Genomic DNA, 128,012 nt, shown 5'->3' with positions numbered 1-128,012 from the left:
TTTTATATTGTACATGACTTCCTGGGTTAATGCTTTAAGACTACTTTTTTTCCTACTTTTCTACGGCCACTATTTTAAGTCTTTAGATATATTTTTGACTCAATTGCCCCCAAATGCTCCTCTAAGAAATGCTCATTCAACAAACTGAACAATACTTATGAAAGTACCTACTAAGATAATAATCTTAGCACAGGGTCTGATACATATTAAACACTATATGTTAGCTATTATTATTACTACTACTATTATTACTAGGTATCAGATGCTTTACTAATAGCTGGTGATGCAAAGACAGAAATAAAACAGTCTTGCCCTCAAAGTCCTTCTGTTCCAACAGGGGACACAATACTTCCATAAATAGGCATATGCAAATACATACAAAGCCAATATAGCGTGATCTTGGGAGGGAAGGTTCTGACAGGGAGGGATATTTTGCTTTGGAGTGTGTGTGTGTGTGTGTGTGTGTGTGTGTGTGTGTGTGTGATGGTAGGAGAAGGCACTCCAGCAAGAAAACTGGTGAGAAGATAATGGGGAAGTAAATGGAGGTATGGCTGGAGCTGGTGGACCTAATCTAGTAGGCTATAGATGAGATACTTGCCACTCAGGACTGATGATGGACCCAAATGTTCCCATTTTTTGTTTTCTAGGGCCAAGTAGAACAAATTTTATTCCTTTTCTAAGAAACCCTTCAAATACTTGAAGTCAAGTTTCTTGGCTTCCATGAGTTTTCCCTTCTTCAATTTGAATACCCCTGACCCTTTACGTGATCCTTATATAGTGTGATCTCATAGGTTCACAGAGATGGAATATAAGCTTATTGAAGGCAGAGATTACTTTTGCAAATGCAAATCCACAGAAGTAAAGTGCAATCTAGAAGAAGAGAAATAAAAAGCCAACAAAACAAAACATTAAAAGAAAAACATGATCTCCATGTAAGAGAAACATAAGCTAAATGGAGATAACTTAAGGGTCATAGGTCTTCTACAAGATCATGACAGGTCAAAAAACTTAACACTATAATGCAAGAAATAATACAAGAAAGCTGCCCAGAACTTCTGAACATAGAAAACAAAGTGCCAATCAAAAGAATTCATAATTCATAGATCACTTACAGAAACCAACCAACCAACCAACCCTAGGTTACAAACTACACAATACACAGTGATTAAATCAAACAATTTCATTGATAAACAACAAATTCTACAAATGACCAAAAGAAAATAATGATAATGATGACGATGATGATGATAATCAACATTTATATAATGCCAGCTATATGGTAATACTGTGCTAAGTGCTTTACAAATATAATCTCATTTAAGCCCTGTGACAATCCTTGAAGGTAGATGCCATTATGATCTCCATTTTATAATTGAGGAAACTGAGGTAAACAGAGGTCAAGTGACTTCCCTAGGGCCATACAATTAGTAAGTGTCTGATGCTGGATTTGAACTTGTCTTCCTGATTCTCACACTCTAGACCTTTAAATATAAAGGAAAGGAAATTTGAATACACAAGACTATTCTGCACCTACCACAAACTATAGAAGAGAATGGAATAAAATATTTTGAAGAATCAAAGAGCTCAGGATGCAGTCAATGGGACCTATTCTGCAAATCTGAGTTTAAACATAAATGAAAAAAAATGGGTATTCAATAAAAAGCAGGCATTCAAAACATTTCCAGGAAGAAAATAAGACCTGAAGAAATTACTTGCTTCTCAAACAGCCTGAACAACAGAAATGCAAGAAATTTAAACTAATATAACAGTCAAGGACAACAACAACAATATAATAACAGAGAGACTATTAAGAGATTTTTTTTTTCTAAATGAAAACCTGGAGATAAAGCTGAAAGTGGAAGTGAAGTGGTGATGGAGAAAGAAGCCTAAAACATCCTAGTCTAAATCTCACAACATGCTGCTTACAGGTGAATTAAGGTTGTTGTTTGTTGTTGTTTTTTTGTGAGATCAAGTGACAGAATCAAGTGACATAAAAGGTGGCAGGAAGGAAGAAAATAGGATGGAATATGTGATGTATTCTAATCTAATCAAAGGCTAACAATGAGGGGGAAATAAGAAGAGAACCTACAAGAGAATGAATGAGAAGGAAAATGGAAGAATTGGAAAAAGGGGAAAGAAAGAATCACTTAATAGGAATATTGTATTTAGGAAACTTGTTTAGTTGGTCACAGTATGACACAGGCCTCTATGGTTCCTTCCAGTTGACCCCAGGAGCCCATTGTTTGAGTCTCAGTTTACTCCTCTGTAATGTAGTCTCCCTAAAGTCCCTTTCAGCTCAGAGATTATTAAATGTATCATGATTACAGTTTACAAAGCATTTCCCTTAAAGCAACACTATGAAATAATAAAGATATTTTTTACCCTATTTTAAAACAAAGGAAACCAAAGCTCAAACAGCTTTAGGAAATTATTTGTCTGTGGTCTCACAGGGTTGGTTCAGATAAAGTCAGGGCTTAAACTTGGTTCCAGAGACAGAAAGTCACAATAAATATCTGTGAATTCTGAAGTTAAGGGACTGACTTCACTATCTATCTCTGGTCCTTAGTTTCCTCTATAACAAAACTGGATTGAACCAGATTTTAAAGATCTTTTTAAACAGAGAAATATCTCACCTCATACTAGCATTAGAGCAATTCCAAAGCAGGAGAGACTCCCCATGAAAAGAGGTCTGCAAGTAAAAGCAGAACAACCACTTATTTAGAATATTGTAGAGGAAGCCATAGACAAAATCTTTACTGAAACTTAGACAAGAGAAATGACTTATAGCAAGAAGCTCAATCAGGATTCAAATACACATTCTATGACTTCAAATGCAGTGCTTCTTTACTCTGTACTCACAGTTCCCCCAGAAGCAGGCCTCCATTAAAACATGAAATAAATGAGGTATACATTCTGTAATTTTCCCATTCTAATTTTTTCATTTCTCAGATGTTCAATGATCATTACACAATATTGCTATTATCATGCACAGTGTTCTCCTGGTTTTGCTCATTTCATCTGCTCATCATTTCTTATAGCACAATAACTTTCCATCACATTCACATCCCACATCTTGTTAAGTCATTCCCCAACTGATGGGCAATAATTCAGTTTCTAATTCTTTGCCATCACAAAAGAGCTGCTATGAATATTTTTGAACATATAGTTCTTTTTCCTTTTTCTCCTACTTCTTAGGGATATAGACCTAGTGATGGCGTTCCTGGATCAAAAGGTATATGCACAGTTTTAGAGCCCTTTGGGCAAGTTCCAAATGGTTCTCCAGAATGGTTGGACCAGTTCACAACTCCATCAAGTTCATTGGTGCACCTATTTTTCCCTCATCACATCCAGCATTTGTAATTTCTGATAGGTGAGGTGATATCTCAGAGTTGTTTTAATTTGCATTTCTCTAATTAATAGTGATTTAGAGCATTTTTTCATGTGACTGTAGATAAGTTTGATTTCTTCTTTTGAAAACTGCCTGTTCATATTCTTTGACCATTTATCAATTGGAGAATGGCTTGTATTGTTGACTCAGTTCTCTATGTATCTGAGAAAGAAGAACTTTATAAGAAATACTTGGTGTAAATTATTTTTTCCAGTTTTCTGCTTGCCTTCTAATCTTGGCTGCATTGGTTTTGTTTATGCAATTTTTTTTAATTTAATGTAATCAAAATAATCCATTTTACTTCCCATGATTTTCTCTATCTCTTGTTTGGTCACAAATTCCTCCCTTATTCATAGATTTTCCATGTAAACTATTCCATGCTTCCTTAATTTGCTAATGATATCACCCTTTATGTCTAAATCATGTACCAATTTTTATCTTAACTTGGTAAATGATATGAGATGTTGGCCAAGGCCTAGTTTCTTCCAAATTGCATTCCAGTTTTCCCAGCAATTTTTGCCAAATGGTGAATTCTTCCCCATCAAAGCTTAGATCTGTGGGTTTATCAAATACTATATTTCTGTGATCATTTACTACAATTTATTGTGCACCTAATGCATTACACTGATTCACTACTCTATTCCTTAGCTATAATGAGATTGTTTTGTTAATTACCACTTTGTAATATAGTTTTAAATCTGGTACACCTAGGCTACTTTGCTTCACATGTCCCGCCCCTCTCCCATTGATTCCCTTGATATTCTTGATCTTTTATTCTTCCATATGAATTTTGTCATTTTTTCTAGGTCTATAAATTTTTTTGTAGTTTTATTGGAATGACACTGTAAACCTTAAAATTCCTTAGACTTATAAATGTTGGAATTTTCACCATTGGGATATTTCATACTTGGAAAATTTCTTACTGATAGTCTATTGGAATGTGAACCCCCCCTTGGCATGGGAGGTTCCTCCTCCTCCCTTCTTCAGATTACTTTAGGACAGAAACCTTTTGCTGAACAATGGAAAGGACTTTGACCTATGCTTAAGCATAGAACAGGAATTTCTTTGAGTCATGATTGATTTTAGAATTGATACAATGGAGATACTTGGAATCAATCTCCACCCTATTCAGTCCTAACAGGATTGAGTAAGGGCTGCAGCCTAGATCAAAATTTAATTATTCCAATCTCTACCCTACTCAGGTTAACAGGATTTAAAAAGGGCTGTAGCAAAGGAGCAAAGATTTAATCATTTGAAAATATGACCTTCAACAGACATGTGCAAAGCCTCTGGGCGGTCCTGGGTTAAGCTAGAGCCTCCATTGGCACAGGAAAATTGATGGACAGTGATTGGTAGATGTGAGAACTGAGGGGAGGCAACTTGGATGGTTTCCTTAAAGATCAGGGGGGTCTGAAGACTCGAGAGGGAAGAGGAGTTGGCCGGAGTGGTTGCGGTGTGCTCTGAGAAGCTTGCTCTGAAGGAAGCTGAAGGTGGGGGCCTCTGAGACTATTTCTCCATTTTGGTCACGTGAGTAATAGGGACTGATCTCTTTTCTTTGCCCCAGCTATCTAAGGGCTTGGGCCTTTTGGCCCAGCCTAAACAGAGGGGGTATTTAAGCCCTATTCCCTTCTCTCCCTTTTTCTCTCTCTCTATCTCTAATTCCTTTCTTACTCCTATTGTAATTAAACTCCATAAAAGATTTACTGCTGACTTGAGTTTTTATTTAGGAATTACATAGCTGAATTCCTTGGCGACCTTAAATTAATATATATCAGTCTTTAAAGTGATTCCCTTGTAACAACACTCAATAAGTAAATAAATTTAGATAAAATTTTTATTTTTATTATATTGGCTCAGCCTACCCATGAGCAATTACTATTTCTCTAATCGTTTAAATCTGTCTTTATTTGTGGGAAAACTATTTTTTAATACTTTATTTTTTTGCCAATTACACATAAGAACAGATTTCCACATATTTTTTCCCCAAATTATATGATCTAAATTATCTCCCTTCCTCCCTTCCCTTCTCCCTCCTGGAGTATGAATTTTATATTTTAATTGCCTTCAGATAGTACCTGGGTTTTTCTTGGTATGTAGACTCCCAAGTATTTAATATTGTTTTCAATGATCTTGTTTTGTAAATAAAATTTTTACTTTTTTGAAGCTTACATGTTGATACAAAATTTTTTAAAAATTGTTTTTTGACATTTTGCAATACTTCTTCCTCCCCCCTCCCCAAGAAGGCAGGGAATAAGATAAAGGTTGCACATGTGTATCAAACAATATATACTTCCAGGTTCATCATGTAGTGAAACAAAATACATATTGCTTACACTAGAGAAAAATTCATGAAAGAAATAAATTGAAGAATGCTATGCTTCATCCTGCATTCAAATTTCATCAGTTCCTTCTTTGACAATAGATAGTCTTTTTCATCATGAGTCCTGGACGTTTGCCATATTGATAATAATGTCATTCACAGCTGAACATAACAGACTATTGTTCCTGTATAGAACATTCTTCTGGTTCTACTCACTTCACTTTGCATCACTTCATATATATCTTTCCAGATTTTTTCACAATCCTCTTGCTTGTCTTTTCTTATAGCTCAGTAGTATTTCATTACAATCATATGCTACAACTTGTTCAGTCATTTCCCAATTGATGGACATCCCTTCAGTTTCCAGGTCTTTGCCATCACAAAAAAAACCCCCGCTATAAATATTTTTTTACAAGTAGGTCCTTTTCCCTTATCTTTAATCTCTTTGGGATATAGATCTAGCAGCAGTATTGCTATGTCAAAGGGCACACACAGTTTTATGTCCCTTTGAACATGGTTCTAGATTGTTCTCCAGAATGATTGCATCAATTCACAGTTCCACCAACAGAATATTAATATCAAATTATTTTTCATATCCACTCCAACATTTTTCATTTTCCTTTGTCTTCAATAATCTTAAATGGAATTTTGCTTTCTATATTTGCCTGCAGGGTCTTGTTGGTAGTACATAGAAATGTTTGTGATTTGTGTGGGTTTATTTTCTTTTTTTTCCCTTTTGTTTTTTTTAAACCTTTACCTTCCTTTTTGGAGTCAATACTGTGTATTGGTTTTAAGGCAGAAGAGTTGAACTCAGGACCTCCCATCTCTGGGTCTGACTCTCAATCCACTGAGCCACCCAGCTGCTCCCATGTGGGTTTATTTTCTATCCTGCAATTCTAACAAAGTTGTTAATTGTTTGAATTAGTTTTTAGTTAATTCTTTAGGTTTCTTTAAGTATACTATCGTATCTTATATGAAGAATGACAATTTTGTTTCCTCATTGCCTTTTCTTATTCCTTAGATTTCTTTTTCTTGTCTTATTGTTATAACTAGCATTTCTAATGCAATACTGAATAATAGTGATGATAATGGACATTCTCATTTCATTCTTGATCTTAATGGAAAGGCTTAAAGTTTATTCCCATTTTAAATAATGCAAAAAATGGGTTCTGAGAGATACGACTTACCATTTTAAGAAAAGCTCCATTTATTCCTTTGCTTATAAGTGATATGTTTTTTTAAACCCTCACCATCCATCTTAGAATCAATACAATGTATTGGTTCCAAGGCAAAAGAGTGGTAAGGGCTAGAAAATGGGGGTGAAGTGACTTGCCTAGGGTCACACAGCTAGGAAGTGTCTGAGTCCAGATTTGAACCAGGACCTCCCATCTCTGGGTCTGGTTCTCAATCCACTGAGCCACCCCGCTGCCTCCTTGAGAAGGATATTTTTAAAATTTAGAATATTTTCCATGGTTACACAATTCATAATTTTTTTCCACCCCTCTTCCCTCCCTCCTCCCAGAGCTGACAAGCAGTTCCACTGTGTTATACATTTTTCATTGTTCTAAACCTATTTCCATATTATTCACATTTGCAGTAATCTTTTATTGTCAAAACCCTAATCCTATCCCTATTCAACCATGTGATCGATCATATGGTTTTTTCTATGTTTCTACTCCTACAGTTCTTTCTCTGGATGTGCATATGCTCTTTTTCTTATAAGTCCCTCAGAATTGTCCTGGGTCATTGCATTGCTGCTAGTAGAGAAGTCCATTATGTTTGATTGTGCCATAGTCTCTGTGTACACTGTTGTCTGTTAATATCAAGAAAGGCAGTGTTCTCTAGTGAGCAGAGAGGTGACCTCAAAGCCCAGACTCTCATCCTTTTGTCTGGGTGACTTTAGGAAAGGCGCTTAACTTTTCAGCACCCTGGACAGTTCTCTAAGGCAATAAGTAGCAGAGAAGATGCTACCAGCATTGTTCATTTCTAGCAATGAAATCTCAGTCCTTATATCAGTTAAGAGAACTCCATAGATCCAAACAATGGATCAACCAATCCTCTCCTTGTTCTTCCTTTAATGTAGCACAAACACATTCACGCACACACACTCTCTCACACACATAAGCTTAATCTCTCCTGTTGCTGTGGTACATTTTGTACATCATCTCATGTGATTCTTGGGGAAATCTTGAGAATGAGGGTATATACCTATTAATCCCAGTTCAGGGGTCATATGACATCAGGTTAAAATCCAGAAATTCTGCTTTGCAAGTCCAATAACCCATGTGATCTTGGACAATCAATCCTTTCACTCCTCTCATCCTCACTTTCCTCATCTGTAAAATGAAGTGTTGAGCTCTGAATTCCCTTCTAGCTCCACAAATTCTGAACCAATTTAAACTCTTTCCTTTATGTTACATTATCTTCAGAATACATGTAGTACAGACCCAATAGCTGTGTGACCTTGGGCAAGTGGCTTTACCCTTCTCAGTCTACCCTTCTCAGTCTCATTTTCCTCCTGTGTGTGATGAAGTGCCCACAAAGGCAGTATATGCTATATATGCTGGTTTTCACTGGCATATAGAAATGCTGGTGATTTATGTAGGTTTGTTTTACATTCTGCAACTTTGCTAAAGATGTTTATTATTTCAACCATTTTTTAGTTGATTCTCTAGGGTTTTCTAAGTATACAATCATATCTTTTACAAAGATATGTTTTATGTAGATATGTTCTACAAAGATAGTTTTGTTGTCTCATTGCCTTTTCTTATTCCTTCCATTTCATTTTCTCATCTTATTGCTAGAGCTATAGTGTTATAGAGGACTTGATGGCCTCTAAGGATCCTCTGATGCTATAACCATATACTCCAATCTCCAGTTCTGGGTCCAGGGGAACAGATTCTGTCCTCTTCAGATATTGCAGGGCTCAGATGTTTAATCTGTCCAGGTTATCATCATCAGAAATATTGAGGTCATTGTACAAGGATTATGCATTGAGACCCATTCCACAAATACTCTAAGGATCTCATTGCCTTCATGCTTTCCCAAAGGCTGAAAGGGTATGTACCCCTGGGAACTGAAATGCACTTCATCTATCTATGCTCTCCTCATTCATTTGTATTTATTTCATTAAATATTGTCCAACTATATGTATAACATTTATTTATTTTTTTAAACCCTGACCTTCCATTTTAGAATCAATATTGGGTATTGGTTCCAAAGCAGAAGAGAGATAAGGGCTGGGCAATGGGAGTTAAGTGACTTGCCTAGGGCCACACAACTAGGAAGTGTCTGAGGCCACTTTAAGAAAATATTTTTACTTATTTATAAAATATATATGTATATATATATATTTATAAAAATGTTAACCTTCATTTGTAAACATTTTGAGTTTGAAATTCTCTCCCTTTCTCTCCCCTTCCCTCACTCTTTGAGAAGGCAAACAATATGATACTGATTATACAAGTGAAATCGCATGAAACACATTTCCATGATTAACCATGTTGGAAAAATATATATACATGAAGCCCCAAGAAAGAATAAAGAAAGCAAAACTATATACTTCAATCTGCACTCAGAGTTCATCAGTTTGCTTTCTTGAGGTGGAGAGCATTTTCCATCATGGGTGCTTTGGAATTGTCTTAGATCATTGCCTTGATCAGAGTATTGGCTCTCTATTTTTTAAAAATCCTTACTTTCTTTTTTAGTAACTCCAAGAAAGAAATATAAGGGCTAGGCCATAGGAGTTAAATGACTTGCCCAGGGTCATATAGCTAGGGAGTGTCTGAGACCAGATTTGAACTCGATTCCTACCAACTCCAGCTGCTCTCTATCTCCTGAGCCACCTAGCTGTCCCTTTAGCAATCTACTCTTAAGGTTCCCTCCACTCAAACTCACAAGATCTTACTTTCTCCCTCATACTAGAAAACACACACATACAGGCATATATGTACCCAAACTCATAAGACTCAGAATGTCTAACCTACTTTCTAATTTCTTCTGTTCGTACCTTCTAAGTGCTCCTACCTCTGTTCTAAACAGGGAATATATAGGTAGCAGCATTTCTGTTCCCTGTTTTCTCAACTAGGGGCCACTGGGTGGTGCCATTGTGCATAAAGAGCCCGGACTGGAGTCAGGAAGACTCATCTTCCTGCATTTAAATCAAAACTTAGACACTTACTAGCTATGTGACCTTGGGCAAGTCACTTTGACCTGTATGCCTCAGTTTCCTTAACTGTCACATGAACGGGAGAAGGAAATGACAAACCATTCCAGTATCTCTGCCAAGAAAACACCAAATGGTGTTTCTCTCATGGAGAGTCAGACTTGACCAAAAAAAGACTAACTAACAACAACAGTCTCAGCTACTATTCCACTGGAGCCTCCCAAGCTCATCTTGCCTCTTCCACCATGATCAGGAAGAAGCCCTACTCCTCCATTATATTCCCAGGGATAATCAATGGTAGCTAACAGCTATTTGGAAGCTGGGGTGGGGGGGACTTTCTTTTCTTTCTTTTTCTTTGCAGATCAAAGTATGCCAACTTCTACTTTATTTGCATCAAGAGTTTTTTTATTGTACATGTGAGATGTGTCTTTTGTCACAGCATAAGCAACATGGAAATACGTACTTCAGGAAAGCACTGGTATAACCTCAATCAGATTATTTAGCCCCTGGGAAGAGGGGAGATGAAGAAAATCTGAATTATAAAATAAAATTAAAAATTGTCAAAAGTTGTTTCTATGAGTAATTGAAAAAATGCAAAATAAAATCAATGGAGTTTTTTTGGCCCCTGAAACAAAAAGAAAAAGTGTTTCCTGAGTTGGGTGGCTTTCAATGTGCCTGCCTGTTCCACCACAGTTTGATAGCCAAGAGCCAAGAAGTCAAACAGATTATCCAATAAAATCTGAGTATCTAGTAGAGTCACTGGAGGTGTTCCTGCAAAGAAAATGGCAGGCATGAGGATGGTTTTTCTGGTAGCATCTTCCCTCCCCAACCCTTCCCTTAAGTTTCAAGCCCAACAATGTTCCCTTCCCTGCCTGGGATGGCATGTCTGCCCCTCTTCCCCATTTGGATTCAGTTGAAGGAAGGAAGGAGGTGGAGTGTCGCTCCATTCCTTAGAGCCTGGTGTCCTGCAAAAGGCACTGAATTTGGAACTGGGCCAAGTCATCTCCTCTTTCTTGGCCTCAGTTTCCTTCTCTGTAAAAAGGAGAAGAGAAAGTCAGCTCCCTTTAGAGTCTGAGGGAGGAAAGGACCCAGGCTTATTTCTGCCTTTGTTTCTCCAGTTCCTATCTGTAAGGATAATTTTAGGGTTGTGACCTAATCTAAATTAATTTTGGTCACCAGAGGAAATCCCAAATAAAATACCCAAGTCAGCTGGAAATTTATGGTGATTTTAGTTAATATAGAGGGAAGGAATTAAGGAGAAGGGAGAGGGAAAAGGTGTAGGATTTCTCCTACCTGGCCTGTGCCAGGGGAAGTTCAAAGTCCTCTACCATGAGGTCTCTGAAGATTAGTGGCTTTCTAAGAGGGTAGTATTTGGAAGGTAAAGGAGAAAGAATCAGCCTAAACTCCAATAGAGCTCAGTTAGATGCCTCATCTGAACTAGGCTACTCAGCTTCTCCCAGTAGAGTATCAAGGAAAACTCATCTCCAAACCCAGACAATAGCTGCTGCCATGCCAAGACACCAGAATACTTAGCACGCTCAGCAAGCTATGGCCAGCCACCTCTTCGACTCAAAAGAGGCCGGAGAGAGGAAGTGATGCGAAATATATAGACAGTTTTTACATCACTTTCCTGTGTCTTACATGTACCAATGGTAGCTTAAGCTTGACTTAGGACAGCCCAGGGGTCTGTCAGTTGTTTCTGATTTGTCATTTGCTAGCTCATGTCTGTCATAGGCCATCCTCCTAGATACTTAGTCCTTAAGTATGGGTGTAGACATTCCCGTTTTTGTTAGACTAAGTAGGGTGGTGTAATCTAAAGTTCACAGCCCAATACTTGGCACATGGGAGTCATTCAATATATTCCTGCTGATAGATGAGTGTGAGGCAAAGAGTGACAAAGGAACAAATTAGGTTCTAATTCCAGTTCTGATGTTTCCTGATTGTATGTCCTCAGCAGCTAGGGGCCACCACAGTGCATAGATCCCTGAGGTCCAAGAAGACTTGAGTTCAAATCCAGACTGCAGACACTGCTTAGTTATAGAATACAGGGCAAGTCACTAACTTCTGTTTGTCTCAGTTTCTCCAACTGTGAAAAGGGGATAATAATTGCATCTGCCTTACAGGGTTGTCTTGAGGATCAAATAAGATATTTGTAAAGGCCTTGACACAAAGTAGACACTTAATAAATGCATGTTTCCTTCTTTCCTTTGGGCAAGTGACTTTACCAGTCCGAGTCTAAGTTTTTTCTTCTCAAAAATGAAAATTTACAAGATGGTCATTTAAATCCCTCTCTGATCTAAGTCTAAGACCTAGGTTCATTTCTCTCTTTGAATCCTTACTCAATGGATAACATCAGGCAAATCACATTTCCCCTCTAGGCCTCTGTTTCCTCTCTATAGATGGGAAGGGTTGAACTAGCTGGCTTCTAAGACATATCTGTCCTCTTTCCCAAGTTGTGAGGTGTCCCAGATTGTGGGGTCTCCTAGAGTTAAGCTTCATGTTTATCAGTTGGGCTTTAGAGAGAACATTCCAGGATGTCTGGAGGACACAGCTGGTACAAAGGCATGGAGATGGGAGATGGGGCGTCTTGTGCAAGGAATGGCAAGACGGCCAATGTTACTGAATTATAGCATGCTTGGAGGGAAGTAAAATGTAAGAGGACTAGAAAGTAAGGGGGGGGATTAGGCTTTAGAAAACTTTGAATGCCAAGAGGATTTTCTTTTTGATCTTGCTGGTAATAGGGAGCCATTGGAGTTTATTGAGTAGGGGGTGACATGGTCAGACCTACACTGAGGAAAATCACTTTGACAGCTATTTTTTTCCAAGAGTAAATTAAATTTTATTTCATTTACAGAGATTTGGGGGAGAGGAGGAAAGGGGAATTTTTTCAACTTTAAACCAGTTTATTGACACAATAACACAACATACTCTTGCCAACCTCCCTCCCCAAAAGGACCAACCCAGTTCATCAGCATGGATGGGTCAGACAGGTCAGACACCAACTTGGAGGACAGATTGGATCAAGAAGAAACTTGAGGCAGGCAGGCCTCTCCCCACCCCAAGCAGCTCCTGCGGTGGTCTAGGTGGGAGGCACTCAGGCTGGCAGTATCAGAGAAGAGAAGGTGGCTTAGAAGAGAGCTATATGAGAGTAAAAATGGCACTATTGGTAACTGCTTGTCTATGAGGTAAGACAAAGGGAGGAGTAGATAATGGCACTGGGTTACAAGAGTGGGTACCTGGGAGGAGGGTTATGTCCTTACCAGCTAAAAAGAGGGGGATGATGAGTTCATTTTGGGACAATGGTGAGTTTGAGATGTATAGAAGACATCCAGTTCCGTGTGTCCAAACAGCAGTTGTTGATGTGGGGAAAGTAAAGGCTGGATGAATAGGTCTCATGGGGATGTGTGCTGAGTTAAAATTCTGAGAGACTGGACTCTTGGCAAGAGAAATCGATGTATGGATTAGGCTGTTGAAAACCGATACACGAATTGTTCATGGTATCTCTTGGAGATCAAAGACATCATCCAGGGTCTTGAATCATTTAATACAATTCTGAAAGCCCATTATTTAGCCCTCTCCTAGATAGCCCAAGGCACCTCTGATTGGGGGATATCTAATGAGGAGGTGGGCTAATAGTTTCTAGTTCCTCCCCCATCTCTTTATGATGGTGAAGGGTAAGTCACATGGCTGATCACAGCATCCTAATATCCTTGCTGATTTAGTTAGAGAAATCAAGTCAAGTGTGGTTCAGTTTGACTTCCATCCTTCATTGTAATGGAGGAAATCAAGGATGCAGCCAAACCATCTTTGGATGTGTTTGATGGAAGCTAGCTTTGTTTACTAGACAAGATGGAGCTTTCATTCTCAACCTTAATTATCCCAATTTTAGAAGCTGCTTTGAGGCAAGGAAAGTGGGGACATTCCTATGACTGGCACGTCAAAGGAATGGGGAAAAGGTTTGAGCATAAATGTACTGGTACAAAACAATACTAGAAATCAAATGATACAGTACTAAGAATAAATCTCAGATAGTAACGGAATCCATGTGCTTTGATGAGATTACCAAACGAAATGTATAAAGGGAGAAAAGGAGAGGAGAAGGAATGGGAGAGGAGAAGAGGGACAGGATGGTAGACCCCTGCAGGACACCCATAGTTAGTGGGCATGACCTGGATGCGAATCCAGAAAATAATAAGAAAAGTGTCATACAGGTTGTGTACAATCAGATCTAGGCAACTATTTTGGATTTGATAAGATCTAGAAATTGTTAGGAAATCAAACACATGAATGAGGAAAATTTAGCCAAGATTTTCTTTCTCAAGATATATATATATATATATATATGCTGGTACTGGTAGTAGTCTCTCAGTAACCGAGGATGACGATTGTCTTTGTGCACTTTTATCTATGATAGATGAGTGTGCACAAAGACACTTGTGCATGAAGGAGATTTAAGTGGAAAAGCCGATGCACAGAGACAGTCCCACTCTCTCGGCGTTGGAAGCCTGGGTCCAGTGGCACGAAAAGTCATTACATCTGGAGACTTCCTCAGCTGCATTGGGTGGCCGTGTTGTCTTTTGTGCTCCAACACGCCCTGAGCACTCCACAGTACCTTGCTGCGTCGCCCTCTCAGCCGTTGAACCTTCTTGTTGGTTTCTTCCGTCTGTTCCACCGAAGCAGTCTTCACATGCTGGGTGAGCAAGGCCCTGGTTCACCAGGGGTCGATGACCCAATGGCTACCCTCACAAGGTTTAGCCAGCCTGTCGAAGCCGTTGCCCGGGGTGTGGCCGCTGCCGCATACTAGCAGCTACTGGGAGCCACAAGTGAGAGCTGGGTGTCAGGTGAGGGTCAGAGGCTGGAGAGCTGCCCTAGGAGGGCACGACAAGCCCTCCATACCAAAAATATTACCCCTCCCTGAGCACCCCATACACCCCATATATATATATATATATATATATATATATATATGGGCTCCTCCCCCCATCCTCTTTTCCAGACTTAGGTTTCTGGTCTCAAGTAAACTGTTTGACCATGCCCAGAAGTAGTCCTCAGACATTTTTTAAGTGAAGATAAACATTAATTTGGAAATAGGCAAGGTAGGGTAGGAAAGGGAGCACTAGAACTGGGAATCAGGAAACCTGGGTCCTAGCCTCAGATATATGCCCTTAGTAAGAAGGCAGTGTGGTCCAGGGGTAAGAGGATTGACTTTGGCATGAGAGAATCTCAATTCAAATCCAACCTCTGATACAGCATCTAGATATCAAGCAATTAATCTGATCCTCCTGAGCCTCAGGCTCTTCATCTGTAAAATGCAGTCAACTTTCAACTCAGAAAGTATAACTCCAGAACTCCCTCTCTCTGGACCTGAATTCCTTCCTTCTATGTTCTTTTCAGAGTTTTCCTCATTTATAAAATAAGAAGGTAACCCTGGGTGAGGCACTTAACCCTGATTGCTTCAATTTCCTCATCTATCAAATGAACTGGAGAAAGAAATGGCAAACTATTCCAGTATTTCTGCCAAGAAAATCCCAAACTGGGTCATGAAGAGTCAGACGCTACTGAAATAACCGAACAACCCCCATAAAATAAGAAAGTTGGCCAGATGGCACTAAAGTGCCTTCCAGCTTTCTGTCTATAATCTAATGTAGTATCCCAAGTGGGACTGGTCCCAAGGCTGGGGGCTCTCACAAATCCCAAGGGAGGAGGACATCACGAAGCCCCAGCTCCTCTAGGGAAAGGAAGTGGGGTTGGGGTCAACCAAGCTCAAGAATTCCTGGAGCTCGACAGGCATGGCCATGGGCTCCTCCAAGGTGAGAGGGCATGGCCACAGGGTCTTCACTAGAGTGGGGGAGATTCTATTCCTTTATTTTGTGGCCTGTCCCAGGGAGCAGATGACCAGAGGAATGAGCTGGTGACATAATAGAATAGCTAGCATTCCTATGGTACTTTAACATTTGAAAACCACTCTACAGATGTTGTCTCATTGCTTCCCCTTTTAACCCCCCCCCCCAGGAATATGACTTCACTGGAATATGGAAGGTAAACAGCGTTTTGAACAATCTAACCTTCCATGAAAAGACGTGGCATCATTAAGTAGTTAATCAAGAAATCCCCAAGGGTGGCAAATACCTCTAATTTGACTCTGGGCGTCGAAATTCCCCACAGCTGCTGGAGAGTCTTCTCAGCAGGCCCAACCCTTAGTAAATAACCCTTGTGCAAGTGCCCTGATGCCAGCCCCCCCAGTCTACTCCAAGAGAGTCTGTCTCTTCTTACCTAATGGATCTTTCTCTATTATAGATAAACACACTCAAGTCTCCACCATAAAAACTCCTCCTGAGATCCTATTATTTCTGCTAACTACTGACCAGAACCTCTCCTCTCTTCCTCAGATAAAATCCTTGAAAAAGTTAGCTATGCTTAATGTCTTCACTTTTACCCACTAAGCCACCTGGCAGTCTTCAATTAGATATTATAAATAGTTTATATATAGAATTAAAATAAAAATTCATGTTGTTGTTTTTCAGTCGTGTTTGAATCTTCATGATCCTATTTGAGGCCTCTCTCTTGGCACAGATAGTAGAGGGGTTTTGCCATTTTCTTCTCTAACTCATTTTACAGATGAGGAAACTGAGGCCAACAGAGTTAAGTGGCTTGTCCAGGGTCACACAGCTAGTAAGGGTATGAGACTCATGAAGATGATGCATCCTGATTCCAGGTTTGGTAATCTGTGAACTATTGTAAAGATTAAATTTAACTCTCCATGATTTTGAAGATTAAATTGTAACCCCTGCCCATTTTTAGATTTAATCACCAAAGGTGCAGACACCCCATTCATACTTGAGTTGGGGAGGTCTGTGACCCACATGTGCAATAGTGGGTGATGAATCAGAATCAACTGACTTCCCCCCAGGCAGTCGTAAGCAAAGCTTTAGACTATGATTTGTCCATGTAAAAAGTGGAGGAAGGCACAGGAAATGATGGAAAAGAAAGTGTCTTTAAAAGGGAATCACAACTTCCAGTGGGGGATCTTCATCTGAGATATTCAGAGAGAACTTCTGACTTCTTCTGGAGTTCTGAGTTTGAGTTGGAGGCTGGTGAAGAATCTGTTGACTGGATCTGAGACCTGTACTTGGTGTGACTATCCTTAAATCTCTCCCTTTCAACTGACATATGGTGAGTGAAAGATCTGACTCCTTTCCTGGATTTTCTGAAGAGACTAGGCCCTGGAGAGACCTACCTCTTGAGAGAGGCTCCCTACATCCCCAGGCCCTCAGTTACAAAGGCCAAGGCCTCTCTGGTTAAGGACTAAATTCCCCTGCCTGTTTTTGAGCCAGGGGTTGGAACAAAATACTTAGTGCTTAGGCTAGATATCTTACCCTATCCTCTCTCTGATTTTCTAACTTCACTCTTTCTATATTTTGTAAATAAATCTCTTTGGAATTCATGAAATTCCTGGTTACCCTAATTTTGAATAATCCAGTCCAATCTTTTTTTATAATTAAACCCCTTTTTCTGCCCCTTACAGTATGGTGCCACCTCATTCCCTCATATACATCCATCCATCCATACTTTGTGTGTGTGTGTGTGTGTGTGTGTGTGTGTGTGTGTATGTTTGTGTATGTGCTGTGTCAAGGAAGTGCATTCCTGCCCCCTCCTGAGTAATCTGACCTGTCCATCAACATTCCTCACATAACACAGTTACACCAGGTTTGGGTCCATTACGGACTGTACGTTGATAAAAGGGAGGGGGCAGGTCTTTTCTGGGTTTTGGAATGAACTGTGGGAAGAGAGCGGGCAGATAAGGAGGGAGAGGAAGAACTTAATGAAGGAGAGGCACATGTGGTTTGAGAGCTTAGAGTAAGGCAGTGAGATTTAACTTTAGCTTTATTTGCCCTTTCTATTAATAAACTTTATAGATTTAATAACTGGGTAGGAATATTAATTTAATTCTTACAGTTGGCGATCGACATCAGTTTTTTAGGATCTTTTCTTTTCTTCTGAGACAGTTTCTCATTTTTTGAGTACAACATAGGGTTTTAGAGAGAGAAAAGGGATTTCAATTTGCTCTCCTGCCTTCATATGCGAAATGCACCTTGGCTGAGGGAAAGAAGCAGACAGCTAGCATGCCTCCTTGGATCCCTCTCCCCCATTCCTTTAGTGTAGAAATGGGTGGGACAGTAGGGAAATAAGTCTCAGTTTTTTGCCCAAACAGAAGCTGGAGGTTTTAGGACCCTGACAGGGAAGAGGTTGTTTTTTCCCCTGGATTATTAAGGGCTCTCCCCACGTGATTCCCCACCCCCACCCCCTGTTTCAGACAAGAATGGGGCAGGAGAGGATGGGAAGGGAGCCTTTTGCACAGGACCTGGCCCTGTTTTCCCTGGCTTGTAAAAACTCTGGCTTTTAGCCTCCAGGCAGCCTGGCCACTGGGACTCTGACACAAAGCCCTACCTGCTCTGCAGTGCAGCCCACCAGGGCTCCCAGTGAAGCTCAGAGAAGAGCCCCTTGAACTAAATCCTGGGGTACTCCATGCTGTAGGGGATCAGTGGCCCAGCCCCCTGCTACTCAGAGACTACTGTCCCATGCAAAACTGGCACTGATTGAGTGGATCTCTGGCAGTTACCAGCACCTCCCTCCCCCCCCCCCCCAACTTTTGAAAGAAACACATGGCTGTTCGCTCTGGGGGAGGGGAAGGAATCTAACTCAGTTTTTATTTCCCTTCTCCCTTCCTCCCCTCAAACAGTCCTTAGAACTGGGCTAAGAGGAAGTGCTTTTGGGAATTATTTTCTTCTCTCCTTTCCTCCCTCTGCACATTCCTTCAGATTGCATTTTTATAAGGAAGTTCTCTTTTGAATTTTCTCTCTTCCTCCCCTACCCTCAAACTGCTTCTTTTAGCATACCAAAAGCCACATTTTTCTTTCTCTTCATTTATCCACCTAAACCCTTAAGTGTTGGATTTTTTTTTGGTCTCTCCCTTCCCCCCCTCACACATTCCTTTCTCCCTGCTTTTTTTTTAAAAGTAAGACCTATCCACAAGTGTGTTCCACTATACATGCAGTTATAGCATCACCTACTGTCAAGAATTAAAACGGCAGGAAAATTAAAAGAATTCCTTTGCTATGGCTACTAGTGATCTAAAATAATGATATTAAATTGAGTACATTTAAATAAAAGGTACAACTATGCTAGGATAAGAATGCATTGCTAAAAACCATGAGAGCCTGTTCGGATAGGCCTGGTACATGGACTAAATTTGAAAAATCTTAAGCAAGAAGATAATGAAAACCCCTCCCAGTTTATGGATAGGCTTATTGAGCTTGGAGGGAGGTATATAGAACTCAATCTTTATAGAGAAAGTGATGTTAGACAAATCAGAATACAATTTGTGAAAAACAGTTGTAAAGTAGTTAGGAATTATTTTATGACTAGCTGTCCAACCTGGCCTACTATGGACTTTGAAGAATTGAAAAGAGTAGCAGTTTATGCTTTTGAGGGAAATAAGGGAAAGGAGAAGGAGAACTTGGATTTAGTGAAAGCATTAAGGAAGGAAATAAAGGAATTTACTTTTAAACAGGGAGAAAAGGATAAAGAAAACATGACTTTAGTGGAGACATTGAGGAAGGAAATTAAAGAATTGACAGAAACAGTTTGAAAAGTAAAGCAAGGAGAGGTCATAGCTCCCTTATGAGAATCCATAAAACAACTACTGACATGTTGTTTTGTGGAAAGGTGGGTAATACATTTATGGACTGTAGGAAAAGAAATCAGGTGAATAGAAATAGAAGCTTCAGGAATAAAGTAAATAATAGGAGAAATAGCAATTCAAATGAAGAAACTCATAACTCATACCATAACGCCTTTACTCAGTGTAGAGGAACCCAGAGAAATAGCCAGGAATCTTTCTGATGGTGTGAGGGGAGGGGGGATGATGTAGAATTGGAGGTTGAGACCTTCGATTTCCCAGATCCTGATGTGTTAATGCCTATTATCCCAGTTCATTCCCCTCCCCAAAATAAAGAACCTCACATGAACCTAAAAATTGGGAACACATATTATGATTGCCTGTTAGACACTGGAGATTCTAGGTCAGTTTTAATGAGTGATTCTGAATGTAATCCTATTGGCTCTTGGAATGTAATAGGTGTGTTGGGAGCACCTCTAAAGGTTTAAAAGCTTTCCCCTTGCATAGTGTCTGTGGGACCCCTCCCGGTGAAACATTCTTTTCTTTTAATGCCAGATTCTCCTACAAATTTGTTAGGGAGAGATCTTTTATGCAAACTTAGAGCCACAATAACATGTTCTCCAGATGGCTCTTTTAAGCTAGAATTGCCCGAGGAATACTTAAAATTGTTTCCTGTACTTCTTTCAGACATTCAGGATGTGGGAGAACTGCCCAACTTTGAAATCCCAGCTGATATATCTGAATCTCTATGGGCATCATCTTATTCCAATGTTGGCCTACTGAAATCAGCTGATGCCATTCAGATTAAGATGAAAAATTCCCCACCTCCTTCCATTTCTCAGTATTCCCTCTCAAAAGAGGCAATTGAAGGTATTTCCCCAGTGATAGAATCATTAATAAAAACAAGGAATAACAATCCCATGCAAATCTGAATGTAAAAAGCCAAAACTAGGCCTTGATGGAACATGTGTATATAGATTTGCACAATATTTAAAGGCTGTGAAAATCATGTCATAAAAAGACATCCTGTGGTTGCAGATGCAAACACAATAATGTCTTCTATTCCTGGCACAGCCATGTACTTTACTGTAGTGGATTTGTGTTCATCATTTTTCTCAATACCAATCCAAGAGGACTCCATGCATATTTTTGCTTTTACCTGGAAAGGCTCACAGTAGACATGGTGTCATCTGCCCCAAGGGTACATGGAAAGTTACACCCTCTTGGCTAAAATTTTGGCACAGGATATGGATAATAATCAATTTAAACATAGTTGCTTCATTAAATATATGGATGACTTTCTCTTGGCTTCACCAAATGCAGCAGCATGCCAAGAGGATAGCAAACATCTTCTGTTAGAACTATATAAGAGAGGTCACAAAGTCTCACAGGCAAAGGTTCAATTGTGTCTTCCCAAAGTGGAACATTTATGGTTTGTTTTAACTGCTGGTTTCTGTCCTATTTCTCCGAAGCATATTGAAGATATTCAAAAGTTAAGCGCTTCCACTACTAAGAAACTGTTGAGGGCAATCTTAGGGGCAACAGGGTTTTGTAGATAATGAATCTCTTGCTATGGAGAAATCACAAAACCCCTTATAGTGCTAACAAAAGATTCAGTTACTGATCCCCTTAGATTAGAACCAGAACACTTGTCAGCTCTGTCAGATTTAAAACAATCTATCTTATCTGCCCCTACTCTAGGTATCCCACATTATGATAAACCATTCACTTTATACGTGCATGAACAAAAAGGGGTAGCTTTGGGTGTTTTAACCCAAAGTCTAGGACCAGCTCAGCATCTAGTTGTTTATTAGTCAGCCCAGCTAGACCCAGTAGATTCAGGAGCACCACCATGCCTTAGAGGCATAGCTGCCACAGCTTTATTGACAGCTAAGGTGGCTGACTTGGTATTGGGATGTCCATTAACAATTATGTGCCCACATGAAGTAGAGGCATTGTTGCTCAGACATAGGACACAAGCATTCTCTGATCAAAGATTCACAAGATATGGAATAAACTTATTAAACAACAAAAATATATTTTTAAAACATTGTACAATTCTTAACATTGCCACCTTGCTTCCTAATTTGCAAGTCTCAGGAGAACCATTACATATTTGTGAGACTTTAGTGTCCATGGCTGAAAAGCCTCGGGAAGATCTCCTGGACATTCCTTTAGACAATCCAGATCTAGTCTTATTTACTGATGGTTCCTCTTTCATGAAGGATGGTATATGTTACACTGGAGCTGCTGTAGTCAAAGAATTTGCCACTGTGTAGTTAGCTTTGCTGCCCTCAAATTTAAGTGCTCAAGGTGCAGAACTGATAGCCCTGAAACATGCCTGTATGATTGCCAAGGGTAAGAAGGCAACAATTTTTACTGACTCGAGATATGCCTTTGGAATTTGTCATGCAGTCAGTGTGTTATGGCTTCAGAGAGGATTTTAAACCTCAGCTGGAAAAACTATATCAAATGCAGAAATTATTTACCTGAACTTCTTTCTGCTCTCCAGTTACCTGAAGCCCTATCTGTAGTTTATTGCTCTGCCCATACAGGTGGAACTGATCCTGTCTCTAAGGGAAATTACTGGCAGATGCTGCTGCAAAGTTAGCAGCTGTAGAAGGACCTGAATTAATTTTAATATTCACAACAACAAATGAAGCAGATTTATCACTTTCCTACACTGAAAAGTAAGTGAAAAAATGGAAGAAACAATTTAAGACAAAACAGGATAAATGGAGTATGGGTGTCCTCTGAAGGAAAACCCCTGCTCCCTAGAAGTTTTTATCACCAAATATGCCAATCAGTGCATAAAATGGTCACTTTGACACTCAGGGTATTGTAGACTCTGTTAAGAAGATATGGATCTTCCCTGGTATAACTTCAAAAATGTGTGCAGCCTATTCCACTTGCTAGGCATATAATCAACATGCTTTTCGAGGCAAGGCTTTTTGTGGATGTCCTTTAGCTTGCACACCTTTTGAGCATCTACAAATTGACTTTATTACCATGCCTGAAGCTGAACATTACAAAGTTTTCCTGGTTATAGTGGACCAGCTGACCATCTAGATGGCTGGAGGCTTTTCCTAGTGCCTGAGCCACAGCAGCTTTTGTTGCTAAAGTGCTTTCATTCATTCATTCATTCATTTTATTTGGTCAATTTCAAATGTTATTCCTTGTTTACAAAAATCATATTTTATTCCTCCTTCCCCTCCCCCACTGGGTTTTACATGTGTCCTCGATCAGAACTCATTTCCATGTTGTTGGTGTTTGCATTAGGATGTTCATTAAGAGTCTACCTCCCCAGCCATATCCCCTTGACTCATGTAAGCAAGCAATTGTTTTATTTCTGTATTTCTACTCCCACAGTTTTTCCTCTGAATTTGGATAGTGTTCTTTCTCATAGATCCCTCTGGGTTGTTCAGGAACACTGCATTGCCACTAATGGAGAATTCCTTTACATTTGATTGTACCACAGTGTATCAGTCTCTGAGTACAATGTTCTCCTGGTTCTGCTCCTTTCACTCTGCATCACTTCCTGGAGGTTGTTCCAGTTCCCATGAAATTCTTCCACTTTATTATTCCTTTGAGCACAATAGTATTCTATCACCAACATATACCACAATTTGTTCAGCCATTCCACAACTGAAGAGTATCCTTTCATTTTCCAATTTTTTGCCACCACAAAGAGTACAGCTATGAATATTCTTGTACATGTATTTTTCCTTATTATCTCTTTGGGGTACAAACCCAGCAGTGCTATGGCTAGATCAAAGGGCAAATAGTCTTTCAGTGTCCTTTGGGCATAATTCCAAATTGCCCTCCAGAATGGTTGGATCAATTCACAACTCTACCAGCAATGAATTAGTGTCCCTACTTTGCCACATCCCCTCCAGCATTCATTACTTTCTGTTACTGTCATGTTAGCCAATCTGCTAGGTGTGAGGTGGTATCTCAGAGTTGTTTTGATTTGGCTAAAGTGCTTTTGAGGGAAATTATCCCTCACTTTGGCCCACCAGCCCAAATTAATTCAGACAGGGGAACCCGTTTTACTTATTCTGTTTTGTCCCAGATTTATTCTTGTCTTGGTATCACTCCCCAGTTCCATGTACCATATCACCCCCAGAGCTTAGGCCAAGTTGAGAGAATGAATAGAGATCTTAAGAGCATGATTGGAGAATTGTGCACTAAGACTCATTTTAAATGGCCTGAAGTCCTCCCTTTAGCTTTGTTTTATTTCATAGCAGACCTAGGGGAGATTTACATATCTCACCATTTGAGATGCTTTTTGGACATCCCCCAATGCAGGCTAATCCTTTTTCTCCTGCATACACATCATTACTAGGCAGGAACACTTCTATTGCTTCTTATAAACAGGATTCATAGGTCAGATTGTGAGAACTCCATGAATCTGGAGCTGCAGTACAAGAAGGACCTCTAGACTTCTCATTCCATGACCTACACCCAGGAGACAAAGTGTACATAAAAAACTTCCAGCATGATGGAGCAACTCAGCCTGCCTAGGAAGGTCCATTTCAAGTACTCTTATCTACTCCTACAGCTACTAAAATTGGAGAAAAGGACTCCTGGATACATTGCTCCCATGTAAAATGGGCACCTTCTATTTATGTTGACTGATTGTATCTTGTCACATTTGTTGTATTTACTAATTGTTTTAAGATTTGATTTGATTTTTGAATTCACATATTAATCTAATTTATCATATTCCATTTTACTATGTCACCTCAATTACTGTGCTTTGGCTATTAGCTATATGTCCTGTTACATTGCCTTTATTTGTACACCCCCCCCCCATGACTGGATTGGTGATAATATCATTTTAAATGTCCATAGACAAGTTGGAAAAACTCTTTTCCAGGGAAATGCCATTGGTTCTCATGGGTGCTGGGTGTGTCACTAGATCCATTGGAGCTCTGTTTTATCATGGGCAACATTTCCAGTCGAAAATAATGAGACATTACCACAGTTTGCAATACAAGGAGGTCACATATTGTCTAAATGGCTTTTTGCCCCTTTTGCTTTTGTTAATTGTCATATTAATGATAATGAGTGGACCATATTGAAATGGTTATGACCTGTGTCAGTGACTTTTGAAAAATTTGATGAGCTAAAAATCTCAATTGATTTAAATAGTCCTTCAGAAGTAATTTTCAGATATCTAGGAACACAACTACCTATGACTGATCATACACCCACCCTTGACTTGTGTGTAAGAAGAGGTAAGGGTCCATTTAGTAGCAGTAAGTACATGGGAGACAAGGTGCAGCGCAAACATACTATTACATTCTCTACCTCCACATTTATCTGTGCTAGAGTACAGCTTAAAAATGAAATAGATGGAATGTTTAAATACATGCCTTTTACATCTATTTCAATATCATCTGTGAAGATTGGATTTCGCTCTCTCCTGATTGTAACAATGAAGGTACTTAGCTTTTCCTTGATTATGAAGATTAAATTGTAATTCCCTGTCTATTTTTAGACTTTAATCCCCAAAATGTAAAGCCAGTATTTAAAGTAGATCAACCCATTTTAACCATAAAAGGTATGAACTAACCACAAAAAGGTATGAATACCCATTTTATACATTGAGTGGGAGGTCTATGACCTACATGTGAAAGAGTGGGCAGTCCTGGAGAGGAGCATCTGCTGTGATTAGTAGACATAAAATTTAGGGGAGGTGACACAAGAGAAAACAGATAATAATAGTGGAAATATTGTGGAATATAGTGAAATATGTGGAAATAGTGGAAATAATAGTGGAAAAATTAAATAGTGGAAAACAGAGACACAGAGGAATCATTCAGTCAACTTGGAGTTGACTGTGATCAGTCACTCAGAGTTGGACTGGAAGATAGTCACTCGAAGCTGGAGGGAAGAGAGACACTTGAGGAGAGACTGGAAGATAGACACTTGGACTTGGAGTGAAGACACTTGGCTGTGGAATTGGACCCCTGGAGGAGTTTGTACAGGAGACCTCACACTGCTTTCCTTTTAGATGGGCACCATGGTGAGTGTAAAGGCTGACTTCCTTCCTTGCCCTTTCTGAAGGTGTGAACCTCCAAGAAAGACCCATCATCTTGAGACTCCTTTCCCCTGACTGGTGCCTTAGAATTTCTAACTGGTTCAGAGGAAGCCAGAGCTTTCTCTTTCTCTCTATCCCCTTTCATCTCTTCCTTAAATCTTCCTTCTATTATAAAAATAAACCACCATAAATTCCATTTACTTGAGTAATTCGTTTTGGGATTAAGTAATTTAAATCCCTGGTGACCACAAATTAAATATTCAGTCCAAACATAAATGTAACATATCCCAGAGGATGGAGGATTTCCCATGGGGTTTGGTCACCCCTGGAAAGTTCTACATTTGTAACTCCTCAGCTTACTCTACACTTCCACAAGGATGGTATGGTACTTGTGGTTTAGCCTGTGTTATTCCACCTGTATCTGTGCATGATCACAATGCTGGCTGGATAGACAAATCAACAGGTGAAGTTATAGATTCTGGGTGGCATTCTAGACCCAAGAGGTCAATACCAAATTCAGTAGCCTCTTCATCAGCAGGACAGAGGTTTTTCTGGACTCTCCTGCCAAAATTTGGAATGATGGAAGTAATAGACTCTGTTAGGAATATCTAAGCTGAGGTTGAAAGATTGGCTCAAGACACACCTCAAGCCATCTCTCAAACCACTAAAGCCATCTAGTATCTACAGGAGAAGATTAACTCCTTAGCAAAAACAGCCTTACAAAACCAACTAACTCCCGACCTGCTCACTGCCATATCTGGAGGTGCCTGTGCATTTATTAATCAGTCTTGTTGTTCTTATGTAAATAGGTCTGGAGAACTTATGACAAATAACCATAAGCTTCAAAAGCATTTTAATGACACACAGCAAGTAGCTATAGAGACTCATGTGAATCCTAATGATAGCTGGTGGAGCTTCTCATGGCTGCAAGGAATAGGCTTGTTTGTAGTTATCTTTAAATGGGCTCTTATAATTTGGGGGATTTTAGTACTTCTTAGAATTTGTATTAGTTGTTGTACTATTGTTTTTAAAAGGCTTTTACCTGGTGAAAAAAGTATGTACTCTCACACTGTGGATCCTGGACAAGTTAAGAGGGATATAAATCTCATTGTTGAGTGAGCACCTTTTGTGTTGTGCCTCTGCTTGACTAATACATTGTCACATGGAATATGAACTGTGAAATTATGATTTAAAATTTTTTTCTCTTTATGTTTGTAATAGAATATTTGATTTTTTTCTTTCTTTTTTCCTATCCTTGGTGATGCTTGAAATACATTAAATCAGTATTAATGTTTTATTTTTTTACTTGAAGGATATAGTTTACAGTATAAGTTTACAGTATCTATTAGCCCTAGTAACTATGCATACCTAAAAGCTTTAGACTATGGAAACCTGCCATACATTGATAAGTGTTATGGGACTTTGTTTAATGATTGTGTCTGATTCCAGGAGAAAGGAACAAAGAGCCACTATACAGTGCCAAATAGTATGAGGTCAAAACAGATCAAACGAATACAGGGAAGATTGTTGAACTTCTATGCTAATATGAAAGGACTTGAAGCTAGTGTGAGAATTGAGATTGCAGCTCTTGACATATGTTAAGATGCAGGACTCCCTTGTACCACACTCCATGTGTAATATTCCAAGTCAAGTACCTGAGTTTGGCTATCATCCTGGCTCCCTATCTCTGTCAGTGAAAGTAAAATCAGACCAGGGAATTATTTTTCCCATTTGCTGCTGAAACCTAGTCCCTTCTCTCTTATAGTTTGGCAGTTTTCTGTAGTCGCTGCAAATGAGTAAAGTGCTATTTTGCTGCTATTGTACTACAGGCTTGTGGGACATAAGTCATTTTAATTGAACCTTATTGTGATTCAAGGACTTGTTACAGATTTATTTTTTACTCAGAATTTTATACACATAAGATTTTTTTTATCATTTCTGTATTTATTATTTTTGTACAGAATTTAATTTTTCTTTTTTCTTTTGGGATTTTTTGGGGTGGTTTATTTTTATTTTGACAATTGTTTCATATACCTCATAACTCAGTCATGTATCCCAGCGTGATTCTGGTGTTGCTCAACACCCTCCTCAGAGGGGATTGTATAATTATCCTAAAAATCCAAGATTTAAAATTTTTTGGAGAAATTTTAGGAAAAGAAACTTGCCTACATTCCTAATCAAGAAAGTGGATCCTTTTGGAGAAGGTGCTATAAAGATACCTGAAGAATCCACACACTAGATCAAAAGATCCAGAATGAACTTTGGGATATAATGAACTGAACAGAAGGAGGTTGAACATACTTATTCTGAATGTAAACTCTTATGCCAAAGGGGACTGCCCCTAATTGGCATTTTGTCAATGTGTTTATCAATCAGTTTTTTGTAATTTTCTTCTTGTATTTTGCTCTCATCTCTAACTATTGTAACCTCCTCTTAGAAAAATGCAATATTGTATGTACTTTTAGCTAGAAGGTATTTAGAGTTATAAGATAGTTATCTTTAAATGATTCATTAGGGAGACAGGTCTCCCAAAGGATCACAGAGGGGATTGTGTCAAGGAAGTTCATTCTCTCCCTCTCCTGAGTAGCTTGACCTCACATAATACAGTTATGCCAGGTTTGCATTCATTAAGGACTGTACATTGATAAAAGGGAGGGGGCAGGTCTTTTCTGGGCTTTGGAACAAATGCAGGGAGAGAGCAGGCAGGTAAGGAGGGAGAGGAAGAACTTAATGAAGGATAGGCACACGTGGTTTGAGATCGTAGAGTAAGGCAATGAGATTTAACTTTAGTCTTATCTACCCTTTCTATTAATAAACTTTATATATTTAATAACTGGGTAGGAATGTTAATTTAATTCTTATAATATCTACTTGGATAGGACCAATGTTACCACTGAAGTCACCTTAAACACTTAAAAATCAAAATTTTATTCCTCTTGAAAGTCAGTCTCTCATCATTTTAATCACTTCAGATAATGATTGATATCTCAATATTTCTCCTCAGAATTAGTTCCTTTCCTTTGTTCTCTTCTTCATGGACACAGGAAATAATTTTCACCAAATACATTGTACTTCTGGCTCTTCACAGACTCCTTCCAGAAATTGTCTTGATAAAGATTGCTTATAACACCTAATTATTAAAATAGTTCCAACAAGGAAAAGTTTCTCTTTATCTCTTTCTTGTCTCCTTCACAGAGCTTATTTGATGCACCACAGATAGACTCATCTTCTCTGTGAGTCTGCATTAAGCTATTTCTCTGCTGCCACTTTTAAATTACCACACGAACTCCCTCCCACTTTAAATATTTCTATCTTGGCTATTACACTTTAGTAGTAATGTCTGATCGCTTCCCTGACTCTTAAAGAGACAGTAACAACTCCCATATTCTTTGCAAGATATACTTTAAAAAATTTTATTTTTATTGTCATGCTAAACCCATTTCCTATTGGTCATTGTTGTAAGAGCAAACTCATACATAACCCAAACCCCCAAATAAAACTAAAAACACACTGAAGTTAAAGACAACACCAACAATTCTTTCTCCAGAGGTGGATGGCATTCCCCTTCCTAAGTCTTTCAGGATTGTCCCACATCAGTGCAGAGTAGCCAAGTTTTCACAGATGAGCATTGTCCAGGGTTGTTGTCACTGTGTCCAGTGTTCCTCAGGCTCTACTTATTTTGCTCTGTATCAGTTTCCTGTAGCTCTTTCCAGCCTTTTCTGAAATAATCTTGCTTATCATTTCTTATAGCCCAATAGTATTCCATCACCAGCGTATATCCCAATTTGCTCAGCCATTCCCCAATGGATGGATTTCCCCTCAATATCCAATGAAGATAGACTTCTGAAACAAGGGTTCCAGCTCTATTCTGTGTGTATGCAGGAGAGCACATGCTGCGTCTCCCATTGGAATGTAATCTCTTAAGGGCAGAAACGGTTCCACTTTTGCCTTTGTAAGCCTGGTGCCTGGCAGGTAGTAAGTTCTTCATAAATGTTCCTTGTTGGTCGATGTTAGAACTAGAAATCCGCTGCCTTTATTTTGCAGAGAAGAAATCGAGGCTCAAGGCAAGGAAGCATCCCTTACAACACTCAGTACAAGGCTTGTAACAAGTACCTGGTCGCTGTCCAGCATCTGAGTAATGAGCTCAGGATGGGGGATTCAGGCTTAGGAGTCCACACTGGGAGCAAAATAGCCCTGAACTGGCTACCTCTCTCCAAAGTTCTGAAAGATCATCCCAGATGTGTGAAGGGAGATAGATCCTGGGGCTGGGCTGGTGGGGGCTGGAGTCAGGAGGGCAGAAAACAGATAAGGGGCTGCGGAGAGGTCCTGCTCTGTTCCATATAGGCACTTATTCATTGATTTTCAGCAATCTTATCTGTCTACACTAGGTCTCCTCAGCAAGACTGGGTGAACTGCATCATATATTTCTTTTTTACCTCCCCCCTCAGTGCCCAGGCTAGAGCAGGGCACAGAAGAAGTGACCAGTAATACCTGTTGAATTCATACCTGCCAAGTGAGGGTTTGTGCCAAACGACTCCTCAGGCCTTTCTGGAAATGTACCCCTTCTTCTTCTTTGTCAGCATTTGTGCCAAAAGAAGAAACTGTTCCATGGGTGGAGTAGCACCTCCCTCTCAGGGTTGTCATGAATTCAAATGAGATAATATTTGTAAAGTGATTAATGCAGTGCCTGGCATATAGTAGGTGTTTAATACGTGCTCCTTCCTTTTGTTCTTTCTTTGGCCAGGTTGCTGGGCACTATGGGTCCAGTGGAAGCTGCCTCCCTTAGCCCTGATCTGGGACACATTGAGTATCCCAAGAAAGGAGCTAGGGTCGAAAGGCTATGGCAAGGCTCTGATTGGGGCCAGACATGGTAAGACTCTCCTTCTTTCTCTCTGGGTCTATGGCTGGGCTCTCCAGACCCTGAATATTCAGATACTTTCTGGGCTGGTGAGCCAGGTGGGTAGGGCAGTGGGCTCTGTCTGTCTGAATGTGGCCAAGTCCTTTCTCCCTTGTGACCCTCAGTTTCCAACTGTGAAGTGTGAATAGTCACAACTTAGAAAAGAAGATGGAGAGTCAGCATCCAAGTCAGGAATTTCTGGGTTCAAGTATAACTTCAGCTGTGTGACACTGTTTGACTTTTCAATACCCCTGAGGAGTTCTCAAAGATTCTAAACTGCAGAGTAGTTGCTGACTTGCATGGGGAGAAGGAATTTCCTCACTGAGAGGTCCCTAAACCAGTGAAATAAGTCTGGACTCTCTAAAGTGGGGATAGAAAGGATTCACTCTATTACTTCTTTTCCCCCCACTCTTACTTCTAAGGATTGTGAATTTTTAAATCTCCATCTTGGTCTAGCACCCAAAAAATTGTGTACACCCTCACTACACGGGCATGTGCTAGTCAATGACAAATCAGAAATAACTAACTGCCCACCTGGGCTGTCCTAAGCCAAGCTAGAGCCACCATTGGCACTTGTGAGGCACAGGAAGTGAGGTAGGGAACAGCCTCTGGAATTCGCTCACTTCCTGTGGAGAGAGCTAGACGCCAGTTCGTGTGAGGAGCTTGGACAGGGAGGACGCCCGCAGACAGCTTCCCTTCAGATCGGTCACGTGAGTCAAGGACTGATTCCTTCCACCTTGGCCTTTGGGCCTAAAACTCCCTCTGCCTTGGTCAGAGGTTGAGTAGCCCCTTTCCTTTCCCTTTTCTCCTCTCTCCTCTCCCTCTCCTTTCCCTACTCCCATTGTGATTAAACCTCCATAGACTCTATTCTGACTTGAGTGTTTCATTTTAGGAATTTCATAAGTAAATTCCTTGGTGGCCATTGTTCAATATTATAACAATCTTAAAAGGTGAACTTTTCACCACAACAGGATGATTGGAAGGAAAGTGATTTATTAACTGCTAGGGAAATCAGAAAAAGTAAGGATCATATAGTAGCTCTAAGGCCAGTGTTGGAGGAAGGCTCAAAATTCTGGATTCAGTAATTTCTAGCTAGATGACCATGAAGAAGTCACTTAATTTCTCAGTGTCCCTAAGATGCCCTCTAATATGTTACAAATGCACTCTAGGTTTCCCTCAGTTGAAGGACTTTTCACCTCAGAAGTTCCTCCAAATGGACCCTACATCCAGACTGGAGGAAGGAGTCTGGGAGAGCAGCCATCAGATGAGTCTTCTTATCTGAAATAATAAAGGAGGGTTGGACATATACACAGATATATACAACTCTGTAGGAAAATAATTGGGGAAAAGAGGGGATAGCTTAAGAGAGGGTGTGCAGGGCAGTTAGATGTCTCAGTGGATTAAGAGCCAGACCTGGAGATAGGAGATTCAAGGTTCAAATCTGGCCTTAGATATTTCCTACCTATATGACCCTGGGTAAGTCATTTAGCTCCCATTACCTATCCCTTACTGCTTTTCTGCTTTGGGACCAATACAAAATATTGATTCTAAGATAGAAGGTGTGGGTTTAAGATAGACAGAGAGAGAGAGAGAGAGAGAGAGAGAGAGAGAGAGAGACAGAGAGACAGAGAGACAGAGAGACAGGGAGAGAGTCTTGGAATGGGGTTAAAAGAAAAAAACAATAGCACTAGAATCTCCAGGGGAAAGTTGAGGATTAGGGGTATGGTGCCTGAATAAATTATGGCATAGAAATGGAATGGAATATGATTGTGCCACCAGAAATGATAAAAAAGATTATTTTGGAGAATACTGGGTAGTTTAGATTTATGCAGAGCAAAGTGAGCCAGACTAGAAGGTCAGTTTATTCAAAGAAAACATTGTAAAGAAAAGAATCTTTGAGTGTCAAGAATTCTGTTCAATGCAATTACCAACCATGATTCAGAACGAGACATGTATCGTGAACATGGTCAATGCATGGAAACATGATACTTGATTTTACAGTTTTGTCTTTGTCTCGTTGGGAGAGGAGGTTGTGGGGTAGGGGAAGGGGAGCAATTCTAATAAGTGGAGGGGGGAGAGGACCATTGATACTTTTTTAATGCACAGAAGAGAAAAGATGGAAATGTAATACAGGACAGTTTTGAAAGTCACATGGAGAATTTATTATGCACTTCAAAAAGCAGGTGGCATGGAATGAAGACCCAGTTTCACATACAATCCTCTGCTGTATTTGTGGAAATCCTCTTTCTTGGTGTTTGAGTCAAAATTTAAAAAGAAAAGAGAAATATAATTTAAAAAGTACAAATATAGAGGTCATGGGAAGAGTGGGGACATATTTGGAATGTAATGGGAGTTAGTTATCAGCATGCAGAACACAGGTATTGTGATATCGAAATAACTTTAAAAGACTGATATATATTAATTTAAGGTTGCCAAGGAATTCAGCTATGTGATTCCTAAATGAAATACTCAAGTCAGCTGCCAACCTTTTTTATGGTGCTTTAATTACAAACAGGAGGAAGAAAGTATTAGAGGGAGAGGGAGAGAGAGAGGGAAAGGGGAGAGAAGGAAAGAGGGCTTAAATACCCACTCTGCTTAGGCTGAGCCAAAGCGGTCCCAAGGCCCTGGATAGCCAAGGCAAGGAAAGAGATCAGTCCCTATGACTCATGTGACCAAAATGGAGAAAACAGTCCGTGGACTCCTCCAACTCCCAGCACCCGCCTCCAACTGCCTCTTTCCCTCCTCACAGGAAGTCTCGAGAACTCCAGAGGCTGTTCCCTACCTCACTTCCTGCATCTCACATGTGCCAGTGGTGGTTCTAGCTTGACCTAGGACTGCCCAGAGGTCTGTCCTTTTTTGCACATGCCTGTTGAAGGCCATATTCTCAAATTAAATCTTGAGTTTTGCTGCAGCCCTTCCTAATCTTGTTACCCTGAGTAGGGTGGAGATTGTAGTTTCCAAGACCTGATTCTGTTATTCCAAGTATCTCTATTGTTATTGATCAGGAAATAGCTAAATCCCATCTTCTAAAGAATGGTCTGAATAGGGTTGAGTAGTTTTGAAATTCACAGTATCCATGGCAACTGACATCTATGGTTCTATATGGTTCTATATGTCCTTTTTTCTTTTTTCTTAACCCCACAACTTCTATCTTAGTATTGATTCTAAGACAGAAGAATTTCAAGGGCTGGACAATTGAGGTTAAGTGACTTGTCCAGGGTCACACAGCTAGGAAGTACATGAGGCCAGTTTTGAAGCTAGATCTTCCTGACTCCAGGTCTGGTGCTCTATTCACTACCTGCCCCAGTTCTTTCTATTAGCAAGGACATGCAGCAAGTCTACAGTGGTATTGAGCTTCCCTACATGAGATCCATTCCTTGCCTCCATCTGGAAATGAGTCTGGTCTGTAGGATATCAGGGTATGGTGACTCATATATTAATGATAGGATAAGGTCTTAGCATAGTAAAAAGTTTCATTTGAATTGTTCAAATAGTTTTTGTAAAATGAAGTTTGTATGAGTTTTACATAGTTATTTTTAGATAGAGTTCAGTTTTTTGTAAAACATGTTAGTTTGTAACTATATTTTATTTTTTCAAAAGTTTGTATTTTGTATTTTCCATTTTGAATTTCTATAATTGTATGTTTTACACTTGAATTTGTGCAAATAAATTTTCATTAATTATTTGTTTTCATTGAAATTTTCTTTTTTTCATTTATATCCCTAGTACAGGTTAGCATAGATAAAATGTAGCAATAAGAATAGGATAAGTATAAGATTAATACTATTTTTAGGAAATATAATAATAATAAGGTTAGGTATAGCTTTAGAATTACATAGAATAGCAAGCATACAGGAGAAATTTTTCATCTCTCCATATTCTCTAAGGGGGGAAATTGTAAGAATGATATTAGAAAATAAGTATTGTTTTATTAGTTTAGAGATAAGAAGTAAAGTGGCTGACTTGAGAAAAGAATTGGAGTTTGAAGCAGAGCTGAGAGCGTGTGTTGATTTCAGATGCTGACAGTTATAACAGTTTTTCTGTGTCAGTTACTCTCTCTGGCAATCAGCAGAGACACACACTCAGAGACTCTCTTTCAGGGCTGGAGGAGGTAACATCTTTGCCTCTCTGTCTGAGAGAAAGATCTAAAGGAGCTCAGTGTTTTCCTTTCCCAACTTGGGAAACACTATTGAAAAAAATATATATATAGTTTTATAGATTGTTTAACTCTGAGAAGACCAAAGAAAAACCTGGTCTTTGGTTTGGAAGACTCAGAGTCCTAACTTGATTCTTGTTGAGACTCAACCAGCTAGCCTTTGCTATTTTGTAATTTGAAGGTGAAGTTAAGATTTATAAGGATAATAGTGGTAGTTTTATTTAGATAGTATAAATTTGGGTTAGTCAGATCAGGGAGGAGTAGTGTAGCCTGTGAAACACAGGAAAAGAGGTTCCTTGTCAAACCTGGGAGTTTATTTGGGTGGATTTAGAATCCCTTAGAGTTATAAATCCTTTATTTATACTTATATATTTCAATAAATACTTTATGTTTATAATAAGAGTCTCTTTAGTGTCCTTGCACCTGGCCCTGAAGGGAAGTTCACATTTGAGCTTCACTTCATCACTGAGGATACTTTTGATTACCTCTATCCAGTTTGAACCTGATTGGCAAGTTAAACAGTTTTGAAAAGTTTTGAACCTATGTTGGAAATGTTTTTCCATCTAAATATTTTATTTTATATCTTGCTAATTTATTTTTACATGTGTAAGGCATCTACTAAGTAACTGAGGCATCTCCTGCCAATTAAATAGCTTTACTGCTAGATGATAGAGGCAGCCCATTCCTACCTCCCAGGGGTAACACTCCATAAAGGTTCCCTCAGCCTCACAAGTCTTTCTCTTATTTGAAATAATAAAGGAGGGTGGTATATATGGACAGATACATCCATCACTCAATAGGGAAATAACTGGGGATAAGGAGTGTGAGTCTTAAAACTGTTCAGAGTCTACTTCAGAAGATTGGATTAAGCTATTCCCCATTTGTAACAATGGAGGTACTTAATCAGGAATGTATTGAGAACTTTTAAAATTACTCCACTCTGCTCAAACAGTGCCTTAGGGGAAAATAAAGTTGTAAAATTCCTGACTGAACAATGAAAAGTCCCCAACTCATAATTATAGTGAAGCAAAAACCCTAAGCTAGGTGGTCTATTTTAGATCTAATACAGAAGAGGTGATAAGTACCTATAAAGGTTAAATTAATCATTAAAAGGTCAAGCAACTTACAAAGGGCAAGCTTAGCAAAGAGATGTGAAATACTCAGAAGATATAATCTAATAAGAGAAGGTGATAACAAAAAATATGTGAACTAAGAATAGACAGTCCTGGGGAAAAGCATCTACTGTGATTGGTAGATGTGAAAATTTAGGGGAGGTGACATAAGAGAAAATTCTCTTTAAAAGGAGGTCAGCAGTTCAGAGGAGGGTCTCTGAACTTAGTTGGAGTTTGGAGTTAGTTTGGAGGAGCTGGGTCTCTGAACTGAGTTCAGGAGTTGAGGATTTCAGTGAAGGACTGGAATTTTTGCGTTAGGACGATCTTGTGGTGAGTGATAAGAGATTGATTAGTCTCTCTTAAGGCTCAGGCCTAGACCATTTGGCCTAGGCCCTTCCTACTATTTTCTCTTTCTCTCTCTTTCTCCCTTCCTTTAAATTCCTTCATTTGTATTAATTAAAATCTCCATAAAACTCGGCTGACTTGGGTATTTTCATATTTGGGGATTTTTCCCATGGCGACCACTTATTTTTGATTTAAATCGAGACACTAAAAATTATTTTTACAGTTTTGGCAGTTCACAGTCTTGAAACCCACATTTTTGAGGTAACAGGAGAGGGTAGTTTAAGAGGGAGGATGTGGGGGCATCTACATGACTCAATGGACTGAAATGAAAAAAACTCAGAATTCTATCAAATTCAAGTCTCTCAAAATTTCACTTTAAATAACAGAACATTATTCATTGTTTCTCAGGACAGGACGTAATTATTGTCTTCATGTGACAATATCCATTAGCCATATTGGTTTAAATTTTTACAGTGCTCATTAACAGAGAAAGTTTCATGTATTCAAGGTAGTTGTTGAAAGGAAAAGCTTCATCACTTGCATTTAAGGTCTAAAGTTTCTCTAAATATATAATAGGTTTTACTGTTTAGATATGCTACTCCCCACCTTACTCTGTCCTGTAGGCAGGATAAAGGAAGGGGCCTTTCAGGCACAGCTTGCCAATAGTCAATTGCCAATAGGTTTTTATTTTTTAAATGATATATTTTGTAAGCATCACTACCACCAAAAACATTTAAATAAACAAGTGCATAAAAATTATGTGCTAAACCATAAACTTCACATGATTTAAAATTTATTTTAAAATATAAATTATGCACATGTGCTAATATAAACAGCCTCCGCTTTTGAGTTTCCTTTGGATTTGTTTTATTTTTATTTTTTTCTTGATTTTGTGGGCATTAAAAAATGTAACCATAGTACATATTATTTTATTCTCTTTTATCCCTCTATATATTTCCCTTATTTTCTTTATATTTCCAGTATTTGCCATTTCTACTAACATAATACAATCCATTATGTTCCTATATCACAATCTATTCATCCATTTCCCCCAGTTTCCCATTGGTGTTTTTTCCCTTATTTTGTCATTATAAGCAAATATTCCATTAATATTTTCATGCATACACAGCCTTTTATCCTCTCAATAATTCCCCGAGGGCCTAATCCTAGTAATGGCATCCTTAGATCATTGAGCACAAACAACTTTACAAGTCTTACTATATATTTCCATCTTGTTTTCTGAAAAACAATTCACAACTGCTCTAGCAATATAATATTAGGCCTGTTTCTCCATGTCCCCATCAGCATTTAATTCAATCAACTTAACCCATCTGATTCTCAGATAAAATATATTACTAGGGTCATATTTCTTTGGATTGGCCCTTAGGAAGGAGATATGATCTGTTGCTAGGACCATACTCTTTCCAAAACCAAGTCTTTCTAGCTTGGTGATACTTAGTGTTGGTCATACTTTTGTTCCAATGTTACAACCCCTCAAGAATGCAAGATTGCCTCCATGTCTGAAGAGTGTTAAAGAAAGAATTTTGCAAAATATTTATGTTTTTTAAACTATTGTTGTCCTACCAGATACTATGTTTGGAGTATATGTATGCTGTTAAATTTATTGTGGTTGGACTTGAATATATTAATTGGTGGTTTAAATTGGTGGTCTCCTGGGATTTAATTTCTAAAATCCCAAAATGAATTACTAAAGTAAAATGTAATTTATTGTGGTTTTGTTTTCAATAGAGGGAAGATATTAAGGAATGAGAGAGAGAGAAAAAAAAACTCTGGCTTTCTCTGAGTCAGGTAGAAATTCTAAGGCCCTAATTGGGGGAAAGAGTCTCAAGATGATGGGCCTTTCTCAGTTTACACCTTCGAGAAAGGCAGGGTTACTAAGTCAGCCTTTCACTCACCAATGGTGACCATCTAAAAGGAAATTAGTCTGAGGTCTCCTACACAAGCTGCTCCAGGGATCTAGTTCCAAAGCCAAGTTCAAGGGTCTGTCTTCCAGTCTCCCCTCCAAGTGACTCTTCTTCATTCCAAGCTTGAGAGACTGATCCTCCAGTCCAACTCTGAGTCAGATATCTAACTTGAATTGCCTCCGTGGTCCTCTTTTTAAAGAACTTTTTCTCTTGTGTCACCTCCCCTAAATTTCACATCTACCAATCACAGCAGACACTCCTCTCCAGGACTGCCCACTCATTCACACATGGGTCACAGACCTCCCATTTAATGCATGAAATGGATGTTCACACCTTTTTGTGCTTAGTTTTATACCTTTTGTAGTTAGTTAACACCTTTTTGTAGTTAAAATGGGTAGATCTACTTCAAATACTGAGTTACCACCTTTTGGGGATTAAAATCCAAAAATAGGTTGGGAATTATAATTAAATCTTCCCAATAAAGGAAGAGCTAAATACCTTCATTGTTACAATCAGGGGATTACAATTTAATCTTTACAATAAAGGAAGAGCTAAGTATCTTCTTTGTTAAAACTGGGAGATATCTAAATCCAATCATCACAATGCTCAGGATTAAATCTATTACTAACCTTATTCAGGTGTAAAGGAGCTCTCCAGTTATCTATCATATTTAACTTATCTAGGGTTCTATTCATCTCCTTAACTTCTTTCTTATTTATTTTTTGGTTAGATTCCTTTAATTCTGGGAGGGAAAGTTAATGCCCCCTACAATTATTTTGTTATCTATTTCCATCTGTAACTCATTTAGTTTTTCCTTCAAAAATCTGGATGCTCTAAAACTTGGTGCATTTAGGTCCAATACTGATAATACCTTAGTAATCATAGTAGCCCCCAACACAAGAGAGTTACCTTATTCATTCCTTCTAATTATATCCATTTTGACTCCAACTGTCAGAGATAATGGATGACTACTATCCCCACCTTCTCTTGAAGCATAATAGATTCTTTGGAGGCATAGTATATTCTGCTCTAGCCCCTCACCTTCAGCCTATGTGTGTCTCTAATTTTCAGTGCATTTCTAATAAATAATACTTTACTAAGATCTGTTTTTTAAATCTTTGATGCTATCCATTTTCTTCCTATGAGTGAATTCATTCCATTTATATTGTGTCATAGTTATCAGCTGTGCATTTCCATATATTCATTCCTCCTCACTGATTGCCTCCCTCTTCCAATTCCTTTGATCAATATCATTCTAATTCATACCCCTCCCCATAAGTCCTCCTTACTTTCTCTTCTTGCCCTCTTAGTTTGACACTGGCCTACCTTTCCAAAGGTCTTTCCCCCTTGCCTTTTAATTCTTATTCTACTCACCTTTCTAAAAATCCCTTCCTTAATCCTCCCAACTGTGCCCTCCTATTATTTCCTCAGACTCCCCTCCAAAGGAACTGCAGTCCCTCCCTTAGTCCATCCCTCTTTCCTCCTATTTCTCTGAACATTAAGAAAATGTACCCTTCTAATTGTGTGTGCTGCTTTCTCTTTATCCCAGGTCTGATGAGAGTAGGGTTCTAGTACTACCAGCCTTCTACTACCTTGTCCTCCCCATATCCATAGCAGTTCCTCCACTCATTCCTCCCCCATGTGAGACAGTCATTCTACCCTACCTCCTTTTGGTCTATTGCATTACCATTTTGGCTCATTCCATTACATTGTGGAAAGGAAAACTGAAGCAAGTTCTGGACTTTCTGGCACTGAGTTGGAGCAAACAGCAGTTGGAAGGTTAGAGTTAAATTGATTGTCAGCAATGAGAGTTGGTGGGGGAAAGGGCAATTTAGAGTGGCAGTTCATCTTGTGACACTCTTTCCTGGCCCTGGGACCAGTGCAGAGAAAAAGCATCCTGGAGGAAAAGATTTTAAATCAGCCCAGAGGAAAAGATTTAAACCATCCCAGAGGAAGAGCATCAAGAAAATCTGCTAGAGAGAAGAAACAAAGAGAAAAAGCTGAAATGGACAGCTGAGACTTTGAACTTTGTACATTTGTTTATACAAGAAGAGGACAGATGGACAATGGGACTTATATGTAAGAATGAGTGTGGTGAAATCATAAGACAAAATTAATTTCACATATTAGGGAAATAAAGAAGAGATCCATCGGTCAAAATGAGAAGTGGAAATCTGAAGAAACTTGATAAGTATAAATTCAACACAACACTATTAGACACAAAACACAAAATCACAAAGGGACATATATTGGCAGACCTTGTTTAAATAAGCAAGTATCTGAAATTGTATTTATGCAAAACATAAATATGTCCATGCCTACCTGCCCTGGGATATCTTCAATATCAGTCAATAGAGAAGATGTCCCCTCAGGCTATCATAGGTGACCCATTTCTCCGGAACCCCAATTTTCAAAGATAGCCTCTCAGCAGGGGGTATCTCCTTTTACCTCATCAGCAGCTATATTCCCTCTGTCTCTTCAACCTCTCCTTTCCTTGTTAAGAAACCTTCCTTATCTCCTGTATCCTCTACAATTCCTTTAACTATTACAACATTCACCTCAACCTTGAGTCTTCCATCCAAACACGTCCCTTCAAACTACCCAGGCAATGATGTCCCTTATTATACTGCCTAGCAAGGTGGCCCATTTCCCTACGGTAGTAACAGTCTAGGTGCTTCCCTCTATCTACCTGCTCTGGGGAGGATGATGATGCTCAGGAATCTTATAAGAATAGCTTGATAGTGTGTGGGATGAGATTCAGTGTGTAAGTCTGAGAATAGCCTTTGGCTTGTTGTAACCCCAATTCTCAAGATCCCTGAGTGTTACCATTCCTTAGACTAAACTGCCTCCTCCTCACCCCCCCATCCCACCTCAAAAAAGTTTTCGTTTTCCCGACCTGTTTTCAAAATCCTTGAGAAGAGGGGGCAGCTGGGTAGCTCAGTGTGTTGAGAGCTAAGCCTAGAGACGGGAGGTCCTAGGTTCAAATCTGACCTCAGACACTTCCCAGTTGTGTGACCCTGGGCAAGTCACTTGACCCCCATTGCCTAGCCCTTACCACTCTTCTGCCTTGGAGCCAATACACAGTATTGACTCCAAGACGGAAGGTGAGGGTTTAAAAAAAAAAATCCTTGAGAAGAGTTTCTCTGTACCCTGGGAAGAAAGTCAACTATAAGATAAGAAGGAACAGGGAGTTTCAAGAGTATCATTATTGTCCCCAGGCTGGGAAGCCCATGAGAGTCACGGTTTTTCTTGATCATGAGGGTCTTTAGGGGCACGTAATGTTAAAAATCACATGCTTAAGAATTGAACCGTCCCAGTCGTGGGATTGGACAGAGGAGAGGAGGAGAATCTTGTGTCAGGATTATTATTAAAGTCTATGATTATACCTAGAAGAGAAGAGGATGTTTTTGCTCCAAGAGAGCTGCTTCTGTGGGCGGAATCCCTCTTCCTTCCTTTCGCCTCCCCTGCCCTTTGCTGTCTACTGTTTTCTCCAATAAAGCTGCTTTTTCTCTACCAGCATCTTAAGTCTCCTATTTGCTCATTAGAGTGATTTTCTGGGGGTACAAGCCCCCCCCCCCCATTCCACTCCACACAATAGTAACATTTTCCAAACTGGAACCGAGATCATCTGATGACTCAGATTCTGGTCATGCCTAGCTGGGCAGGACATTTCTCCTGCACCCCCTTGTCACAAGGAGCTGCCCAAGACGTGTCTTCATGCTTCCCTTTTTTTTTCAGTTTGAGACTTGGCAGCTGGACATTTTCTTTCTCATACATGTACTCTCTCACAGCCAGCACAATGGCACCAATCTGGGTACAAACATGGGAGTCATATGAAAATCGGGCTGGCCACAAGAGTACAACAGAAGTGATATTGAAGAACATTTTATTTAATTTTTTTTAAACCCTACCTTCCATCTTGGAATCAATGCTATGTATTGGTTCCAAGACAGAAGAGTGTTAAGGGCGAGGCGATAGGGGTTTAAGTGACTTACCCAGGGTCACACAGCTGGGAAGTGTCTGAGGCCAGAGCACCCACCCGAAGAGTGAAGAGTTCCTTTAGAGAATGTTACAACTGAGAATACAGAAAAGAAAATGCTAGAGCTGGAGGTGGTGTGGGGGTGGCTTAGAACATAGAATGTCAGAGCCAAAGAGAGCTTAGAACATAGAACAGAGAAGGTTGTGCCTATCATAGAATGAAGGAGCTGATGGAGCTTAGAATACAGGAGAGAGAATGTGAGACGTTTAGGGTGGTATCTTAGAACTCAGAACAGAGAATGCCATAGATGAAATAAAACCAGAATTTCAGAGTTAGAGGGGCCTCGGAATTCATCTAGCCCAGGCCACACCTAAACGATGATAATCACAATAGCTAGATATTGTAGACCTTCCCATTTAGCTCATGTGATCCATACTATACAGCTTTGGAAGGCAGCTGTCCCCATTTTACAGATAAAAAAACTGAGTTCAGTGATTTGCCCTGCTTAGATCTTCTTGAATCCCAATCCAAGGCACCCCCTAGTTACCTACCTGGAACAGGGATCCCTCGGCACCACCCCCTCTTACAGGGGGTCCCCCCTCTTGGAAAGACCTCTCTCCACTAAGAGGGAATCCATACAACACTGTGCTGAGAATGGCCACCCCACTCTGGGACAGCTCCGAGGGGTGGGAATATTCTTTCCCAGGTGGAGAAGCTTTCTAGAGTCAGTTAAAACCCACTTGGAGCTAACTGTGGCTCCGATGATGAATTTCTTGCTGCAATATTCAGACTGAAACAAAAGAAAGAAGGGAAACCCACGAGACCATAGAGGTGTCACCTAAAGAGCATCCCTTAGGAATGGGAAGTGGAAGTGATGGATCCATGTAAGGGATTACATCTGGGAGAGAGAGGAGCTCAAGGACTCTGGACAGGATTGCAGCATCATACAGGAGGCAGCAAAGGAAAAGGAGAGCAAGAAAACAGAAAGGCATTGCACACTGCTGAGGGAATAGGGCAGCTGGTGACTCAGTGGCCTGGAGATGGTTCTGGGTTCAAATCTAGTTTGGTGATCCTGTACAAATCTCTTAACCTCAACTGCCCAGTCCTTAGCCTGCTTCTGCTTTGAACCTTGGACACTTAGTATTGATTCAAAGAGGGAAGGTGATACTTACTATCAATTGGAAGACAAAATGGAAGGTTAGTTAGTTTGTTTAAGTAACCTTCACTTTCATTTTAGAATTAATACTATGTACTGGTTCCAAGGCAGAAGAGTGGTAAGGGCTAGGCAATGAGGGTTAAGTGACTTGCCCAGGATCACACAGCTAGGAAGTGTCTGAGGCTAAATTGGAACCCAGGACCTCCCATCTCTGGGCCTGACTCTCAATCCACTGAGCTACTCAGCTGCTCTTGTTTGATTTGTTTGGATTTTTTTTTTTAATAGCTGAGGAAAGAGTAAGGGAAAGTCATGCCCAACTGAATGCAGGATTTCAGAGATGAGCAAGAAGCGATTAGAAGGTTTTCTTAAATGAGGCAATATCAAAGAGGGCGATTTGGACCATCTCCGAGGTTCCTTTAAGATCTGATTCTGTGCTTCTGTTCTCCCCCTTTGTTCAGTTTTAGAAATGTAGAAGGGACCTCAGAATCCACTTTACAGATGAGGAAACTGAGACCCAGAGAGATGTAGGTAATTGCCTTGCCCAGGGTGCCATAAAGAATGAGTGTCAGTGGCAAGATTTGAATCCAGGCCTTCTGACTCTAGTGGCAAGGCTTTCTCTACTCATTCGATCACACCACCTGTTGAATTAGCCTTGCCTGATCTCGTGATTCCTCCCAGGATGGAGTCTCTGGGAGGGTTCCAGCAGGGCGGGCTGGATTGGTTTTCTTCCTCCATTCACCACTCCCAGCTTTGCTTCATATAATATTTTATATAGTGTTTCAAGCTCCTAAAGCACTATTTCATTCATTCTGTAAGCCGGCCGGCTGAGTGCTCTCGTTGTCCATAAATGGATTGGGAAATGTTGGTCTCTTGCCCAAGGTTGCTTCGGGTTTAAGGCAAGATAGCCTCAACTTTCCCTCCCCTGCAAAGGTGCCCCCGAGCACTCAGGGCAGTAGGGGCAAGGGACCCAACGGGGGCTAGTCTGGCTGGACCTGCTGGCCTTCCCTCCCACCTCCAGCCCCATCATCTTCATGTTCCTGGGCAATCAAGCTGGGCATCAGGGCCCTGGACAGAACCACTGTGGGCCAGGGATTGCCTTGAGGAGTGCGGTGCCTGTCCCAGCCCTGGCATAGAAGTTGTCTTCCCAGTGTCTGTACCCATGGAGGAAGCCAGAATGGTCCATGCTGGCCATGGGCTCTGCCCCCCAAGGGTGGCTGCAGCGGGCCTGGGCACCTGAGCCCTTGGCAGGAAGAACCATTGGCCCAAGGGAGCTCTGTGCCTTCCTTCATGAAGCTCCATCCTGTGGCAGCCCTAGGCTGGGGGAGAGAGCAGGTCTGGGGCTGCCACTCAGTGCCTGGGGGTCCCCCAGAGGGTCTCAGGAAGCTGAGCTGTCTCTGTATCCCTCTCCCCTTTCCCCCCTTTCCCCCCCTTTTCTCCCTTTCCTGGTGCCCTAGCTTCCTCCCCCCTGCAAGCTGTGAAAGGGTGCCTGCTCCCTACCCAGATGCAGGAGAGCCCCAGAGGCATTAGCCTTTGCCCCCTATTCTGGGTCAGTTAACACAAACTGGGGGGGAGGAGTGGAGGGAGCTGTGCCCACCCAACTGTGACACTCCCCCCCTCCCCCCTGGGGGCTCATGGGGAGAAGGGGAGGGACTGGTGTTCCTGAGATGGGAAGCCTAGAACCTCTCCTTGTCCATCCCTTTCCACACCGGGGAATATTGTACAGAGCTTGGATCTGGAGTCACAAGGTTTGGGTTTGAATTCAGCCTCAGCACTTCCTTTCTCTGGTCTTAGCTATTCAGCAAATTATGCCCGCCCTCTCTAGGTCTGTTTTCTCTTCCATAAAATGGAGGCCTCAGGCGAGAGGAGCCTCTGAGGACTCTTCCTCCCGGAGACCCAGGAGCCCGAGATCCTCAGCGTGGAAGGAACAAGACCCGGGAAGATTCTAGAGGGGACCAGGCCCGCACCAGTCCGGAGACAGGCTCTGACAGGGCTTCGGGAGCCAGGAACACGGGCTGTTAGGTAGGCCCCTGGCAAGGGAAGATCCCTTAGGCGGGGCACCCCTTGGGCGGGACTCCATCCCTCCCCATTGCTTTGGGATCTACCATTTCAGGTAGAGCCTGACTTCCCAGCATCCTTGGGGGCACTTCCGTTAAATGAAGGTGAACTTCAATCATTTGGGCCATCAGCAGGGAGGAGGAAGAGTGGGACGACCCCAGGCGTAGCGTCGGGGCTCCCGATTCGAGTCCCTCCTCCGCCTCTCGCTAGCTGGGCCATCCTGGCTACATTCTTTCTCCTTTGTCCCCACCGCAGACCGGGATGGACTAGACGTCCTCAGCGGGCTCCTCCCAGCTCCAAAGGGCTGTTAGAGGAGGCTGCCAAGGACGGGGACCATCCGACAACGTGCGCCTCTGCCTCGCGTCAAAGGACGGAGGGAGAGCAGCTGACCCTGGCAGGATGCCCAGGGCTCCTCGCCGGCTGGCATTTCCTGCCCCTGCCCGGCTCGATGGGGGAGTTATGTGTGAATGGGAGGCGACTCCCCTCAGGGCAGTTGCCGTCCGTGCTCGGGAACGGAGCCTGGCATGTACGGTTCACGGTGTCTCTGACCCTCCCGGGACACTCTGGTGGCTGTTGGGCATGGGGCATGACGGGGGAGCAGCGGAAAGTTTTCTTCCCGGGGCCCCACCAGGGAGAGGAGGGGCGACTGAGGGAGACTGCGGAAGGACTTACATTTCTCCAGGACTCCTCTCTTGATGCTCCACCGTCTTGACAACAGCTCTGTGGAATAGGTAGGACATGTATTGACGTGGGGGTGGTGGTGGGGAGGAAAACCTAGACCTGCGGGGCATTCTCAGTGTGGAAATGCCCTCTACCAGTGCAATAGACCCCTCTTCTGCAACACCAGCCTCAATAAGTTGCCTGAAGCATGAAGAGACTAGAGAGGTCCTTCAGACTCCAAGCCCATCCTTAGCAACCACTGCACAGTCTTTTTTTGTGGATGGAGTAAAGAGCTGGGTTCAAATCTGACTCCAGATTCTTACTAGCTGTGTGACCCTGAGCAAGTAACTTTACTCTGTTTGCCTCAGTTTTCTCATCTGTCAAATGACAAACCATTCCAGTATCTCAAAGAAGAGTCACACATGAAAGAGCAAATTTTCACCTGTAATTTCACTGGTTCTCTCAACCAATGAAAATGATCTCTACCAGAGATTTGGCTAGGGGGTCTCAGGAAAATGGGCTGTTATAACAAATGCTGGTCATTGTTTTGGTTGAACTGATTTTTCTCTAGTGTCCCAGGCAGTTAGATAGCTCAGTGTTTGGTGACCCAGTGGATAGAGTTCTGGACCTGAACTTTCACTGTTAGAAAGTCATTTCTGTGACACTGTCCTCTGAATAATTATAAAATTATAGAGTGAGGGGAAAGGGAGGAGAGAGAGATTCACTGAGTTCATACAACCATGGATTTAGAGCTGGAAACATCCAAGATCTAGCTTAATGAGATATTTAACAATTCCTATTGCTTTGTCCCGGGAGGCAACCCCAACATGCTTCTTAATTCCTGACATTGGACTTGGCCAAACAAGATCTCATAATCTATAGAAAGCTGAAATTGTTGTTCTCAGAGCATCCTCTCTCCTTCTTCCTTCACAGTCCACTTAGCCTTAGGAGCCGTCTGAGGAAAACCATCTCAGGTTTTCCCACTTGTCTGGAGAAACAGGTAAAATTCATGCCCAGATTGAAAAAGAAAAGAAAAACTCACAAAACACTCCCTCCTTGGCACCTGGCACTTGATAAAGGCAGGAGAACAGAATCAAGATTGTCTGGCTGAGAGCTCTTCCTGCATTTGATATTATGATTGATTTATTGATTTTTAAAACTCTTCCCTTCCATCTGAGAATCAATACTCTGTATTTACTCCAAGGCAGAAGAGTGGTAAGGGCTAGGCAATGGGGGTAAAGTGACTTGCCCAGGGTCACACAGGTAGGAAGTGTCTGAAGCCAAATTTGAACCCAGGACCTCCCATCTCTAGACCTGGCTCTCAATCCACTGAGCTACCCAGCTGCCCCTGCATTTGATTTTATGGACCAATGTTTTTCCTAACATTTGTTTCCCCTGTTAAGTACTTTTTGCCCCAATGGCACATCCTCTAGTAGTTTCTCAAGCAAAATTTGAACCCAAGACTTCCTGGCTTCCTATACTCTCTCTCTCTCTCTCTCTCTCTCTCTCTCTCTCTCTCTCTCTCTCTCTCTCTCATGGCATGTTCTACTTCTTTTTTTTTTTTAAACCCTCACCTTCCATCTTGGAGTCAATACTGTGTATTGGCTCCAAGGCAGAAGAGTGCTAAGGGCTAGGCAATGGGGGTTAAGTGACTTGCCCAGGGTCACACAGCTGGGAAGTATCTGAGGCCAGATTTGAACCCAGGACCTCCTGCCTCTAGGCCTGGCTCTCAATCCACTGAGCTACCCAGCTGCCCCCACCATGTTCTACTTCTTCCATTCTCCACTATCTTTTAGATATGCCCAACAGCGGCTCAGCCTTCCTATTTTCCAGTCCTTTCAATATCCCACATGGCTGTTAAATTTGATTTTCTTCTGTCTCTTGTTAAAGTTATCATTTGACATTTTATTTTGCTTGGCTTTCTTTTATTTTGCTCCTTGTTTTGCTTCTCTAGCTTCTTTCCTTGTTTGATCATTAGCTCTGCATTGATGTCCATATTACATCTGGATGTTGATGCTTATTGTTTGACAGTATCCAAATGAACACCCATATCTCCTGTGGATGTGCAAGTGAAATGCCATCGTTGCTATAATTGTTTATTTGCATGTTTGTTAATGATGATTAATATTTTAACTAATTGATAAAGAATGTAATTATTGATAATAAAGACTATTATTTTAAGGTTTTCAAAGCTTTGTAAATATTATCTCATCTGATCCCCATGACAACTGGAAGGTACGTGCTATTCTTGTTCCCATTTATTCAAGTGAAAAACGTGTGACAAGTCAAATGTCAAGAGATTGAGTTCCAGAGAAGAAAAATGAATGAATTGATTAGACTTTCTTGGTGATCAGAGACAAATCATCCAGTTTTGAGTCATTTAAATACATTTCTTTTATTTTTAAACCCTTACCTTCCATCTTAGAATCAATACTTGTATTGTATTCAATGTATTGCTTCTAAGGCAGAAGAATGGTAAGAGCTAGGCACTGGGGGTCAAGTGACTTGCCCAGGGTCACCCAGCTGGGAAGTGTCTGAGGCCAGATTTGAACTCAGGACCTCCCATTCCTGGGTCTGACTCTCAATCCACTGACCACCCAGCTACCCCCTTAAGTACATTTCCACAGGCTCATTATTTAGCCCTCCCCTAGATGGCCCAAAGCATCTCTAATTGGAGTCCATCTCGTGAGGAGGTGGGCTCCTATTTTCCAGCCCCTTCTCCATCCTCTCATGGTGGTAGGGGCAAGCAGATGCCTGATCACAAGATTCTAATATCCCTGTTGATCTAGATGGAAAAGTCGTGTACATCTGGCTAAGTCATTCATCATAATGGAAGAAACCAAGGGCCCAGCCATCCCCCTGCTGGATCTATTTGACTAGAGCCAGTTCTGTTTACAGGAAAGAGTGGACCTGACGTTCTCAATCTTAATATCCCAGTTATAGAAGATTCTCTGGGGTCAGGAATACAAGGACATTCCTAGGACTTCTGGACAAAGGAATGGGGGCAAAGTCTCACCTGAAAAATGATATTACAGATTAATATTAGAAATCAAGATAACAATATTAAGAAAAAATTTTCTTATTCCCCTGAATCACTAATTTGTATGACCAACATTTTATCAAGGGTTTCTACCAGAAGGTTTAGGTGTTTTAACATGATATTAAAAACTGAAAAAGAAATTTGCTGATGCATTGATAAAAGCCATTGGGAACAGTCCCCCTTCAACAAGCAGGTCTTAAAAAATAACAGAGGGGGCAGCTGGGTAGCTCAGTGGATGGAGAGTCAGGCCTAGAGATGGGAGATTCTAGATTCAAATCTGGCCTTAGACAATTCCCAGCTGGGTGACCCTGGGCAAGTCACTTGATCCCCATTGCCTAGCCCTTACTGCTCTTCTGCCTTGGAGCCAATACATAGTATTGATTCCAAGACAGAAGGTGAGGGGTTAAAAAAATAACAGAGCATGGAGAAGAAATGAAAGGGATGAGTAACCCAAACCTCCACTCTTTGGTCCATCATATCTTGGGGCTCAGAGTCTGATCATCTTCTACAGCTGCCATCTGGTCCTTTGGAAATTCCCCCCTTCTGGACTATGTCATTTCTTGGAGCAGTTTCTCTGGCACATCTGCTTCCCTGAGCCAAATCACTGGTGGATATCTTCTGCTAAACTCTTGCAAAATAAATCGTAATACAATTTAATATAGTCACTCTAAGTTTTGCTTCACCACTAGCTAGGACATATGGTGAGAATTGACTCGAACCTTGTAGTCCTAATCAGATTATCTATGAAGAACATCCATTTATGAACTTTTACATGAGGGAATTTGTATCTTCTATACCCCTTGCTGCTCTTTATCTCTATCTAAACCAGGTACATAACCTAGAGACTGCCAATAACAGACCAAAAGGAGAATTGAAAAGAATTTATGAGGGTCATTTATAGAATGAGTCTTTCTGGTTAAAATTTCTGATATTGACCAATTTGTATATCTTAGCATTAGAACAATCTCAGTGCCTTGTATTGCACTAGATATAATAATATTTGACATATATTATCATCTGATCCTATTACTTTTTCCAAAAATTTTTCACTTCAATTATTTACTTGAATTATCCATTTTTAGCTACTCAACCCCCCCCCCCTTAGGAGGGAGAGAGAGATTCTGCTAAGGAGCTAGTCTTATATATGAACCCATAGATAACAATACTTTTTTTCTTCTTGGATAGGAATATTTATTATAATTTATGACATATTTATAATAAATCATAGGTATCATTTTATTGCTATGTTACATATATTGTTATATGCAAAACCCAAAGTGAATGGCAACTCAAAAATTATATATAACATATCTTTTTCTAACCTAAAATCCTTTTAATATTTTTTTAAACTTTTAAATATTTTTTTAAACTTTTAAATTTTTTTTAAACTTTTAAATATTTTTCCATGTTTACATGATTGATTTTCTTTCCTTTCCCTCTTCCCTCCCCCTCCCAAACCTGACAAGTAATTCCACTGGGCTGTACAAATGTTGTCACTTGATACCCATTTCCTTATCATTCATTTTTGCTATAGAGAGATCTTTTAAAGCCTAAACCCCAAATCACATACCCATATATATGTGTGGTAACTGACGTCACATGTTTTTCTTTTGCATTTCTAATACCATGGTTCTTTCTCTTCAATGTGATTAGCATTCTTTTCCACAAGACCTTCAGGAGTGTCCTGGTTTGTTGCATTGTTACTAGTAGCAAAGTCCATTACATTGGATTGTTCCACAATTTTTTACTTTCTGTGTACAATGTTCTCCTGGTTCTGCTCCTTTCACTCTGCATCAGTTCATTGAGGCTCTCCCAGTTCACATGGAATCCCTCCAGTTCATCATTCCTTTGAACACAATAGTATTCCATCACCAACATATACCACAATTTGTTCAGCCATTCCCCAACTGATGGGCATCCCCTCATTTTCCAGTTTTGGCCACCACAAAGAGCGCAGCTCTGAATATTCTTGCATAGGTCTTTCCCCTTATTATCTCTTTGGGATATAAACCCAGCAGTGCTATGGCTGGATCAAAGGGCAGACAGTCTTTTAGCGCCCTTTGGGCATAGTTCCAGATTGCCCTCCAGAATGGTTGGATCAATTCATAACTCCACCAGCAATGCGTTAATGCCCCAACTTTGCCACATCCCCTCCAGCATTCATTACTTTCCTTTGCTGTCATGTTAGCCAGTCTGCTAGGTGTGAGGTGATACCTCAATGATAACAACACTTTTTTTTGCAAATGGGTGGCTTCTATGTTTAAGTTTGATAGTCCCACAAATGAATTTACCCCCAAATGCTTATTTAATTCTCATTGCAACAATAGACTTAGAATGGGAGCTGTAAATAATCTAGGGAAATGATTCCAAATTGTATCAAACACATTCAGTTACTAACCTTTGCTTACACATCCTTTTCAAACCCTTGCATGATGTGCTTGCATTTCAGAGCATGCTCTATATACAAGTGTTATTCCTATATTAAACAGCCAGTCTAAATCCACTTAGCTGTCTCTTTAAGGTAAACTCAAGATGGACTAGAAACCATTCTTCTCTAAGGTAAGTAATTACACAAAAATTCTTTTAACACAGAACAGAAAATGTCACCCCCATAGAATTGCTGACACCATGAATCATTGACTCAATAGAACTTCTTGATGATCATACCTAGAATTAGATTCAGAATAATATCATTTACAATCCTATAAAAGTCTTAAATTATAGGACATTGTCACATTAGCAGTACTGATGCAGCTGCCAAAGATAACATCTTTCCTCTCTTTTGAAGAGAAAAACAACTGCTTTACTCTCCCTCCCTCTCTCTCTTGCTGTCTTTCTGTTTGTCTCTTTCTGTCTGTCTGTCTCCCACACACATACACTTTCTCTCTGTGATTCTCTCTCCCTTCTTCCCTACCTCTCTCCCCCCCTCACTGTTTTTCTCTCAGTCTGTATCTCACACACATATACTTTCTCTCTGTCTCTTTCCCTCTCTCCCTCTTGCTCCTTCCCTCCCTTCCTCCCTCCCTCCCTCTCTCTCTCTCTCTCTCTCTCTCTCTCTCTCTCTCTCTCTCTCTCTCTCTCTCTCTCTCTCTCTCTCTCTCCCTCCCTCTCCCTCTCTCTCTCCTCTTCCTCTCTGTCTGTCTCTGTCTCTCTGTCTGTCTCTCTCTCTGTCTCTCTCTGTCTCCCTTCCTCCCTCTCTCCTCACCCTCTCTCTCCTCCTCCCTTCTTCCCTCTCACTGTTTTTCTCTCAGTCTGTCACACACATATACTTTCTCTCCATCTCTCTTTCCCTCTCCCTCTCCCTCCCCCCTCTCTCTCTCCCTCTCTGTCTGTCTGTCTGTCTCTCTCCCTCTCTCTCTGTCTTTCTCTCTGTCTCTCTTTGTCTCCCTCCCTCCCTCTCCCTCTCCCTCTCTCTCTCCTTCCCCTCTCTCTCTGTCTCTCTCTTTGTCTCTGTCTCTGTCTCTGTGTCTCTGTTTCTCTGTCTCTGACTCTCTGTGTCTCTGTGTCTCTGTGTCTCTGTGTCTCTGTGTCTCTGTCTCTGTCTCTGTCTCTGTCTCTCTCTGTCTCTGTCTCTCTGTCTTTGCCTCTGTCTCTATCTCTCTGTCTCTGTCTCTGTCTCTCTCTTTCTCTCTCTCCTTCCCTTTCTCCCTCCCTCTCTGTCTCTCTTTCATACACATACACATACACATACACATACACATACACATACACATACCCACAACACACACAAGAAGACAAATTGTGCTCCATTAATTTTTTACATCTCCTTAGGGACCTGAAGGGTTAGGGGAACCAGGTTGAAGCCCCTTTGATTCCCAGGAGCAAAGATGGTGCCTTTAGGGCAGCTAAGGTAGCACAGTGGATAGAATGCTAGGCCTGGAGGTGGAAGGACCTGGCTTTAAATCTGGCTTCAGTCACTTTCTACCTGAGTGATCTTGGGCAAGTCACTTAACCCCATTTGCCTAGCCTTTGCCATTCTTCTGCTTAAGAATTGATACCAAGACAGAAATAAGAGTTCAAAAAAAGGATTCAACTAAGCAGGAGAAAGTACTTTAGCAGGCCTACTGGGTTCTAAATGGAAAATATCATTTTTTCGGCTTTCTAAAATGATGGAGACCAGCCTCATGAAGGACCACTCTTTGCTCACTGAGGGAAAAACAGGACTTCCACAGCCCCAACCCCTCCCCACCCAGGGAAATGCCCCAGTGGCATGCTCTTGGCATTTGTTTTTATTAGCACCCCATTTTTTTAGGGTTCTCCATGAAAGCTAAAACAAATTGACTCCAAAGGATCATCTCCAAGTCCTGCTTTGAAGATCTCCCTTGAGAAATGAATGAGCTCCTTGGAGGGCCAGTCCAGGATTCGCACCTGGGATCTGAATATTTGACCATTGCCAAATCTTCTAAGTTGCAACCAAAACTGTTACCCACAGAATGCCATGGGACGAGTTCTTTTTTTCTTTTTTAAACCCTCACCTTCCATCTTGGAGTCAATACTGTGTATTGGCTCCAAGGCAGAAGAGTGGTCAGGGCTAGGCAATGGGGGTTAAGTGACTTGCCCAGGGTCACACAGCTAGGAAGTGTCTGAGGCTAGATTGGAACCCAGGACCTCCCATCTCTAGGGCTGGTTCTCAATCCACTGAGCTACCCAGCTGCCCCCCATGGGACGAATTCTTGCTAGGTTGTCAGTTTCAGGCCAGGACAAGTTCTTTTGAGTCTCTATGAGCTGGTGAGGTTGGTTTCAGGGCTTCATCCTACCTAAATGGATTGACCAGTGAACAAGTCAAAGATGCCCAGAGCCACACCGATAAGGATTTGCCAGTTTGGGGAATCAGAAATAAGGATTCTCTTTCCTGATGGGATCTGCTGCTCAAGTTCCAATCCAGTCAGGGAATTGCTTCCTCCCCGAGGAATGGGGAAGGGCGTCTCCTTCGAGCCCCAGACGTGTTTTTGGCCAGCTCTCACCTTAGCCTTGACAGAGGTTTGGTGCCCAACTCCCACTGAGAGGAGGCTGGATAGCCACGAGTACACCCTGGAAACACCTACACGACACAAGGGCGTATGTCTTAGCCGGAGAAGGGCTGATTGTCAATAACAGGGAGGATGCCAAGCTGCAGATTCTGCCCAATCACAAGATTTGAATATCCATGGAAAAGTCGTGTTACAGCTGATTAAGTTTGACTTCCATCGTGCTTCCTAATGGAAGAAACCAAGGACACGGCCATCCCCCTGCTGGGGATCCCCCCATTCTGTCTACGGGAACGAGGAGAACTGACATTCTCAATTTTGATGATCCCAATTATTGAAGGAATACAAGGACATTTCTAGGGCTATTGAGACAAAAGGATGGGGTGAGGTTTGGGTGTTTGGGTGTGAAAAGGAATGTTCCTGATTAACGTTAGATCAAATAATCAGTATTAAGAATAATCTTTCTCGTGAGGCAGGCAGAAATTAAGTGACTTACCCAGGGTTCTGAGGTCCAATTTGAACTCAGTTCTTCCTAGCACCAGGTCTAGCACTTTATCCACTGGGCCATCTAGTTTACCATGTTGACAATCTGCAAACAACTGATATTTTGCCAATGCTCTCCAAGTACTCGTTGTGTTGAAATCTGGCCCAAATGTTTGGTGATCAACAATTGCAAAACATGATCATTAAAAATGACGATGACCTCTTTTGAGAAGTGGAAGCTGAACGCCTTAAAGCTCGGCCTCAAATGGCTTCGCTTCAGTACAGCAGGAGCCATGTCTTTTGAAATTTAAGAGCCCCAAGCAAGTTTTTATTTTATGCACGCATGAGTGTATGTGTGTGTGTTAAACTTGAGCACGATAAAATGACAAGATGATTGAAATAAAGATAACAATTTCTTAGGGAATTATCTACTTTTAAACAACCTCAATTAAAACATTGAATGCAACTATGATTTAAGCACTTCTAATAAAAACATTTTTAATGCTCAAAAAAAATGAATTGTTCTTAAATATTGGTACTGTGCCTCAATAGTGCAATGTTAGCACAGTCTGGGGAAAATGCTGCCATTCAAGAATGCTGATATTCCTAAGGGAACGAAGGCTGGCATTTGGGATACGTGCCACTTATGGGACTGAAGATGGGATGAAGGATTTGAAACCAGAAAGGACCAGAGATGCCCCTGGGATGAGATCAGTGTAATATGCGCGTTGGGAAGGTCCAGTTGAGCTTCTCACTGGCTCTTTAATTCCTGATGTGAATCTAGAGAAGCTCGACCTTGGGATTTGTCCCTGTGCCCAGTGGTACAGGAGAAGCTTCAAAAGAAGTCACTGCAGAAGAGGGAAGTGGGATGTGCCCACGTGGAGCTCACCAGCTCTCCTCTATTCCAGAAATAGTCCAGGAAAAATCTTTTTGTCTGATATGGATGATATCAGAGATCATCTTAAGAGCTAAGAGCCAATATTTGTATAGTGGTACTCTATGCCAGGCACTGTGCTAAGAGCTTGACAATTATTATCTCATTTGGGCTTCCTGGGAGTCCTGGGAGGCAGGTGCTATTATGACCCCCATTTTACAGATGAGAAAATGGAGGCAGACAGATAAAGTGACTCGTGCAGGGTCATACAGCTAGTAAGTGTTGGGGTTGGATTTGAATTCAGGTCCAGTGCTCTGTCCATTGCACCACCAAAGTGCCAGATTATCTGCTGAACAGTGGTTATTACCAGATTCCTATGGCTGAGGAATGCAAAGAACGAACTGCTTTCATCTGCCCAGCTAGTTAATCAAGTAACGGTCAAAGACTAAGTCCTTCCTATGTGCCAGGCATACTGTGCTGAAGTCTGGGGTTACATACTATGTAAATGGTACATCCCTTGGGGGAAGCTGGGTAGCTCAGTAAATGGAGCATCAAGGCTAGAGACAGGAGGTCCTGGGTTCAAATCTGGCCCCAGACACTTCCCAGCTGTGTGACCCTGGGCAAGTCATTTGACCCCCATTGCCTGGTCCTTACTGCTCTTCTGTTTTGGAACCAATGCACAATACTGAGTCTAAGACAGGAGGCAATGGGGGCTTTACTAAAATCACAGTTTCTGACCTCAAGGAGTTCTAATAGGAGAGATTACATGCAAGTAACACAGTACATCAAAGTATTTATAGGGTATGTGTGTGTGTGTGTGTGTGTGTGTGTGTGTGTGTGTACAGCTAGGGGTAACCTCAGTGGGAAGAAACTAGCAATACATGGAAGGACTTGGTTGGTTTTGAGCCAAGGCTTCCATAAGACCAGGGAGGCCAAGAGGGAGGGTTAGGAGGAAGGGGGTTCTAGGTGTGAGGAGGCGAGGAGGGAGAACATTGGAGATGAGGGGAAAGGCAGAGAAGTAGAAGATGGGATGTTCTCTGCGGGATACAGAAGGGAGGCCAATGCTGATGAATCGGAGGTCAGTGGAGACCAGTAACGGGTCAGAAGCCCGGAATGGTGGGAGGGGGTCCAGTTGTGAAGATTTGACCCTGCAGTCCTGGGGTTTGTTGGGTCGGGAGGCCACGTGGTCAGACTCCCATTTTAAGGAAATAATTTTGTCAGCTCAGTAGAGGAAAAACTGGAATGGGAAGAAGTACAAGTCAGGAAGACCAACCAGCCGCTACTGCAGTGGTCCAGGGGTGAGGGCATGAGTGCCTTAGGCTGGTGTCAGGGCAGAGGAGAAACGGATGCTTTAGAGCTAGAAATATTTAACAAGTGATTGGATATGGCGAGTAAGAGAGTGAGGACTCATGGATAACATCCAGGTTGCAAGCTTGGATGACTAAGGGATGGTAGTGGCCTTGACAGTAGTAAGTGGACAATTGTTTTGGTTTCTTTTTTTAAACCCTTACCTTAACAATACTGTGTATTGGTTCCAAGGCAGAAGAATGGTAAAGGCTAAGCAATAGGGGTTAAGTGACTTGCCCAGGGTCACACAACTAGGAAGTATCTGACGTCACATTTGAACCCAAGACCTCTCTCCCATCTCTAGGCCTGATTGTAAATCCATTGAACTACCTTCCTGTCCTCTAGTACTAAGGCAATTGTAAGAAGTGAGGGTTTAGGGAGAAATATAATGTGGTACATTTTCAGTTTGAGATATCTGGGGGCATCCAATTCAAGATGTCAGAAAGGCCAGTTGATGTTGTGATACTGAAGGTTGGGTAAGAGTTTAGAGCTACAGATCTGGGAATCATCTGCATAGGGATGATATTTGAACTTATAGGAGCCGATGAGATCACTAAGATGGATAGTAAAAAGAGAAGGGCCCAGAGCGCTGTGGGGCATTCACATTTAATGGGTATGATTTGGATGAAGATCCCCCAAAGGAGACAGAGGAGGAGTGGTCAAATAGATGAGAGGAAAACAGAGAGAGAGAGAGAGAGAGAGAGAGAGAGAGAGAGAGACGGACAGACAGAGACAGAGAGGCAGAGAGAAGGAGAGAGGGAGAGAGGGAGAAAGACAGACAGATAGAGACATACAGAGACAGAGAGACAGTGAAGAAAAGGGAGAAACAGACAGAAAGGAAAGGAGAGAGAAGAGGGTCCTGAAAAGCTATGGAGAAGACAAGATCAGGAAGAAAGTGGATGGTTAAAGAGCAGCTGAGTGAACAGCCACACAACAGCTCAGCACAAGGAGGTAAGAAGGCCTTGTGAAAAGTTGCAAAGGATCCAACTCTCCCACTTTTGCTCCAGCAATGATTGAATAAGAACTAGATCAAGTAATAACCCCCCCCCCCAAATTTAAAGTGAACCTTCAGTAAATTGATTCAACTCCAAGGTTAAACAAACAGATTACCAGAAGCTAGGGGCTATAACCCCCTGTAGTTACATATTAATATTCTCGTGGGTGGACACTTGAGAAGGAGATTGGAAACTGAGGGAAAATGGATAGAGAGAAAGAGAGAGACAAAGGAATAAAGACTCAGAGACAAGGAGTTAAAAAATATGGGCTCCATTGTGCGTGGCCCTCTGATGGAATTGAGAGAGGGCTCTACACAGGTCCTCCAACTTTTATTGGAGAGTTTAGGAATGTGGAGTGAGAGGTAGCTAATGAACATGTGACATGGCATAGGTTTTAACATTGACTCAATTGACAATCATTTAATCAAAGAATTGGAGGTTAATCAAAGACGTGACTTGGTAAGGAACGTGGTCTAACAAGTTGGGAGCTAGGACCCTGTGGCAAATAATGTCCTGCTCAGGAATTCTTTTGTCTTTTGGACTGAAGATTTGGAAATTCAATAATCAATAAGTAACATGACCATGAGTGTGGTATATGAACACATAAGATACAATATCAATACACCAATCATACTTTTGAGATGCTAATATACCTGGTATGCTACAGGGGCCATGGAAAAGAAAATAACCCTAAAGTCCTCAGCTCACGGAAGTCCTATGAGCTACTTGAGTGGAAAAATTCCAGCAGTGGAGTAAAGTTCCATCAGGATTGTTGTCAGAGGGCACAAAAGAGGCAGGAAGAGAAGGAGAAGGAGAAAGAAGAGGAGCAGGAGGAGAAAGAAGAGGAGGAGAAGGAGGAGAAAGAGAAAGAGGAGAAGGGGAAGGGGAAGGAGAAGAAGAAGATTAAGAACAAGATCAAGAACAAGAGCAACAAGAACAAGAAGGAGGAGAAGGAGAACAAAAAGAACAAGAACAAGCAGGAGGAAGAGAAGGAGAAGAAGAAAAAGGAGAAGGAGAAAGAGGTAGAGGAAGAGGAGAAGGGAAGGGGGAGAAGGAGAAGGAAAGTCAACCTATTAGAGACATGTGAGAGAATAGTTTTGTTACACTGGAGGCCCAGTTAAGATTCCATTCACATAAACTTGTCACTCAGTCACCAAGGTTGTGTGACTTTTCCTTTAGCCATCCATACATAGCTTTGTCTTCATCATAGATATATGCCAGTAACAAAGCCCCCCCCTCCAGGTCTCCCTACACTTGAATTTCTTCCATTGTGATGCTCAAATGTGACAGTAGAGGGCACATCCTTTGATAGCTATAAGGTGAGTGGTCATTGTGATTATCTGTGCTAACTTCATAGCTGCTGCCTTTAACTCTCACTCTCTGTCCCCCAGGTCACTGAGATGCCATCCTGGAGGAAACCTTGGCACTGTATGGCGAAGTGGCTCATTCTAGGATGTCTCTGTACTGGCTTCCTCCTGCTGTTCTACTCCTATGCATCCTTGCAAGTCTTCATGGCCAAGTGAGTGAGAAGTAGAGGGTGGGGCTTGGGTAGTCTCCTTGTCTCAAGACTGACCCCACAGATCAAGAACTCTCCTCAATCAAGAAACTCCTAGAGGGGGCCAGATAGAAGGGGGCCTCTCACTTCAAAGACAATGTCTTTTGGACCATGGAAGGAGCACTTGTATCCACCATAGTCGAGACAGCTTTGGGAGGAGGAAGAGGCTGAGGCTTCTCTGGTTGTTAGACCTGGAACATAGAACATAGAATGGAATAAATGGAAGAGAACTTAGAAGACAAAATGTCAGAGCTAAGAGGTACAGAGGTAAGAGGTACATAGAACATTGGAAATGAAACTAGAATGTAGAGAATTGGAACAGGTCTGACTTAGAACATAGAATGTCAGACCTGAAAGGGAGCCGAGAGCAGAGCTGGAGGTAACTTAGAACACAGGGAGTAAAAGCTTCATAGAAAAAAAGAAGATAAAAGGGAGAAAAACCTTCCCAGAACCTTAGAACGCCAAATATGCAATATTAGACTTAAAAGGACTCTTGAAGCACAGAACATGGACTGTCAGCACTGGAAGGAACTGTAGAATGTAGAATGTAGTCAGAGTTGAAGGGGCTCTGAGACTACAGCTTGTTAAAGCTAGAACTAGAAATCTAAAACAAAGAATGGTAGAACTCAGCAAGAACTGTCTATCCTAAACTCCCTCATTTTGTTTATTGGTGTATTTATTAAAGCTTTCTTGATCATCTTTTTTAAACATTACTTTTACTCCCCTCCCCCAATGACTCACCCTGATAACAAATAAATACAGTCTCATGTGATGTGGGGCAAGTAACAACCCAAGTAACTTAAGCCTTGTGGCTCCCCTGACTTGGGACCAATACTTAGTATTGATTCTAAGACAGGAGATAAGAGTTTTTTGAAATAGCAAATAGATAGAACCAGGCCAAACAAATTGGCTAAATCTGAAATTGGGCATGACTCATTTGACACTCATATTCTGCCACCAAGAGATAATATCATGCATCAAACCAGTCCTCTAAGGTCATTATTGAACACTGCCTTGTTTGTATGAGTGTGGTTGTTATGGGAATTGTTCTCCTGGTTTTTCTTACTTTCTTCCACATCATTTCATATAAATCTCCCCAAATTTCTTTGAATTTTTCACATACTTAATTTCTCATAGCACACTAAGATTCTATTAAATTGATATTTGTTCAGTCATTCCCCAATAGAAGGGACATCTTTATTTCCATTCTTTGCTACTTTGAAAAAAATACTGCCAAAAATATTTTTGTCAGTGTAACTAGCATTATTTTTGTATTCTTGGAACCTTTTGCTCCATCTCTATCCTCCTTGGGGGTATATTTAGTAGTGGTATTACTGGATGAAAGACTTGGTTGTTGTCCTTCCTACTTGAGAAGAACCAAAATGACATCACTCTAGGGTGAAATAATATATACAGTTTGAAATTTTTTTAGAATGATTATAAATTGTTTTCTAAAGCATTTAGACCAATCCTCAATTTCATCAACATACTTGTCTTTCCACAGTCCCTTCAACATTGACTTTGTAATATGGGTGGGCATTGCTTTGGAGGGTAGAGGTGGATGGACTATACTTGATACTTCTTTCTACTAAAGGAAGGAAAGGAGGGGAATAAGTATTTGTACAATGCCTACTATGTACCAGGCACTGTGTTAAACACTTTCCAAATACCTCATTTGATACTGGACTCTGGATATGTCTTTCAAAAAATAGAGTTCTTCCAAAGCTTTTCTTATCTCCTATCTGTCTATTCATATATTTGATTACTTATCTATTATGGAATGATTCTAGTTCATGTATATACACATATATATGGGCAGATATAACTGTAGATAGACATAAATAGAGAGAACTAGATCTTGTATATAAGACTTCTTTTTTTCTTTTTCTTTTTTTAGGTATTTATTGAATTTTTATTTTTAATTTCAAACATTGTTCCTTGGTTACAAAAATCATTTTCTTTTCCTCCTTCCCCTTTCCCCACCCCTCCCATAGTTTGACTGGGTATCACATGTGTTCTTGATCAGAATCTCTTTCCATGTTGTTGGTATTTGTAATAGGATGTTCATTTGGAGTCTATTTCTCCATTCATATCCCCTTCAACCCATGTCATTAAGCAGTAGTTTTTCTTTAGTGTTATTACTCCCACAGTTTTTCCTCTGGATGTGGATAGTGTTTTTTCTCCTGTAACCTTCTGGGTTGTTCAGGATCAATGCATTACCACTAATGGAGAAGTCCATTATGTTTAATTGTACCACAGTGTATCAGTCTCTGTGTACATTGTTCTCCTGGTTCTGCTCCTTTCGCTCTGCATCACTTCCTGGAGGTTGTTCCAGTCCCCATGGAATTCCTCCAGTTCATCATCCCTTTGAGCACAATAGTATTCCATCACCAACATGTACACAATTTGTTCAGCCATCCCCCAATCAAAGGGCATCCCCTCATTTTCCAATGTTTTGTCACCAAAAAGAGAGCAGCTATGAATATTCTTGTACATGGGCTGGATCAAAGGGCAGACAGTCTTTTATCGCCCTTTGGGCATTCCAGATTGCCCTCCAGAATGGTTGGATCAATTCACAACTCCACCAGCAATGAATTAATGTCCCAAGTTTGCCACATCCCCTCCAGCATTCATTACTTTTCTTTGCTGTCATGTTGGACAATCTGCTAGGTGTGAGGTGATACCTCAGAGTTGTTTTGATATGCATCTCTCTGATTATAAGAGATTTAGAACACTTTTTCATGTGCTTATTAATAGTTTTGATTTCTTTGACAGAAAATTGCCTATTTATGTCCCTTGGCCATTTATCAATTGGGCAATGACTTGATTTTTTGTACAATTGGTTTAGCTCTTTATAAATTTGAGTAATTAGACCTTTGTCAGAGGTTTTTGTTATGAAGATTGTTTCCCAGTTTGTTATTTCCCTTCTGATTTTGGTTACATTCGTTTTGTTTGTACAGAAACTTTTTAATTTGATGTAGTCAAAATTATTTATTTTACATTTTGTGACTCTTTCTAAGTCTTGCTTGGTTTTGAAATCTTTCCCTTCCCAAAGATCTGACATATATACTCTTCTGTGTTCACCTAATTTACTTATAGTTTTCTTCTTTATGTTCAGGTCATTCTGTTGGTCCAAGCCTAATCTCTCCCACACTGTCTTCCAATTTTCCCAGCACTTTTTATCAAAGAGTAGATTTTTGTCCCCAAAGCTGGGGTCTTTAGATTTGTCATAGACTGTCTTGCTGAGGTCATTTACCCCAAGTCTATTCCATTGATCCTCATTTCTGTCTCTTAGCCAGTACCAAATTGTTTTGATGACCACTGCTTTATAGTATAGTTTGAGATCTGGGATTGCAGGGCCGCCTTCCTTCACTTTTTTTTTTCATTATTTCTCTGGATATCCTTGATCTTTTGTTCTTCCAAATGAATTTTGTTATATTTTTTCTAATTCCCCAAAAAAGTTTTTTGGAAGTTCGATGGGTATGGCACTAAATATATAGATAAGTTTGGGTAGGATGGTCATTTTTATTATGTTAGCGCATCCTACCCATGAGCAGTTAATGTTTTTCCAATTGCGCAGATCTAGTTTTATTTGTGTGGAAAGTGTTTTGTAGTTGTGTTCATATAGTTCCTGTGTTTGTCTCAGGAGATAGATTCCCAAATATTTTATATTGTCTATGGTGATTTTGAATGGGATTTCTCTTTCTAATTCCTGCTGCTGAGATGGGTTAGAGATATTTAGAAATGCTGATGACTTATGTGGGTTTATTTTATATCTTGTGATTTTGCTAAAGTTGTTGATTATTTCCACTAGCTTTTTAGTTGATTCTCTAGAACTTTTTAAGTAGACCATCATATCATCCACAAAGAGTGATAGCTTGGTCTCCTCATTGCCAATTTTAATATCTTCAATTTCTTTTTCTTCTCTAATTGTTACTGCTAGCATTTCTAGTACAATGTTAAATAATAGAGGTGATAATGGGCATCCTTATTTTACTCCTGATCTTATTGGGAATGCATCTAGTTTATCCCCATTGCATATGATGTTTGCTGATGGTTTTAGATATATATTGTTTATTATTTTTACGAAAGACCCTTCTATTCCTATGCTTTCTAGTGTTTTAATAGGAATGGGTGTTGCATTTTATCAAAGGCTTTTTCTGTGTCTGTTGAGATAATCATGTGATTTTTGTTGATTTGCATATTGATATATGGTCAATTATGTAGATGGTTTTCCTAATATTGAACCATCCTTGCATTCCTGGTATAAATCCTAATTGATCATAGTGAATGAACCTCCTGATCACTTGCTGGAATCTTTTTGCTAGTATCCTGTTTAAGATTTTTGCATCTATGTTCATTAGGGAGATTGGTCTATAATTTTCTTTCTCTGTTTTTGGCCTGCCTGGCTTTGGAATCAGTACCATGTTTGTATCATAAAAGGAATTTGGTAGAACTTCCTCTTTGCTTATTATATCAAATAGTTTGTATAGTATTGGGATTAGCTGTTCTTTAAATGTTTGATAGAATTCACTTGTGAATCCTTCAGGCCCTGGGGATTTTTTTCTTAGGCAGTTCTTTGATGGCCTGTTGGATTTCTTTTTCTGATATGGGATTATTTAAGAATTCTATTTCTTCTTCTGTTAGTCTAGGCAATTTATATTTTTGTAAATATTCGTCCATGTCATCTAGATTAGCATATTTATTGCCATATAATTGGGCAAAGTCGTTTTTAATGATTGCCTTAATTTACTTTTCATTGGAGGTGAGGTCACTCTTTTTATGTATGATACTGTTAATTTGCTTTTCTTCTTTCCTTTTTTAAATTAGATTGATCAGTACTTTGTCTATTTTGTTTGTTTTGTCAAAGTACCAGCTTCTAGTCTTATTTATTAGTTCAATAGTTCTATCACTTTCAATTTTATTAATTTCTCCATTAATTTTTAGGATCTCTAATTTGGTTTTCTTTGGGGGGGGTTTAATTTGCTCACTTTCAAGTTTTTTGATTTGCATGTCCAATTCATTGATCTCTGCCCTCCCTAATTTGTTAATATATGCACTCAAGGATATGAATTTTCTTCTGAGTACTGCTTTGGCTGCATCCCATAAGGTTTGAAAGGATGTTTCACCATTGTAATTTTCTTCAATGAAATTACTAATTGTTCCTATGAGTTGTTCTCTAACTAACTGATTTTGGAGTATCATGTTATTTAATTTCCAATTGATTTTTAATTTGGCTCTCCATGTACCCTTACTCATTATTATTTTTATTGCCTTCTGATCTGAAAAGGTTACATTTATATTATTATTTCTGCTTTTCTGCATTTGTATGCCATATTTTTATGACCTAGTGTATGGTCAATCTTTGTGAATGTGCCATGTGCTGCTGAAAAGGTTTATTCCTTTTTGTCCCTATTTATTTTTCTCCATATGTCTATTAACTCTAATTTTTCTAAGATGTCATTAACCTCTATTACCTCTTTCTTATTTATTTTTTGATTTGATTTATCTAAATTTGATAGTGGTTTGTTCAGGTCTCCCACTAGTATACTTTTATTATCTATTTCCTCCTTCAATTCTCCTAGTTTCTCCTTTAGAAATTTGGGTGTTATATCATTTGGTGCATATATGTTGATTAGTGATATTTCCTCATTGTCTATACTCCTTTTTATCAGGATGTATCCCTTTTAATCAGGTCTATTTTTGCTTTGGCTTTGTCAGATATCATGATTGCAACTCCTGCCTCCTTTCTGTTAGTTGAGGTCCAATAGGTCTTCCTCCAACATTTAATTCTGACCTTGTGAGTATCTACCCTCCTCATGTGTGTTTCTTAAAGACAACATATGGGGGGCAGCTGGGTAGCTCAGTGGATTAAGAGCCAGTCCTAGAGATGGGAGGTCCTAGGTTCAAATCTGGCCTCAGCCACTTCCTAGCTGTGTGACCCTGGGCAAGTCACTTGACCCCCATTGCCTAGCCCTTACCACTCTTCTGCCTTGGAGCCAATACACAGTATTGACTCCAAGACGGAAGGTAAGGGTTTAAAAAAAAAAAGACAACATATGGTAGCGTTTTGGATTCTAATCCACTCTGCTATTCGTCTACGTTTTATAGGTGAGTTTATCCCATTCACATTCAAAGTTATGATTGTCACTTGTGAATTCCCTGGCATTTTGATATCCTCCCCTAATTCTGACCTTTCTTCTTTTGCTATAACCTTTTTAACCAGTGGTTTACTTGAAATCAGTCCCCCTAGTCCCCTCCCTTGATATGCTTCCCTTTCTGGTCCCTCCCTTTTTGCTCCCTTCTTTTTTTAGGGTCTGTTAATTTCCCTCCCCCTCTCCTTCCCTCCATTTTTGTACCCCCTACCCCTACCCCCCTTAATTTTCCCTTCTCTCTTACCCTGTTGGATAAGATAGAATTCAAGATCCCAATGGATCTATATGCTCTTCCCTCTCAGAGCTGATTTCACTGAGAGTAAGATTTAAGTAACACCAATTAGCACTCTCTTCCTCTCCTTCTTATAAGAGAATTCTTCCCCTCCCCTTCCCGTGTGTATCTTTGTGTGACAAAGGTTATTCTATTTAATTTATTTCTATTTCTTCAAGTATATCTTGGTACCATCATCAATTCCCCCCTCCCTTTTTCTTTCTTTTTTTTCCCTCCATATCATCTTAATGACCCAATCTTTTCCTATGAGTGATTCTTCTAATTACTCTAATAATGCATACAGTTTTTGAGAGAGTTACACATAACATTTTCCCCGTATATTAACATATATAATTTGACCTAAATGTAGTCCTTATAGAAGAGAGTTTGAATAAAAGAAAAAAAACATTTTTTCTCCTTTACCCTTTCATTCATATTTACCTTTTCATGTTTCTCTTGCTCTTTGTGTTTGGATATCAAACTTTCCTCTGGTCTTTTCTTTACAAATACTTGGAAATCTTCTATTTTGTTGAATGCCTATACTTCTCCCTGGAAGTATATAGTCAGTTTTGACGAATAGGTGATTCTTGGTTGAAGACCCAGTTCTCTTGCCTTTCTGAATATTGTGTTCCAGGCCTTGTGGTCTTTTAGTGTGGACACTTCCAGATCTTGTGTGTGATCCTGATTGGTGCTCCTTTGTATCTGAATTGTCTCTTTCTGGCTTCTTGTAAGACTTTCTCCTTAGCTTAGAAGCTCTTGAATTTGGCAATTACTTCCTGAGAGTTGTCTTTTGGGGATTTAGTATAGAGGGTGTTCTATGAACCCTTTCAATTTCTATTTTGCCTCCTTGTTCAAGAGCATCAGGGCAATTTTCTTAGATGATTTCTTGTAGTGTGGTATCAAGATTTTTGTTTATCTCTGGTTTTTCAGGTAGACCAATGATTCTCAAATTGTCTCTCCTTCCTCTGTTTTCCTGGTCTGTCACCTTGTCAGTGAGATATTTTATGTTTTCTTCTAATTTGTCCATCTTTTGACTTTGCTTTATTAATTCTTGCTGTTTTGCAAAATCATTCTCTTCCAGTTGCCTAATTCTGGTCTTTAAAGACTGGTTTTCCTTTTCAGTTTTGTCTGCCCTGCTTTTTGAGGCTTCCAACTGTTTCTCCAATTGGGAGTTGTGTCTATCATACTGTTGACCTCTCTCTGAATTTTTCCCCATTTTTCTTGCCAGGAGGTTTACATCTTATGGATAAGCTCCAATTTGAGTTCTTTCAGAGATTGTGGACAATTTCCATTTTGGGGGGGAAGGTTTTGATTTTGTTTTAATTTCATCCTCTTTTTCCTCTGTAGCCTGGATTTTCCCTCCATAAAAGTTTTCAAGAGTCACTTTCTTCCTGTTCTTCTTGGAGGGTTGGTCTTGGGCACAACGAGCAATCCCTTTGGTACTTTTCCCTTTCCTTTTTAGTCAGAAATCTGAGTGAGATGGGCAGGTTTTCTGTGGAGTTACAAAGTGGGGCTTTTGCCTCAGGCAACCTCCGGAGTCTCTGCAGCCACCGCAGATTGCTAGAGCGCACGTGGTCTGTGCTGTCCAGTGCGCAGGGGTCTCCTGTGTAACTGCTCTCAGGGGTAGATCCCTGGCAGTCCTAATCGATTCCCAAGGAACTTGGTGTGCCCCCCAATTGTGAGATTTAAAATGGTTGAGGTCTCAAACTGTAGTGGTTAAAATAGTGGAAGACATAAATTGTGATAGATATAAGAGAGGGTGAGTAAATTTGACCGCAGAAATAAGTTTCACTACAGTGTCTTGGGTTTTAAAATCAAATATAAGGTGGTCACCAGGGAAATATTCCCAATTATTCAAATATCCAAGTCAATTGGGTTTTATAGAGATTTTTAATTAACAATATAATGAGTAATCAAAGAAAGAGAGAGAGAGAGTAAGAAAGGAATAAGTATGAAGGGCCTCAAGCCAATATAGCCTAGACCTGAGTCTTAAAAGAGAAATCAGTCAGTTTTTTTTAACACTCACCACAAGGTCTGACTAAACAAGGATACTAGTGACACCAGGCCAGCGTCCTTCCTCAAAGAGTCTTCTAGCCAGAGATTGTTTCAAAGGGCCTCTCTCAAGAGCCTCCAGAGCTCCTACCCCAGAGGGACAGAGCCCCTCAGAGGAGCTCCTCAAGGAGCTCTCCTTCAGAATGAGAGTCATAAACTGTGAGATTTAAAATGGTTGAGGTCTTAAACTGTAGTGGCTAAAATAGTGGAAGATATAAATTGTGATAGATATAAGAGAGGGTGAGTAAATTTGACCGCAGAAATATGTTTCACTACAGTGTCTTGGGTTTTAAAATCAAATATAAGGTGGTCTCCAGGGAAATATTCCCAATTATTCAAATACCCAAGTCAATTGGGTTTTATAGAGATTTTTTAATTAACAATACAATGAGTAATCAAAGAAAGAGAGAGAGAGAGTAAGAAAGGAATAAGTATGAAGGGCCTCAAGCCAATATGGCCTAGACCTGAGTCTTAAAAGAGAAATCAGTCAGTTTTTTTAACACTCACCACAAGGTCTGACTAAACAAGGATACTAGTGACACCAGGCCAGCGTCCTTCCTCAAAGAGTCTTCCAGCCAGAGATTGTTTCAAAGGGCCTCTCTCAAGAGCCTCCAGAGCTCCTACCCCAGAGGGACAGAGCCCCTCAGAGGAGCTCCTCAAGGAGCTCTCCTTCAGAATGAGATTCAGAAATCGAGATATCCTTAAAGAGATCCAAGCTCTTATTTTTAAGGGCAAAATTTCCTCTGTCACCTCCCCTAAGTCCTTACATCTACCAATCACTGTAGATGTTTCTAAAGGACCGCCCATTTTGAATTCACAGCTGAGTAGTTTTAATCTCTTTAGTAAGTCAGAAAAAAATGCTGCTGTGTCGACAAATTTCATTAAGAAAAAAACCTCTGAATCAGTTATCACCCTTTTAGGTTTAAGTAGTTTACAAGTTGCCCCACCTATATGGGTACCTAGCATCCCATTGTATCAATTTTAAAAACAGGCATGGCTCAAAGAATTCCTTGCCGCACCATAAGCATGGATCCAAGTACTTTCTTTGTTTAGCAATGAGTTTTCTCCCCTAAAGCAGTCTTAAGTACGGGTGGAGTAGAGGTCCTCCCATTTCTGATCCTGGCAAGTTCTCACATCAAAATGGGAAATGTTTCTCAGTAGGGAATTTGTTCCAATTAAGAATTCCCCGATGGGGAAATTTTTAACATTCACAAGTCTGAGAGATTTCAAGATTTACACAATCACTCCATGGATGTCCTTAGCTCACTCCCTGTCTCTGGTGGGCATGCTGGTCCCGACTCTGGTTCTGTAGGTGAGGTGGGGGAGGGTATCTCAGTTCACGGTTGGGTGCGAGCTTTTTCTCCTTCTTATATTGTGGAAATGTTCAACCCCCCACATACCTTCAGGGCTGCGCCTTACTGTAGAGTCCCTCCATTCTTCTGAAGATGGTTTTTATGTTCTTTTTAAGGTAGTCTGTTTCGTTGGGTGCTGGGGAGATGAAGTGATTCACGTCTAGGTTGCTGTCATGTTTACCTGGAAGTCGAGAATATCTATAAGACTTCTTATAGAGATGGGTGCAAAGAAGTTTTCTCATTTAACTGCTTCTCATTTGATTCTAGATGCACTGCTGCTCTTTTATAAAAAAAACTTTTCAATTTTATATAATCCAAATGGACTTTTCTCTTACATAACCATTTCTACTTCTTGTTTATTTAGCAATCCTCCCCTTAGCCATAGGTATGTAATCATCCGTATTCTGTTCTCTTCAAACATTTTTAGGATGTGCCCATCTCTAATAATGGCATATCTCTAAGTGGAACTTATTATAATATTTGACTATTGAATCCCTATAGTTCTCAAATTAAACCATTATTTGACCCGTGTTTGAAGATGTTTCCCTATTCTTATATCTTTGATCCTTTTTTCTTTTTACTCAGTTTACTCAGTTCTTTTTACTCAGTTAATTTCTAGAGCTATATATATAAAATAGCAGTCACCATGGATACCCTTATTTTACCCCTAATCTTATTTGAAAGGTTTCTAGTGTTCCTCCATTAAAGATAATATCTCTTGGTCACATCCCTTACTTTTCACATGAATAAACTGAGGCCTAGAAAGGGGAAGGGACTTGTCCAAAGTCACATGTGATGAGTCAAGCACGATCTTAGCTTTCTTGCCAATGGGTCTCTCCATTCTCTCTTTCTCAACAGGTCCCCAGCTCCAGCCCGTTGTTCCTCTCCACCCACCTCACCTACCAACATCCCAAATGACTCCTGCTGGCCAAAGTTAGATATTGTGTTCATGAAGACCCACAAGACGGCCAGCAGCACCCTGCTCAACATCCTCTTCCGCCTTGGCCAGAAACACCACCTCAAGTTTGCCTTCCCCAGCGGCTATAACGACTTTAACTATCCGACCTTTTTCAGGCGGACCCTCGTGCACAACTACCAGCCAGGGGACTGCTTCAACATCATCTGCAACCACATGCGTTTCTTCTACTCCGAAGTGCATAGTCTGGTGGCCCCCAATACCACGTTCATCACAGTGCTGCGGGACCCGGCCCATCTCTTCGAGTCTTCCTTTCACTACTTTGGCATGGTGGTGCCCTTCACGTGGAAGCTCACGGGCCACAACAAGCTGGCCAAGTTCCTGCAGAACCCTACTCAGTATTATAACCCCCAAGGCTATAATGCCCAATTTCTTCACAACCTGCTCTTTTTTGACTTGGGCTACAATAATGAACTGGACCCCCGCAGCCCCCAGGTAGAAGATCACATCCTGGAGGTGGAACAGAGGTTCCACTTGGTCATGCTGCAAGAGTACTTTGATGAGTCCCTGGTGCTGCTGAAGGACCTCATGTGTTGGGAGCTGGAAGATATTCTCTACTTCAAGCTCAATGCCCGCCGGGCCTCTGCCGTCCCCCAGCTGACCGGAGAGCTGTACCAGCGGGCCACCGAATGGAACCAGCTGGACGCACTCCTCTACCGCCACTTCAATGCCAGCTTCTGGCGCAAGGTGGAGGCCTTTGGGCGGGAGCGCATGGCCCGAGAGGTGGCCAACCTGAGGCGGGAGAATAAGCGAATGGAGAGAATTTGCATTGATGGGGAGCATGCAGTGGAGGCTAAGGACATTAAGCAACCATCGCTGCAGCCCTGGCAAGCAATGGGGGCAAAGACCATTCTTGGTTATAACCTAAAGAAGCACATCAGTCATCAGTATGAGCAACTGTGCCGGAAAATGGTGACTCCTGATATCCAGTACATGACTGAACTTGGGGTCAATCTGTGGATCACCAAGTTATGGGGGTACATCAGGAAATTCCTGCAAATTTGATAGCTGCCTGACCCTAGTCAGCTCTCTCTGTTTTTTTTTTCTTTCTTTTCTTAGCCCCACCCCCACCTTCTGTCTTAGAATCAATACTGTGTATTGGTTCCAAGGCAGATGAGTGGTAAGGGCTAGGCAATGGGGGTCAAGTGCCTTGCCCAGGGTCACCCAGCTGGGAAGTGTCTGAGGCCAGATTTGAAACCAGGACCCCCATCTCTAGGCTTGGCTCTTCATTCACTGAGCCACCCAGCTGCCCCCTCTCTCTGTTATTTCTGACTTGACCTTCTCAAAAGCATGCACATGGGCTATCCCTTAAGTAGGGCAGAGTTAACCTTTGGGCCAACCACTCAAGGCAGCTGACAAGACAATAAAGTCTGACTTCTACCTTCCAAGTCAGGCCAGCTTTTTTCTGTCTTCATCCTACCCTTTGGGGAAGGCACAGAGTAAAATTGGTCAAGGTCCAAGCATTACCTCATAAACGTCACTGGGTGACTTCCAAATGGTCAACCAAATGAGACTGGATCCGAGAAGCTTTCACTCAAAAGCAGGATTTGAATCATTGGGTAGCGCTGGAAGAGTTTTTTAAAGGTCATTATCCCTAGATGGAAGGAGTAGCCTCTGATGTAGTATAATGATCTCATTCTGTTTTATCTGTGTAACGACTGAGACTGGGGAGAAAAAATCCCAACAGGGTTTCTCCATGATGTATTAGCCCCAGTTATTGGGATAAATACTCTGGATTCCATTTTCAACTATGTCCAGACGCTTTGCATTGGCATCTCCAGAGGAAGACTTGAATGACTAGTCTTCTGGGAATGAAGATATTTAAATAGCGGGGCTGCAAGAGGTAATGGTAAGTGGACATGGGAAGGCCAAGGCCAGGACTGGGGAAGATGGCAGTAACAGAAGGACCCTGATGACCTCAGTGCAAAGGAAGAGGTTTTCAGAGAGCCCCAGATTTCCTTAAGTGACTTTATAGAGCAGAACCCTACCCCGAGAAGATTGTCAATAACCCAAAGACTCCGAGTTGGGCAAGGTCTCATCTGTAGCTCTGACATTAAGGTGACATTGGGAACTACCAGATCAGACACTTTCAGAGAGGAGACCTGAACTCTAAGGGTTTTGGCCCCAGGCATCATGACTTGGGGTGATTGGATCATGAGTTAGGGCAGCTAGGTAGCACAGTGGGTAGATAAAGTGCCAAGAAGAGTTGACTTCAAATGTGATCTCAGTTATTTCCTAGCTGTGTGACCCTGTGCAAGTCACTTAAACCCTCTTTGCCTCAGTTTCCTTTTCTCTAAAATGATCTAGAGAAGGAAATGGCAAATCACTCCAGTGTCTTTGCCAAGAAAACCACAAGTGGAATCATGAAGAATTGGATGCAACAAAAATGACTGAGCAACAACAATGATATGAGTTTGGAGGTGACTCCTCTCAAAATTCTAGGGTGAAGAAAAGGTATATAATCCTCTATTGTGAATTTTAAATTTCCTCCACCTTGCTTGTTCTAGCACCCAGGAATGTGCACACCCACTCTACACGGGTATGTGCTAGCTAATGACAAATCAGAAACAACTGATTGCCCCCCTGGGCTGTCCTAAGCCAAGCTTGAGCCACCATTGGCACATGTGAGATGCAGGAAGTGAGGTAGAGTATAGCCTCTGGCATTCTCAGGACTTCCTGTGGAGAGGGCTAGAGGCCAGTTCAATCCTGGAGCTCGAGCTTGGAGGAGCCCCTCAGACAGCTTTCCTTCAATTGGTCATGTGGGTGAGTGATAAGGACTGACTTGCCTTTTCCCTTTGGCTCCCAGACCAAACCCTTTAGCTCCTGCCTCTGGCTCAGCCTGAGCTGGAGCGGTTGAGCTAACTCCCTTTCCTTTTCTTCTCTCTCTCTCTACCTCTTTTAATTTCTTCCTCCTGTTGTAATTAAATCACCATAAAACTCCATTCTGACTAGAGTGTTTCATTTTAGGATTTTATAAGTAAAATCCTTGGTGACCTATAATTATTATACTCAGTTTAAATGCCTAAATTTAACCATAACAGTTTGGCTGACCATGTAGGTTGTGACGACTCCCCTCAAAAGTTTCCTGAATTTTCTTGCCTCTTTACTTCCCCCTCACTCAGTCAGTCCTTTTAAAAGCTAACTCGGCTTAAAGACACAGCTGCCAGAACAGGTGACTATAAAGCAACTTTTTCCTCTTCTCTTTTCTCCTTAAGTTAAAATGGAAACAGCAGTTTTTTTTTTCCTTTTTAACCTGAGGAGGCAGCTGGGTAGCTCACAAGAGACTGGAAGGTCCTGGGTTCAAATTTGACCCCAGATACTTCCCAGCTGTGTTACTCTGAAAAAAAATCTAATTAGCTGATCCTTGCTTGTTAGCAGTGAGGAAACTCTGAGAAAAGGAGCCCTTGCTTTGATCTCTCACAACAAATATGGCTAGATCACCAGAAAAAAGGTAGTGAGCCAACTTAAAGCCCATTTTCCTGCTTTTCAGCCTCTCTAGTTTTCAGACTTTCAATGGGTTTTGATCTAGCACAGGATCCTAGCAGTTGTAGCATGAGGGCTAAAAAAAGATCACTTGGGACCTCTTAGCCTTAGGTATAGGGCTTTGTTTTGACTACCTTCTTACTTGTGACCCCTCCCAAAGTTTTAAAGAGAGCTCAGCCCCAGGAAAAAGGCTTCCTTTTGTCTTCCTTACACCCTGAAGAACTGAATAGATTCCCACCCAAAAGCCTAACCAAAAAACAAAAAAAGGAAAGGAGAATTTACAACAAAATAAGACCCTTGGCAGTAAGGAGAGCCATCTACTGACAGGGGGCAAAAGTTACAGGCAACTTACTGATGGCCTTTAAAAAAATGTGGCTACATGCGATGCATGGCTTACTTCACAATTGGCTTATGAGCTCCCTGATCCTTGTCTCTCTGAAATGGCTCATCCCAGAGGATTTTGGCTATACCTGATTGCTACAATTCTCCTCCTTGGGATTGTAGTTGTTGGAGCTGTAATATAATATCTAATTTTCTCTAAGAGAGCCTTGGAAAATACCACGCATAAGATGGAGAACCGAATAGGATTATGTCCGTCTCCTCCTGAAGAACACGTTTTATGACCAACCCAACAATTGTTCCTTCTACTACTCAACAATATGTGGAACTAAACACTTGGCTTGAGCTTCTAGAGGAAAATATGGGGGAGATCATAGCTTCTATACAAAGCATTCAAAGAGACTTAAGGGCATTCCATAATAGGAGTGATTTATCTCTCCATACATCATTATCAGATTCCCTGTCCCAACCTGCTCTACCCCATTTGGCTCCTAGTTCTCAAATGGCCCCTCCCACTCCTAACCAACCTGCTTCTCTCCCCACCCCTCTCACTCCTGACCAACTGGCTCCTCCCACTCCTAAGCAACCTGCTCCTGCCCATACCCCCTTCCCTACCCCCTCAACCCTATCCCTGCCCCCTATTCCTGCTGCCTGCCATGCCCTTTTAGCCCCAGCTCCTCCCCCCACCTTAGCCCCAGCCCTGCCCCCCACCTATGCCTCTTACACCCATGCTTCCATCACCAACCCCCTTGCCCTGACTACCTCACCCACACATGTTACCTGCTCTGCCCACACTACCCTTAACCATCCCAACCCTTTCCCTTCTCTTACCTACCCCATTGAAAATGGGGCAAGAAGCCTAGAAGCAGGAACACTAGATAATTTAGATAGAAGTTTATTTCCATTAAGGGAAGTATGTAAACCTTTAATAAAGATGGGAACTTGGTGTCTGTAAGACACTATACACCTTTTAACCCTGACGATTTAGATAAATTCAAGCAAAATGTTCCATCATTTGAGGCAGAAGCAATATTAATTATAGAAAAATTAGAGAATATATTCAGAACCTTTGACCCCTCTTGGATGGATGTTCAAATTTTGTTAGATAAATTTCTGTCAAAGAGAGAAAAAAATAATGTCATCTCTCCAGCTAATCAGAAGAAAGGTAAAGGAGCACAGCATTGGCCAACTGTAGATCCACACTGGAACCCCGATGTTGCACCAGATCACACAAAACTAACCCTGGCCAGAGAAGCATTATTGAAAGCCATGAGAGATTGCTCTGATAGACCTGAAAAGTGGGAAAAATTTGAACTGTCGAGACAGGAAATTGATGAGACCCCCTCCCAATTTATGGACAGACTTATTGATGTAAGAAATACATATATGGACCTTGATTTGACCAGAAAAAGGGACAGTAGACAAATATGAAGGCAATTCATTAAGAATTGTGTTCAGTGGTAAAAGACTACTTTAAAACTAACTGTCCTTATTGAGACTCTATGGACCTCGAAGAACTGAGGAAAGTAGCAACCTATGTCTATAAGGGTCATGCAAAAAGACCTGAGACACACAATAAGTCAGTTGAAGACTTAATGAAAGAAATTGAAAGGATACAAAAACAATTGAAAAATAAGAGAGACCATAGCCCCTTTGCAGGATCCACAGATAAATCATTAACATGCCCGTTCTGTGGAAAGAGAGGCCATGAAATGATGGTCTGTAGGAGCTGGCTGTGGGAAAAAAAGAAATAATAAAAACTTTAGGAATAATAACTATAGGAACCGTAATGCCAATCAAAATAATGACAGTGCTCCAAATGAGGAAAATGATAATACCCAACAAAATGCCCAACAACAATATATAAAAAATGGAGCTTGACCACGCTATACTCAGGGTGAATACCCCCAACAGTGTGGGGGATCCCAAAAAACTGCGTAAGCATCTTTATGAAGCTGTGAAGTGGGGGAGAGGGCCTTGGAATCAAAGAGTGAAATCTTTGATTTTCCAGACTCTGATATTTTAATGCCAATAATCCCTATACATCCCCGCCCCCCCCCCCCCAAATAAGGAACCTAATGTCACTTTAAAGGTGGGAAATTCATACTATGATTGTCTTTTGGACACTGGGGCATCTGGGTCAGTTTTGGTAAGCAAACCAGATGGAAAATGTGACCCTATTGGCTCTCTAAATGTAGTAGGAGTATCCGGAACACTGTTAAAGGTCGCAAAACTTTCTCCTCGCATGGTATGCTTGGGACCCCTAACTGTTGAACATTCTTTTCTTTTAATGCCTGGATCCTCCACAAACTTGCTGGGGAGAGATTTACTATGCAAATTACAAGCCACAATAATGTGAGCTCCAGATGGCTCTATGTCCTTGGAAATGCCTGAGGAATCCTTAAATTTACTCCCTGTACTTCTCTCAGAGAGCCAGGAGGCAAAAGAGCCTCTTGCCTTTGAAATACCTACAGATATACTAGAGTCTCTTTGGGCCACATCTTCTACTGATGTAGGCTGACTCAAATCAGCTGTTCCTATGCAAATTAAAACTAAATCAAGCCCACCTCCTTCCATTCCTCAGTATCTTCTCTCAAAGGAGGCAACAGAGAGCATTAGCCCAGTAATAAACTCATTCATTGACCAGGGAATAATAATCCCTTTTAAATCTGAATGCAACACGCCCATCCTGCCTGTTAAAAAAACAAAAAGGGTGCCTCATGTCAAGCACGTCTATAGATTTGTACAGGATTTGAGGGCTTTGAACTATCACATTATAAAGAGACACTCAGTAGTTTCCAACGTCAATACTATTATTTCCTCTATTCCTAGCACAGCTACATACTTTACAGTAGTGGACTTGTGCTCAGTCTTCTTTTCCATACCCATACATGAGAACTCTAGGCTTATCTTTTCCTTCACCTGGCAGGGCCATGAGTTGTCCTGGAGTCGTTTGCCACAAGGTTTCATAGAAAAATCGAGCTTATTTGCACAAATTTTGAGCCAAGATACAGATAATATAAAATTTAAAAACAGCAAATTAATCAAATACTTAGATGATCTACTCTTGGCTTCAACAGATGCGGAAACACATCAGGAAGATAGCAAACACCTTCTTTTGGAATTGCACAAAAGAGGGCACAAGATGGTGAAGGATAAAGTTCAGTGGTGTCTCCCCAAAGTAGAATATTTGGGGTTCATTATGACAGCTGGTGCCCGTTCTATTTCTCCCAAGTAAATTGAAAATATTCAAAAATTGAGTACTCCTACCACTAAGAAACAGTTAAGAGCAATTCTGGGTGTTAGGGTCCAAGTGGAAGACCACCCCAAGGAGCACACGGAGACAATGCAATTCAAGCAAGGGGAAATCTTTATTACTAGCATCACTAGGGGAAGCCCAACAAGTGTGTTCCAAGGAAGGACAGTTAGAGTAGAATTTATTTTGGTTAAAGCATTTCATAGTTGAGTTACTTGATGGGGGACACCTGGAACATTCTGCTAATGATGTTTGCTAGTTTAGCATAATAGGTGGGTGACATTGGACAGACAAGAAAGGACATGAAAGGTGGGCATATCAGGTGGGCAATTGGGCAGACATGAAAGGTAGGTGACTATGCGACTACTGGCATACGTCAGGGGTCCTGTAATTCCTGGGATCTTGCCCAGAACATAGTGTCACAGGACATTCTATTGTCCCTTACAGAGTAAGGGTCAGTTGATTTTTACCATGTAACATCGGAGCAACAGGGTTTTGCAGATGACAACCAGCCATTTACTTTGTGTGTACATGAGTGGAGAGGGGTAGCTTCAGGTGTTTTAACTCAGACGTTGGGACCTTCTCAGCACCCAGTTGCTTATTATTTAGCCCAGCTGGACCCAATAGCTTCAGGAGCACCACCATATCTTAGAGGCATGGATGCTACAGCTTTACTAGTGACAAAAACCATTGGTCTATTATTAGGATGCCCATTTACAATTATGTTCCCACATGAGGTAGAAGCATTATTGCTAAGACAGAGAACACAGGCATTTTCTGCTCAGAGAATTACAAGGTATGAAATAACCTTGTTAAACAATGATAATATTATTCTAAAATGCTGTACAAACCTTAATCCGGCCACCTGGCTTCCAAATTTACCAACTTCAGGAGAACCATTACACAGTTGTGAAACATTAGTGTCCATGGCAGAAAAGCCTCGAGATAATCTCTTGGACACTCCCTTAAACAACTCAGACCTGGTTTTATTTACTGATGGTTCTTCTTTTATGAGGCATACGCTACACTGGAGCTGCTGTAGTCACAGAATTTGCCACTGAGTGGTCAGTTTCACTGCCCTCTAACATTAGCGCTCAAGGGGTAGAACTCATAGCTCTGAAACATGCCTGCATAATTGCCAAGGGTAAAAAGGCAACAATTTATATGGATTCTAGATATGCTTTTGGCATTTGTCACTCAGTCAGGATGCTCTGGCTCCAAAGAGGATTTTTAATGTCAGCTGGAAAATCCATAGCTAATGCAGAAATTATTAATGCAGTTCTTTCTGCTCTCCAGCTGCCTGAAGCCCTAGCTGTAGTTCATTGCTCTGCCCATACAGGTGGAACTGACCCTGTCTCTAGGGGAAATGACCGAGCAGATACTGCTGCAAAGCTAGCAGCCATAGAAGGGCCTGAATTAATTTTAACATTAACAACCACTGATTACTTAAATTTATCACTTTCCTATAATGAAAAGGAAGTGGAAAAATGTAAACAAAAATTCAAAGCAAAACAGATCAATGGAGTATGGATGTCATCTGAAGGAAAACCCCTGCTCCCTAGAAGTTTCTATCACCAAATTTGCCAATCTGTTCATAAAAATGGTCACTTTGGTACCCAGGGCTTCATGGACTATGTTAAGAAAATATGGATAGCCCCTGGTTTAATTACCATAGCCTCTAAATTGTGTTCAGCCTGCTCTACCTGCCAGGCATATAGCCAACATGCCTTTCGTGGCAAAGCTTTTGGTGGGCATCCTCTGGCCTACACACCTTTTGAGCACCTGCTGATAGATTTTATAACAATGCCAAAGGCTGGATAATATAAATTTTGTCTAGTCATAGTAGACCAACTGACCAGATGGCTAGAAGCATTTCCTACAGCCGAGCTACAGCAGCTTTCGTTTCTAAGGTGCTTTTAAAAGAAATTATTCCTCGCTTTGCCAGCACGTATTGATTCCGATAGAGGAAGTCATTTTATTGATTCTGTTCTAAATCAGATATATTCTTGCTTATGGTTTCCTTCTTTATATTTAAGTCATTCACCCATTTTAAATTTATCTTGGTGTAGGGTGTGAGGTATTGATCAATTCCTAATCTCTCCCACACTGTCTTCCAATTTTCCCAGCAGTTTTTATGAAATAGTGGATTTTTGTCCCAAAAGCTGGGATCTTTGGGTTTATCGTATACTGTCTTGCTGAAGTCGCTTGCCCCCAGTCTATTCCACTGATCCTCCTTTCTGTCTCTTAGCCAGTACCAAATTGTTTTGATGACTGCTGCTTTGTAATATAGTTTAATGTCTGGGACTGCAAAGTCCCCATCATTTGTGGTTTTTTTTTCATTATTTCCCTGGATATCCTTGATCTTTTGTTATTCTAAATGAACTTTGTTATGGTTTTTTCCAAATCAGTAAAGTAATTTTTTGGGAGTTCAATGGGTATGGCACTAAATAGATAAATAAGTTTGGGTAGGATGGTCATTTTTATTATATTGGCTGGTCCTATCCATGAGCAGTTAATGTTTTTTCAATTGCTCAAGTCTAGTTTTAGTTGTGTGGAGAGTGTTTTGTAGTTGTGTTCATATAGTTCCTGTATTTGTCTCAGGAGATAGATTCCTAGGTATTTTATTTTGTCTAAGGTGATTCTGAATGGGATGTCTCTCTCTAGTTTTTGCTGCTGAGCTGTGTTGGAGATATATAGAAATGCTGATGACTTATGTGGGTTTATTTTGTATCCTGCAACTTTGCTGAAGTTGTTGATTATTTCAATTAGCTTTTTGGTTGTATCTCTAGGATTCTTTAAGTAGACCATCATGTCATCTGCAAAGAGTGATAACTTGGTCTCCTCCTTGCCTATTTTGATGCCTTCAATTTCTTTTTCTTCTCTAATTGCTACTGCTAGTGTTTCTAGTACAATGTCAAATAGTAGAGGTGATAATGGGCATCCTTGTTTCACTCCTGATCTTATTGGGAATGCATCTAGTTTATCCCCATTGCAGATGATATTAGCTGATGATTTTAGATATATACTGTTTATTATTTTTAGGAACGACCCTTCTATTCCTATGGTTTCTAGTGTTTTTAATAGGAATGGGTGTTGTATTTTATCAAAGGTTTTTTCTGCATCTATTGAGATAATCATGTGGTTCTTGTTGGTTTGCTTGTTGATATTGTCAATTATGTGGATGGTTTTCCTAATATTGAAGCTGTCTTGCATCCCTGGTATAAATCCTACTTGATCATGGTGGATGACCCTTCTGATCACTTGCTGGAGTCTTTTTGCTAGTATCCTATTTAAGATTTTTGCATCTATATTCATTAGGGAGATTGGTCTATGGTTTTCTTTCTCTGTTTTTGACCTGCCTGGTTTTGGAATCAGTACCATGTTTGTGTCATAAAAGGAGTTTGGTAGAACTCCCTCTTTGCTTATTATGTCAAATAGTTTGTATAGTATTGGGATTAACTGTTCTCTGAATGTTTGATAGAAGTCACTGGTGAATCCATCAGGCCCTGGGGATTTTTTCTTAGGAAGTTCTTTGATGGCTTGTTGGATTTCATTTTCTGATATGGGATTATTTAAGAATTCTATTTCTTCTTCTGTCCGTCTAGGCAGTTTGTATTTTTGTATATATTCATCCATATCACCTAGATTAGCATATTTATTGCCATATAATTGGGCACACAGGTCAACAAAGAAAAAAATAATCCAGTTAGGATTGATGTACTTCTAAGCCAATACAAAGGACTTGAACTGAGTGTGAGACTTGAGGTTATGACGCTTGACATACGTTAGACGTAGGCCTTCCTTGTATCCACACTCTTTGTGAAAATACTTACAGAAGAGTACCAAAAGTTGGCTATCATCCTGGCTTCCTCTATTCCTGAAAATGAAGGTAAAATCAGACAGAGGAATGACACTTCCCTATCAAAATAAAAATCTGGTCCTTTTTTCTCTCCTATAGTATGGCAACTTCCTTTAGCCTTGGCTGCAAATGGGTAAGTGGAATATTACTGCATTCTGTCCTACAGACTTGTGGTATTAGAAATGACTGAATTGGACCCTAATACAAGGGCCTGTGAGAAATTTATTCTTGCTTTCTCTACATTTTGTATACATAGATTTTTGACATTTTGATACTGATTTTGAATTCTTCTCTAAAATAATATATATACATACCTATAAATTTAAAAATATATATAAATTAAAACTTATTTTTTCTCTTTCTTTTGTTTTTTGTTTTTGTTTTTGTTTTTGATTGACTCACAAACCCTCATAACTAAACCTTGCATGCTCAACTGAACTGGTTGTTTTTCAACACCTTCTTCAGGGGGGATTATATTTTCATAAAATCCAAGATTTAAATTTTGATTCGAGAAAGATCTTCAGAGAAGAAGCTTGCTAACTCCTGATCCAGAGAATGAACTGTTTGCAGAAAGATACCTAAACCCTTACATTACTGGAAGATCCATAATGAACATTGGGGTTCAGTTGATTGGACTGAAGGTTGATTGAACACTTCTTTAGAATGTACACTCTTATGCCAAAGGGGACTGCCCCTTAATTGACTTTTGTCAATGAGCCTAGCAAAAACATTGGTTTTGCTTTCTCTCTCTCTTCTCTATTTCCCCCTTATCTATAAGTAATGTAGTTTTCCTCTTGGAGGGTAAAATTTTGTATACACCTGCAGTTAGAAATTTTTGGGGTGAAGGAGGCTTATGTTTAGTGATCATTTGGGGAGACTAGTCCCCAAATCATCATCGGGGGGAATTGTGAATTTTAAATTTCCTCCATTTTGCTTGTTCTAGCACCCAGGAATGTGCACACTCACACTACATGGGCATGTACTAGCTAATGACAAATCAGAAACAACTAACTGCTCCCCCCCCTCCCGGGCTGTCCTAAGCCAAGCTTGAGTCACCATTGGCAAATGTGAGATGCAGGAAGTGAGGTAGAGAACAGCCTCTGGCATTCCCTAGACTTCCTGTGGAGAGGGCTAGAGGCCAGTTCAATCCTGGAGCTCGAGCTTGGAGGAGCCCCTCAGACATCTTTCCTTCAATCGGTCACATGGGTGAGTAATAAGGACTGACTTTCCTTTTCCCTTTGGCTCCCAGGCCAAACCTTTGAGCTCCTGCCTCAGGCTCAGCCTGAACTGGAGCAGTTGAGCTAACTCCTTTTCCTTCTCTCCTCTCTCTCTCCCTCTTTTGATTTCTTCCTCCTGTTGTAATTAAATCACCATAAAACTCCATTTTGACTTGAGTGTTTCATTTTAGGATTTGATAAGTAAAATCCTTGGCGACCTATAATTATTATACTCAGTTTCAACCCCTAAATTTAACCATAACACTATAGAGGGTAAAATGAAGATAATAACCTCCCTCCCAGGGTTTTTTCTCAGCTTCAAATGAAATAGTCTTTGTACAGTGTTTATTTAGCTCAGTGCTTGGCACATAGTAAGTACTTAATAAACAAATGCTTGTTCCTTTCCCTTCCCCTATTTGGGATTTTCCCAGGTTGGTTAAGGATATTTAAATGAGTCAAGTTAAGGCTACCTGATCTGATCCATTAAAATTTGGGGGGAGGAGGGAGATATGCTGATATTTCAAACCCTATTTTGATTACATCCTTCCAAGAAAAGGTTTAGTAAAAAGTGTTTATCAGCACATACTCCACTTTTAATAGAATATATCAAAATTTAAGAAAAATATATTTGTTCCTCAATTCTAGGCTATTATTTTTTCAGGACCCTTACCTTGGATCTTAGAATCAACACCAACTATCAATTCCAAAGCAGAAGAGTAGTAACTATTAGGCAGTTGGGGTTGAGTGATTTGCCCAGAATCACAAAACCAGGAAGTATATGAGGTCAAATTTGAACTCAGGACCTCTAGTCATCATGCCTGGCTCTCAATCCACTGAGCCACCCAGCTACCCCTAGGCTATAATTTAACAGTACTTTTCCAGTGCAAACTCTTCAATTGACGAATTTGATAATGAACATGGTTGAAGGGGAAATTTGTTTCACTTTATGATTTATTACAAAATTTTGGTTTTTTTTTTTTATATTCCAGTGAGGTTAGGAGTAGGGGGAATAAGAGGGAAGATAAAATAAGTTTGGGAGGAGTAAAACGTTAATTTAGATGTCAGATTGCTTTTTTGTTTTTATTTATTATTTTTATTTTACACCTTTACCTTCAGTTTTAGCATCCATTCTAAGACAAAAGTGCAACAAGAACTAGGCAGCTGGGGCAAGCATAGCTAGGAAGCTTCTGAGGCTAGATTTGAACCCAGGTCCTCCCAACTCTAGACCTGATGTTCTATCCACTGTGCTACCTAGCTGCCTCTAGATTGCATTTTTATTAGCAGTATTGATGTATTCTGTTCAATTCTTTGTGCTCAAGTGGCAAAGTTGGATGGTTCTACATTGTTTGGTTGTTGTTGGGTAGGACAGTCACCATGGCTCTTCAGCTATTGAAAAGCTGGCATTTAGCAGCAGAATTGATCAGCAGCACGAGTCTGAAACAGAAAGGATTTATGCCATCCTATGGACATGTTGGGAAATGCCAGAAATTGGCTAAGGGATCTAAGAAGGAAGATCCCTAGCAGGTCACTAGGTGGCCTATCAAAAACCATGAAGAGTTCCAGGGTCCCCAAGGATATCAGTGTCTGGAGGCCTACTTGGAAAGCAGTTATTAAAGCCCACAATGCCAGCCAAGAACTGGAGAAACTTTCATGGAGAGAGAAGTTTGGGCCAATGGGGATTTAAAAAGCCATCTGAAGAGGACCAGGCCATTGTCCCCAGCCATGACCAGCCATCCTTCCTTTAGTTCCTTCATGAGTTTTTTTATTGTATATGTGATATGTGTCTTCAATCACGACATGGGGAATATATACGAAAGCACTGATAATAACCTATTACCTCCTCAGAGAGGGGAGGAGAAAATCTGCATCACAAAATGTCAGAAAACAATTGTCAAAAATTGTTTCTACATATAATTAAAGACAAGAGGTGCCAGTGACCCAGTAGTAGCAATAAATGAGTCTTTACACTTTCCTCAATAACAATGACATTAACTAGTCTTAGTAGGGAGAGCTGTTGGGAAAGAAAAGGGAAGAGTATAAATTTACCAGTGGAAGAGGCTCCATTTGGAAACTTACGCTCTGTTTCATAGGTGTATCCCCACCCACTGGGAAAGGAACCCTTAAATTCTTGATTAGGGTATGCCACATATGTATTATATGAGTGGCAAGGGTATAGGTGACCTCAATTCCCTATGCTTTGATGGCTCTTGCCCCTCATTCCAAACCAGAGCACCAGAGACCATGTTGGGAGCACCTAAGTCACTTGGCGTTGTACCCTCTGGAACACTGTGTCCTCATTCTCCTTTCACCTGTTTTCAGATCTGTGGCAGGCTCTCCCACCAGCTTTCTACCTCTTTCTCTGAGAACTATAGTCAAATCACCACCACTATTTCCTCTGGAAAGGATGTGTAAATGGACATAGAGATATCCAACAAAACTAAAAGTTAGTTCTTTGAAAAGATGAATAAACTTGATAAAAGCTTTAGCCCAACCTCATTCAAAAGAAGAGAATCAAAAATCCAATGGACACTATATAGCAAATAAATGAGGTGAAATCACAATAAAGCCAGAAAGAAGTGTTGATAGTCAAAAAATCATAATTACCAAGTTGGATTTCAACATTAGAAAAATATAATTAGAACTGATCCAAACATTCTGGAAAGCAATTTGGAACTATGCCCAAAGGGCTTTAAATGACTGCCTGCCCTTTGATCCAGCCATAGTACTGCTGGGTTTGTACCCCAAAGAGATAATAAGAAAAAAGACTTGTATAAGAATATTCATAGCTGTGCTCTTTGTGGTAGCAAAAAACTGGAAAATGAGGGGATGCCCTTCGATTGGGGAATGGCTGATCAAACTGTGGTATCTGTTGGTGATGGAATACTATTGTGCTGTAAGGCATGATAAACTAGAGGGATTCCATGGAGACTGGAACAACCTCCAGGAAGTGATGCAGAGTGAGAGGAGCAGAGCCAGGAGAACATTGTACACAGAGACGGATACACTGTGGCACAATCGAATGTAATGGACTTCTCTACTAGCAGTAATGCAATGATCCAGGACAATTCTGAGGGACTTGGGAGAAAGAACATTATCCACATTCAGAGGAAGAACTGTGGGAGCAGAAACACAGAAGAAAAACAACTGCTTGATCACATGGTTTGATGGGGACATGATTGGGGATGAAGACTCTAAATGATCACCCTAGTGCAAATATTAATAATATGGAAATAGTTCTTGATCAATGATACTTGTAAAACCCAGTGGAACTGCTTGTTGGCCATGGGAGCGGGGAGAGAGGGGAAGGAAAGAATGTGAATCATGTGACCATGGAAAAATGTTCTAAATTAATTAAGGAAAAGTAATTTAAAAGAGAAAAATATAATTAAAAACAAAAACATGCCAAAAATATAGCATCTCACACTAGATGATTCTCACATAATAATAATTAGATAATAATTGCTAACACATATAGTAATTACTATGTGCCAGGCACTTCACAACTATCATCTCATTTGATTCTCACAACAACCCTGGGAGGTTGGTGCTATTATTGCCTTATTTTATCAATAAGGAAACTGAAGTAAACAAGTTAAATGAATTGACTTGGGTCACACAACTAATAAGTGTCTGAGCTTGGATATGAACTCAGTTCTTCCTAATTCCTGGTCCAGTGCTCTATCTGCTGTGCTACCTGCTGCTCTTATACCACTTAAGTTCCTTCAATTTGTGGTAGAAAACAATCTTTGCTAATGCTCCTAACACTGATGCATTCCTAGAACCCAACAAATTATAAGCACAGAGGTTTCTTCGAAAAAGAAATGTGTATTTTAAACCAAGTGCAATGGGCATACACTAGAGGCTTTCCCAATCAATATAGGAAAAAAGCAAGGATGTTCACTCTCCCTGGTATTATTTACTAAGGTTCCAGAAGTGCTAGCAATAGAACTAAGACAAAAGAAAGAAATTAAAGAGATAAAAATAAGGAAAGAAGAAAGAAAATGATTTGTTGGCAATGTGATATTTTGCTTAGAAAATGCTGGGGAATCAGCAAAGATACTAATTAAAACAATTGCTTCCACAAAGTTGTAGGGCACCAATAAACTGGCAAAAGTCAATATAATTTCTATATCAAATTAACAATACAAAAGGCAATAATAGAAAGGGAAATTCCATTGAAAATGATAGAAATGCATAAAGATATTAGAGGGGCTGGCTTATACAAAATACTTGTATAGATTCAACTACAATGTGCTTTAAGAATAAAGAAAAACTTAAATAGCTGAAGGAATATTCAGTACTCATGGCTGGGCAGTGCCAACATGATAAAAATTACAATACTGTTGAAACTAATTTATACTTTTAATGTATCAAATTATCAAAGGAATATGTTACACAAATCAATAAAACAATTAAAAAATCCATCTGGATAAAATCACTAGAATACCAAAGGATATAATGGAAAAAGGGAGGAATAAAGGGGAAGGGCACTTCCAGACCTCAACCAATATTATAATGCAGTTCTCATTAAAATCATTTCGTATTGGTTAAAAATTAGAGAAATACTTCAAGGGAAAAGACTAGACAAGGGAGGAGAATCAGAAACAATAAAACTCAATAACTCAATGTCTGATAATATTAATTACTTGGGAAAGAACTCACTATTTGGTTTTTTTAATTACTTAGAAAACTGGAAAGCTGATTAGTAGATATCAGGCTTAGACTAACATCTTATAATGTATTCTACAAGAAATTTAAACTGGAACCATGAATTTAATATTAAAGAGATCACCAAAACATTAGAAGATATGTAGTGATGATCTCTTTAACAGCTATGGGTGGGAGATTAACCAAAGAAGAGATAGAGGAAATTACGAAAGATAAAATACACAATTTTAGTTACATGAAACTAAAAAAATCTCTACTCAAACAGCATTAATGAATCAAAGAAGGATAGTGATCAAGTGGCAAAAATTCTTTGAATCAATTTCTCAGATAAGGTTTATGTAAATTATATATATTATATGTAATGCAGATAGATAGATTAAAAAAAATTAGCACTAACCAACAAATAAGTGGTCCAAGACTAAGAACAAATAGTCCTAAAAAAGATTAGTAAGCTATTAACAATTATATAAAAGAATGCTCCAAGTCACTAATAATGGGGAAAATGCTAATCCAAATTACCCTCACAACTAGCAAACTGGCAAAAAAATGACATAAGATGGGAATAGTCAGTATTGAAGACTGTTGAAAGATAGGTACACTAGTGCATTATTGGTACAGCTGTAAATTAGTACAACCATTTTGGAAAGAATTTAGAATAATGTAAATAGAGTATCTAAACTCTCTATACTCTTTGACTTAGGGACTACACTACTAAGTATATACTCCAAGGATGTCATTGATAAGAAGAAAGTCTCTATAATGACAAAAATATTTATAGTAGCACTTTTTGTGATATTCAAGAACTGGGAATGATAGAGATACTCATTGATTGAGGAGCTTTGGGGCACATGGATGTAATCATGCATTAGTATTTGGTAAGAAATGATGAATATAGAGAAGTATGAAAAGAATTGCATGACTTGATGCAGAGTGAAAGAGCAGATAAACTTTTTTCCACCTCTTACTCTTTTTTTTAAAAAAAATATTATTTGTTAAATGAGGTGACTTTGGAGTCAGAAAAGGGAATAATAAGAGCAATTTTAGTAAGGTAAAGCCAAAAAATATCAGTTGAACTGTATTTTTAAGATAAAAAAATAACAATTTAAAAGCAGTACTTTAAATGCACTCTCTTTTCTGAACCTCCCAAACAATCCTACGAGGTAGGTACTGTAGTTATTCTTATCCCCTTGTTACAGATGAAGAAACTAAGGCTCAGACAAGAAAGTGTCAGAATAGCAATTTGAACCCAGGTCCAAACTTCTTGGCCATCTTGAGGCATCTTATTAACAGCATTCTCTGCCCTCATTTTCCACATCTTGTCCTGGAAATCATAAGCAAATCAGCACTTCTTTTATTTCAAAAGTCTGTGACAATCCACTGCCTAAAGTCTCCACTTAGTATCCCTGTGGCTCCTCAGGCAAAAAAAAATCCCATTATGGACACTGCTCTATCTCCCATGGTAGAATATGAGCTCCTTGAAGGCAAGACTTATTTTGATTTTGTATTTGTGTTCCCTGAATCTGACATTGTGCTAAATCAATGGAATGGTTTTTTCTTTATTTAATTTATTCATTATGTACATCCACTGTGAACCTTCAAAATTCCCAGACCCTACTTCATAAGATTGGATTAAGATCATTCCCCATTTGGGCAGTGAATTCTACTTAGATCAGGAATGTGAGAACTTTACTTCACCTACTTAAGTCTGCCCTAGGGGAAGATAAAGTTGTAAACTCTTTTCTGAACAATGAAAAGTACTTAAACCCATACTTATAATAAGGCAAAAAGTTCTTAAGATAAGTACCTATAAAGGTCAAGCAACTTGTGAATTTACAAGGAACAAAGAGCTGAGAAACTAACTCAGAGCTTTCCTGGTGTGAATTACTCAAAAATTTACACCTTCTTAGGTGTGGACTAAGAATGGTCTGTCCTTTGAAAAACATCTACTGTGATTGGTAGATGGAAGGATTTAGGGGAGGTGACATAGGAGAAAGTTCCCTATATAAGGAGATGAGAAATCTGAGAAAAAAGAGACAGTCTCTAAGGAGGCTGTTGGGAGAGAGCTCTGGGTACAGTCTCTAAGAAGGCTGTTGGGAGAGAGCTCTGGAAACGGGCTCTTGGGACAGTCTCTTGAGGACAGTCAGAAGAATCCCTCTCTGGAGAAGGATGTCTGGCTGAACTGGTGTCACTAGAATCCTTGCTTGGACAGATCTTCTGGTGAGTGATTAAGGACTGACTGATCTTTTCTCAAAGAGCTTAGGCCTGGGTTGGCCAGGACTGGCCAGGGCCGGCTTATCCCTTTCTCATTATTCCCTCTCTTTCTCTCTTTCTTTAATTCCTCATTGTATTATTAATTAAATTCTCTATAAAGCCCAGTTGACTTGGGTATATTTGAATAATTGGGAATATTTCCCTGGCCACCACCTTATATTTGATTTAAAAACAAAACACTGTAGTGAAAACATTTCCTGCAGTCAAATTTACTCACCCACTCTTATATCTACTACAATTTATGTCTTCCACCATTTTAACTCTTACAGTTTATGGCCATCAACCATTTTAATTATTACAGTTTATGACAACCCACTCTTTTATATGCCACACCACCAAGCTCTATGCAGTTGGCAACTCAGGCTCAATCTCACTCTTTGGTAGCTCCCCACCATCACGGAGAACTTCCATAATCAGTGTCTTGGTCAAAGGTGGCCTTATGGCCCTTCTCCTTAGTGGAGAATGCAAGCCAGAGGACAAACATGAAATCAGTGAGAGGTAAGAACCAAGTAGTGGACATAAGATTGGAAGGGGCAGAATGGTGGGCACAATCAGACTGGTCTTAGAGTTTCTCAATCTTCTCTTCAGAGCCTTTGTCAGGGAGTAGAACTTCCACTGTGTAGCTGACCTCCTTGGAGTAGACCAAGCTGTAGGTATTGTCAAACCTCAAGACATCTGTAAGGGACAGACAGACATTCAGGGATTTATGCTTTTTATGGTTCTCTGCAGCCTAGTGAGTTAGATTTAAGCTCCTGAGCCTAGCATTTGAGGACCAGTCCAATCTGCCACGCTTTATTTACTAGTACTCTCCTTTAAGCATTTTATGAAGAAGTGGGTATCAGGGGATCCTTGACCATTTGAGTTTCCCTTAACCCATCTAAGGAAATTGTAGGATGAAAGGGGCAGGTAATGAAGACAATGGGGTGTTACGGTTTTGCTCCTTTTGGGTACTGAGTGTGTAGCATACCAGGAATCTTAGCATCTGGGAAGGATGATTGATGTATTGATATTGTACTCTGGATATTCATTTACCAAACACATGGTCAGATTACATGGTGATGTTCATTGTATGGAAAGGGACAGTCCAAAGCACTAGCATAGGACGGGCAAATTCATGGGCTGGACCTTGACAGGCACGCTGCCTCAGCTCAGAATACATTCATTCATTCAAAGTGTGGGTTCGATTAGGGCGTTGACAGCCATGCCTAAGCTTGGACTACATTCATTTGCAAAGCGCAGGGTTGGATTAATCTCCACCTCATTGATCTCGTCACTGTTAATTCAACCAATGTTAAAACCTATGTCATGTTACATATTTGTGGATCACCTCCCAATACACATTTCTAAAACCTCCAATAAATACTGGGGAACTAGCGCGAAACTCACTCTCTTACTCTTACTCTTACTCTTACTTTCCTTCTCTTCCCTCCTCTCTCTTACTTCCCTCTATCTTCTTAGCACTCTGTCTTATCTTTTCCTGCTGATCCTAGCGATGCTGTCACCTCCAATGCTTCCTATTAATGCTCAGACTCTCTTGTCTATAGGAGGTATTAAGGAGTTGTGACTCCCCACTTATTTTCTTATTCCTCATATTTCCCATTAATTCTCAGTGGAAAATATTTCCTCGGAGTTCGCAACACTCCCCTTATCTTCTAACTTGTTGTCTTTGAGTCTTTATTATTCTCCCATTTCTTTAGTCTCCCTTCTCCTCCTCAGGTTATTACCCACAGGTAAATAATATAGGACTCCCAAGGGGGGTCGCTATATAGTGGTTGGGTTTCTCAAGAGCAAAAAATCCTGAATGGCTTATACCTATTGAGTCTAATGTAGTGATCTGTGATTACTCTTTCTCTTGACACTGTATTTATGGAGGGAACACTTTGTTTTGAGCTAATTTCATCATCTAATTTACTAATAAAGGCAAACAGACACCAGTGGGGGCTCATGAGTTATAGTTTTAGGAATATGAACTTACATAGTACCTTGAACCTGGGTTGGTCATCACTTGGATGTCCCAAGCTCATTTTGGTGGGGGTGGGGGAGGGAAATCTGGCCTTCACCTAGCCCAGGTAACATTTCCTCACACTAAAATGAAGCAGAGAAAAATCACAGAAGCACAGGCTAGGATCATCTAGTCCAACCTATATCTGAAGGAATCTCCCCAATAACATACACAACAAGTAGCTATTCAACTTCTGCTCAAAGACCCTAGTAAGATGGAACCCACCACATTTCAATGGAGTCCCTTCCCCTTGGGGACAGCTCTCACTGTTAGGAAGTTTTTCCTCAGTCCAAGCTTCAACTGTCCTCTCAGCACCTTCCTCTCATTTTATGGTTCTATTTCCCAGAACCACCCAGAATGAACCTCATTTCTCTTCCATGTGACAGCCCTTTAAATACCTAAATATAGCTCTCACACTCCCCATATCCACTCCTAATCTTCCCTCCTCCTGGCTAACCTTCAGTGAAACTGGTCTTCATGTGGCATAGACAAGGCCTTTGGTCATCCTAGCTGCCTCCTCTGGACACACTCCTGAGGATCGATGTCCATCTTAAACTGTGGTGCCCAGGACTGAACCCAGTGATCCAGATGAAGCATGATCGGGACAAAGAAGGGTGATACTATTGCCTTCTTGTGCCTGGATGCTTCATCTCTTCCTAAAGTCACTCAAGGTGGCAGCAACATTTTTGGCTGCCATATTGCTTTGCAGATTTCTTCCAAGTTTGCAGTTCACTGAAACCCTCAGACCCTTTTCTGAACTGCCTCTATCTCTATCCTGGCCTCTTCCAGTTTATATCCGTGAAGTTGATGCTTTGCGCCCAGGTATAAGACTTTGCATTTATCCCTGATGAATTTCATCTTATTCGATTCAGTCCAATGTTCTAGACTCTCAAGAGCCTTGGATTCTAACTCTATATATTAGCTATCCCTCCTAGCTTCAAGTCATCTGCAAAACCAATAGACACATCATCCGTGGCTTTATCCAGGTGCCCAGTTAGATTGTGAGCTTCCTGAGGGTAAGAGCTATCCTTTGCCTTTATTCTGTATCTCTACTGCTTAGCACAGGGCCTGGCTTGCAGTAAAGTGCCTAATAAATGTTTATTGATTGATTAGCTACTTCTTGTAATCTTGTTTTTTAACGGGCATGAGTATAACTTGTTCTTTTTTTTTTAACCTTTACCTTCCATCTTAGAATCAATACTTTGTGTTGTTCCCAAGGCAGAAGACTATGCAATGGGGTTTAAGTGACTTGCCCAGGATCACACAGTCAGGAATATCTGGGTTTAGATTTGAACCCAAGACCTCTCATCTGGTTTTCAATAACCTGAAACCCCTAGTTGGTCTCCAGTTTGTTCTTGAAACCAGGCTGGTACTTTGTAATCCCCATTTCTCTTTCTAGATATCCACCAACCAGATCCTTAATGACCCTTTCATAAAAATTTCCAGGAATTTCCTGTGCTTTGCAGATTATCCTTTTTGTATCAATCAGGATGTCGTCCCTCCTCCTTTCCTCCCCCATTTTCCATGATCTTTCAAAGTCATCACTCACAGACACCCGGCTGGGAACAGATGAAAAACCCATCTTCAGAGACCAGGGGGGAGTTGAACTTCTGGCTGGGCAGCACTTCAATCATCTCCCTTGCTTTCTGTCGTTCGCCCATCTTTGTCTTTAAGTAAATCCCAAAGCCAATATCCGGTCCCTCAAACATGAACTGCCACCTACAGAAGGAGAGATGTTGTGTTTGTCCTTCCTATGTTCTCTGGCCTCTGTCCCCCAGGCTCCTGCTGGCATATGCCCACAGCTCCCTCTTGGGGAAGAGGAGACCCAGACAGAGCCCTACCTCAAGACACAGCCTGGGAAGAGGATCTCAAACTCCACCTGGTGCGAGGAGCCCCGACTCACAGACACTGTATGCTCGTACTGCAATTTCAGCTGCTTCTGTAAGATGTATTTCTTGGGGACCACACCGCCATATTTAATCTGCCGGAAGAAGATGGGATGAACTGATGGATCTGCCCTGAGCTTCTGCTCCACTCCTGCCTCCTGGGGGCTCCTTACCTTCGTCAGATATTTGGGGTTCCCATCAGGGTCTCTTAGGATTCCACCATACTCTACAGGCAACTGGTCAGGGTTTATGAATTTCTGCAAATCCTCCTTCCAGTTTGCTGATGGGAGGGAAAAAAAAAGATCCTAGTATGAGAGGAGAAATAGATCCCAAGAAGAGATGTGTAATTGGGAGACTGACCAGTGAGTCCATCGTTAGGAGCATGCACACCGTATTTTGTGGATATGCTCCCTACATGGGTTTCAGAGCCTGGCCAGAACTGAGAATGCTTACAAATGGCACTGAATGCTCGACCAAACTGAGCTTACGTCACTGTCCACGATGGAGGGAAGAAGACAAGTTGTAAGGTTCCGAGGGAGAGATCTCAGACCTTAGCGTCCTCCCTCAGGTCCAAGTTTGGCTAGAAATATAGTTCTCAGCTCTTTCCTTCTCCGCATTTGTCCCCCAACACTGGATGAAGAAGTAGGCTGGGGCACTGGGAATCTTGACCAGTCAGGAGAGTCAGTCACCAGAGGTCTGAGAACTGGAACCCATGCAAAATTGGGATAGCCAAGGGACAGCCAAGCCCAGCGAGGAACGAAGCCCCAGAGACCTACCTGGCCCATCATAGAAGAGTATTAAAGATAGCCATGGGAGAATCAGTCATTCTGCCATCAGTTATGCCCCAGTCAGCAATTACCTGGTTGGGGAGGATGTTTTGTGGAAATGACTTTAGGTGGGAATCTATTCTCCATAGGGACAATTGAGCTCCATTGGAGAGAACATGCCTCCAGGTTTGGTGGAATGTGGGTAATTGTGTTCTTGCTATAGTTTCTCAGGAATGTCCCTTTGTAAAAGCTAATTATTTTGTATTTATTTTGAATTTATATTTTTAAATCCTTACTTTCTGTCTTGGAATCAATACTAAATACCACTTCCAAAGCACAAGAGTGTTAAGGGCTAGGCAATTGCGGTTAAGGGACTTGCCCAAGGACACCCAACTAGGAAGTGTCTGAGGTCAAATTTGAACCCAAATCTTCCCATCTCCAGGGATGACTCTGTCCACTGGGCTACCTAGCTGCCCCTTGAATATTTGTGTGTGTACATATATAATTAAATGACTATTTAAATATTTATATTTATATATAGATTGTATATAATATTTAAATAGAAATTAATATATTAATATATTACATATTGTGCATTGCATTAATATTATACATAAGATCAATACAACAATAATATAATATTAATATGTAATATTAACATTCTATTTAAATACAAATATAATATTTAAATATAAACAAATATATATTTACAATTATGTATGTACATGTTCTCTCCCTTGACATAACATAAGCTCATTGAAAGCAGATATTACTTCACTTTATTAGTGCCTGGCACAGAGGAAGAACTTAATAATAAATATTCATTGCCTGGCTATCTTTGTTCCCCTGACTGACTTCATCTGCCTTTCTATTTCCCACTCTGAACACAGGTAAGTGACTAGAAATCTAAGGAATTTGTTCCCAGGCCTGGCAGCTACCTCAGGAGTCTGAGTTTTCCTGAGTAATACCAGATGATGTCTGTAACAATATACATCTCATAGGAGAAGGGTAGTTCTGTCAAGAAGGTAATACAGCTAAATTACTAAATCCATGTTGAATCAATCAAGAAAATCATGACTTTGTAAGATTCTTAGACAGTGGAGGGCAGAGGTTTGAATTCAATTTTATCATCATAGATTTCCTTGAACTAGCAAACAGACCACTCCTTCAATTAAAATGTACTTTTTTTGCCTTATACGCACTTCCCGAAGAAAACATATTGTTGATTTTTGTTTTTAGTGCATGCCATAACCCTTTTCCTTTTTATAGGGAAATTAAATTTATTCACATCAGTTTAACATTATGTTTATTACATTTAACTTATTTTCTACCCCCCCCCATATTATTGATTGAGTTGCTGAAAGAAAATAAAAACTTTCCCATTTTCTTAATTGCTGCATAATACTATTAAATGTATTTTCATTGAACCCACACACACACACACACACACACACACAAATACTTGTCAACTGATTCCATGGGCACTGAACCCAGTTTATACTCCTTGGATTATCCTTCATCCCTGAGTTGGCTTAGTAACCTGGGTTCTGAAGTATGCTGTATTCAATTAAACCTTGATTATCACTTCCCCTTCTGTCATAACGACTATCCCTTATTACCCATTTTCAGCTCCCATCTCCTTCCACCTGGGCTTCCTTACAACATTTACCATAGTACTAGGATGTGCATTCTGGGCTATACTTAGAAGACTGAAAGAAAATACTACCACCTAATTATATAACCGTATCTCTTCATTCCAGGATTTAAAACATTAAAAAAATTTTTTTTTCATTAAGCAAGATCTGCCTTCTGACCCTCCTATCCTAACTTCCCTACCCTCACTCCCATCACCGACTAGTTTGAGAATTAAAGAAAAGCAAACCCCATTATACACATGCAAACAATCAAAAAAATTTCTGCATTGGTCACATCCAAAAAATATTTGACTCAAAATGTTCTTTATCTCTCTCTCTTAGGAGGTGGGTAGTATATTTCATCAGTAGTCCTCTGGAATCATGGTTGATCATTATGCTAATGAAATTTATTAATTCTTTCTAAGCAGTTTGCTTTTAACATATTGTTATTCTTATATAAATTGTTCTCCTGGTTCTGTTCACTTCTGCCTAAAATAGTTCATAAAAGTCTTCTCAAGTTTCTCTGGATTCATCCTCTTTATCATTTCATGTAGCACAATAGTATTCCATCACATTTATATACCATAATTTGCTCTTCCATTCTCCAATTTAGGGGAACTCCCTTGGAATCCCAGTCTTTGTCACCTCAAAACAGTTATAAATATTTTTGCACCTCCTTAGAGTTTGTTTAGATTAAAACGTTTTCCTTCTGGTGTAGTTGTGACCTGATCCATCATTCTGAAGAGCAATTTGGACTATGCCCAAAGGACTCTAAATCTGTGCATACCCTTTGACCCAGAAATATCACTAGTATATCTGTATCCCAAAGACATCAAGGAAAAAGGAAAAGGATCTATTTGTGCAAAAATATTTAGAGGAGCTCTTTTTGTGATGACAAAGAACTAGAAATTGAAGGATGTCAGTCAATCAGAGAATGACTAAACAAATTAGGGTACACGATTGCAATGATATAATTCTGTGCTATAAGAAATGATAAGTGGGGGAGGTGGGGCAGGTGGGTGGCTCAGTGAATTGAGAACCAGATCTAGAGACAGGAGATCCTGGGTTCAAATCTGGCCTCAGACACTTCCTAGCTGTGTAACCCTGGGCAAGTCACTTAACCCTCATTTCCTAGTCCTTACCACTCTTCTGCCTTGGAATTGTGAATTTCAAAAACTACTCCACCCTATTCAGACCATTCTTTAGAAGATCAAATTTAGTTATTTCCTGATCCATAACAATAGAGATACTTGGAATAACAGAATCAGGTCTTGGAAACTACATTCTCCACCCTACTCAGTGTAACAAGATTAGGAAGGGCTGCAGCAAACTCAAGATTTAATTATTTTGGAATATGGCCTTCAACAGACATGTGCAAAAAAAAGGACAGATGTCTGGGCAGTCCTAGGTCAAGCTAGAGGACCATTGGCACATGTGAGATACAGGAAGTGAGGTAGAGTACAGCTCAGGAGTTCTTTGGACTTCCTGTGAGGAGGGCTAGAGTCAGTTTGAGTCTGGTGCTGAAGGTTGGAGTAGCCCTGCAGACTGTTTTCCTTCAGATTGATCACATGAGTGATATGGACTGATCTCTTTCCCTGCCTTGGCTATCCAAAGCCTTAACACCTGCTTTGGCTCAGCCTAAGCCATAGTGGTTCTGAGTTAAACTTTTTTCCTTCTCTCCCTTTTTCCTTCTCTCTCCCTCTAATACCTTCTTCCTCCTGTTGTAATTAAAACACCATAAAATTTGGCAGCTGACTTGAGTGTTTCATTTAGGAATTACATAAGTGAATTCCTTGGCAACATTAAATTAATATATATCAGTCTTTTAAAGTGATTTCAATATCACAGTTTGGCTGACCACAAAAGTTCAACGAGTCACCTCAATAAATTTCCTGAATTTTCTCACCTTTTACTCTACTTTCTTCTCACTGAGTCAGTCCTTTTTAATAGCTAACTCAGCTTAAAGACAAAGTTGCTAGAACAGATGAGTATAAAACACTTCTTCTCTCTTCTCTTTTCTCCTAAAGTTAAATTGGAATCAGCAGTTGTTTTTTCCTTTTAATCTTAAGGGGCAGCTGGGTGGCTCAGTGGATTCAGAGCCAGGTCTAGAGACAGAAGGTCCTAGGTTCAAATCTGACCTCAGATACTTCCCAGCTGTGTGACTCTGATAGCTAGCTAGATAGCTATATATAGTTAGCTGTCCCTTGTTGATTAGCAGCGAGGGAACTCTGGAAAATGGAGAACTTGCTTCGATCTGTGGCAACAAAAACAGCTAGACCACTAAAGTAAAAAGCCCATTTTCCTGCTTTTGGGCCTTTCTCCTTAAAATATATAGAACACAGCTGTTTTAAATGTTAGCAACAAGGCCCTAAGGTCCTGGCTGGGAGAGCTGTTTCTATATTTTTTTTCCCTTAGGAAACAACTGCCTAGATTAGGAGTAGAAAAAAATCTGTAGAAAGTTTTGACTTTGTCCTGCTCCCCACGTGTTTTGTGAAAACCGTTAGAAAAATTATACATATATATATATATAAATGAATACTACATTCTCCAACATTTATTTGGTGGTTGAAGATTTAGGGACATTGAGGAATACAGCATACCTCCAATTTTTTATATTAATAGGTTATGTCATTTTTGTACTCCTCAGCACTGTGTTTAGAGATGCTAACTTAAAAAAATTAATTTAAGCTGAAATTCAGAAAAAACACTCAAAGAATTGAGGACATAAAAAAGGACACAAGGGAACATACAAGCCCAGTTTGAAAACTTAAAATTTTTCTTACAGGATCAATTAGCAAACATCCACCCTACCAGAAACAGACCTGTTTCAGGACCTTTAAATGAGGAAATTTCCTTCCCTGAAATAGAGATGGAAAACACCTTCCCTATAGCTCAGTTAACAGACTGCTTCTCTTGTGTAATGCAAATTTTGACTGAATTTAATCCCCAAAACCCTTCCCCTGCAATCCCAGTTTCTCATGTTGCCTCTCCTACAGAAAACCAAATTCCAGCCCAAAGGAGATCTCATCCTCCTAGAAAAACTTGTCCTAGTCAAACTGACCCACAGGTACAAAATTCAACTAGAGGCACATTTCCTCTAAGAGAAGTACCTGAAATAGGACGAAATGGGGATGTGGTGACTTTAAGACACAGGATACCACTTACTCCCCAAGAAATAAACGAATTTACACGAAATATCCCCACATATGAACAAGATCCCTTTCTAGTAACAAAAAAGATGGGAGACATACTTTTTTTCAGTATAATTCATTTTACAAAGATGTTGAGAACTTGCTATAGGCTTTTTTAACTGAATGTGAGAAAAATAAAATAATTGCTCATGTTAACAAAACCCGGGGGCACAATGCAGCACATTGGCCATCTCAGGATCCCGAATGGGACTATAACAACCCTGAAGATAATCTACTACTATACCGTTGTAGAGAGGCCATCCTTACAGCAATGAGGGAATGTGCAGATAGTACAGATAAGTGGATGGAACTTGAAAAAATTAAGCAAAAGGAGGAAGAAACACCCTTCAGATTCATGGATAGTAAAATGGAGTTTGGGGACAGATACCTGGATTTTGACCTAACTAAAGAAAATAGCTTAAGACAAGTTAGAAGGGTCTTTGTCAATAATTCTTGCAAAGTGATTAGGGATTATGTGAGAAAACATTGTCCAAGATGGCCAGTGATGGACCTTGAAGAATTTCGAAAAACAGCTATATATGTTTTAAAGGGAAACAAAGAAAAGGAGGAAGAAAAAATGATGCCATGGAGGAAATGAAGAAAGAAATGAGAGGTTTAAAAGATAAGATAGCTAAACTAGAAAGTGGGCATGATAATGAACCAATGACACTTACCCCTCTCCATAAATCTAATTATCAATCCTTTAGCTGCCACTTCTGTGTGAAGAAGGGCCACAATATGGTAGAGTGTAGAGCTTTCCTCAAGATTATAGGAAGGAATACACAGTTTAGTATCAACTACAGAAGTGATAATTATAGAAATTAATAAAATTATGACAATGCAAACCACAACTTTAGGAATGATGACTATAGGAATAGATATTGGGAAAATGATAACTCAAATCAAATGACTCCACAACAATATATAAAAAATGGTACTCATCCAAAAAATTCTCGAGGTGTTAATGCCCCTCATGGGGGTGCCCTTCAGGGGGGTGCCTTTCAGACAGAGGGGTGCCCAAGGAACTTCCCAAACACAATGAAGGTGTCCTGGGGGGGGCGGGCTGGGGCACAGGAATCAGAGGATACAACATTTGATTTTCTGGGCCCTGATGTTCTACTAACCATTGCCCCTATTCCACTACCCCCCATACTAATGAACTCCATGTTACTTTAAATATGGGTAACACCTATTATGATTGTCTCTTAGACACTGGAGCTTCCTGGTCTTTATTAAAGAGAACACCTGATTTACAATGTTATTCTGTTGGCTTAGAGAATGTAATGGGAGTATTAGGAATACCCCAAAAAGTTAAAAGACTTCCCCCTAGAATGGTGTCTGTAGGACCACTATAGGTACAACATTCCTTCCTTTTGATGCATGACTCCACTTTAAATTTGCTGGGGAGGGACCTTCTATGCAAACTCAGAGCCACAATAACTTGCTCCCCAGATGGTTCCTTATCATTGGAAGTACCTGAGGAATCTTTCAATTTACGCCCTGTAATTCTCTGAGAGTCAGGAATAAAAAGAGCATTCTACCTTTGCAATACCTGAAGATATACCCGTGTCTCTTTAGGCCACATCTCCTTCTGATGTGGGCTTACTTAAGTTGGCTGTTCCTGTGCACATAAAAACTAAATCTAGCCCACCTCCTTCCATTCCGCAGTATCCACTCTCAAAAGTGTCAATTGAGGGAATTACCCCAGTAATTGACTCATTAATTGCACAGGGAATAATAATCCCTTGTAAATCTGAATACAACATGCCCATCCTGCCCATTAAAAAACCAAAAAGAGGGCCCGATGGCAAACACTTCTATAGATTCATGCAGGATTTGAGGGCTGTGAACAATCACGTTATAAAGAGACACTCTGTAGTTTCCAACATCAATACTATTATTTCTCCTATTCCTAGCACAGCTACATACTTCACAGTAGTAGACTTGTGCACAGCCTTCTTTTCCATACCCATACATGAGAACTCTAGGCATATCTTTGCTTTCACCTGGTAGGGCCGTTATTACTCCTGGAGTCATTTGCAACAAGGTTTCATAGACAGCCCAAGATTATTTGCGCAAAATTTGAGCTAAGATAGAGATAATATAAAATTGAAAAACAGCAAATTAATCAAACATATAGATGATCTACTATTGGCTTCAACAGATGTGGAAACATGTCAGGAAGATAGCAAACACCTTCTTTTGGAATTGCACAAAAGAGGGCATAAGATTTCGAAGGATAAAGTTCAGTGGTGCTTCCCTAAAGTACAATATTTGGGGTTCATCCTGACTTTATTTCTCCCAATCTAATTGAGAATATTCAAAATTTAAGCTCTCCTACCACTAAGAAACAGTTGAAAGTGGAGCAACAGAGTTTTGTAGACAATTGATTCCTTGTTATGGGGAAATTACTAAACCCCTTATAGCACTAGCAAGGGATTCGGTCCCTGAACCCATCAAAAAAGAACCAGAACACTTGTCAGCTCTATCAGATCTAAAACAGGCTATCCTGTCTGCCCCCACTCTAGGCATCCCAGATTACAACAAGCCATTTACTTTCTATGTACATGAGAGAAGAGGGGTAGCTTCAGGTGTTCTAACTCAGACTTTGGGACCTTCTCAGTGCCCAATTGCTTATTATTCTGCCCAACTGGACCCAGTAGCAGCAGGAGCACCACCATGTCTTAGAGGAGTAGCTGCTAAAGCCTTACTAGTGACAAAAACTATTTATCTAGTATTGGGATGCTCATTAACAATTATGTGCCCACATGAGATAGAAGCATTGTTGCTAAGACACAGAACACAGGCACTTTCTGATCAGCAAATTTCAAGGTATGAAATAACCTTGTTAAACAATGAAAACGTTACCTGAGCACTGATATTAGAGGGTAGTGAAGCTGACCATGTAGGGGCAAATTCTGTGACTACAGCAGCTCCAGTGTAGTGTATGCCATCTCTCATAAAAGAAGAACCATTAGTAAATAAGACCAGATCTGAGTTGTTTAAGGGAGTGTCCAAGAGATCATCTTGAGGCTTTTCTGCCATGGACACTAATGTTTCACAACTATGTAATGGTTCTCCTGAAGTTGGTAAATCTGGAAGCAAGATGGCAGGGTTAAGAGTTGAACAGAGATGAGAGATGGCATAAGCTACACTGGAGCTGCTGTAGTCACAGAATTTGCCCCTACATGGTCAGCTTCACTACCCTTTAATATCAGCGCTCAAGGGGTAGAACTCATAGCTCTGGAATATGCCTGTAGAATTGCCAAAGGAAAAAAGGCAACAATTTATACGGATTCTAGATATGCTTTTGGCATTTGTCACTCAGTCGGGATACTATGGCTTTAGAGATGATTTTTAACGTCAGCTGGAAAATCCATAGCTAATGCAGAAATTATTAATGAGGTTCTTTCTACTCTCAAACTGTCTGAAGCCCTTGATGTAGTTCATTGTTCTGCCCATACAGGTGGCTCTGACCCTGACTCTAAAGGAAATGACCGATAGGAGGACAAGATCTCCTTTGCATTGGAATTTGGTTTTCTGTAGGAGAGGGAACATGAGAAACTGGGATTGCAGGGGAAGGGTTTTGGGGATTAAATTCAGTCAAGATTTGCACTGCACGAGAGAAGCAATCTGTTAACTGGGCTATAGGGAAGGTGTTTTCCATCTCTATTTCAGGGAAGGAAATTTCCTCATTCAAAGGTTCAGAAACAGGTCTGTTTCTGGTAGAGTGGGTGTTTGCCCATTGATCCTGTAAGAAACATTTTAGATCTTCTAATTGGGCTTGCATTTTATCCTCAATTTTTTCTATTTTATCCTCAATAATTTCTATTTTATCCTCAATATTTTTTATTTTAGCATCTCTAAATATAGTATCGTGGAGTACAAAAATGATAGTACCTATTAATATAAAAATTTGGAGGTATCCTGCATTCCTCAATGCCCCTAATTCTTCAGCTGCCATATAAATGTCAAAGAATGTAGTACTCATTTATATATATATATATATATATATATATATATATATATATATATATATATTTTGTAATTATTTCTCTAACAGTCTTCACAAAACACGTGGGGAACAGGGCAAAGCAACAAACTTTCCACAGGGTTTTTTTTTTCTAATCTAGGAAGTTGTTCCTTAAGGGAAAGGATATTTAGAAACAGCTCTTCCAGCCAGGACTTTAGGGTCCTGTTGCTGAGATTTAAAACAGCTGTTTTCTATCTAACTATCAGAGTCACACAGCTGGGAAGTAGCCGAGATCCGATTTGAACCCAGGACCTTCTGTCTCTAGGACTGGCTCTCAATCCACTGAGCTACCCAGCTGTCCCTTAAGATTAAAGGGAAGAAAAAGAAAAACTGCTGATTCCAATTTAACTTAAGGAGAAAAGAGAAGAGAGAAAAAGTTTTTTATACTCACGTGTTCTAGCAGCTGTGTCTTTAAGCCAAGTTTGCTGTTAAAAGGGACTAAGTGGTGAGAAGGTAGAGTAAAAAGGCAAGGAATTTCAGAAGTTTATTGAGAGAATTCTTTAGACTCCCGTGTGGTCAGCCACAATGTGACAAGGAAATCACTTTAAAAGACTGATATATATTAATTTAAGGTTGCCAAGGAATTCAGCTATGTAATTCCTAAATGAAAACTCAAGTCAGCAGTCAACCTTTTATGGAGTTTTTAATTACAAACAGGAGGAAGAAAGGTATTAGAGAGAGAGAGAGAGAGAGAGAGAGAGAGAGAGAGAGAGAGAGAGAGAGAGAGAGAGAGAGAGAAAGGGGAGAGAAGGGAATAGGGCTTAAATACCCCCTCTGCTTAGGCTGGGCCAAAGGCCCAAGCCCTTAGATAGCTGAGGCAAAGAAAAGAGATCAGTCCCTATCACTCACGTGACCAAAATGGAGAAACAATCTCAGGGGCCTCCACCTCCAGCCTCCTTCAGAGCAAGTCCTCCTCTCAGACCTCTCCAGGAGCTCTCCCTCCAGGACCTCTCTCCTCTCAGACTCCTTCAGAGCAAAACTTCTCAGAGCACAACCTCTCAGAGCAAAACCTCTCGAACTCCCCTCAGTTCTCACATCTACCAATCACTGTCCATGTCTTCCCTGTGCCAGTGGTGACTCTAGCTTAACCCAGGACCGCCCAGAGGTCTGCCCCTTTGCACATGTCTGTTGAAGGTCATATTCTCAAATAATTAAATCTTGATCTTTGCTGCAGCCCTTCCTAAATCCTTTTACTCTGAGTAGGGTGGAGATTGTAGTTTCAAGTCCTGGTTCTGTCATTCCAAGTATCTCTATTGTATCAATTCTAAAATCAATCATGACTCAAAGAACTTCCTGTTCTATGCTTAAGCATAGGTCAAAGCCCTTTCCATTGTTTAGCAAAAGGTTTCTGTCCTAAAGTAGTCTTAGGTAGGGAGGAGAAGGATCCTCCCATGCCAAGGGGTTTCACATTCCAATAGAGTTCTTACTATCAGTAGGAAATTTTTTCCAGTATGAGATTTCCCAATGGGGAAATTTCCAAAATTCATAAGTCTAAGAAATTTTAAGGTTTACAGCAGATACTGCTGCAAAGCTAGCAGCCCTAGAAGGGCCTGGATTAATTTTAACATTAACCACTGATGATTTAAATTTATCACTTTCCTATAATGAAAAGGAAGTGGAAAAATGTAAACAAAAATTCAAAGCAAAACAGATTAGTGGAGTATGGGTGTCATCTGAAGGGAAACCCCTACTCCCTAGAAGTTTCTATTACCAAATTTGCCAATCTCTGTTCACAAAAATGGCCACTTTGGTACCCAGGGCATTGTGGACTCTGTTAAGAGAGTATGGATAGCCCCGGGTATAACTACCATAGCCTCTAAAGTGTGTTCAGCCTGCTCCACCTGTCAGGCATATGACCAACACACCTTTCGTGGCAAAGCTTTTGGTGGCTGTCCTCCGGCTTACACACCTTTTGAGCACCTACAGATAGATTTCATAACAATGCCAAAGGTCGGACATTATAAATTTTGTCTAGTCATAGTAGATCAACTGATCAGATGGCCGGAAGCATTTCCTGCAACCCAAGCCACAGCGACTTTTGTTGCTAATGTGCTTTTAAAAGAAATTATTCAGGTGGCAGCTGGGTAGCTCAGTTGATTGAGAAACAGGCCTAGAGACGGGAGGTCCTAGGTTCAAATCTGGCCTCAGCCACTTCCTAGCTGTGTGACCCTGGGCAAGTCACTTGACCCCCATTGCCTAGCCCTTACCACTCTTCTGCCTTGGAGCCAATACACAGTATTGACTCCAAGATGGAAGGTAAGGGTTTAAAAAAAAAGAAAAGAAATTATTCCTTGCTTTGGCCTGCCAGCACATATTGATTCCAATAGAGGAGGTCATTTTACTGATTCTGTCTTAAACCAAATATATTCTTGCTTGGGGATAACTCCCAAATTCCATGTTCCATATCATCCCTAGAGCTCAGGTCAAGTTGAAAGCATGAATAAAGAACTTAAAACTATGATTGGCAAATTATGCACTGACACCCATTTAAAATGGCTTGAAATTCTCCCTCTGGCCCTATTTTATCTTAGAAGCAAGCCTAGAGGAGACCTACACATCTCACCATTTGAGATGCTTTTTGGACATTCACCTACACAGGCTAAACCTTTCTCCCTTGCATATACATCACTATTAGGGGGAGATACTACTATTGCTTCCTATATACAAGATTACAGCATAAACTGCATGAACTCCATGAATCCAGAACTGCAGTACAAGCTGGACCACTAGACTTTTCACTTCATGACCTGAACCCAGGAGACAAGGTTTATATTGAGAATTTCCAGCATACTGGAGCAACTCAGCCTTCCTGGGAAGGAACATTCCAAATATTGTTAACTACTCCAACATCTATAAAGGTTTGGGACAAGGACTCTTGGATTCATTGCTCACATGTAAAGAAAGCATCTTCTGTTGAGACTAATTGACTGTATCCTATCACATGCATTGAAGATAATAATCCATTGACAAGTAGATGCTGTTTTTCAAAAACATATTGAATTCCTAATTTTCTTCTTCTTTCCCTTATTTTTTTATTATTTCTTTTCTTTTGAATATTTAATTTCCCCCCTTTCCTCATTTCTTGTACAAAAGGAATATACAATTAAATTTTTTCTCTCTCTCTGCAGTAATATAAGTTTAAATATCCATACTTGTTATATTAATACATACCCAAATAGCTTTAGACTGTGGGAACCTACCATTTATTGATAAAATGTTATATGGGAGTATGATTAATGTTTGTGTCTGATTCCAGGAAATGGGATAAAAACAAGGAGCACAGACTTAACCTGAATAGTGCCAAAAGAACACACAGGAAATACTAATATGGACTCAAGGTTTCGACACTTGACATACATTAAGTTGTAGAACTTCCTTGTATCTACACTCTTTATGAAGTACTCATACAAGTACCAAAATTTGACTATCATGCTGGCTCCCTATGTCCCTGAGAATGAATAAAAGTCAGACCAGGGAATGACGCTTCCCTATCAAAATAGAATTCTAGTCCCTTTCCTTCTTATAGTATGACAACTTCCTGTAGTCTTTGCTGCAAATGGGTAAGTGAAATATTACTGCATTCTGTCCTACAGACTTGTGGGATAGAAATTACTTTATATTGAAACTGTACAAGGGCCTATTATGAATTTATTCTTGCTTACTCAACATTTTATATACATAGATTTTGGTATTTTGATTCTGATTTTGAATTTTTTTCTTTCCTTTCTCCCAAAAGTTTAACTTTCTTGCCTATTTTCCCTTTATATAGTGTTTGTTTTGTTCTTATTGTTTTTTAATTATTTTAATAAGTGAATCATACACCCCCATAACTCAACAATGCATCCTGAGCTGAACTGGATATTTTTTTAAATATCCACTTCAAGGGGGAATTGTATTTTAATAAAAATCCAAGATTTTGAAAAGATTTTTGTTTGAGAAAGATCTTCAAGGAAGAAGCTTACTAACTCCTAAATCCAGAGAATGAACTGTTGCAGAAAGATGCCGGAAAACCTACATTACATCAAGATCAAGAATGAACCTTGGGGTGTGGTTGATTGAACTGAAGGTTGATTGAATTTATTTTGAATATACATTCTTCTGCCAGATGGGACTGCCCCCTAATTGGCTTTTCTCAATGTGCCCAGCAAAACATTGGTTTTGTTCTCTCTCTCTCTCTCTCTCTCTCTCTCTCTCTCTCTCTCTCTCTCTCTCTCTCTCTCTCTCTCTCTCTCTCTCTCTCTCTCTCTCTCTCTCTCTCTCTCTCTCTCTCTCTCTCTCTCTCCCCTATTTCCCCTTATCTCTAACTATTGTAATTTCATAGCTGGTATATTTACAAGACCCATCAGAGAGAGTAGTGTTCCTCAGGCCTCAGGAGGAATTGTGAATTTCAAAAACTACTCCACCCTATTCAGACCATTCTTTAGAAGATCAGATTTAGCTATTTCCTGATCCATAACAATAGAGATACTTGGAATAACAGAATCAGGTCTTGGAAACTACATTGTCCACCCTACTCAGTGTAACAAGATTAGGAAGGGCTGCAGCAAACTCAAGATTTAATTATTTGAGAATATGGCCTTCAACAGACATGTGCAAAAAAAAGGACAGACATTTGGGCAGTCCTAGGTCAAGCTAGAGGACCATTGGCACATGTGAGATGCAGGAATTGAGGTAGAGTACAGCTCAGGAGTTCTTGGGACTTCCTGTGAGGAGGGCTAGAGTCAGTTTGAGGCTGGTGCTGAAGGTTGGAGTAGCCCTGCAGACTGTTTTCCTTCAGATTGGTTACATGAGTGATAAGGACTGATCCCTTTCCCTGCCTTGGCTATCCAAGGCCTCAACACCCGCTTTGGCTCAGCCTGAGCCAGAGTGGTTCTGAGTTAAACTTCTTTCCTTCTCTCCCTTTTTCCTTCTCTCTCCCTCTAATACTTTCTTCCTCTATTGTAATTAAAACACCATAAAATTTGGTAGCTGACTTGAGTGTTTCATTTAGGAATTACATAAGTGAATTCCTTGGTGACATTAAATTAATATATATCAGTCTTTTATAGTGATTTCAATATCACAGAACCAATACACAGTATTGATTCTAAGATGGAAGGAAAGGGTTTAAAAAACAAAACAAAACCCTAGCTGTGTGATCCTGAGTAAGTCACTTAACCCCCATTGCCTAGTCCTTACCACTCTTCTGCCTTCGAACAAATATACAGCATTGATTCCAAGACAGAAGGTGATGGTTTAAAAATAAATAAATAATTAATGATTCCCCCCTTAAAGAGAAAATAAGAGGACCGGGACTTACCTCCCAGAATCAAAATTTTCTTGCGCGTTTCCTCCGAAATGAAGGACTTGACAAGGTTAAAAGCTATAGGGAAGAGTTTAGGGGCTGAAAGAGACAGAGCAAACATGAAATGATGGGCAGAAAAAGAAGCTGATTCAGAGTAAAATCAGGGTAACTCTGACCCAGCATAAGACCAACCAGCACAAGCTATGGGATATAAGACACTCATATCACCTTCCATTGCCCAGGGGAACTCAGTCACACTCGTCCCAGTGTCTTTGGCTCTCTTGAAGGGAATGGATATAAAATAAGGTGCTATAGGGTTTTGGATGCCAGACTCCAATGGGAAGAATCATTCCCATTACAGGTCAAGGCTAGCAAAGGCCAGCGGGGGCCACTTTGCATTTATTCCATGACCCTCTCTCCCCTCAGCCCATACCATCCATCCCCTGCCATTGCTGACTTACCTTTCACAACAATAAGATTCTTGACAGTCTCAGGGAAATTCTGGTCAAGTATAGAGAAAAACTGCAAAGCCAAGATAAGCCCACTTATGGCTTTCCTCATGTCAATTAGTGCCCATCTCCCAAAGATCGCTAGGAAATAGTCTCAGGGTGCCTCATAAGGACCCCCCTCTCCAGGGCTCTTCCTGGCTCCCACTGAGGGTCCACTGTTCTCAGTATCTGGGCTGCCACTGTTCAGATATCTCTCCCCAGGCTACCTCTGCCCCAGTCCCCAGGGCTGAAAGAAGGTTCAAAAGAATTAGAGCTGGAAGGACTCTTAAAGCTCTTTTGATAGATGGCATTATTGAGGTTCAGAAATGGGAAAGGATTTGCCCAAGATCATTCATAACCAGAGAATCATAGGGCTGCAAGGTTCCTCGGGGTTCTGGAATTCAACCTGGACTCAAATGAGGATGTCCCTTACAAGTGACCATCAAACCTCTGCGGGACGGAAAACTCCCTCTCCCGAGGTAGCCCACTCTGCCCTGGACAGCTCTCTTTTTAGAAGTTTTCTCTTACATCGAGTATAAATTGTGGTTTCTGGCAGCTTCCAATAGTGAATAGCAAATGTGGATTGAAAGTCTGACTCTGACTGCCAAATCTAATGCTTTCTTCCTCATCTTGAAAGTTCAGCAGGTCCCAAAAGGACTCATGAGATTGCCGGATTTAGAATTGAACTTTTAGAGATCATTTAATCCCTTCTCTTCATTTTACAGATCAGTCAACTGAGGCCCAGCGAGGTTAGGTAAACGATTTACTCCAAGCCATACAGTTTGGGGCTTGAAATCCAAATTCTTCGAACCCCAAATTCAGTCCTTTAACCCCAAATCCATTGTTTTTTTCTGCTAAATTAAAGCAGCCTCAGAACAATCCACCGGCATCCCTTCCTCACAAAGTTTCAATCTGATTTTCCCTGTTGCAGAACTTTTTGAGCTCACGGCCTCACTAAGCTGGTCCCCAGCTCTGAACTACAGATGGGGTGAAGGGAAAGACTGACTGCTTCAGGGGTCTGACTGCTCCCCAGATGAGCCAAGCTAACCCCAAGTGTCTCTGTCCCCTGAGGGCTCATTCCCTCCTTACCTCCTGGTAGACTTCTGTAGCTGGCTTCCAAAGATGTTTGAGGCTCAGATTCTCTATGTCAAACACCATCAGGAAAGTTTCAATCTTCTTTCCCAACTGTATGGACAAAATAAAAAAGACCGGTCCATTAATCTGCCGCGTCCAGCAACTGGCTCTTTAGCATCCAACCAGTGTTGCCCATGTCCATGGGATTCAGACAGGAGAGATGGTGGAGGCCATTCGGCAAGGGGGTTATTTATTTGGAATTGGAAGGGACCTTAGAGACCATCTTATTCAGTTCCCTGACCTGGGCAGTGAGGAACCTGGGCCCTGGGAGCTTAGGTTCAGCAAAGTGAATCAGCAGCTGGAGCAATGGGCCTCATTGGAATCAGAAGATTTGACTTTAAATCACTTAATCCTGGACCTCACGACTAGAGACTGTTAGACTCAATGGCCTTGAAGGTCCCTAAATTGATGCTCCTATAACCAAAACAGAAATAATCAGATTGATGATCTGTCCTTTAAAAAAATTAATCCTATTTACAGTTAATTGATTTTGTCCTGTAACTGCCTAAGTCATGATTCTTTGTCTCGGAATTTAATTCAGAAATTCAGCTGTCTGGGATGAGTTAAGTTTAGAAAAGAGACTTACCCTCATTCAAATAAGTCACACAGAGCCAAATTGGTATTTTAACCCAGATCTTTGGCCTCAAAATTCTTCTATATATGTTTAGCATCTCATTCTAATATATCACTTCCTCAGCTGGCTAGGATCTCTCTCCAGAATAACAGAGATCAAGGGCATGGGAGGAGATGGTCACAGTGGTCACTGAGGGCACCTTTTAACGTTGGAGTCAATTCTAATAGTCCTACCCCAATTAGAAAAACTATTTATGGAGCAGGTACGGTCCATGAGTTAGTGCTAGGAGATGGAGGGGATACAAGGAAGAGTAAGATTGGACATTGTCACTGTCCTGCTCAATAACCCTCAGCAATTCTCATGGGATCAGCTATCATCTTTATGCATCAGAGCCTAAGCCCCTTGAGGGCAGAGACTCTTTCACTTATTCACCTACTGATTAGTTCCTGGAACATAGTAAGCATTTAATAAATGTTCTCTAACAGACGGATTGACTTTTCGTCTTCTAGACTTGTGTGCTCACAGTCACATATCCAGAAAGTTGCACAATCAGAGAACTGAAACCATCAGATTGGATTTGGAATTTGATCTTATTTACAATGAGTGGAATTTGTCCTGTAGCTGCCTAAAGCATGATTCGTTGTCTTTGAACTTAATTCAGAAACTTAGCGTAGTGGGTTAAGTTTAAAAATCCAGTTCTGTTCATCTTGTGCCAGGGAAATTTGTTACCCTTAAAGGACGCAGGTGGACACTAGGGAGTCTTGGCTATTCTTCAAGGACTCCTGTTTTGTTTTCCAAAGAAGTCTGGTTTGCTACCTCTGTCCTTGCAGACCCAGCTGGGCTTGAAGCAATGAGCATTTCTTAGCCACAGGAGAGAAAAAGTGGCTTGTAGCCAGCTCTCATTCCCAAATTCCATCCAATTCTATTTTCTTCCATCTATAGTGCTCACCTTTCTATTTTCTGTACTCTCCTAAGCTCCAAAGAGTGCTGTTAACTGCACAACTGGGTCTTAGCTTTGCTAGGGAAGCTGAGATCCTGTTCACCAGTAATTTCACACATTACTAATAAATGGATCTTGCTAGGAACTTTGTGCCTCAGCCTACCTTAAATTTTTAACTATTACAATGTGACCCAGCTGTCTTGACTTCAAACCCAGGGTTCCTTCCAACTGCTGCCTCCTCTACCATACCAGGGCGACAGACGGAAAAGATTCATTCAAAAGACCTGTCCCTCCAAGCTACTGTCACCTTTTAACCCTCTGGGAACTGGTAGGGGTGACTTGAGAGATCTCGCAGAGGGCGCGCTGAGGGATGAGAGCCCAGGATCCACAGGCTGAGGCAGTGACTTCCTCCCCTCTCTGTCCTCTCAGGACATCCCTAAACACTTCCCTCCTCCATAGCTCACCTTCTCACTCTGTAGCTCACATTCTCGAAGGAGGAACTCCAAGATCTGGGTGCGTTTCTTGATCAGGGCTTCTTTGCTGGTAGAATAAATCAGTCCCTTGGGATCCATGTTGCCAGTGATGTCGAGCCATATGGGGCATCCCTCTCGGTCGTAACCACAAAAGCCACCTGCATCATATAACTGGAGGACCTAGACACAGAGGAAGCAGCCTTGATGGCTCACAAATCTGCTCATGGCACGACCAGGTAGCCAGAACCCAGGGGAGAGCCAGGCAAGGCTCATGGCTGTGGCTCAGGTGATGGGGTTCATCTAGGCTCACCTCAGGGGGCTGCCATTTCAGGATATTGTCCAGGTCCTCTTGCTTCCGGAATTCCACGTGCTATCAAGAAAAGTGAGATGGCACAAAGCCAGAGCTTCCTCAGCCTCAGGTAGCCCAGGGTGTGTTCAAAGGGCAGAACTCAGGATGGCAGAACTCAGAGGACCATAGAACACAGAATGTCAGCGCTGGGAGGGGCCTTAGAAGAGGGAATTTTGGAGATGGGGGGAGCCTTAGCAGAGGGGGTGTCAGAGCTGAAAGAAACCTTTAAACCTGGAATGTCAAAGCTAGACGAGATACTACCTTAGATCCTGGAATGTGAGAACTGGGAGCTAGGGAAGATCTTGGAAAGGGATTTTAGAACATAAGAAGTGAATTCCAAAGGACTGGACTGCAGAATGTTCTCCTCCTCCAGAGAGAGAACAAATAAATTCTGAATGCAAAATTTAGCAAACTTTTCCAATTTTGTTCTTCTCCCTCTTTTTTGCCACCTGGTTAATATGGAAATGTTTGGCATGACTTCACATGTATAATTGATATCACTGCTTACCTTCTTCATGGGCTAGGGAGGAGCTGTTGGGAGGGAGAGAATTTGGATGTCCAAATTAAAAAAATAAATATGGAACAGATTTTTTAAAATAGGGCATTAAGATGTCAGCATTGAGAGGAACCTTTGAACCTAGAAGAGCCAAATTGGAAGGGAACTCTGAGATCAGCTAATTCAACAACTTCCTGGTGCAGTTGGGGGAAACTGAGGCCCACAGAGGGGAAGTTATGTGGTTAGGAAACAGCAGTTCTGATTTCAACCCAGGTCCTTTGAGGCAAAATTCAGTGTTCTTTTCATGATGTCTTGACTCATGGAACATGTAGTCCAACCACCCCATACTTCAGATGAGGAAACTATGACTCAGGTCAAAAAGTATGTGGGCAGCAGAGCTGGGATTTGAACCTGGGGTTCTAGACCTCCTTCCATACCCCTTGCCTCTCTCCCCTTGTGAGAGGTGTCACACCAATGCCTGTGCCCAGGCTACTAAAAAGCATTCTGGGCATCCCCCAACTGCTGGCTGGATCTCATCCCACCGTAATAGGAAGGATGAGAACAGGACGACTCAAGAGCCTTTGGAAGGTCCCTTGAGGGACAGGAGTTTGGGCTGAAATTGGAGGGAAAGAAAAGATGATGGAAAAGGAGAAAGCCAGCAAAGACCCAGAAGGCCTAGGATGCTGCCCCAGTCTGGGGTCCAGGGGAGTAAAGGGCAGGGGGCTCACCTTCCGCAGCATGGCCTCACTCTTCTGCAGGTCAAAGTTGCGAGCTGCAAAAGAGCCCGGATTAGACTGAAGCCAGGAACAGGCTGCCTCGTGGTGTGGTCTTTCTGCCTCCTACTCAGGGAGATCCACGCCCAGCCCAGGCCCAGCTCCTCTAGGAATCCCTTAGCACATCCCATTGAGCATCCCATGAAGCCTGAAGTTAAGGAAAGCCTTCAGGCAATGCTGGAAGCCCTGGGACATGGGAAACTGGGGGCACAAATACGTGTCTAGATTCATACATGGGTTAGTCATGTTGAAGCAAAGTCTACCAGTTTTTCCCCAAAAGAAGAGATCCTTCCCCGACTCCCAAAGTTCTTCCAAGAGCAGCTTGCTATGGGGGAAGAGGGGAATGAGGGACTTTTTGTCCCTCTCCAGGCTCTATTCTCTACCATCTTGCCACACAGTCTGAGATTGTGCCCTGGAGGAACAGTTCGTATAATTCTTGGTCTCCAAACCCCTTTAAAATCTTAAAAATTATTGCAGAGGGGGTAGCTAGGTGGCTCAGTGGATGGAAAGCCAGACCTAGAGAATATGAGGTCCTGGGTTCAAATCTGTCCTCAGATACTTCCTGGATGTGTGACCCTACACAAGTCACTTGACCCCCATTGCCTAACCCTTACTGCTCTTCTACCTTAGAACCAAAACACAGTATTAATTCTAAGATGGAAGATAAAGGGTTAAAAATTATTGCAGACACCCAAAGATATTTTGTTTTTATGTTTATATATATTTGTATTTACCATAAAAGAAATTTGAACCACTTAGTATTATTGTGAAAATAGTTTTGATCTTAGATGCCCTGAAGGGGTCTCCTGGACCGCAGGCCTACCCTGGAAGTTTAAACCCTTTCATTACTGAAGTTTATCCTGGGACCTTAATGTCCTGGTTGGTCAGTGTCCAACCTAGCCCACTATTTCAGGTAGCTCCAGGCATCCTTCACTGCCTTCCCAAACCCCCTGACTCTTCTCACCCATAACTCCCTTGCTATGCTGTATATAATATGACCTTCTTCCTTCTTCACTCCTTCTCACCTTACTCCAGTTTTAGATCCATGATCAAATCATGTGTCACTGTGCCTGGATGGGGCATATCAATCCACTCCCCTATAATCCCAATCACCATCCTTGTAACTTTTCAGACCAAAGTGGCCTCCCATATCATCACTCCCTAGGTATATTGTCTCTTCCATTAGAATGTAACTCCTTGTGGGCAGAGAATATATTTTTTATCCTTGGTGCTTAATATAGTGCTTGGCTTATAGTAAGTACCTAATAAGTGCCGTTTCATTCAGCCCTTCATTCTCTTGCTATTCCATTCTAAACCACCTGTCTCTAATAGCTTTGTCTACCTGGGTGCATTCTTAGCCTGAGCATGCTGATAGGTGAGCTGGTTCATGACAATCCTGTGGTGTAAGGTGAGATTTCTTTCATCCAGATATCTGTGGGATCCCTGTCTCTCTAAACCAATCCAAAAACATGTATTGTTCATACACATAACATAAATATGTATGTGTATGTATATATATATATTTATATATATACTTATACATCAAACTAATGACATCTTGTCTTGTCTTGAAGAAAATTTCATCTTGCAAAAAATGGAGGAACCCCCAATTCAGATTTCCCCCAAGTACAAGAAGCTGGTTGCTAAAGTGAAAATAATAAGTACCTTGGGGGACTCTCAGAGTTTGTGGGAGGGCAAGAAAGGATGGGCAGGCACAGACTGGTGCCCTCTGTTCAGACAGAGCAGATTCCCAAGGCTTTAGGGGGAAAGAGTGAATCCTATTGGGGGGTGGGGAATCACTGAGGAAGGCTAGGGAACTCTGAGCCATGCAATGTGAAAAAATAAAAAGAAATAATTTGGAGGAGGAAAAGGAGTGGCATTTTGGCCAAAGGGGCCAGTGTAGATGTAGAGGGAACTCATTAACCTACTGAGATTTCTAAAAGACTTGGAAGCAAGGGCAGGTAACAGGAAACAATTACAAAATGGTGGTTCTGTTTCCTAAGAATGGCAATAATGCTGAAACTCAGAATAATTTTAGGCTGGTGAAGAATACTAAGGATAAGGAAGATGTCATTTAACAAAAAGCAATACTTGAGAGAAGTTTTAAAGGGGGATAGGATTTCTGTTTAGGGTAGATGGGACAGTGAGAGCAGAGGGAAGATGATGGCTCTCTTGTTTCTCTTGTTTTCTCTACTGAGGAAAATGGCTCACATACAGGAATGGACAGACCAAGTGGTTGATAGGGAACTGAAGGAAATTGTTAGAGAGCCCCTAATCAGGGGTTCCAAATGAGTTCAGGTTTTCTCACCCAGACACAGATACAGAAAGAATGGGCACCTGGAATGCTGGACCATTGTCAGATATCAGTGAACATTTACACTCATATGAGCCCAAGGAGAGCCCAAGAAAGCTCAAATAACCTGGGAATCCTTGGGAGAGGCACAGCTTCTGGGCACAAGGAGGTCATCCTCCCTCTGTACTCTGTCTAGGTGGGTCCAAATTGGAACTATCGATTTGTATTTTGGGTAGCACAACTGGGAAAAGACAGAGAGAAGCTGAGTTGACAGGGTGGGGAAGAACCTTGAGTCTGGCTGATACGGTCCTTTTGAAGGAACTAGTCACGTTTACCCTAGAGAAAGTATGATCACTACATTTAAGTATGTGGAGGACTGTTGTGTAAGAGAGAGATTAGAATTGTTTTGTTTGGCCCCAGAAGGCAGAAGTAGAAGCTGCCAGTTTTGTACTTAGCACCTACCATTTGCTAAGTGCTGGGGATATAAGAAAGGCAAAAGCTAATCCCTCCCTCAACAGGCAAACAAGCTACAGACAGGAAAAACTGGAGGTTGACAACAGATGGGAGGCTCCAGAATGAAGGGAGATCAGGAGAGGCTTCTTCCTGTGTGTACAGAGCAGGCTTCTCACAATGAATGGAAGTTGCAAAGAGACCAATTGGAACTTGGTGTTAGGAAGAAGACCCAATCATTGGCTCTGCCCCAAAGCCAGTTACCTGGAGAGGAGGTGAGCTCCCCCTCACTAGAGGACTGTTTGAGCCCTTCTGGGTGGACCAGATGACCACTGAGGTCCCATCTAACCCTGAAAAGCTAAGATTCTGTGGCTTGCAAAGGGCTTCAGATACTTTTTCTTATTTTCTCCTCACACCAACCATGTAAGGTAGGTGCTACCATTGTTGTTGCCCTTGTTTTGCAGATTAAAAAACTGAGGCAAACAAGGTTAAGTGACTTGCCCAGGGTCACATAGTTAGTGTCTGAGGCCAGATTTGAACTCAAGAAAATGAGTCTTCCTGACTCCAGCCAGCATTCTATCCAGTGTGCCACCTAGATGCCCCTCCTATTATTACCAGCTAACATTCATATGGCACTGCTCAGAGCTATACAGTTATTATCTCATTTGATCTTCACCAACCCTTGGGATGTATGTGCTATTATTTCCCTCCATAATTGGAATAATGGGAACTTCACTTGCTTTCTGGCCTCAGTCTCCTCATCTGTAAAGCGAGAGAGGTAGACCAGATGGTCTCTAAGGGCGCTCCGGGCTCCAAAGCCTTAATCTTTGAGGCTATTCTTGACCAAATGACCTCTGAGGTCCTCTAAAAAGCCCAGCTCCTGTGGGTTAAGGGGTATGCCATTGGACTAGCCCAGGCGTTCAGGTTCCTCTTGGTTCTATCCATCCTCCTCATCCTGCAGTCCACAAAGGGAGGAAAAGATCTCCTGATTTGAGGAAGGACGGGACAACGTTCCCATCTAGCCATTCCCTGGAGCAATTTTCATTCTGCTATCTTCATGACATGCCATGAGTCAGGTAAAGTAAGGAGCATGAGAAGCAATAGTCCCATTTAACAGAGGAGACAGTGGATGTTAAGGGAGCAGAAATGACTTGCCCTGGTGGGGTGCAAAGCCGACAAGCCTGCCTCTTTGTGACCCCATTTAAAGTTTTCTTGGCAGAGATCCTGGGGTGGTTTGCCATTTCCTTCTCCATTTCAGGTCTCTTTCTCTGCACTGTGGCAGGCCATCCCTGTCCCCGGCACGGCCAGGACTCAGCTCATCCCCAAAGGAGGAACGCCCAGATCTCCTGGAGCATCCTGCTTCCATCCCAGCCAGTCTTCCCTGAGGTCATTCTGGGGGGAAGTAGGTCAAGTAACCCTCTAAGTATTGAACTTGATGCCTGGGATTGATCTGGGGGCCAAGGCACGAAGAACCTGCACGTTTGGGGTTTTCCAAAGAGAAGGCTGAGCTCTGTGCCAGCAGCCCTTTGGGCTCCCTGTTCTTGCCTCTCCTCTAGTTCCAATTCCACAGATCCAAGAACCTCGGGCCTGGGAGGGACCCCAGCGGCCTTAGAGTCTGACTCGGGCCTGCCCAGTAAGGTCTCCGGAACACCCCCAATAACTGGTCATCCAGCCTGGACGTTCCTTCTATCTTTTAGTGTTTACGAGGCGCTTTCCCAGCAGCCCAGGGAAGGCGGGAGAGCATCTTTAGCCTCCCCCAGCCTCCCCCCCGCCAGGTTTGGTCTCCCGTCTCTCGTCTCCCTTACCTCGAAGCCATCGAAGGAGGAAATAATCATCGGGGTTTCGCAGTTCACCCAGCACATCTTGGACATTTTTCCGGAACTGTGGAGAGAGAATTGGGTCACAATCGTGGTCAATCCAGCTGTGAAGAGACTTGAACCCTTGCCACAGGAAGACCAAGGAAGGGCCTGGAGAGGCTTCAGAGCTGTCTTCGCCTATTTAAATGGCTCCATCCTATGGAGGAGGGCTTAGAAGAGCCTGATTATTTTTTGTTAAATCTTGCCTTCCATCTTACAATCAATACTGTGTATCAGTGCCAAGGCAGAGAGCAGGAAGGGCTGGGCAGTGGGGGTTCAGTGACTTGCCCAGGGTCACAAAGTGAGGAAGTGTCTGAGGCTAGATTTGAACCCAGGACCTCCTGTTTCTGGGACTGGCTTTCCAGCCTGATTCTGCTCAGATCCAGCAGGCAAGGTCCAAAGAGGCTGATTTTGACTCAGTAATTTCGAGCGACCACTTGAATGCAGCCCCACATAGGTACTTTGTCAGTACCTACACCTGCACAGGCTGGCCTTCCTAAAACTGAGGCATGCAGAGAGTCACATGTGAAGCCACACTGCGACTAAGTGAGGCAACATCAGGACCCCCATCTTCTCAGGTCCGCCTGGCTCAGGGCTCCAGAGCAGAGAGCTGAGCCAGGAAACAGAAAGGGCTGGGAGGAGAGGAGAGGCCCCCCCTTGGGTTTCTGCTCCTGCCCCTACCCCACTCCTCGGCCCCTTCCCAGGGAAGGTCCTCTGTGCTGGCCTTCAGGGCTCTCGAAGGCTTCCCGAGGACAGAACTAGCATTTTCCAGCCTCCTGGAAGAGGACCCTGCCAGGCTCAGTAGCTTCCCCAAGGGGCAGACACCCAGCGCGTAGCAGTACGCCTCTGCTAGGTTGGAGCTATGGCAGGTATCCAGGTGAGAAGTGATCCTGAGAGGCCCGAGAAAATGGGTGAGGAGTGAATGGGGTGATGCAAGCGCCAATGTGGAGGAAGACACCTCGGGCCTTTGGGGGGCACTCCTAGGGCCCGTGCTAGGACGCAGCCCTGCAGAATGGTTGGAATGGCCAACATGGAGGCAGGGAGGCCTGGCCCCGGCCCCCCGCTCACTCCCAAGGATGTCCCCCACTCAACAAGACCTGCAAGATTTGGGATTCCACCAGCGAAGATTTGGAGGGCTGAGGCACCCTCTCAGCCATGGTGAGGCCTCTGAGGAGAGCTCTGACCCAGAACAGATGAGCTGACATGAACGTTCCTTCTGGCCTGCTGAGAGCCATGCAAGTTTGGCTCTTATATTTTGGGGGGCCCCAAGATGCTCTCCCATGGCTTTCCTGCCTCTAAGAAGAAGGGGAAACTCCCAAGCCAGCCTCCCTGCTTGGAGATCCCCTTAAACCCCCAGTCCTAGGATTATGAGATCAGAGTCAATTCAAAGGGCAGCTCAATGAATTGAGAACCAGGCCTGGAGGTCCTGGGTTCAAATCTGGCCTCAGATACTTTTTAGCTGGGTGACCCTGGGCAAGTCACTTAACCCCTAATGCCTATGCCTAGCCCTTACTGCTCTCCTACCTTGGAGCCAATGCACAGGATTGATTCCAAGACAGAAGACAGAGGCTTAAAAGAAAAAAAAGAAAAGCAGTGGTTCTGACAGCAGAGGTCCTGGGTTGGAATCATGCCCCAGACACTATCTGAGCGACATCTCCCTTGGCCTGATTTTCTTCAGGAGAAAACCGAGTGAACTGTGGGGCCCTTTCCAGGTCTGAGACTAAAAACAAAGTGGGGAGACAAGAACAGAAGCACCTTTAGACCAAGCTCCTCTTTTACCAGAGAGGGGAACAGAGGTCCAGAGAGGGGAAGGGGCTTTCCTCTGGTCACAAACCTTCTTAGGAGCAAAACTTCAACTTCTCTGACCCTGGCTGGAGGTTGAGAGAGGGGAATGGGGGAGACAAGGAGTCTCGGGGCTCTCTCCTGGCTCCCAGTGGGAAGGGGGGACAAGGCTTACCTGGGCCAGCGCCTCCTCCTGCTGAGGGCTCAGATCACCAACTCTGCCACTCATGGTGCCGTAGGGAAATGCCTCTCCCCTGTGCAGTGGCTGGGACAGCCTTTTCTCTGGCTTGGAGGTGGAGGAACATTTCCCTCCTCCCCTGGCCTGGAGGCCCAGCCAAATTGGGTTTGGGGGTGTGGCCTAGAGACTGGGGAGGGGAGAGGGAGCCCTTGGCCCAAACTGGACTCCAGCCTCCTGGTGGCAGCTAAGCCAGCTCCCACCTCCACCCGACTCTTGAGTCAGCCAAGAGACACACTAAAGAGTCTGACTGTTTCAAGACATTGTACCCTGTTCACTTCCCATCAAAAGGCACAGAGGTTCCTCCAGCAGCCTCAGTTTCCTCATCTGTCAGATGGAAATGATACTAGCAAAGGCAATCATTGCTGGAGGAGGGAATAGCAAACCACTCAAGTGACTTTGTCGAGAAAACCCCAAAGGGGTTTGCCAAGAGTCAGATAGGACTGAAAAATGACTAAACATCAACAACAAATTAAAAGCCAGAAGTACTTATATAAGGGGGCTCGACTAGATGACCTCCAGGCCCAGTTCTCAATCTAAAGTTCCCTGAACTTAAGTCCCTTCCCCGTCTCCCCCCTCACTGAGGACATTCCTCACTTCAGCCACCCCTCTGTCCAGCAGCCCAGTGGGAGCGCTTTCTCCCTCCCTGTGTGGAGTAAGGGGGGGTGTACCCAGCCCATGGAGGGGAGGAGCACGGCATGCACAGGGACCAGCACTCCTTCTCTAAAAGGTTCGCCATCACTAATATAGGGTCATATATATAATATATCACTAATATGAGGCCACATATACAAAATAGAGCCACAATAATAATATTGGACCTGGATGGTCCAATTGGCAAGAATTGGACTGAACCTGAAGATCTGAGCATCATTTTCATATAGATGAGAATTAGTTGGGAGGCGCTGAGATCACCCGCTAGGAGAGCATATAACCCTGATTCCAGATGAGCAGAGTCCACAGAAACACCCAGATCATTTTTAGTGGGGCCGTTCCCAAGTCCTTGCAAAGGTGATCTGAGAGCTGGCCAGTGACAAAGGATCAGAGGGCTGGCCTCAAAATCGTAGTCCCTGACCCAGGGAATGAGGTCTTCCTCTGTGGGCAGATGCATCACCTCAGACTCTTCCTTGACCTTCAGGCCGTCAGGCCACTGTTTTTCAATGAAGAAACATCCCAGGTGGGAGATCATCACCTGCCTTAGAGCTGTCCCACTCCTCCACAGCCAAAATAATCGGGTCAGGCGCCCTTTCACATCCTGATTGCTAGAAGAGGTCACTGAAAGTGGTGAGTAGTAGCCATTCCTTGAAACAGCTGATCTCACAGCTAAGAAGGCAGAATGTCAGAGTCACAGGGGTACTTCGACTGTGGAATATCTGAAGTGGAGTGGAGTGGGGCCTTAGAACAGGTTATGCCAGGGCTGGGAGGGACCCTAGATGAGGGAATGTCAGGGCTAGGAGGGAGCCTAGAACAGGGACTGTCAAGACTGGGAGAGAGTCTAGAATGGGAATTTCAATACTGAAGGGGAGCCTGGAACAGGGAATGTCAGGGCTGGGAGGAACCTTAGAACAAGGAATGTCAGTGCTAGGAGGGAGTCTAGAACAGGGAATACCAAGGCTGGGAGGGAACCTGGAATAGGGAAGGTCAGGGATGGGAGGGAACCTAGAACAGGGAATGTCAAGACTGGGAGGGAACCTGGAACCTGGAATGTCAGGTGTAGGAGGGAGCCTGGAACAAGAAATGTCAGGTGTAGGAGGGAGTCTAGAACAAGGAATGTCAAAGCTGGGAGGGATTCTGGAACAGGGAATGTCAGGACTATGAGGGAGCCTTGAACAGGGAATGTCAAGGCTTGGAGGGAGCCTGGAACAGGGAATGTCAGGTCTAGGAGGGAGTCTAGAACAAGGAATGTCAAGGCTGTCAGAATGCTGGTTATTTCTTTTGGAAAATTTCCAGCTCATTGGCATCCTGACCCATACACTCCTCATTCTCTCATTCTGCATCCATGACCCCAAAAAAGATGAAACTTTTGCTCTTGCCAGTTGCTAGTCTGATTGTACCCAGGTAATATGGAATGTTAGCATTGTACATAGAATGTCAGACCTAGAAGGGTCCTGAGTTGGTAAGTATGAGGATTACAGGAGGGTCTTTCCTCTCTCGCATCAGCTCCATACACAGTTAGTTGCCAAGTCTTGATGATTCTAACTCCACAGTATCTCTTGCCTATTTTTCTTGCTCTCTTCTCACTCGGTCACAGTCCAAGTTCCTGGCTTTGTCTTGCACATGGCTGGCTACAATAAGCTCTAACAGATCTCTCTGCTTCTAACTTCTCCCCTCTATAATCCAGTTTCCACACAGCTGTGAAAATCATCTTCCCAAGGTGGAGGTTAAGAAGGGCCATGGGACAGCAAAGGTCACGATCTGCTTAGTGACCCTGGGAAAGTCACCGAACCTGCTAATGTCTCAAGCAGATCAGTGACAGAAAGAAAGGCGCTAGATACACTCCAGGCTTCTCAATGCTGACAAAGTCCTTTGATTTGGAAATGACTAAATAAGCAATGGTTCATCCGTGCAGTAGAGCAGAAGCATCCAACTTGTGGCCCTTCTGCAACCAATGTGGCAAGAATCAGATTAAAAGAGAATTGTGAAATGTTTAACAAAATAAATACAATATAGTATAGTGTTGACGATGTTAATTTGTGGTTTTCTTTTTTTTAATATATTTTATTTGATCATTTCCAAGCATTATTCGTTAAAGACATAGATCATTTTCTTTTCCTCCCCCCCCACCCCCCATAGCCGACGCGTAAGTCCACTGGGCATTAGATGTTTTCTTGATTTGAACCCATTGCTTTGTTGATAATATTTGCATTAGAGTGTTCATTTAGAGTCTCTCCTCTGTCATGTCCCCTCAACCTCTGTATTCAGGCAGTTGCTTTTCCTCGGTGTTTCCACTCCCATAGTTTATCCTTTGCTTATGAATAGTTAATTTGTGGTTTTCTAAGTCAGTATACTGCAGGGATCCACTTCTATTGGAGTTTGGCCTCATTGCAGTAGAGTATATTTTTTAAACCCTCACCTTCTGTCTTAGAATCAATACTATGTTCTGGTTCGAAGGCAGTAGAGTGGTTAGGATTACGCAATGGTGCTTAAGTGACTTGCCCAAAGTCACATAGCTACGGAGTGTCTGAGGGCAGATTTGAACCCAGGACTTTCCACTTCCAAGTCACCATGCTATGTAGCTGCCCTCAAGAATATTTCTGATGTCAGAAATGCTGAATGCAATGACTACAGAGAAGCAGAGGAAAATTCATATGAACGGATACAAAATGAAGTCAGCAAAACCAGGAAAATGATACACATAATCGTTTCAGTGATACAAATGTAAAACTATAAAACTCATACAAGCAAAGCTTCAAAGGAAAACACAACTCAGACACTAATTCAACTATAATTCTTTGTTGAAGTAATGAAGGCAGAATTTCTTTTTTAAGAGTTTAAGGGGGCAGCTGGGTAGCTCAGTGGATTGAGAGCCAGGCCTAGAGACGGAAGGTCCTAGGTTCAAATCTGACCTCAGACACTTCCCAGCTGTGTGACCCTGGGCAAGTCACTTGACCCCCATTGCCTAACCCTTACCACTCTTCTGCCTTGGAGCCAATACACAGTATTGACTCCAAGACGGAAGGTAAGGGTTAAAAAAAAAAAGAGTTTAAAATGAGATTGTGAAAAAAATATATAACTAAAATGATAGCAATTGGAGGAAGGGGAAGAGAAATTCTGGAGAAAGAAGTAGAAATCCTTTGAATTTCTTATTCAATTTCAGACTTTCCTGATGAAAAGACCAGAGCTGAGCAAAAACTCTGAAGTTCAAACACAGTAGTTAAAAGAATCATATAATGGGTTTTGAGTGATAATACATGTATAACCCAGTGGAATTGCTTGTCAGCTCCAGGAGAGGGGAGGGAGACGACATGAATCATATATCTTTGAGAAACTTATGTGTAAATTTGGTATTGGAATAAAATAAATATAAAATGTTTTAAAGAATCATAAAAAGGTAAACAGGAAACAATAATTCTAGGGAACTAAACCAAGTCAAATGACTTACATTCTATTGTAGAGAGGTGGCACATATGTCCCCTCAGACTTCTGTCATCATTAGGGGTCATAGAGGGGGACTAATTGGACAGAACTTTTGCTCAGAGTCGTGTTATGTTTTAATGATCTTAAGATAAGAATAAAAAGAGAAGAGAAGAATAAAGCATTAGTCAGGGCGGAGGGAGGAGAGAAGACTAGAAAAAAATGATCTTACATAATCAGAGCATACAAATAGACAACTATACAAACAAAAGGGAGGGCATAGAGGAGTGGCTGTCATTTGAACTTAATTCTCCTCTGAATTGGTCAAAGGAGGGGAGAATGCACAAACACATAGCTCGGTACAGAAATTCATTTTGCTTATAATGGAAGCAGGAAGGAAAAGAGGGAATAAAGGGAGGGTAGATTTAGGGAGTGATTAATCTTAAGCAAAACAAAGAATGTACACAAATATTTGTAGCGGCTTTCTTGGTGGCAAAGAATTAGAAACTGAAGGAAGTGACCATTAATTAGAGAACGGCTGAATGAGTTGTTGTATGAATGTGATGGAATGTTTGTGTGATATAAGAAATCATAATTCATAATTAAGGGTGGCAAAGCATTTGACAGATATTATCTGATTGGATCCTCATAACAAACCTGGGAAGTAAAAATCATTATATCTGACCACAATTCTACAGATAGGGAAACTGAGATAGACAGAGGTTTTGCCCAGAGTTACCCAGTTAGTAAAGTGACTACATTTGGATTTGAACTCAAGACTTCTTGCCTCCAGGTCCACTGCTCTATCCACTACTTCACTACTCTGTAAGGGGGATGATTTCAGAGAACCCTAGGAAGACTCTCCTCCCTGTCCTGTTCTAAGCCTAACTCTTTGTCTCCGTGCAGACAAGCTGCCCCTACTCTTGCTAGCCTCCTTCTGCCCCTGCAGCAATAATGATAGAGGGACAAAAAAGAGGGGAGAAGGTGTGACGAAGCATAGTTTTAGGATTGTCCACAAACAATGACTTCACAGTTGGTGACCTAGATATGAGCCCCCAAGATCATTGACCAATGAACAAACATGCTTGACATTCTTGCCATGATCAAATAGAAAAGAGAAGGAAGCTATTGCTCAATCGATCTCCTTGGAAAGACAAATAAAGAGACTGATGGAGTAAGAACATCCAAAGAAAATAAGAAACCACATTTCCCAGGTCAAGCAGTCTTTTGCCATTGCACTACTCACACTCATAGCCAGAATAATAGCTCACATGGGTAGAGCACGTATAATATGAGAGAGAGAAGGGGGAAAAGAGAGGGAAAGAGAGAGGCACACAGAGATACAGACAGAGACAGAGAGAGGAAGGGAGGAAGAAAGCAAGCAAGGAAAATAACAAAACAAAGAAGAGCCAGAGAATATTTTGATCTTGTGAGAGCTGGTTTTAGAACTGGGAAGGCATGGGTTCAAATTTCACCTCTCACACATCCTGCAACCCTAGATAAATCCTTTAACCTCTGATCTCTTAGCAACTCTATAAGTAAAGCCAATCTGAACTGGTAAGAGTTGTTTATTATTATTATTATTATTATTATTAACCTGGAGGTTCTCTATTCCAATGAAATTATAAGTCTAGTTTCTGTTCTTTTTTTTTAAACCCTCACCTTCCATCTTAGATTCAATATGAATACTGTGTATTGGCTCCAAAACAGAAAAGTGGGAAGGGATAGGCAAAGGGGATTAAGTGACTTGCTCAGGGTCACCCAGCTGGGAAGTGTCTGAGGCCAGATTTGAACCCAGGACCTCCCATCTCTAGGCCTGGCTCTCCATCCACAGAGCTACCCAGTTGCCTCCTAGTGCCTGTTCTTTATAATACAAAAGACAACCATAGAAAGAATTGCTTTTATGACAACATAAGCTTTCAACAAAGCTTATGGAAATAGTGAAATCCTATTAAAAACTTAAATGGGGGGGGCAGCTGGGTAACTCAGTGGATGGAGAGCTAGACCTAGAGTCTGAAGGCCCTGGGTTCAAATCTGGCCTCAGACACTTCCCAGTTGTGTGACCTGGGCAAGTCACTTGACCCCCCTTGTCTAGCCCTCACCACTCTTCTGCCTTGGAATCAATACACAGTATGGACTCTAAGATGGAAGGTAAGGTTTAAAAAAACAGCTCAAATGAAGGGCCATAATATTGAGCATACCCTTTGATCTGGTAATACCACAACTGGGTTTGTATCTCAAACAGATAATAGAAAAGGGGAAAGAATCTATTTGTACAAAATATTTACTTCAGCTCTTTTTGTGGTGGCAAAAAATTGGAGACTGAAGGAATGCCTTTCAATGAGAATGGTTGAACAGGGTATGGTGTGTGATTGTAATGAAATACTATCAAGCTAGGAGAAATGACAAACAGGACGGCTACAGAAAAACCTCCAAAGACTTACATGAACTGATGCAGTGTGAAGTGAGCAGAACCAGGACATTGTATATAGTAACAGCAATAATGTATGAATATCAACTAGGAAAGACTCACTATTCTCAGCAATATGATTCAAGAAGATCCTGAAGGACGTGATGAAAAACACAATCCACCTCCAGAGAAAGAATCAAAGCAGACCATTCTTCATTTAATTTTCATTTTTTATGTATCTTCTATAATATGACGACCACGGAAATATGTTTTATATGATATCACAAGTATAACCAATATCAAATTGCTTACCATCTTAGGGAAAGGGGAGGGGAGAGAGAGGGAGAGAATGGAGAACTCAAAATGTCAAAATATGAATGCTGAAAATTATTTTTAAATGTCATTGGGGAAAAATAAAACTTTGTGGAAGATAAAAAAGAAACATATTTTTCAATGATAAAATTTTAAAATATATGAATACAGAGGAAACTCGTTATATTGAAATACAGTTACCAAAAAATAAAATGTTTAAACAAAATTTCTGAATCCCAGGATAAAAACCCCTGAATAGAACAAAGATCAAAATTAGGACAAAGAAAGGGAACAGGAGGGGCAGCTGGGTAGCTCAGTGGATTGAGAGCCAGGCGTAGAGATGGGAGGTCCTAGGTTCAAATCTGGCCTCAGACACTTCCCAGCTGTGTGACCCTGGGCAAGTCACTTGACCCCCCTTGCCTAGCCCTTACCACTCTTCTGCCTTGGAGCCAATACACAGTATTGACTCCAAGACAGAAGGTAAGGGTTAAAAAAAAAGAAAGGGAACAGGCATTTATTAAGCACCTACTATGTGCTAAGAACTTTACAAATATTACCTCATTTGATCCTCACCACTGTAAACTTTAAATTACTCCACCCTACTTAAACCTTACTTTAGGGGAAGATAAAATTGTAATCTCCTGATAGAGCAATGAAGGTACTTAGTTCTCACCTTATAGTGAAGCTAGAACTTTAAGCTAAGACTATTTTTAGTATCCTAATACAAAAAGGTGTCAAGTAACTATAAAGGTTAAATTAATCACAAAAAGGTCAAGTAACTCACAAAAGGTGAACTTAACAAAGAAGTGTGAAGTAACTCTAAAGATATAATCTAATCAAAAGAACATGAGAACTAGGAATGGGCATTTAGAGGAGGAGACTCAAGGGTGAAAGGTCTATATATTTGGCTCCCTTGCTGTCTATGAGAGAGGATCTTGATTGGAAAGACTCACTTTCCCTTATTGGCAGTGAAGAGTTATCTGAGAGGAGCTTGCTGAACCTTTTAGCATCTTACTGTGGCTACAAGCTATTGTCCAGTTCGGTGGTGAGTTTCTGACTGAGTTTCCTCCTTTACTTTCCAACTTTATGCTCATAGAAGCCTCTAATCTTCTTCAGAGACCTGGAGGCAGGGATTTTTCAATTCCCCCTGGCACAGGCCAGGTGGGAGAAATCCTATATCCCCTTCCTTCCCTCTCCTTAATTCCTTCCCTCTTTATTAATTAAATTACAATAAAATACCAGACTGGGTATTTTATTTGGGGTTTCCCCTGGCAAACAATTACATCTAGATTTTAAGTCACAACTCTTAAATCATTTTAACAGTCTGGCTAATCCACGAAGGTTGTGATTTCTGTGAAATCTCTTTTCTTTCTCTCTTTATTACCTGCTCAAATCAGTCAGTTTCTTTAAAAAGCTAACTCAGCTTCAAAACTGTGAATTTTAAAAACTACTCAGACTGTACTTTAGAAGATTCGATTTAACTTCTGAGTAAACATGGCTGCAATCTAAACGTGAATCGCTTCCTCACCCTGG

The 128,012-nt window shown here is 41.1% G+C and overlaps 2 protein-coding genes and 1 long non-coding RNA gene across 4 annotated transcripts; 1 reads left to right on the top strand and 2 right to left on the bottom strand.

The window, feature by feature from the left end:
• Window positions 1–12,755: 12,755 nt before the first annotated feature.
• On the bottom strand, window positions 12,756–13,474 carry LOC103095886 (uncharacterized). The gene is made up of 2 exons (XR_466158.2): window positions 13,134–13,474; window positions 12,756–13,011 (listed from the first exon to the last, which is right to left on the bottom strand). It is a non-coding gene; the product is annotated as an uncharacterized LOC103095886 (long non-coding RNA).
• Window positions 13,475–45,639: 32,165 nt separating this feature from the next.
• Window positions 45,640–72,892, top strand: LOC100618314 (galactosylceramide sulfotransferase-like). 2 transcript variants are annotated; one of them, XM_056821494.1, is made up of 3 exons: window positions 45,640–45,954; window positions 58,981–59,108; window positions 69,833–72,892. In XM_056821494.1, exons 2-3 carry the CDS (start codon window positions 58,990–58,992, stop codon window positions 70,953–70,955), a joined length of 1,242 nt encoding a protein of 413 aa, XP_056677472.1. In that variant the 5' UTR covers window positions 45,640–45,954; window positions 58,981–58,989; the 3' UTR covers window positions 70,956–72,892. The 2 variants fall into 2 exon arrangements, with proteins under 2 accessions (XP_056677472.1, XP_056677473.1); XM_056821495.1 differs by lacking the exon at window positions 45,640–45,954 and having other exon boundaries at window positions 57,300–59,108.
• A 16,344-nt stretch (window positions 72,893–89,236) lies between these two features.
• LOC100019008 (SEC14-like protein 4) lies at window positions 89,237–119,770 on the bottom strand. Its single transcript, XM_001365438.4, has 12 exons — window positions 119,624–119,770; window positions 117,616–117,691; window positions 113,023–113,066; window positions 111,760–111,819; window positions 111,441–111,629; window positions 109,418–109,513; window positions 108,302–108,362; window positions 107,856–107,939; window positions 93,105–93,211; window positions 92,887–93,026; window positions 92,595–92,764; window positions 89,237–89,718 (listed from the first exon to the last, which is right to left on the bottom strand). Exons 1-12 carry the CDS (start codon window positions 119,675–119,677, stop codon window positions 89,606–89,608), a joined length of 1,194 nt encoding a protein of 397 aa, XP_001365475.1. The 5' UTR covers window positions 119,678–119,770; the 3' UTR covers window positions 89,237–89,605.
• Between the last annotated feature and the right edge of the window lie 8,242 nt (window positions 119,771–128,012).

Source organism: Monodelphis domestica, chromosome 3 (genome assembly GCF_027887165.1).
Source record: "Monodelphis domestica isolate mMonDom1 chromosome 3, mMonDom1.pri, whole genome shotgun sequence".
In the NCBI taxonomy this organism is placed as follows: Eukaryota; Metazoa; Chordata; class Mammalia; order Didelphimorphia; family Didelphidae; genus Monodelphis; species Monodelphis domestica.
Note: the sequence above shows the minus strand (reverse complement) of the source record. Positions and strands in the feature narration are given on the sequence as shown.

What these genes read in the sequence shown, in the direction of transcription:
- LOC100618314 (XM_056821494.1), top strand. Translation starts at nt 58,990, where the DNA reads ATGCCATCCTGGAGGAAACCTTGGCACTGTATGGCGAAGTGGCTCATT. An exon ending in TTGCAAGTCTTCATGGCCAA is followed by an intron (nt 59,109 to 69,832) that starts GTGAGTGAGAAG and finishes CTTTCTCAACAG; the next exon opens with GTCCCCAGCTCCAGCCCGTT.
- LOC100019008 (XM_001365438.4), bottom strand. Translation starts at nt 119,677, where the DNA reads ATGAGTGGCAGAGTTGGTGATCTGAGCCCTCAGCAGGAGGAGGCGCTG. An exon ending in AGGAGGAGGCGCTGGCCCAG is followed by an intron (nt 117,692 to 119,623) that starts GTAAGCCTTGTC and finishes CTCTCTCCACAG; the next exon opens with TTCCGGAAAAATGTCCAAGA. An exon ending in GAAAATTTTGATTCTGGGAG is followed by an intron (nt 93,212 to 107,855) that starts GTAAGTCCCGGT and finishes CCCTCCCATCAG; the next exon opens with CAAACTGGAAGGAGGATTTG.